This window comes from Xyrauchen texanus, chromosome 47, assembly GCF_025860055.1.
Source record: "Xyrauchen texanus isolate HMW12.3.18 chromosome 47, RBS_HiC_50CHRs, whole genome shotgun sequence".
Lineage (NCBI taxonomy): Eukaryota > Metazoa > Chordata > Actinopteri > Cypriniformes > Catostomidae > Xyrauchen > Xyrauchen texanus.
Window position 1 is genome coordinate 18,379,607 of NC_068322.1, and position 144,179 is coordinate 18,523,785.

Here is a 144,179-nt window from a genome sequence, read left to right on the forward strand (position 1 = left end):
CTCTTGAGCAGATTAAAAAATGTCAGATGGGAGACAGTGAGTCGGCATAATGTGGCCATTCCTAGGGTACTGAATGTCTCGGAAACAACATGCCGAATCTCTGAAGTGAAAACATGCTCTGGATGCTGGGGTGAGAGCGATTGGCTCTCAACAATAAAGGGATTACCATTAGAGTGCTGATGGTTGTTAGTATAATGAAGATGAATTATTATTATTTTTTTTTATTAGCCGCTTCACTCCTTACACAAAACAATGGATTAACGAGAGAGAGAGAGAGGTCGCAGCAAGAGGCTTTTGGTGGCTGTTCATTTTGCGTGTGTGACATAAATTGTTTCTTGTCTTTTCCTAGGACAATCTCTATTCCTTTGGCAGTATCTGTAACTCTGATGTTGTTTGTCTTCCTACTAGCACCTGTTTACATATCTTCCTCTATGTCTCATTCTTTCGCTCTTTTTCTTTGGACTGTGCTAGATTGGTCTTCTTTGGTTCATTCAAGCAGTGGGGTTCTCTGCTTTCCCCCAATTTGGCACTCCCAATTCCCAATGCGCTCTAAGACCTCGTGGTGGTGTAGTGACTCGCCTCAATCCGTTGCCTCCACATCTGAGACAGTCAATCTACACATCTAATCACGTGGCTTGTAGAGCGCGTTACTGCGGAGACGTATCGCGCGTGGAGGCACACGCTATTTTCTACGACATCCATGCACAATTAACCACGTGCCCCACCGAGAGCGAGGACCACATTATAGCGACCACGAGGAGGTTAACCCAACGTGACTCTACCCACCCTAGCAACCGGGCCAATTGATTGCTTAGGAAGCCTGACTGGAGTCACTCAGCACGGCCTGGATTGAAACTTGTGACTTGCGGTGTGGTAGTCCGTGTCTTTACTGCCTGAGCTACCCAGGCCACCGGGTTCCTAATTACGAGTTCAGAAATCTACGAGTTCAGAAATCTGTTAGCATTCCCATTCATCTCAATGGCAGTTGAACTGGCTGCTGCGTAAGGGGCTGTTAAATCAGTGTCAGGAATGAACATTTCTAGGGATGTCACGATTATGAAAATTGACTGACGATTAATTGCCAAACTAATTATTGCAATTATGACGATTAATGGTCTGTTTTAGGGCTTTCACGATTATGATGATTAATTGTCATACAAATTGTCATATTTCTCAAGGAATAAGCATGCTTCTTATACCTAAAAAGTAATTTATTCTTATTCATCTTGGAATAATATAATAACATTTCCTTTAAGGCTTTAAAAACGTAGAAAATATTGCACAGGGGTAGAATGACATGAAAAATACATATGTTTTACATTTCGGTCTATTTTACATATACAGTACAATTATATTATTTATATTATGCAATAGTAAAATATTTCTGTTCTAAATTCTTCACCATCACATGTGTACATGTGGGGCTCACCCATTAAACCCAACATTTCGCAATGAAGAATGACCTTTGAGATTCTGTGTGTATTTGAAAGTGTCTTCATTCTATCAGGAAGACTCGCAGACTTGAGTGAAATTGAAGATGACATTTATTTGATGAATATAAAACAGAAAAGTATTGTTTCTCTTTGGCGTAGGCCCCGCAGACTTGAGTGAGTCTGGCGGTCCGAAGTTGTAGTACTCGGAACCGTCATATCCTGCCGGAGATAGGAGGCAGGGGTGAGGAGCCTACCCCCGTGCAGGTCGGGACTCAACTCGTGGCGGTTGGGTGGTGGAGGTTGCCGCATTAGCACACCGAAACAGCAATGTGATAGATTGTGAGCAGACTTATAAAGCAATGGCTTACATGTGCTAATAGTGCAATGATGTACAGCTGCTAGTCTTCCCGCTAGAACTACGCTGCGCTTACATTTCTGTCTTCACGGAAATAGAGTTTGCGTGCGTCTCCTCCTCTGTGTGACTGCATGTTATTAACACTGTGTTTATGAACCCCCAGTGACCAAGAACATTTGACATTATGCTAACATTAAATTAAAGTAAAACTGAAGCACTTTGCATTGATTGGAGCAAACCTCCGCAGACAGCGTGTGCATCACATCGCAAGCGGTTAATCTTTACACTCTCTTCACAAAAAATGCCATAACACGGGAAAATGAGACACAATTAAACATGCAATTAATGACATTTCTATATTGTTTAAAATTCCCTTATTTAAATAGTAAAATATGATTGGAATTTGAAGTGCACAATAATCACGGTTTTCTCAAATAATCATTATCATTTGACGATTATTTAATAATCACGACAGGCCTAAACTTTAAAAGGCAATATCTGCCCCCTAGATTTGATTTTCAGGGGCATTTTTTTACCTTTACAACAGCATGTGTTTTCTAATATATGTATAAAGTTTATCATCCTTTTATGTCAAATATTTCAATTTAATCAAATTTCAATTGAAATATTAAGGTCCTATGTTTATGCAATAATATGTGTACAGAGAATGATGGTAAATGTAGTTTGGCTTGCAAGCCTGTCACCTCATTAACTAGCTACAGTAAATGAGTAATTTCTTATTTTCTTATTTAAAGCTTTATTGCTATTCTTCATTATTCTATTCTATATTCTATTCTTCATAATTACGATTTCACCATTTTACCTCTTCATATACTGTAGTACTGGAGCATATTTAGGTAGATATGATGAGGTGGAGGGATGCAGGAATAATCATCACTGGTGCGAGGGAAGCAGCCGTTATATACAGTATCTTTGGGATATGACTGGCAGGCCTAGAGACTGGGCAAGCGTCTCCCGAACTTATGCTTGGAGCTTCTTTTTGAGGTGGTGTTCATGTGCCCTCATCTCGTAAACACGATTATTCCTACCTGACTTCAAGGCAGAATCAGACTCTTTCGTCTTGTAACTGAGGAGAACCCCTGGTGACATTACAAACGATTCCTCTTATATAACAGATTGCATCCGCAGTACATTTTCAATGGATCATAACTGGCGCATACAGTTTTCACCTCTCTCAGCATGACATCTTTTAGGATTTGCCATGACTAGGTCCTGTGATACGCATGATAAATTGTTTTCAAGTTGCAATACATCAGGACTTATGGTGGCGCTGGGAACTAATGATCTGAGATCAGAGCTATTGCTTGTCTTGTGGTTTATGTAGTAACAGAGGAGTAATAAAACTCATGAGCCATGAAAAACTGTGGCTAAACTACAGCTATAACATGGGTGCTTGTGTCCCTAGAAGGCAGTCATAGGGATTTAATTTACACTGTGGCTCTGTGGCACTTTCAAAACATTGATCTGCCTCATCTAGCCACATTTTTTAAGCGTTTTTAAACATCTCCCGCATATGCAGCATGTTTTTGTTTTTCTATTTACTTTTAAAAACCTGTCATGAGACAACTGCAGTATATTTTTTTACACAAAAACACATTTGGTCTTAACAGCCACTAAGTTGTGTATGTGTGTACTTGAATAAAAATTTGGGGGCTCGTCCAGGATACCTCTTTCCTCATTGATCTCAACCATCAGACAACCAAAACCATTACAACCAAACAAACTAAACTTATATGATTGTTTCTATTTCAGCTCATTCTGTTTCCCAGCTTTTGCTCTAGAACTGCCATCTCTCATAGTGCTTGAGTGGCACGAGGTGCTCTGATAATTATTAAACCTATATTTATTTTCGCTGAGATATCTCATACAGTCTGCTTGCTCTCTCAGGTACGTGTCTGGTGCTGGGCTGTATGATTTATCCTGATGGATGGGATGCTGATGAGGTGAAGAGAATGTGCGGAGAAGAAACAGATAAATACACCATTGGAGCATGCTCAGTGCGCTGGGCGTACATACTGGCCATTATGGGCATCATGGACGCCCTCATTCTCTCCTTCTTGGCTTTCGTCTTGGGCAACAGGCAGGATGGACTCATGTCTGAGGAGCTGCTGGGAGACAGTAAGATGTCATATTAATATTATTTTCCAGAAGAATAATTATTCCACATCTTTGAAATGTCATGTTTTCTTACCATGGAAGAGATGAGAGGGGTATCTATGTCATCTTAAATTAAAGTCTTCACTTATGCATGTAAATAATTGAAAGACAGTTGGAAAATAAGAAGATGGAAATTCTGATTCAATTAAAATAGTTAAATAGTTGAAAATGGAAAGACTTTTAAATTTAATAGGAATTTGGGGTGGAACATATTGAAGGGCTTGTCCTTTTTTTTTCTAAATAGTCAACAGCTCAAAGGCAGGTGGTATTTATAATAATGGTGAGGGACATTCTTGTTCTTTAGTATTTTAATGAACAAAAATTTGTATTCAATAATTTTGGTGCATTTTCCCCAAAGAGAAAATCTGCTTTAAATGTACTTAAATTAACTTAATCTATACAGCATACAGATTAGCCTCAAAGCCATTAAATGTTTCTCATGAAACCTGTCAAGAAAATGTCCTGGCCCTATTTTACTACAACATTTAAAAGAAACAAAAAGGAAATTATATTTTGCATATAGAAAATAAAGCCTATTTTAGGGATTTTTTAGATTATTACATTATTTTCGTGGCAGTTAAGCACATTTTACCCTCCAAATCTCATGACCGTAATGCAAAAATAAAATAGAATCATTATGATATTCTCATTACTGCAATTTAATAAGAATATCTAAAGACTGGGAATTTAGGGGTAAAATGTAATTAAGTTTCCAGAAAATAATGCCACAATGCAAAAACTCTTAATAGCACTAAATGTAGGCTTCATATTCTTAATGCAATATTATATATATATATATATATATATATATATTGCATATTACACTGTGTGCCCAATTATAAGTCAAGTGAGTATTCTGATCTTATCATTATTTCCATGCACATTTTCCAACTCCAAACCATATGAACTTGAACGCTTATTGGATTCAATAATTTTCAGGTGGTATGCAAATGTGTAATGAGCGAGGGTGTGCGAAAGGTTATATCAAGGTGTGCCAATTATTAGGAAGTTTCATTACCTCAGGTAAAATGGGCCATAAAAGAGATTTAACTAACACTGAAAAGTCAAATATTGTAAAATGCCTTTCAGACGAATGCAACACTCTTGAAATAGCTAAACTATTGAGGCGTGACCACCGAACAATCAAACTTTTTGTTGCGAATAGTGGAGAAGGCACAAATTAACTGCAAAAGACTTGAGAAGAATTAAACATGAAGCTACCAGGAACCCATTATCCTCCAATGCTACCATATTCCAGAACTGCAAACTACCTGGAGTGTCCAGAAGTACAAGGTGTCAAGTGCTCAGAGACATGGCCAAGGTCAAGAAGGCTGAAACACGACCACGACTGCATACATGCACGTTAAAACATCAAGATTGGGCAAAGAAATACCTGAAGACAGATTTTTCAAAGGTTTTATGGACAGATGAAATGAGAGTGACTCTTGATGGACCAGATGGATGGGCCCGTGGCTGGATCAGTAATGGACACAGGGCACCACTTCGAGTCAGGTGCCAACAAGGTGGAGGAGGGGTACTGATGTGGGCTGCTATCATTAAGGATGAGGTAGTTGCACCTTTTTGAGTTGAATATGGACTGTAACTCAACTCCCAAACCTACTGGCAGTATCTGGAAAGTACTTTCTACAAGCAATGATACAGGAAGAATTCCTCAGCATTCAAGAAGGCCATGATCTTTATGAAGGACAATGCTCCATCACATGCATCCAAATACTCCACTGCTTTGCTAGCCAACAAGGGCTTCAAAGATGCCCAAATAATGACTTGGCCCCTTTCCTCACCTGACTTAAATCCTACTGAGAACTTATGGGCCCTTCTCAAATGTGAGATTTACAGTGAGGGAAGACAATACACCTCTTTGAACAGCATTTGGGAGGCTGTGGTTGCTGCGTCAGTGAAAGTTGATCTTGAATAGATCAAGAAACTCTATTGATGGACGGCTCATGGCATGAAAAGAAGGGTGTCTATATTGGTCACTGAATATTTTTGAAAGGCCAAAAATGTCATTTAATTGTCATTTTGTGTTACTTATAAAATTGAGAATAAACAAATATAATAAAAAAATATATTTTTGTTGATTTAGGGATAATCATTACCAGCAACATTTAAGGGAATTGCTTATTAAACATTGTGAATATCGCTAAAGGTTATTTAAGTCAAATTTGAATAACGTTTTGAAATATTACTGTAACAAAGGATAAACGTTGGGAAAGGAGGAGGCGAGAACCGGTTTAACAATATAAATAATATTTAATGATAAACTTAAAAAACACAAACACATACAGGGCAGCTGCCTGTAGTTCTCTCTCTCTCTCTCGAACTGCGGCCTCTGGTCACCTTTATCCGCCCCAGCACCACGGCCCGGCCCCGCCCTCCGCCCTGCCACAATTACACAAAACAACAATACAAAATAAAAATAGAAAGGAATGCTTGAATTAACAGGAAGTGCATGAACTCAAATAGAAATGCTAATATCTGGCTAATTTGTGTGCATTTCACGCATTAAATTATTATACTTAAAATTCAGACACTGTATTATTTACCTAAATGAAAATGAACAATTACAAACTGCATTCTGTATTTATCCCCATAAACATTCCAATGCATCGGTTTTCAATGCACAGCTGTTGTGCCAGTTGGTCCAATTCTTTCATTATAAGACAAAACAAGCCAACCAGAAGTGGCCAGATCAAGTGAGAACAGACCAGCATGAGAAAGATGGAGCGGTGGTCATTAAAGACAGCATCATGTGATAAGACAGAGAAAATGAATGAGATACGAGAGAGAGAGGGAGTATATACTGTGGCTTGGGCCCTTAATTGAAGCCCATGGCTCTGGACTCAGTCATGAATTACTAATAACTGTTTACACAGCTTGCTGTTAGCCTGTCCATATTAATCACAGGCACAACATCAGCTGAAATCCATGCTATGATGAACAGCACATCTGGAATTAAATGCTATTTATGGATATGAACAATAAAGAGCCTTGCATAATGAAATGTAATAAAGGGATGAACTTTGCTTCCAATAAGTCCTGGGAATCCATTCCTTAATTATTTGTTATTTAATGAAAATGTAGGGTCAGTTGTATACAAGTGTTATGGTTTTGTATGAAATGCATTGCAAATGGTGACTAAGAATGTTTGAATAGTGATGAATGAGCAATTCCCTTCTTAATCATTCTGCAGCAGTAGAGAATTTGTTGTGGTGCAGTTTGTGAAGGGCGTTTTTGTGCCATCTAGTGACTGTTATTAGTTATGCATAAAAAATTCATAAATAAAGGGTCTAATTAATGCAGATTAACTGACACTGGAGATTTGGAAATTACTCATGGGATTTAGTGCTTTTTGTTTTTTTTTTTTCTTTATTTTAAAGAACTTTTCTCCTTTTTTCAACAGAGACTGGAAATGCATAGATGGCAAATACACTAGGTGAGTGAGTATGGCCAATGAAGCCCTACATATACAGTGGTCCCAAAAAGTATCTGGTCATATAAGTCACAATTAAAAATATGTTATTGCATTAAGTAACAAAATATCAAACCAAGTGGCATTTGCAAAGAAATAATAGACTATTAAAAGGAATGTTCCGGTTTCAATTAGAAGACTCCCGTTAGTGCATTTTGCTGATGATGATAACTAAGGTGGTGGGAAAGTTTATAAATCAATTTATAGAATGTTAAAAAGTCTACAAGAATCCAAAATGAAGAAAAAAAAAAATCTTAGATTCAGTTTATTGCTCAACCTAAATCGATGAATAACGTGGGATTTTTAACTATAAATAAGACCAAAATACACCGGGGACTCTTATTTTGAAATGATGGAGACTTGGCTCCATTACAGTGCTCTATATTAAAGTATTTACCAATTTTTTTATTATAAATATATAGTACTTTGCAAAAGTTTTAGGCACTTGTGAAAAATGTTGCATAGTGAGGGTGTCTTTAAAATACTTTTCATTTATCAGTTAACATTATACAAAGTCCAGTAAACATAAAAAAAACCTACATCAATATTCGAAGCCTTTAGCCACCTTTGCCTTAAAATAAGCCCCAGTTCTCTTAGGGACACCTGGACACAGTTTTTCGTGGTTGCTGGCAGATAGGATGTTTCAAGCTTCTTGAAGAATTCGCAACAGTTCTTCTATCTATTTAGGCTGACTCAATTGCTTCTGTCTCTTTATGTAATCTCAGACTGATACGATATTCAGTGGGGGCCATGACATCTGTTGCAGGGCTCCCTGTTCTTCTATTCTATTTTATTTACTAAAGTAATGTTTGTGAGTCTAACATTTATATTTCCTATTGACACTCTAAAGCTGAAGATATAAATAACCATCTTAAGACATATGCTTTTGCACAGTACTGTGTATTTCACCAGATGAGGTTTAATGAGCAATAAGGTTTATTATTTTTAACAAGATATGAAGTTGGAGACATGATATATGTGTTGACGAGGGACGTTTCCATATAGACACATTTTTCTTTGCATCCCCTTGTGTACCGATAGCCAGCTGCTAGGTAGCTATGCAGTGTGTAAACCTCACTCCCCTGGACTCAAGAGGCACACCAGCAACTGACGATAGAGGCTGCAGCCTTTAGCCTCCTTGTTAGGTTTGAATCCCACTCGGAGCGGGTCGAGCAGGACCGGTTACACTAGCTTCAATTTAAAGCACTTGATCAGTGCCGTTTTTGGGGCCCTAAGCAAAACCACTCTTTGGGGCCCCTGCCTCCACAACACCATCCACCCCCATCCACCCTCTCTCTCTCTCTCTCTCTCTCTCTCTCTCTCTCTCTTCCAAAAAGCAACTATCAGCACTGATTAATCTGTAAAACTGATATATTGTTCTACCTCTAGTTTCAATACAAGTTAAGCAACTATTGGCACTGATTAATCAGTAAAAATGATATATTTATCTACTTCTATTTTCAATGCAAGTTAAGAAACTATCGGCACTGATTAATTGGTAAACCATTATATTGTTCTACCTCTAGTTTCAATACAAGATAAGTAACTATCGGCACTGATTAATCGGTAAACCAATATATTGTTCTACCTCTAGTTTCAATACAAGTTAAGCAACTATCGGCACTGATTAATCGGTAAACCATTATATTGTTCTACCTCTAGTTTCAATACAAGTTAAGCAACTATCGGCACTGATTAATCGTTAAACCGATATATTGTTCTACCTCTAGTTTCAATACAAGTTAAGCAACTATCGGCACTGATTAATCGCTAAACCGATATATTGTTCTACCTCTAGTTTCAATACAAGTTAAGCAACTATCGGCACTGATTAATCGGTAAACCGATATATTGTTCTACCTCTAGTTTCAATACAAGTTAAGCAACTATCGGCACTGATTAATCGGTAAACCGATATATTGTTCTACCTCTAGTTTCAATACAAGTTAAGCAACTATCGGCACTGATTAATCGGTAAACCGATATATTGTTCTACCTCTAGTTTCAATACGAGTTAAGCAACTATCGGCACTGATTAATCGGTAAACCATTATATTGTTCTACCTCTAGTTTCAATACGAGTTAAGCAACTATCGGCACTGATTAATCGGTAAACCATTATATTGTTCTACCTCTAGTTTCAATACGAGTTAAGCAACTATCGGCACTGATTAATCGGTAAACCGATATATTGTTCTACCTCGAGTTTCAATACAAGTTAAGCAACTATCGGCACTGATTAATCGGTAAACCGATATATTGTTCTACCTCGAGTTTCAATACAAGTTAAGCAACTATCGGCACTGATTAATCGGTAAACCGATATATTGTTCTACCTCTAGTTTCAATACAAGTTAAGCAACTATCGGCACTGATTAATCGGTAAACCGATATATTGTTCTACCTCTAGTTTCAATACAAGTTAAGCAACTATCGGCACTGATTAATCGGTAGACCGATATATTGTTCTACCTCTAGTTTCAATACAAGTTAAGCAACTATCGGCACTGATTAATCGGTAGACCGATATATTGTTCTACCTCTAGTTTCAATACAAGTTAAGCAACTATCGGCACTGATTAATCGGTAGACCGATATATTGTTCTACCTCTAGTTTCAATACAAGTTAAGCAACTATCGGCACTGATTAATCGGTAGGCCGATATATTGTTCTACCTCTAGTTTCAATACAAGTTAAGCAGCTATCGGCACTGATTAATCGGTAGACCGATATATTGTTCTACCTCTAGTTTCAATACAAGTTAAGCAGCTATCGGCACTGATTAATCGGTAGACCGATATATTGTTCTACCTCTAGTTTCAATACAAGTTAAGCAGCTATCGGCACTGATTAATCGGTAGACCGATATATTGTTCTACCTCTAGTTTCAATACAAGTTAAGCAGCTATCGGCACTGATTAATCGGTAGACCGATATATTGTTCTACCTCTAGTTTCAATACAAGTTAAGCAGCTATCGGCACTGATTAATCGGTAGACCGATATATTGTTCTACCTCTAGTTTCAATACAAGTTAAGCAGCTATCGGCACTGATTAATCGGTAGACCGATATATTGTTCTACCTCTAGTTTCAATACAAGTTAAGCAGCTATCGGCACTGATTAATCGGTAGACCGATATATTGTTCTACCTCTAGTTTCAATACAAGTTAAGCAGCTATCGGCACTGATTAATCGGTAGACCAATATATTGTTCTACCTCTAGTTTCAATACAAGTTAAGCAACTATCGGCACTGATTAATCGGTAGACCAATATATTGTTCTACCTCTAGTTTCAATACAAGTTAAGCAACTATCGGCACTGATTAATCGGTAGACCAATATATTGTTCTACCTCTAGTTTCAATACAAGTTAAGCAACTATCGGCACTGATTAATCGGTAAACCATTATATTGTTCTACCTCTAGTTTCAATACAAGTTAAGCAACTATCGGCACTGATTAATCGGTAAACCATTATATTGTTCTACCTCTAGTTTCAATACAAGTTAAGCAACTATCGGCACTGATTAATCGGTAAACCATTATATTGTTCTACCTCTAGTTTCAATACAAGTTAAGCAACTATCGGCACTGATTAATCGGTAAACCAATATATTGTTCTACCTCTAGTTTCAATACAAGTTAAGCAACTATCGGCACTGATTAATCGGTAAACCAATATATTGTTCTACCTCTAGTTTCAATACAAGTTAAGCAACTATCGGCACTGATTAATCGGTAAACCAATATATTGTTCTACCTCTAGTTTCAATACAAGTTAAGCAACTATCGGCACTGATTAATCGGTAAACCAATATATTGTTCTACCTCTAGTTTCAATACAAGTTAAGCAACTATCGGCACTGATTAATCGGTAAACCAATATATTGTTCTACCTCTAGTTTCAATACAAGTTAAGCAACTATCGGCACTGATTAATCGGTAAACCAATATATTGATCTACCTCTAGTTTCAATACAAGTTAAGCAACTATCGGCACTGATTAATCGGTAAACCAATATATTGTTCTACCTCTAGTTTCAATACAAGTTAAGCAACTATCGGCACTGATTAATCGGTAAACCATTATATTGTTCTACCTCTAGTTTCAATACAAGTTAAGCAACTATCGGCACTGATTAATCGGTAAACCATTATATTGTTCTACCTCTAGTTTCAATGCAATTTAAGCTCAATCGAAAGCATTTACGGCATAATGTTGATTAACACAAAACATAATTTAGACTCGCCCCTCGTTTACTAAAAAAAAGCTAAATTGGAAGTGAATGGGGCCTGTCCATAAATGTTAAATAACAGTTTTTAAAGTACAGCCACATTGAACCTGGGACATTCCTTTCAAGCTAGCTCTCATTAGGGCTGAAGGTGATTATATCTTTGATTAATTGATGAATTAAGATTCTGATGTATAAAATCAAATTTATATACCTATACTCTCCAAGATCTTCCTGTGACCTAACATGATGTTACTGTGATACTATACTGTTATAATACTGTGATATTGACAGCCAAAACATCTCCTTTGTCTGTTTCCAGGTGTTTTTGCCTTATTGAAAATAAAATTATTTAAAGTCACAATCCAACTTTATCCATCATTCTGAGCGCAGGAGACCTGATTGCAGTGGTTTGGAAAACGTTAAAGTGAGGGACCAGAATGAATGAATGAAGTCTGTAAAACTGACTGCTTTTCTTTCCATATCCCTTCTTTCACTTTACTTCCCTGGAAATGCTTTTCAGCACATCTCTAGTTTGATTTACCCTGTTATGTGCCACTTACATGATAGGGCAGCTAATGCACCCTTTAGAAAAACCTAAGACTTGGATGTATATATATATATATAAATATATATAAAAAGTGTGATTTCTTCTACATCTTGTCCTCCTCTTCAGACCAGTCTAATAATAATATAAATATTTTGTGAATTACTAAAAAACACGGTTCTAATTTAGTGTAATTTCCAAGTTGAATTATGGGATGTTGACTGACACAGAGCTGCACCACAGTCATTACTGGCCAGTGTTTCACTCTGGACCTGTATTGGCATGATCGAAAACATTTCAGCTAGAAGAACAGACACAATCACAACCACTTCACTGAGAGCTAATTTAATTGCAAGTCATCAATCTATCGGGTTTCAAATGCACAATTATTTCACCACTGCACTCTCCGACATTGTTTTAAAGGGATATGTAAACTGAGGAGGTGAGAATTCACTGTTAATATAATTTAAAAAAAATGAAGTGTCAAAATTAGGGGCCGGAATCTCTGCCATTAGTAATTGTGCACAAGCCAAGTATATACTGAATTAGGAGAGTGTTTTAAAAAGTAATATGCATCAAGTGTACACGTTGAATATCTGTATGTCTCGATTTCGATATTTCCTTCTTTGCAGTGTTGGTGCTGTATAGTTATGTGTGCCATATTTAAGATGTCCTGAGCTGGTACCATTTTGTACTCTTGGTATAGTAATTTCTCCCACCGAGAAGAAAACCCCAACAGCCTAGAATCACCAATCTTAAAGAAAACGTCATGAGAAAACCTGGAGGATGTGGTTTCAAATAGTAAAACCTACAGGAAATGACTTCACTGTGTACCTGTTGCCACTCCCTCAGTCTAGGACTGCTTTTGGGAGATTTTGGACGATACTGGAAGTTCTGAATGTAAAGAAAATTGCAAGAAGAAAAAATTATTTGCTTTATTTATTGGGTGTCTGTCTTGTCAGTTGATGTTGTATGTAGGAAATAATGTAAATACACCATTAAACATGTATTAGTTACAAAGATTCATTTAACACAATTCACCCAGATATAAATGAATAAAGATTTTACCTCTACAAACTAAAATAAAGACAATGTGGTTATTTTACTACTGTGTGTGACCTGAAACTCAATCTTCAGCATGGCAAAGCCTAGTATGACAAAATACATCACTGTGTTGTTTGGAATTGTACAAAACATTAGCAGTAATAGCTAATAGTATTTATTTGGTATTTTTTTTGCTTTCACCGATCTTTGGTTAGCTTAACAGGTGTTGTGCCAAAAATTGGTGACCTATAGAAATTTAAGACTAGAGGTCGCTGTTCATCGAGAACGCGCTCGTGCATGTTATCGTGAGCGCGCCTGGCGAGTTTGTCGACAATGCTGAGGATTGAACGATGCTGTAAAAACTACTTCATTTACTTCAAGAAATATCCGTATTAGACAAGCTGTCCGTGCTATATTCTCATATTTGTATATTTTTCTGTTTGTGTTTTGCCATTGTGGATATTATTTATGCGTCAAATACATTAATAAAAATTAAAAGTGTTAATTGTTCATTTAATTTTGATTGTGTTTCCCGTTGTGATGGTTATTTAAGTGTAAAGTATATTTCTAAAAGCGTAATAATTATTATTATCAGTATTATTGTTACTGTAATTAATAATATGAATACTTTTGTATTATTTTCACAAAATGTATGTCTAAACTCCACTGATTTGTCTCTAAAAGGCATTTTAATATTAAAGCCTTTAATGTTCTTCAAATTAATTGTGGTAATGTATAAACTTGAACTGTTTTGTTCCCTAAAAAGCATTTTGGTCTGATGTAAATATCTACAGATAAAGTAAAGGCGCAATCACGATAACATGCACGTGCGCCAAGCGCGTTCTCGTTGAAAATCGACCTCTAGACTCAAATTTCCACCGATATTTGGCACAACACTAGTGTTCTACTGACTGCCGAGACGTCTCCAAGCAACCAAACTGCAAAGGACTATCGATAATATTCAATGATAGCATATGTATAACAGATTTATTTAACATATTTTACACATTTGTCTCGGAAAACGTTTGCGAAGCAAGTTTTATTATCGTTTATACTACAGGGCTGTTGAATGCTTGATTCTGATTGGTTGAGAACGTTCTAAGGTGTGCAATTATTTTCAGGGAAACGCACGGCTAAAGTAGTTCCAGGCAGGTCTTGACTGCATTACAGTTCCATATCACTTTGCGTTGTCAACTGTAATAACGGAAAATAGCATACAATTCATAACAAGAAGTGACAGCGACAAATCCACTTAAACTTCAAGAGGAAAAAAAATGACAGACTATTTTGATTTTCCGGAAGTAAATTTTAATATTTATGGTGAACATAAACATTTTAACAACTGGGCGACCGCAGTATTGGATAGATGAAAAAACAAATAAACGGATGAGGACATCAAAGGCAGCCGGCAACAACAAAAGACAAAAAACAATCAGCGAAGAACAGCTAGACCGACTCGAGGGCTGAAAAACATGAAGAAAACACCAAAAAAACAACAGCTTGGGCTGTCAATGTGTTTAACGTGCAGTTTAATTTTAATAAATAAATTCGCTCGAATTAACGAATGAATTATAACGTATGAATTAATAAATAAATTAAATAATATGACGCATCATGATTTTCTGTCTCATTATTGCAACCTCTGTCTCTCTAATAACTACACTAATAACTGCATTAGTCTGCTGTCAGTGGCTCAAACCTCCGTTACTAACTCTAAAATTACGCTTTGGAATTAGCAACGGAGGCATGGGATTAGATGCGTAAGAAATTAGTCCTACATACAAGAGCGTTTTAATGACAAAAACTTGACAAACGCCTAGAATCACATCATCTGAACAATGTTTCGAGGTGTGGTAACTGTAGTATAAGCGGAATAATTGACGACGGGCCGTTGAATTATTAGAAAAATAATGCACACCGGGTGGTAATGCGGTCACGACGGGAAGCGGAGTGGCCGTTACACCTCGGGTGTGCATTATTTTTCTAATAATTCAACGGCCCGGAGTCAATTATTCCGCTTATACTACAGTTACCACACCTCGAAACATTGTAACGTAGGAATTTATGAGTCATTGATGCATATTGTTTAGTAAAAGTGATTTTTTATTTTTTATTTTTTTGTAACTATATCGTTCTGACATCTCTGTAAAATAAGTGTTGTAGTATTCCGCAGTTTGTACGTTGGAAGTCCGAATTTAAGTGGCGTTCTGTGGCACTTTTCTGGATTCGAAATTGGAACTCAACTTTGGGACGCAGCACAAATGGAAACGGTCACGTAACATTCTTCTCTTCATACCGACTGGTCACATAATCTCGACCTTGATTCTCATTTGTCATATCAACCTTAGTCTGATTGGTCATGTACCTGTCAGACGTGATTCTCATTGGTCATATCAACCTTTGTCTGATTGGTCATGTACCTGTCAGACTTGAATCTGATTGGACAATAATAAGGCCATAAATAAACTGCGGCTTTTCAGGAATTTGTTTTAACTAATTTCGGAAGAATGGAGACTAATGTATTTGAACATGAAAAACGTTTCAGTAAGGATACTTATTTGTTAATCATCATAGAGCTATTCAGCCACTGACATCAATGTGTAGGCAAACCTGGAAGTTGTGGGTTCCCTCAGGATTTTACTATGGGTTTTTCCTAGAAAAAGGTATTTTGGAATTACAAGTAAATAATGGTGTGTCCATGTCTTGTTGGAATTAATTAACAACAGCTTAATGTACATCACATTAATTCCTGCAAAATGTTTAGGATTGGCGTTGAACTTTTTATTTATTTATTTATTTTTTATTATCAACAAAGTTTGTACAAACACTTGTGTATATATACATCATTGACATACAACATAGATATAACAAAGACTTTCACATTGGGGGCTATTGCTAATTTATATGAAGATATTAAAGCAATTACAATTTTTCAATGTTTTAATTGCTTTTTGCTTCATAGAAAATCGGAGTGAATCAATATAAAGCTCAATTTCTTTCTTGAATGAAGTAAAATAAGGTTTTTTACAGGAGAATTTACATTTATGAACATACAATTTTGCCATTAAAAGAATAAAATTAATTATATAAATCTGACAATGCTTGATTCTACTGTTCTCCCAAATACCAAATAAAATATGTTTCCAAAACAACATAAATTGGTCATCAATGTTTCTTGTGATAAAATCACAGACATTTTGCCAAAATGGTCTTACAACTGGGCAATGCCAAAATAAATGAACCACAGTTTCAGGGCAACTGTCACAAAAGGTACAATTAACATCAATATCACTTTTAAATTTATAAAGTAATGTTTTACAGGGTATATTCTATGTATCAATTTGAATGATACCTCCTTAACTTTGTTTGTAATTAAATATTAATTAGGCATAAGCCAAACCTTTTTCCACACAATATCTTCTGTAAAGCGATTCCAATATGAGTAAATATAAGGCAAAGACACATCATTTCTTTGAAATAACTCTCTTATAGATCTGTTCTTCGCGTTAAGGGAAAAACAGATATTACCTACAGAAGTACTTACTATAGTAGGTGGGAACAATTGTTGAGTATTAATTCTTTTTTGATGTTTGAACAGCATACAGATTTCAGGAGAAATTGCTCCAAAAACTTTTGCATATTCCCCTGGTGTTACAGGAATCTTATAATGCGCCAAAAACTCATTGTAAGTGAAAAGAAAACCCTTTGAATTAAATAACTGATCCACCAATATGATGCCATTATCAAACCAATGTTTCAAAAACAACGATTTGCGCTTATATAATATATCCCTATTGTTCCATATATAATACTTATGTGGTGAAAATTTATGCTTGAAAATCAATGACCATGATAAAAAGGCCTGGCGATGAAATTCCGAAAGTTTCACTGGTACTTTATCAATATTATAATTACAACTAAGAAGAAAATGTATATTACCAAAGTTAGAAAGAATATGGGAGGTTATAAAGTACCAAACTGAGTAAGGATTTCTGACAATCTGACGAAGCCAATTAACTTTAAATGTATTATTTAACATTTCAAAATCCAAAACATTTAGGCCACCATTTTTATATGAATTAGTTATAACTGTTTTCTTTATGTAATGTATTTTGTTTTTCCAGATAAAGTCAAACAGTATTTTATCTATTTCTTTGCATATTTTTTTATTAAGATGCAAAGCCATTGCTGCATAAGTCAGTCTAGAAATTCCCTCTGCCTTTGTAAGTAAAACTCTGCCCCTTAAAGAAAGATCTCTCATAAGCCAGTGATTTAATTTCTTTTTAGTTTTTTCAACAATAGGATTCAAATTTAATAAACACCTTCTGTGCTGATCTTTAGTAATGCTTATTCCCAAATACTGAACCTCAGATTTTAAGGGAATACCATTATAAGATGCTTCAGAACATTCCTTGATGGCCATAAGCTCACATTTAGCCAAATTTAATAAACACCAGATGCCCTTGAAAATTCACAGATTAATTCAGTAGCCACTGAGATCTGGTCTTCGTTTTGAATGAAGAGCGTAGTGTCATCTGCTAATTGGGTTATTTTGATCTCTCTATCAAAGATAGTGATGCCTTTCATTGGACTTGATTTAATATGAGAAGAAAGTTGTTGACTCACTAATAGAAAGAGGTATGGAGAGACAGGGCACCATTGCCTAATTCCTCTAGTAATATCGAATCTAGGGGAAGTACCATTTAATAATTTAATAGAACAGTTGCCTTTTTTATAAAGGGTTTTAATTGCTGAAGAAATAAAAATACCAAAATCAAATTTCTTAAGCGTGTCAAAGATGAACTGATGCTCTACCGAGTCGAATGCTTTATAAAGTCTAAGAATAATATAAACCCATTATCATTAATCAATTCTGAATAGTCCAGGACATCCAACACTAATCTTATATTATTCTATGTCGATTTTTCATGAATCCCGATTGTGATTCATCAATTACGGAATCCAAAACTTTTTTTTAATCTTCTAGCTAAAATTAGGGCCAGCAATTTATAATCATTGTTTAATAAACAGATAGGTCGCCAATTATCAATATATAGCTTGTCTTTTTTTGGTTTAGGGAGCAATGTAATTAAACCTTGTGTTAGAGTTGGTGGAAGATACTGTCTCTCAATGCTTTCAGCAAATACTTCTACAAGAAAAGGAGCCAATTCTTTGGAAAATAATTTATATAATTCAGATGTCAAACCATCAGTACCTGGTGATTTGGAATTTTTCAGATGACTAATGGCTTCCGAAAATTCATATATTGTATTAAGTTTATCACAAGAGTCCTTTTCATGTTTATCAATGGGTTTAATTTGTAACGAATTCAAGAAGGCATCAGCAGTCACCTGAGAGTAACTAGAGGTATACAGGATTGGCGTTGAACTGTTGAGGTTGCTGAAATATTTTTATACGTCACGACTGTCAAGGTGGAGCTTTCATTGAACTTGCTTGTGATTACGAGTCGTGAATGCTTTATACAAGTCGGAATCTCTTAATGGTAAAAAATTACTTAGATAACGTTTTGGTCTTCAATATAAATTAAATAGCATCATACCTAAATCAGGGACAATGAAGCTGTTGTGCCTTTTGAAAGTGCTTGTTGGTAACCGGTTGCTAAATAAGGACTACAACTGTTTTCCATTTCATAACGCACGTTGCCCTCATGCTCATAGTAGTTGTAGTCCTTAATTAGCATTGTGATAGCAATATGCATTTTTAAAAACACAACAGCTCTAAAATAACATTTAAGGTATGACTATTTAATTTATGTTCTAGAACAAAGCTTTCAGTGGAATTATTCTGGGCACAAGCTTCCATTTTAAACTAAAAGATGTAGGTAGGTTTATATAATTAATACCAAAGGTGATGGTCCTTGAAGCCCTAAGAGAGTCTGGGAAAAAGCAGGCTGGTACCTCAAAGCGTGTCATCTTTACCTGAGACATTCATGGTGAAAGAAAACCACATAACACATTACAAAAACACAAACACCCCACTGCCCTTCCCAGTAAAACACAGACACTTTGGTTGGTATAAAACTGTCATTACAGTGATTTATTATAATGAACCATGAAAATAGCCAACCAGTGCTGTGTCTGTGAACCTCTGTTCTTCACACACACATACACACAAAAACAGTAAAAATAAACTAGAGGAAGAAATAAAAATAGTGCTACGATCACAGAAACATTCAGCTTTTAAGCCAAGAGCGCTTATATTTACAACCATATTCCAAAATGGGGATGGGAGCGAATTATACAAGCATAGAAAAGAAAAGAAGCCAATATTTACAACTGTTTCTGGAGAAAGCTGGAGTAACCACCTATACATTAAATTACACTTTCTACAAATAACCATTGATATTCAAAAATAAGCTGCTTAATGCCTACAGGAAGGACCTCGCTCCCTAAAGGTGCCTTAGAGAACAGCACGTAACTGTCTGCACTGTATATACCTTCCGCCTCTTTAGCACATGTCAAATATGCGCATGGACACGGATGGCACTCAAGCATACACGCTCCCTTCCACTTAAAAACAGACACTCAATCATTCACACAAGTGCAGTCTCTCCCAGGGCAGTGAAGTGGCCTACTGGAAAGGTCTCTTCTGAATTTCTGCAGCGGTCCACAGATATTTTTGTTACATGGAGGAATAAAAAAAATAATAATTCTGTATTTTTTTTTTCTCTATACAAAACTTTTTGCTATATAATGAGCCACTAGATAAAACAAATAACTGATGAGAGAAAAAACAGAGAGAACAGGAAAAGTAGGGAAAGTTGTGGATGAACCTGGAATGTCCCATTGCATTGCAAAGGAGACTGGAAAAGGAGATTAAAATGAATAACAACATAAAAAAAAAAAAAAAAAAAAGACATCTGGAAAAGACAGGATGGCAGTACAAGGTTATGGGAAGAAGATGTAGCGGGTTTAGGGCAAGTGGTTCAAGGTTCATTGACCATCATCTTTTACACAGTTTTGTTTTACAGTTTCTCATTTTTCTTTTTTAAAATGTAGCCTTTCCCCCCCCGACGTTTTCCATTAGCCTTATTGAAAAGGTACATAGAAAATATTTACAGTGATGCTGTGTTGCCTATGTTACACGGTGTAGCTCCTCCCCTCTCTTAGAGTGAGTCCGGGGATTTAGATGGGTGTGGTCAGTGCCATCCTGTGCCCATATATCCGGCGTTGTGGTAAGGGGCGGACGAAGGGGCGGGTCCTCTGTTACTGCCGACGATCTGTGAGACATTTGGATTGGGCGGGGTCAGTGTGGGTGGAGTTTGTTGGGGTGGTGGAGGAGGGGGTGGGGGTAATACAGTTTGTTGATAGGTGGAAGGGGTTACTGAGGGATTGGTTGGTGCTGATTGGTGAAGTAGAGTGGTTTGGAAGCCACCCATGCTCTGGAATGGGTGTGGCGCACTACTAGAGGGCGCTGGGGGAGGAGGTGGGTGTGGTCCTGTTTTGATTGACAAAAGCGTGCCACTAGTTGGTGGGGGCTGCTGGGAACTCTGTCCCTGAGGCGGTGGTGGCGGAGGAGGGGGTGGGGCAGAGCTCAGCAGCAGCTGGTGCTGCGCCATTGGAGGAGGTTGTAGATTGACATGCAGCAAAGCGGGGCCAGGTTGCGGGTGTGGCGGAGGAGGGGGTGGTGGTGGCGGGGCAGCACTGCTTTGGTAATGCAAAGCATGATGTGGCTGCAGGAGAGGTTGTGAGCCAGGAGGAAAAGGTGAGGCCACAGCTGGTTTGAATGCAGGAAACGGCGTAGAAGTTGCAGTTGGCTGCGCAGGGAAGTAGGAAGAAGAGGTGGGTGGTGCTGGGGGAGGAGGGGGCGGAGGCGGTGGGGTATTTTGGGGGTTGAACTGAGGGAAAGTAGCCGGGCCTGATGTGGCCTGGGATTGAGGCTGGTTCTGAGGCGGAGCTGTGAGGAAGGCTCGCTGGCCGCGGTAAGGTGAACCTTGGGGCTGCGCTTTGGGAGAGTGCATGAGTGAAGATCCAGCGTAGTGACTCTGGGAACCACTGTGGAGCTTGCTGGGTGTCAGAGCGGCCGGTTTGGAGCTTGGGTTCTTATTGCTGGACTGCTGGATGGACAGTGCTAGGGGTTGAGCAGGACCAGAAGGCTGAGCTTCACTGTCTTCCTCCTTTGATGGGCGAGCAACCGTCTGGGGTGCTGGAGAACAGGGCTGTAAGTGAAGAAATATATGGTGATGAGCAAAAATGTAACACTGATAAGCCAGAAAACTGTGTTTAGAGAAGTGTTTCTTACTGCATGTGCTGAAGGGCTCTTGCAGGTTTTGGGTGAAGGACATTCCTTCATCTGGACGTCCCCACCCTCTGTCTCTCCACTGTCTAAAGTCAAGACAAAATTGACATTTTTAACTCAAAGGAATATTAGAGGATATTACATACTTTCCATAATTTCAACACCTATAACTTTTAATCAACATTCATTGCATGACTTTTGAGAGTTACTCACATTTAATAACAGATTTTAAAAGTGCTGAAATTTGACTATTTATACTTCTCCTGTCAAAATGATTTTCCCCAAAGTCAAAGTGGGAGGTTGAATTGAAAAAACAAACAAAAAAAAAAACAGTCCTCATAGGTTGCATATTCATTGCAATGCACATTAAATCTCTTAAACTCTCATTCTTCACAATATTAATCTGCCAGAAGGCTGTGGCTATCCACTTGCCAACAGCAATCATGAAGCCACATTCATACGATTAGCATCAGGGCGTCAACGCACTCCTCAAACCAAAGCCAAGTGACGCTTTAAAGTTTAAACTCCACATGAAAAGTGCTACAAAGAACGGCCGTTTTCGGAATGGCATACTACCCATACAACTCTTATTACTGCTTCTGTCATATCTGTGTATGACATAAATAGTAAGAGTAGTGTGCCATTCTGTACATGGCCAACGTTTGTCCTTCTTTAAGTGCTGGCACTGCCCACAAAATGATACTTCAGCTGAATTGTCCGTCAACTGGGTCAAAGTTGAAATTGTAAAAATTTTGGATGAGTGTCAAAACTCTGCTGACAACTCCAACAATCTAGCCTGCCACAGAGGTTATTAATAGGGGTAATTAAAATCCGCCTTACAAAATACGCAAAGTACTTGATTTTTGTAATAAGTCCCATCTGTGTTTGTTTTGTAAGAGGTTCTTTCTCCATCACTTGATCACTGACACAGAATCACTGTTGTGTGCGTGTTTGTGTCGTTTACGTCAGTGTAATGTCCCTGGACACATTGCAAAGGTTCTGCTCAATTCCAGCCAGTGTTTAGAAATCACACAAAGCTGAATGTCAAAAGTGGTAAATCATGTAAAATAAATAAAAAAATGTTTAAAAAAAAAAAAAAAAATCACATTAAACATTTTAAATTAATTGCATACATTAACACATTAATTGACAGCTCTACATTTAAGATGTCATTAATTTTCTTGACTTTTTGAAATAGTAATTTCAAAACCTTTATTTCCAGGTTTTTCATGACAGCGAGAAACCTGTATTTTTCTCTTACCTGTATCCTTGCGATGGTCACTCAACAATAAGGCCCTGTGGTAGCTGCGTTCCCTGGCCTGCTCCACTGATGTGGAAGATGTCCTGTAAATACAAAATTATATAAAACTATTGTTATATAGAGTACACCACACTTTCTTCATTATAAGTAATATTTCTAAAACTGCTGATTCTGCTGCTGTGCTCACTTATCACGGATCAATTAGTCTATTAAACCATAAATTTGAGCAAAATTTCCACACAAATATTTTAAGGTGGGCATCTGTGTACCCAAACTACCCAATCCAAACATCCAAAACAAATCTCTAGTGAAATGAAGTGTGCTAAAGAAGGCTGAGAGATACTATAAAGACATACCACTGGCCTTCTCCATCTCTCTCTCCCTGAGGTGGGGTGTCTGGTTCCTCACTAGGCTGAGGGGTCCTCGGGGTCGGTGTTGTGGCAGGAGGTGGTGGCTCAGGGGCAATTTCCACAGCAACAGGAAACACATCCACTGGTGGTGCTGTGGAAACAGGTGAGCTACACTCTCCCTTTGAGCCACTTCGCCGAGCCTCACGCTGACGTTTCCTGTACTCCAGAAGAGAGACCTAACGGCACAAACACAAGAGATGTTTACAGTCAGTTAACAAGTTTTAAGTGGCATCACATGACATTAAGGGTTCACAGGCCTTTTGATCAATGAATTTCCATGACGTTTCTGGTCTTTCGAGATCACATGACAGTAAATTTTATGTAATTTTATTGAGATTGCACTAAAATAATAATAATATATGTATTTGGCTAAGGTGTATGTAAACTTCTGATTCAACTGTGTGTGTGTGTGTGTGTGTGTGTGTGTGTGTGTATATATACACACACACACACACACACAAACAGATCAGCCACAACATTTAAACCACCAGCCTAATATTGTGTAGGTCCCCCTCATGCTGCCAAAACTGTTAGAATGCTAATCTGAGATGCTATTCTTCTCACCACAATTGTACAGAGCGGTTATCGCAGTTACTGTAGATTTTGTCAGTTTGAACCAGGCTGGTCATTCTCTGTTGACCTCTCTCATCAACAAGGTATTACTGTCCACAGAACTGCCACTCACTGGATGTTTTTTGCTTTTGGAACCATTCGGAGTAAATTCTAGAGCAGGGGTCGATACCATTTAGATTTGGAGTGCCATTTTTTATTTTCATGGTCAATGTCTGTGCCAGTTTTCAATCAGGTTCAGGTCTGGAAATTGGGCTTCCCATGACAGGATCTTGATCCGGTGGTCCTCCATCCACACCTGTGTGGCATGGAGCATTGTCCTGCTGGAAAAAACAATCCTCAGAGTTGGGGAACATTGTCAGAGCAGAAGGAAGCAAGTTTTCCTCCAGCATAACCTTGTACGTGGCTTGATTCATGTGTCCTTCACAAAGACGAATCTATCCAATTCCAGCCTTGCTTAAGCACCCACAGATCATCACCGATTCTCCACTTGGTCGTCTAATGGTTAGATGGATACCTAGAGAGGCCTTCAAGCCACAGTGTCTCGCACACACTGTGAAATTTGGTGAAGGATTGTTGATGTTCTGGAGATGCTTCAGCAAGGCTGGAATCGGGCAGATTCAACTTTGTGAAGGACACATGAATCAAGCCACGTACAAGGTTATCCTGGAAGAAAAGTTGCTTCCTTCTTCTCTGATAATGTTCCCCAACTCTGAGGATTGTTTTTTATATCAGGACAATGCTCCATACCACACAGGCAGGTCCAAACAAGGTGTGGATGGAGGACAACCGGATCAAGACCCTGTCATGGCCAGACCTGAAGCCCATTGAAAACCTCTGGAATGTGATCAAGATGGCTCACTGTTGGCGTCACATCACACAAGATGTGAGTTCACTACCTACGTTAGATCTGGGAGACGCCAACAGTGAGCCATCAAAGAAAGCCATCAAACAAAGCAGAGTAGCTTGAATTTTTGCATCAGGAGTGGCATAAAGTCACCCAACAGCAATGTGAAAGACTGGTAGAGAGCATGCCAAGATGCATGAAAGCTGTGATTGAAAATCAGGTTTATTCCATCAAATATTGATTTCTGAACTCTTCCCAAGTTAAAACATTAGTATTGCGTTGTTTACAAATTAATATGAACTTGTTTTCTTTGCATTATTCGAGGTCTGAAAACATTGCATCTTTTTTGTTATTTTGACCAGTTGTAATTTTCTGCAAATAAATGCTCTAAATGACAATATTTTTATTTGGAATATGGGAGAAATGTTGTCAAACACACATCTATAAAAAGTAAATCCAGAGAAACGGATAATTTTGCAGTGTTCTCTTAATTTTTTCCAGAGCAGTGTGTGTGTGCGCGCGCACACACACACACACACACACACACACACACACACACACACACACACACACAATTAGTTAAGAGAAACTTTCCATCACTTTTCAAGTTTGTAATTACTGTATAATTTATTCAAATATATATCTTGGAAATAATTGTAATTTCTGGCCATTAAATATTTTTCAAGCCAAGTGTAACTACAAAATGTAATCCGCTTTTAATTGTTTAAATTATTTGGTTTTTTTAATAATCTTTATGCCTTTTCTATTACTTACTATGAATTGTTTTACATTTCCATTACTTTCTTAAGGCCTGGAAATCAAAAGTTTTAAAGAACACTGAGCCACAATTTCCTGATGTTCCAGCTGTTCTATGACTGTTGGGAGCTTAATATTTACTACAGAAATTTGAATTCAAAGTAAATTCGGCACATTTCACAATTACGAAACAAATCAAACCTTTTTCTTCTGTGGGTTCTTTGCAGCGCCTCCCTCCCCTGTACCATCAGCACTCAGTGAGCGTGTGAAAGTCACGCCACTGCTTTCCTCACTGCAGGAATAGAAGGGCGCTGTCTCACTGAAGGGGCTGGCAGAGGTTGAATCCGGCCTGTATGCCCCCATCTCTAAGGTGTGAGAGGGCGTGAGGTCTCTCAGATTAGAGTTCACAGAGGAAAACGAGAGGCCACCTCGCTCTGGACTCTTCATCCAGGGGGGATAAGAGGATGTTGGTGTCTCAGATGTTGATGCAGCATCTGAAGCAGCACCCTCGACCTCCAAGCCTTCATCTCCTGCTCCATCCTGGGGGTCAGCAAGGGAGGGTGGAGGACTCTGGGACCCTGCAGGTTTTGTAGACTCCTGTGGAGCAGTATCAAGACTTGTGGTCCTCATGCTTGGAGACGCCAACAATGAAGGAGGGTGCTCGTCCTGAAATAAAGAGAATGTTAAATGTTAGATCAGGCAATGTTACATGCAGTAAAAGCCATTGTAGCAGGGATTGGAGATCTAACGTAGGTAGTGAACTCACATCTTGTGTGCTAGGCCTTCGGCAACCATCTGGAGAGCTGTCCATAGATGACTCACTCTGTTTACAGAGAAATTAAAGTCAACACTAAAATAAAACGTTTGCTTTTACCAAAATAATGCATCATAAATTACATTTACATACAGTTTCAGGAATTATTTGTAAGTCAACAACAATGACTATAAAAGTTAACCACTACTCTGTAGGTGCGTGCTTACCTCCGGTGGTAGAGGGTGGGTGGGAATCTGCAAGGGTGTCGAGGGCTCAGTACTGGGTTCCTCTGGGCGTGGTCGAGGAGGCGTGGCTAGCAGCAGGGGCGTGCCTGGTGCATCTGTTGACTCTGTTCGGGTTGGGGTGGCACAGGGAGACCCGTATGGGGACGAACTCTCTGACATACAAGGATCGATCGAACATAAGCGCCGTTTCTTCAATGGTGTAGGCAACTCTGCAAACACATTGTAGAACATTTAATAAAATAGATTTTGGAAGCTTTTGGCAGCCTTAATTAACTTCAAGTTAGACTTAGTCTGCTGGCCTACCTGGTAATGAGCAACTGCCGTTATAAAAGGGTAGAGGGCTACAGGACTCCCCGTTGATAGAAGGGCTGAGAGGGCTCTCACTGGGCATCAGCAGAGCTGGTCGCCCTCCTCCTGGGCTGGTGGAGCCCTCCTCTTCTAAAGCTTGCTTTAGCCAGCGCTGCACAGAAAAAATGGAGTCAGAACAGAAGCCTTGCTTGCCTGAATATGAATACTTAAACTGTGCTCCTATAAAATGGGAGAGGCTCTTGCTAATTTTTTAATTAGGTTTGCCAGTGCAAAACCTGACTTAATTATATATTAAGCATAAGCAGTGTGGGGTGAGTTTGCGTTTGCATAAGTTTAAAACTTAGTGTTAGAGGTTTTTTTCAAATGCTTAAAACTAAATATAAACAATAGTAATAGTCTTGCTGGCCTATGCAAACTGATATAACAACCGTTTTCAATTTTACCTTCTTGCAAGAGCCAGTTGTGGTTGGTGTTTCGGGCAGTTCTCGTGAGCGCCGTCGACCCGTGGGAACTCCAGGTGTGCTAGGGCTGCGGTTGGCTAGAAACGGAGACGAGAAGCGGACGTAGTGTTTGGGCGTGCTGTAGATGTGTGAGCTGCAGGCCATTCCTGGCAGCGAGTTCAACTGCGTGGCCAAGACCTCAGGGTCACTGCTGATCCTCAGCGGTCTCTCTGGAGGAGGCTCCGGTGTCTGTGAAGCTCCCCGCTCCTGTTTGTCACCACCTATCCACTCGCTCACTAAGTGCTGCTGAGAAAGACAATTTGCAGTTGTAAAACTCCCAATAAACTATTGTACAGTCTGTTTAAATAAAATCACTGGTGAAGAATTGTACCTTTTTAGTTTTGGGGTACTTCTGTCCACTGCGGCATGTTGGGGTGGTTGAGCCGCTGTGGGGTGGGCTTGTGTCAGGGACATGTGATGGTGGAACTTCAGTCTCGGAGACGGCTGGCGTCTCTCCTTCATGAGTTTCTACCATTAAAGGCTCCAAAGCATCGCCTGGGGAACTGGGCGGCAAGTCCGAACAGGCACTAACGGTGCGTGATCGTCGCCTCTGCTGTCCAATGTGCGTGCGGTTCCGTGAGAAGCTTTTCCTCTGTTTGTTACGGCACACCTTTGCAGGCTTTAGACATGGCTCCTCCTTTACCACCTCTACCATGGGCTAAAATGTAAAAAAAAACAGGCATGTCAGCCAACGAATTGCAAGTGTGCATTTGCGTTGTACATAAATTACATTTTTGCATTACTTTGTGGGTAAAAAACCTCAGTACTGAAGGGGGCAACAGTGTTTCATTAAAATGTCTGAGCGATCAAATCAGATGTGTTGTTATTTAGAAAAAAGTCATAAAAGATATAACTTGCTCAGCCAGATTCTCGAAGCGTTGCTCTGCTACAGTAGTTGATCTGAAAGAGAAAACTGCCAACAGAAGACTGTAGAAGGCTATTAGGTTTATGCTAATGGCCACTATAGCGCCCCCTTACTTGGAATACAGCACTGCATTCCATCCTGAATTGCGTAACAACACATTCCGGAATGCAACAATGCCTAAAATCGAGCTTGCATAGCTAAACACATTTGCATTCATATACATGTGTATATTTTGAGACCAAGTCATGTTTGCGAATGTGCAGTGTTGAAAGATGTGTACCTGTAACGAAGCAGGAGATTCAGCCTCTGGTGTGGCAGGAAGCTCTTCCTTAATCTCGCTGCGCCCACCAATCTCCCCCTTAGTGCCAATTCTTTCCAACGCCTGCTCTCGCCTTTTCTCTCTCTTCTCCATCCGAGCAAATGCCTGCAGAATTGCCTCCATCTTCCTCTCTTCGCGTGTCTACGTGAGTGAATGATAGACAGAAAGGCAAAAAAGGAAACAGTGAGTCTAGTTTCTAGATGACAGTTGGGAGCCCAGCTAGCAACTTAGTGCAATCAGCAGGCCATAGCCAGCAGCAAAAGGCGGGAAGAGAGAAATGGGACAGTTCGCTTTTGGTCAAGGGGAAAAATAAGACTCCTCCGAAGTGTGAAAGAAAAAAAGCGCATCCATTGGTGGAGTGTACATGTGTGAGAAAAAATTGTGACTGCTTATGTCCTCCCAAAAAAACATCAACAAATCCCACATGTGGGTGTCTTGAGGTAGGCCATGTTGAGTGACTGAGGGCTGCATGCCTGGTCGCCAGCCTCAGTGTGGGATCAGTGCGCACAGGATGGTGGGGTTACAGTGTGGGGCTCTCCTGTACAGTAAAAGGCAGAGGTGGGTGGGGTTGGTGTTGTTTGGGGATATGAGAGAGGGCAGGTTTACCTCCTTTGTCACAGCTACGCAGCAGGAAGCCCCCACACCATGACGATGGGACTCCTCTGCTGGGCCTCCCTGAATGGTGCCGAGAGAGACAGCCATCAGGGTTTAAACAAGCACAGGCCAACAGCTCATTCATACCGCCATGCACACAATCATATGTCTCTATATATATATGTCTCTACTACCCATATATAGTCCTATATGGGTAGTGTTGCAGAGCTTCAGTATGGGGATAATGTGTGATTAATGGGAATACCCAATTTCTACCAGCAGGGTGACAGTGCTAGTGCCAGAAAAACTCCACAACAGCCCCTTAAAGTTGAAGTGTGTCATTTCTGCACCACTAGCGTCACCAGACGTTTTAAAACATACTAGATTTCGGTAAACATTCACCATTTTCTATTGGTTGTACAAACCACTAGATCATGCCAATGTTGATCTTTTCAACCCAATGTTGCTGTGTCTTGCTTGACTGAAATCAAATTAGAAATCTAGCTAGACTGAAATCAAATGATTTTATTTACAAATTTCACGTTAAGCTATGAATTTATTTATTTATGACCATCACATCAATGCCAGGTCGTAATGGCATGAAGATGTCAAATTAAATTACTTGAAATCTTAAGAAATCTTAAAACTAAAAGTCTTTGTTTACAATGACTGTGATGTGCTGTTTTTGTGATGTCAATGTCAATTATGACATTGTTTGGTTCTCATGTGCTAACCTGCGCTGGTTCCGAGCCAGGTTTGTAGATCCTCCGGCCGATCAACAGTACAGTTTCGGTGGAAAAGGGGTAATGGAGATCTAATAAGTTTGAAGGGATATCATAACTGCCTTGCTGGCCAGTTGAATAAAACATTAAATGAGGGGAAATATGGGGACATTCCACAAAATTCCACTCTGATTTTAACTCTCATCATAAACTTTTCCTACTAGCGTGTCGTCGTTGGTTATAGACAAGCTTTTACTCAAAATGTTTATGTAAATAAAGGCATTTTAGGATTGGTTGTGAGTTTATTTTCCCGAGCATTCCAGGGGCAGCTGCCAACTTCTGAATTTGTTTGAGGAAAGTTTGGGGAGTGCATTGGGTTCAGGAGGCACAGCTTTACAAAATATTTCCATCCCCTATTAACCATTTGTGGCAAGCAAAAAAAAAGGTGGCCAAAACATCACACAAAACAGGCAGCACATATTAAGTCATTGTTACTACACATAATCTACAACAAGAGCTATGCATTACGTAACCCATTAGCAAACTCTTGATCTGGAAAAACGAATCATTGAAATCTCGAATATATATATTAAATATATTTTTTGAATGTGAATGTAATCTTGGTTTTCTTTCAGAATTTTTGATGCTAGTTAGGAAGCAGTTTTGAACAGCTGCCTGGTTGGACATGAATGCCAGTAAATGTACTTAATGAGAGGAAGAGTTCAACTGAGCAGACATTCTGGGTGTACTGAGACGTGAAGTGTTGTGAACTCTCATATGCAAATGGATACAATTATTATAATCTTTCATTTTAAAAGGTGCTGTAAGCAATTTTTTTCATGGAAAAATATTCAAAAAATGTTCCAACTCGCTTAAAGATACTAATGAAATATGTACCCTGAGATATCTCACTCTGTGACAGCTGTAGACTTCGTAAACTGCAAACAAAAATGTGTCTGCAAGCCACGGACATTGACGCTTTTCACTTGCCAATCACTTTGCTTGTTCTCATAGTGTTGTATTTGAAGTGGATCACTGAGGCTATGATTCATAATGTTTGTAAGATGAGGGTACTATTGTGCCACTGTTGAATTTGAAAGTCACAGGAACAAACAATGCTGCTCTTTTGCTCTGTTTTGGTCTCAAAATTATATTTGGTTTTAGAGCAGGGGTGTGACTAATTCAACGGCTCAGTCACGTGAAAGCTTCAGAATGCTAAAATCACTTACAACACCTTTAATCAAAGAACGACACAACAGGTTAAAAGTTTATACTGTCAGCCCAATCAATAGGGGAATACAACCAGATTAACAAGTCTCAGTTCTATGCTAATAGACATGTAAATCCAAACAGCATGTTTTTTCTGGAATACAGAGCAACAGATTTTATTACAAAACCTAGTGAGCTGCCTATATAAGCAGCATTTTGAGGCAGAAGCACTCTCCCCACATTAATGCTTATGCTGGACTCTAACATACCTTATTTGCACAAATTCTAAGCCAGCATTATATCTTATATAGATTTTATAGCAATGAGCTTTAGTTAGTTTATAGCAAACTCTATTGAAATCAGTTGAGTCCATTCTCCTGTTTGCTTCGCATAAGTGATATTTGGATAAAGCAGCATTGCTACCTTAATTGAATGTTCCAAATTGGAGGTTTTATTTCAGTTAGGATGCTGCCCAGAAGGCACTACTGCAGGCAGTGGACAGCAAGGCAGCTTACTAGGTTTGGAACAGAGCTACAGTACGTCTACAGGTGTTTCCTGTGCTGCAGTCACAGAATCTTCAGAAGTGCTTTCTTGCATTATTTACTCATTGGTTCGAGGATCTTTCTAACCAAACCAGGATACATCTTTCACTACTAACATAATCCTGACATTTAGTCATGGTGGAGGAAAGAAATTATGAAATAAAATTAAAGGGTTCCAATCTTTAAGCATCCTACAGGAGGACCAGACAGAAAGTATGCAGCAGAAAAAGAAAGCAGGGGGATTTGCCTTGCACTAACCTTGGAGGAGGTTAAACTACATAGCGACAGGAAAAGAAAAGCGGTGGCGGCAGCAGCAGCAGCGACATCGGCGCGAGCTTCAGAGGGGGATGAAGGAGGGGGGAGAGAGCAATGGTGGAGCATTCTGGGAGCTAACCAAATCACCACAGAACGAGGTGGGGAAAAGACAAGGATGGTGGGGTGGGGGCAGTAGCGTTTCCATGGTGACCGTGATTGCCAAAGCAGTCATTTCCCCATGGACACACTTACCATCTTCCTCCTCCTTTCTGCAATTTGCTCCTCTGACTCCATCTCTACTTCATTGCTAATGGAGGTTTTCTCTTCTAGATCCTCTATTAACTCAGGATCCTGCAAGAGGGGGAGAGGGGCCTTTATCATCGCCTGGCAACAGACCAGGAGGAGCATTAGAGAGGAAGAAAGATTGTGGGAGGGTTTGGGGCAATTATCGACTCGGGACATGGTTCGCCGTAGATATTGTGGAAATCTGTGCATTTAATGCATTTGCTGACAAATCAGGAGGGTTAGCCATTTCTTAGTGTCTGCATTGCCACCAACTAGTTACTTTTTCGGGGATGTCCAAAAATATTTTATGCGGCATGACGGCAAGGGTTGATTCGTTCACACTTTCATTAGCATGACAAACAAGGAAGATTTAACATTCTGACATCCACCACCATTGAAATGTAGGAACAAAATATTGAGAAAATTTGTTTTCTGCTTAACGGACACTGTAATCAGAGCCGGGCAGGAGTTGTGGATGATACACAGATGAGTAAATAGATAATTAGAATGACCAAATAAAGTACCAAATAAAGATAGATGCATGCACAGATTAATAAACACAGATAACATTTACATGCAAACACAAAAGTCATAAATGAAGATAGATGTTTGTGGAAGATTGGAGTTTCTCTTGTACTGGGATGAGAATGCAGGTTTTCAAAAGCATTTTTGACCAATGGATTTCTTTTTCCAGGTTGTGAATATTAGATAAGGGCTTTCAGAGATTAGACTCACAAAGAGCAATTTCTAGGCAATTACATATTTTAGAACTGAGCATAACTAGAAACAATTATATACACTATATCTATTTTTGTGACTTTCCCAGGACTGGATATCACAATTGAGAAATTCTCTAATATTGCCATGTTTTTCACGACAATAAGAACCCAGGAATGGTATTTAAGTAGGTACGAGACTGATTTTGTTGTCGATAGTGTGTGTGTGTGTGTGTGTGTGTGTGTGTGTGTATAAAGTTTAAGTTTTTATACCTGATTGTTAGATATTGAGAGGCGTAACGGAGAAAGCTTCCTCTGTTTGCCGTCATGCAGCGATTTCCCATTAGGCCCGTCACAATCCATTGTGAGGTTCTGGTTCTGTCCGCTCTCGTCCTGTGGTGGCTCTTTGTCCTTACGGCAACGCCGTCGTGTGCTGGAGCCCAGATTCTCCGTGGGTTCCAGGTTATGCTTGAGCACAGGGCATTCCTGATTGCCTTTCACACATGCACAGTCCACCTTATATTTACTACAAAAGACAGATATAGAAACAGAAATAAAAATTCTTAAGTACTGGGAAATATATGAGAGGTAAAAGGTCATACATTATGTGTTATGGCAGTGCTGATATAACTAAATTATTTTTATTTTTTATAATATTGCATCAATACTTAAGATAAATCATCTAGTCAGGTCCTCAATGGATTAATGCATTCTCTAAAACCTGCCTTTCTCAGTCTAGTTAATAGTCAATTCAATGCAACAATTGACCAATTAGAATTTAGTATCCCTGTAGTGGTGAAAAAACATGAGGTAGCTGGTGATACTCAGCCCTGGTGTGTGTGTACTCACCAGTCGCCGTAGTCATAATCAAAGCCAATGGTGATCTCGCTACCCTTGGAGATAGACCTCAGAGAGTAAATATATAAATGCAGCATTCCGTCCTCAATGACGTGCCGCACCTCAGCATTGGGGGTGCAAGAACGGCGAAGGAATCGGGCCTCATTTCCAAAGCTCCGTGCGTCCACGCACATCTCCAAACCGTCAAACTTAGAGTAAAACAATACAAAAGGGTATGGCCTGCAAACAAAGAACGTTGTAAACAAAAAACACTGCAGAACTTGAAAACAGCTTATGTTGTTTAAAAGTCACTTAGCAGCCTTCTAATTACCTCTTAAAGAAGTAACCGTTGGCCTCAAACTGTTGTCGTAGCATGACCTTCCCCCGGTATTCGATTATGAGCGAGTCAGCAGCTAAGTCCCGCACAGCCTTCAGAATGCATTTGTTCTTCTGTATGTGACTCTGTGAGAAACATCACAGGAGACAGTTAGTGCGTCATACAAAACTACAAAATCCACACCAAAATAATGACAAATCTTGGGTGGAATTCATGTGAGAGTTTGTCTAATACCTCTACAGGTGGTTTAAAGGCTGCAGTGTGAGTGTTGTATGCCAGCGTCTTGCCATCTCGAGCCTCTTTGACTCGGAGAAGTATCCGCACTTCTTCACTGTACTGGTTACTGCTGGCCTCCTCGTAACGCTCCATCCATGATTTCATCTTATTCTCCCATAGAGAGGGGGGATCCGCCGGCTCACACTCGGGAGCTGAGCCCTGAACGCACACATACATGAGACAGTAAATTCCCACATGGGTACACACATATTTGAATAGTCTTATGGGGTTTGCATCTAGACTAATCTGGAGTTCAGCTTCATGGTACCCACCTTCACTCTAGATGATTTTCTAGAACCTTCACGGAATGACTGAAAGACAAACACAAATTGAAATCAGACTCACACAAGGTGTATTAGTTGTTCATTTAAAGTCAATATAAAAACAACCCATTATTATTCTGTAATGCGACAAATTGAGTAGAAGAGTCATAAAATAATGTAGGTGGGACTTAAAAGTGGGTGTTCTGCATCAAAATGGAGCCATCGTTTTTGCCATGATTGCCATAATCTTTATTACATTAATTTTAACAGGCAGTGTATTACTGTGTTAACTATTAGCAACCATTGGATTCTAGAAAGGCTGCTTCATCTAAAAGTTATCCTAAAGCAATGCCTAAATACTGTAACTATTTGACTATTGGCTAACATTAACCAACATCCTTTTGGACCTAGGTGACATAAGCTGAAAAGTTAATAGTTTCACAAGATCATAAGACATTTTTTTCCTTGTGTACAAAGTGTACTGACATGCACAATAAGACCAGGAACGTGAATTATGGAATTAAACAGTTCACTTGAACACCAAAAGTGGTTCCAGATGTGGCATTAACCAGACCTTCTTGGCCCTGGAAGTCACTGAGGGCTCCTTTTCACCACTCCTCTTGCGTTTCTTATCAGCCGGTTTGTTGCCGAGACGAGCTGTGGTGAGTGTGATGCTGGTTGGGGTGTGCTGAAACGCTGTGTACAGCTCTAACGGAACCTCATCTCCGCTTTCGGTAGCACTGGTGTCCCCATCTGCAAAACACACGCACAGTACATTAGCTTGTATACATTCACCACATCCATTTGATTGAAATCTGTAGTGCAAGATGTGCTATCGGTCTGTTTTACCAAAATAAAAGTTAATTTTGTCACTTTTAGTGGCATTTAAATAGTTTCAAAGCTTATGTACATGGTCTAAATGCCACAGAAATCCCATTTGGATTTCATGGGGTCTTTAACCCTCAACCATATAGTAAATATAATGTGACACCAATGTGGCATCCTTTGAGCACAGTTTGACATTGAATCTACCAACAGTTGTAATGCCCAACCATCTCCAGCAGGTGACAACACAGTGAGAAAGGGTTGTATATTTCAAACTATAAAAAAGCTCCAGTAATTATATACAGCAGGACAGCAGTCCTTCTAATAGAATTCCCCTTACAGACATCAGCATTGTTCAAGTTACAGTTGAAGTCAGATGTTTACATACACTTAGGTTGAAGTCATTAAAACTCATTTTTTAACCTCTCTACAGATTTTATATTAGCAAACTATAGTTTTGACAAGTAGTTTAGGACATCTACTTTGTGCATGACACAAGTAATTTTTCCAACAATTGTTTTCAGACAGATTGTTTCACTTTTAATTGAATATATCACAATTCCAGTGGGTCAGATGTTCATATACACTAAGTTAACTGTGCCTTTAAGCAGCTTGGACAATTCCAGAAAATCATGTCAAGCCTTTAGACAATTAGTGCTGATAGTAGGTGTACTGAATTGGAGGTGCACCTGTAGATGTATTTTAAGGCCTACCTAAAACTCGGTGCCTCTTTGCATGACAACACGAGAAAAAAATAAATCAGCCAAGACCTCAGAAAAACAATTGTGGACCACCACAAGTCTGGTTCATCCTTGGAAGCAATTTCCAAATGCCCGAATGTACCACGTTCATCTGTACCAAATATAGTATGCAAGCATGGGGTATGGGACCACGCAGCCATCATACCAATCAGGAAGGAGACGCATTCCGTCTCCTAGAGATTAACGTAGTTTGGTGTGTAAAGTGCAAATCAATCCCAGAACAACAGCAAAGGACCTTGTGAAGATGCTGGAGGAAACAGGTAGACAAGTATCTATATCCACAGTATTGAGATAACCTGAAATGCTGCTCCGCAAGGAAGAAGCCAATGCTCTAAATCCAACATAAAAAAGCCAGACTACAGTTTGTAAGTGCACATGGGGACAAAGATCTTACTTTTTGGTAACTGTCCACTGGTCTGATGAAATAAAAATGGAACTTTTTGGCCATAATGACCATCATTATGTTTGGAGGAAAAAGGGTGAGGCTTGCAAGCCGAAGATCACCATCCCAACCGTGAAGCATGGGGGAGGCAGCATAACGTTGCGGGGGTGCTTTGCTGTAGGAGGGACTGGTGCACTTCACAAAATAGATGGCATTATGAGGAAGTACAATTATGTGGATATATTAAAGCAAAATCTCAAGACAAAAAAGTCAAGGTATTGGACTGGCCATCACAAAGCCCTGACATCAATCTGACAGAAGATTTGTGGGCAGAACTGAAAAAGCATGTGCAAGCAAGGAGGCCTACAAACCTGACACAGTTACACCAGTTCTGTCTGGAGGAATGGGCCAAAATTCTAGAAACTTATTGTGAAAGCTTGTAGAGGGCTATCCAAAATGCTTGACTCAAGTTAAACAATTTAAAGGCAATGCTACCAAATATTATCAAATTTTATGTTAACTTCTGACCCACTGGGAATGTGATGAAAGAAATAAAAGCTGAAATAAATCATTCTTTCTAATATTATTCTGACATTTCACATTCTTAAAATAAAGTATTGATCCTAAATGACCTTAAAAAAAGGGAATGTTTTCTATGATAAAATGTCAGGAATTGTGAAAAACTGAGTTTTAATATATTTGGCTAATTTGTATGTAAACTTCTGACTTCAACTGTATACAGTACAATAACTAATGTGATCTTGAACAGCATTATACCCCAACCTGTTACCAGACTCTAAACATGCTTTTCTTCAGCTGAATTGTGGGAAACAGCAGTAGTGGCATTGTTTTGGCTCTTGGAGAGGTTTAGTGTGTCTACAGGTGTGCTTGTGTGTCTGTGTGTGCATGCAAAATCTCACCAGACATGTTCTCTCTCTTCCTGGTTTGCAGTAGGATGGCGTGCTCTCGGTCCAGGGTGCGTGGCTGACAGCGCTCGCACAGGTAGGTCTCGGGAATGTGCTGCCGGTCGATCCCCATGCAGTCTATGTGCTGCCACACACTGACACATAAAACCAAAGAGAGTTAAGAGTGAGGAGAAATGGGAAAAACATTAACTTCAGTTGTGTATACTTTTATCATTAGTACGCTTTCATCCACACTACACCTTCTCGGTGCTATTCTTCATACAGCAGTAATCTGATCTTATCCTGGAAAACTTTTACGTCACTCTGTTTAGAGAGTGGAACATTAGAGGGTCCAAAGTTAACACTTGCTAAGTGCTAAAATACAAGTAAACAATGGCTTTGGAGAGTGAATAAAAAAGGTTACTTGCCAGTGGCCGTAACTTCATTCCAAAATGGGACATAATAAAGGGTTTAAGTATGACATTGTGATCCTTGCTGATATAAATGATGCAAGTAATTCAAATCAAAGACTAAAGAAGCATCTGTAGCCAAGCAAATCTTCTAATAACTTCACAATGGGTCAAACAATTTTGACAAGTACTGTTTCACCAAGATTTCACCGAGATTCACTGATGGCAACTGCCTCACAACATGTATGTCATGATGCAGTGGGACAGGTGGAGCCAAGCCAAGTTTCAAGTCTTTGGTCACAAGTCCAAGTCAAGTCTTAGTTTTTTTAATGGCCGATTCCAATATTTAGAGAGCAGGGTGGCTAATAGGCCAATATATCACACAATTTAATATAGTAAATAACAAACATAAAATTGCTAAAACATTTATAAACTCTTATTTACCACTATATTTACTCAATTTCAAACAAAACGTTACCTTTGTAAAAAAAAAAATTATATATATATATATATATATATTGTATTTTAAATGGTAGATAGCAGTTTCTTCTGATTTCTCTTTAGTCATACATTTTTGTAATTTATTTGCACATGAAGAAATTGTTAATATATTAGGAAGGAAATACCAGTACACACAGTAGTCCAGCAACCATGGACATGTCCACATTAGCAATCACATTTTCTAAAAAATATACAGAGAGTGCATAGTGAATAAGACATTTACTCATAGCACACGTGCAACGCTTTTACTTTGAAGTTGCATTCACATGCTCCTGCGGATCCAGTGCAAGCAGAAATCTCCTGACAGTTTAATCAGCCTGGATCGCCTGCTTGGATTATCACTGACTGACCATCATGATTTGTTTATCAGAGGAAGTTTTGATCCAGACACTGAAGTTTTTGATTCTGGCTGAATATGCACTTCAGAGGAATATATTAGATGAGCGCTCGATTGGAAGAAAACGCTGGATTTTCATGAGGTTCATGAATTACATCTTTTTAAACAAGATACCTGCATATTTGCAGACAGTATATATATTATACGTTTTATTGATATTGGCCTTTTATCATTGGAAAAGTTACAGGGAACTGTTGAGGAGAGGCTGATCGAATATGTGCTTTAGAGGCAAATAAATGAGCGCTCTACAGGATGCTGGATCGGCTCAAGTTTTGTGAGGTTTGTTTATTAGAACTGTTTAAACGAGATATGCGCATATTTGCAGACAGAATATGATATTAGTTTTATTGCTATTTGCCTTTCTGTCATTAGACAAGACAGTTGAAAGTTACAGGGAACTGTTGATGAGAGAGAGGAAGAATGAAAGAGGCGAGCACTTTAACATTATGAGTTCAAACATGTCTGCCGCGGCTCTGAAATGCGGACCATTTAAATGATACTGTGTTGCACACCAGTCTATAATGTTAGTAAAATGATGGCACATAACAACAAAATGAACAGTGACTGGTCGTTTACTTGTCTCAGTCCCTTCACATGTAAGCAGGCGATTCTCGGCGCCTACAAGAAACAAATTGGCCCATGCAGATAATTAAAAAATTCAGAATATCGGCTGACCACTAATCTGAGGAAGACTTAACGGTGTTAAATCACTTTCTCTTAATCCCTAAAACGGCATAAGGAAATCAGTGTTCTAGTTTACATGACGTTTAGGAATGCCGCTTTTTGCAAAAACCCTGGAAAAAAACGTTTTCTTAGTGCATGTCAACATGGCCAATTAAATCATTAAAATACAGTTATTTACCACACACAAAAGTGAGAACTGTTGAGTGTCTCAATAGATTGTTTGAAATCGCTGTTACAGTGGCAACATTGTGTGTGGTCCCACCTGCACTTGTCACAGCAAATCATGTAGCCGTCGTCGTGGGTGAAGCCACAGATGCAGCGTGTGATGTCAGCACCGTAGCTGCCGTCTTCCGAGGTGCTGAGCGTGGTGCCACGGGACGCCTCGTCCTGCCCGCCCGGCACAAACAAGCCCTCGCCTGCCCGACCCCCAGACACAAACAGACCCTCGCCAGGCCGGATCAGCATAGAGGGAGGTGGGGATGCTGGCGGGGTGGGTGGGGGTCGCGCCCCATAGTTATGGTCCTGTGGAATAATTCACAGGAAGTTGTAAAGGATTGATCAGATAACATAGGAAGTAGATATGCAGGTCAATACTGAAAGGGTGTGTGAGTGCAGAGGGTGTATTTGTGGCATGGTCACGGCATAGAACAGGTTGTGTTTGCCAGAGGGCGATACTCACGGCGTAAGGCAGACCGATGTAGCCGTGGGAGTGGTGGGAGCTGCTGTTGTAAATCTGGTGAGGGTAGCTGGACTTCTCCACTACCACAGAGCTCGCCTCCACAGATTCTGGTCTGCTCCATACACACACACACACAGAGAGAAAAGAAGGGGGCAGGAATGAGGAACAAGTCCAACAAGGCTCATGTTTTTCTAGTAGGCAAAAAAAGAAAAAGAAAACAGGTTTGACAGAAACAGAACAAAAGGGAAAGGAAGAGAGAGGATTAATGAAGCCTGCTGGGTGGTGAAGAAAATGTCAGTCAGTAACGAATTAATACTTCGCTGCACTTTTGTTTGAAGCAGTCAACACACATTTACATGACACAGAACAGGCCAAATATTTACATAACCTCTGTGGTGACCTGAAATCTGTGTGCACGTGTGTATGCGAGTATGTGTGTACTGTTATGCCCTCAGCTGACGGGACGTAGCCGACAGAAAGTGAATTAACAGGATCACACCTCTCTGTAGTCTCAAACCATGTTAGTTATAAACCTAACGCCCAATATGTAGTACACAAACACACACCAAACCAAAACAGCCCTCATTTCCACACATTATTTAAAATGAATTCATGTTTTAAATTAAAAAGGGAAAAGACAAGTGTTCGAGGGTGTTAAACACCATGTTTTATTAGGCAAAAGAGATTCAGACATGTACAGAAATAAGGACCCTGTAATCACGTATGGATGTAAAGCTGAATTTCTCATCTGCCACAATCTTGTCAAAGTTATGTAGCCGTTATAGAAATAGATTACACACATAATTTGACACCAACACACACACTCAAATAAATAACAGTTTGGATGGAGCCATTTGAATAAAATACACTTCTGCATATGAAGCAAGCACGTGTCATTTTATATATATATATATATATATATATATACATATATATATATATATATATATATATATATATATATATACACACATACACACACAATATTATTTATATTATTATAAAAAATATATATATTATTGTATTTTATTTAATATTGTAGCTATATTTTATAGCTACAAATATATATATGTATATATATATATATATAATATATATATATAATACAATATATTATATAGAAATGTCCATATCTTTCCCGGGCTTGGATTTTTTTTTATTCACTGAAATGTCTAGGTTTTCCATGACTGTTGCTAAAGATAAGTGTGAGAAAATGCAGCACAGATGCAAACTTACTTTGGAAGAAACTGTAGTCCTTAAAAGACAGAAAGACTTCCCAAAACACTTTCAAAACTTAACAAGTAACCTTAGTAAACTTACCAAGAATCAAGATATCCAGTGCACCACTGGCACCAAACAGGACAGCAAGCAAGATATGAGCGCAGAAATCAGCCTGGTTTCCTGTCTTTTTCCTGTTATTCTTTCCCTCAATCATGTCTCACTCCAAGCTCATAGCAACTGTACCTGCTGGCCTCCTCTCCACCATGTGCTGTCTATCCTTACCTCTCATTCCCTCTCTACACTTCCTGATTCAGTTGGCGCTTTGTAGCCCAACTGTCAAAGTGAAAGTGTGCAAACTGTTGAGGGGTTAGGACACACACACACACACACACACACACACAAGCGCTCCTACGAAGAAAGCAGCCTTTCCAAGCAGGCAATAAATGATTAGCAGGTTTTATTGAAGCTTTTACGTTACGATGTGGTTTGCAGCGATAAGATTATCGACGCGGGACAGGTGACAGGCCGGGGGATTTCCTGCGCATCTGTGACAATAAACTCTCCAGTCTCTTTTAGTACAAGACAGCTGCCTCTCTAAGACGGGAGGTTGGAAGGAGGACTTATTACAGTCGACATGTCAAAAGAAGACAGAGAAAAGGTGCTTGAGAAGTTTTGGAAGAGAGAGAGAGACAGAGACAGAAAAAGAGAGAGAGACAGAAAGAGAGAGAGAGAGAGAGACCGTGTTGCTTAACAGTCTAATACAATATATAATTATATACAGTTGAAGTCAGAAATTTACATACACTTAGGTTGAAGTCATTAAAACTCATTTTTTAACCACTCCACAGATTTAATATTAGAAAACTATAGTTTTGGCAAGTAGTTTAGGACATCTACTTTGTGCATGACACAAGTAATTTTCCAACAATTGTTTTCATACAGATTGTTTCACATTTACTTGACTATATCACAATTCCAGTGGGTCTGAGGTTTACATACACCAAGTTAACTGTGCCTTTAAGCAGCTTGGAAAATTCCAGAAAATGATCCACCAGCTCCGTGATGTCGTCATGAAGGAGTGGAAGAGGACTCCAGTGGCAACCTGTGAAGCTCTGGTGAACTCCATGCCCAAGAGGGTTAAAGCAGTGCTGGAAAATAATGGTGGCCACACAAAATATTGACACTTTGGGCCCAATTTGGACATTTTCACTTAGGGGTGTACTCACTTTTGTTGCCAGCGGTTTAGACATGAATGGCTGTGTGTTGAGTTATTTTGAGGGAACAGCAAATTTACACTGTTATACAAGCTGTACACTCACTACTTTACATTGTAGCAAAGTGTAATTTCTTCAGTGTTGTCACATGAAAAGTGGATAACAAATATTTACAAAAATGTGAGGGGTGTACTCACTTTTGTGAGATACTGTGTACATATATATATATATATATATATATATATATATACTATATATATATATATATACTAAACAAAATGAAGTTTATTTAGCTATTTATTTGTATTTATTCTTTATTTTAATGGTCAGCATTTGACTGATACTGAACATTCAGTACTGATGTTTATTTAGCTATTTTATTTTTATTTATTCTTTATTTAAATGGTCAGTATTTTCTTAGTGTTCATTTCTAGAATTCATGATAATAATAATGTCAAGCATTCTTTGATAAAAATATTTAAGAAACCAGCCTTTTGAGTACCTTTTTATATATATATTTTGACAAAAAGGTCCTTTAAATAGTCAATATTTTCGTATTTCGTTATTTTCATTAATTTTAGTCACTTTAACAAAACATGAATTATATCAGCAACCATATCGATAATCTGTGAATTTCCCCCCTCTAAAATCAGTATCGGTCAGGCTCTAATTTAAATCAAGCTTTCATTTTAGTGTTTCTGTGTGTTTTTGGCTGTAGTTTCTCAACTCCAGACAAGCAGTTTTCTACATGGCCCAGTGTGATTAACCCCAAAAAGCTGTGATTGCATTCAAATAAATATATAGTCTGTATGCGCTGCATGCTTCAGAGTGCTCTGCTCACTGTCATCTACTAGACACATACACAGAGTGGGTGATGATCATGATGTGATTCACATTTCCCGTTTTAGCTTCTTCTTTATTTAAAAATTCTGATTATTGTCAACAAGGCACTATCTGGTCTAATGCCCCAATATATCAGTGACCTTCTACACCCTTACTCCCCAACCAGAGAGCTCAGATCTTCTGATCAACTTCTATTGAGGGTTCCTTGTTGCTGATATAGATCAAAGGGTGATCATTTGTATTTGTATTTTGAGCTGTTGGATTTGGTGTGAAATCGGTGGCTTGTGTCGATCTTCTTTGCGTCATGACGTCATGTCCTTAAACACAGGAAAGAAGTGCCAGTTGTCACATGTTCCGGCTGAGGACTCTGTTCAGTTCAGTCAGTCACAATCACACAGGTTTGGATGGCATCGCTGCAGTCTGGATAGAAGTTTATCTGTTATGCATTTGGCCTACTATAATGCTTGGAATTGGTTACTATATGTTGTCTGGTAGGGGTATTGCTTTTATGAATCGCACATTACCCGTTTGTTTACTGATCGCTATCCATTGTCAGGGGAAGTCACTGTGCATGTTTACTAATATGTTTTTTCACGTATTTTCACATTTTAAAAAAGTATATTTTATTCCCATTGTTGCTGGTTTTATGTTTTTAGTTTACAGTTTTATTAAGCCTACAGTTTCACTTGCTTTATCAACTGGCGTGCTCATTTTTTTGACAAACTTTTGACAAAAAGGTCCTTTAAATAGTCAATATTTTCGTATTTCGTTATTTTCATTCATTTTAGTCACTTTAACAAAAATTACATACAATTTTATTCAACGAAAATAATGTCTTTTATTGATGACATGCAAAATAGACAAAAAAAGTGTCAAACTGTAGCAGACCAAACTTTAATCAAATATTGAAATATTTAGAAAACAATTTATAAACATTTTCTAATGTAAACACGTGTCAAACACACAGTATAAATGAATGTGTATATGTACAATGGCCTACTGTCCTTGTTGTGAAAAACCTAAGCTCCTGAAATAATAATGAATAGGCTGAAGTATTAGCTACTTTTTAGATGTTAGCCTACTGTACTCTGAATTCTTCATGCTATAGAGACTTTTCCGTGAAAGTATATTACATTGCGTGTAGTGCGTTTCTTATGGAAACAGTGTATTCACAATGCAAGTTACGCAACACAAATTACGCATATTCTGACTAGAGCATCATTTAGTTCAAGTTCACATTCATTCGTTTTCGTTGTGCAGATGGAAGTTGTTCCACAAATGTTGTGGATATATTGATGAATCTCATGTATAAATAGGATGTGTTTGAATGAGGAATTTACCACATTTTAAGGTGTTAAATTTTGCCGTTGTAAGCAAGTTAAACTCATGCAGCTCAAGCGGAGAAATGCCCAATAATTGATAATGGGATTGAATGAATCCATATCTAATATCTTCTTCTATTTAAAGATTATCAAGATGTTTATTCTTCTGTTTATATTTTGCACAAATATCTTGCAGTATAATTATTATCATCATATATTTGTCAACATTATGCTTTAATTAAATAATTAAATAACCTTCATGATGTGCCTTTTTAGTCTCATCTTTGTTATTGTTGACGAAATCAAAAAGTATTTAGTCAACAAACATTTTCTTCATTGATTTCGTTGACAAGATTAGGGCTGTGAGATACATTGAATACCCATGATATAATTGCGAAGATTTTGATGGTGATATAAAATTGGAACTATATCGTGAATATTTTAATGAGCCTTTTATTTGGCCCATTAAGTTTCTAAGAGTGCATCAGTAAACTAATTTCCCGATCCTTCAGGGCTGTATAATTAATCAAAATAACATCCAAATGGAGATATGATCATATTTGATTATTTAGCTGCCAAAGGCTGATAAACATGATCTGTGTGTGCTTCAGAATGAACCGGTGACACGCTGATCTGTGTACACACAGGCCTGTTCACCAGCATTGTGAAGTACTGAAGGTTCAAGCATTCACGCAATTCCAAACATTAGTAACCGCTATAAATGTAGTATACAAATCTACACATGTGGAACAGAAAAGGAGAGTTTGACAGCAGTTCACAAGATGTGAAACTCATAACTGTCAAATAGGGATGCACCGATACCACTTTTTTGGAAAACAAGTACGAGTACTTGCATTTCAGTACTCGCCGATACAGAGTACTTAATAAAAAAAACATGATTTAAATTTACAGGTAACAGCTTTAGTCATATAATTTAATCATGTTTTTGGCATTGTCACGAAGCACAACATGTACTGATGTTTTAGGTATACCCCATGTCTGGAGCATTTCCTCAAACACATGCGCTATAGCCTGGCCGGTGTGCGAGCCGTGGAATTGTTTCGCATGTAATATGGCTCGTTGCGGCGTGAAACTCTCGTCTATCCACTGGCAGGTTAGGCTAATTAGCGACACGGGGCTAACACTGCTTGTCCAAATATCCGTGGTGAAACTAAACGCAGAGGAGGCTTGCAGTAGGCTGTGGATATGTTTTTGCACGGAGTCGTGTAGTTTAGGCAGCTCCATGTCAGTCATGTAGCGGCGGCTTGGGACATCATATCTGGGCTCCAGAACATGGAGGAGATGCAGGAATCCCACATTTTCTACCTCCGAGAGTGGCTGGTCACTCAATGCAATGTACTGACATTTCACATTCAGCTCACAATCAGATTGAGGTCAGGGCTTTGTGATTGCTACTCCACATACCTTGACTTTGTTGTCCTTAAGCCATTTTGCCACAACTTTGGAGGTATGCTTGTGGTCATGGTTTATTTGGAAGACGCATTTGCGATGAGCTTTAACTTCCTGTCTGATGTCTTGAGATGTTGCTTCAATATATTCACAAAATGTTTCCTTCCTCCTTACGACATCCATTTTGTAAGTGCACCTGTCCTTCCTTCAGCAAAGCCCCACCACATCATGATGCTGCAACCCCTATGCTTCACGGTTGGGATGGTGTTCTTCAGCTTGCAAGCCTCACCCTTTTTCCTCAAACATAATGATGGTCATTATGGCCAAACAGTTAAATTTGTGTTTCATCAGACCAGAGGACATTTCTCCAAAAAGTAAGATCTTTGTCCCCATGTACACTTGCAAACTGTAGTCTGGCTTTTTTTTAATGGTGGTTTTGGAGCAGTGGCTTCTTCCTTGCTGAGCAGCCTTTCAGGCTATGTCAATATAGGACTCGTTTTACTGTGGATATAGATACTTGTCTACCCGTTTCCTCCAGCCTCTTTACATTGTCCTTTGATGTTGTTCTGGGATTGATTCGCACTTTTCACACCAAACTACGTTCCTCTCTAAGAGACAGAATGGATCTCCTTCCTGAGAGGTATAATGGCTGCATGGTCCCGTGGGGGTTAAACTTGCATACTATTGTTTGTGCAGATGAACGTGGTAAATTCAGGCATTTGAAAATTGCTCCCAAGTATGAACCAGACTTGTGGAGGTCCGCAATATTTTTTTTCTGAGGTTTTGGCTGATTATGTTTTATTTTCCCATGATGTCAACAAAGAGGCACTGAATTTTAAGGTAGGCCTTAAAATACATCCACAGGTACACCTCTAATTCAGTACACCTCCTATCCTATCAGAAGCTAATTGGCTAATTGCCTAAATGCTTGACATCATTGTCTGGAATTTTCAAAGCTGCTTAAAGGCACAGTTAACTTAAACTTAATGTCAAACTTCTGACCCACTGGAACTGTGATATAGTCAATTAAAAGTGAAACAATCTGTCTGTAAACAATTTTTGGAAAAATGACTCATGTTTGGCACAAAGTAGACACCCTAAACGACTTGCCAAAACTATAGTTTGCTAATATGAAATCTGTGGAGCAGTTAAAAAATGTGTTTAATGACTTAAAACTGTAGTGCATGTAAACTTCTGACTTCAAATGTAGTTTTGCACATCCCTACATAGTACCAACCTGCTATTTCTCATTGCTAACCATAATCCAAAAGCCCAACAATATTTTAACCCGGTCACAATAATGTAACATTTATATTCATAAAATTTAAAAAGATGACGTTACTGAGTAAATGTTTTGTACGATGTTGATTCAACCCAGTTACATTAAAAATGTTCTGGGGTGGAATGTTATGAGGTTGAAGGTCTGTGCAAAAATGGCTATTAATGGCCTTAAATATCAAATATCACAACAACAGACCACATTACATAGATAACTTTTTTACAGCGGGTCAAGGAAAAAAAAAAACCCCAAAAAAAAGTGATCAGAGGGAAAGATTGTTAATAATAGTATTATTATTAACAATATAATAGTGAGGACTTCAGAGAATGAAAATCAGGCAAGAGGAAAAATAAAAGCAGCAGGCTGCAGGGCACCGAACATGGAGAGATGAAATGAAGAGAAGGAAAGGACAGTGCTACAGTAATTGAAGCTCCAATTAGATGTAACTGGTATGTATGCACTAATCATAGCCCACAGGTCCAGAGACAGCTTAATTTGTAATAGATACAATCCACACACACTCACACACCTGTTGAAATCCAGATCACTTTCAAAGGCTCACATTTGCCATTTATTATATACATATACAATCACACACACATTACATGAGTCTAATGTTAATGCAAGTCACCTTAAACGTGCCAAAATAGCCCTATGTTGGGATAAACAAGGTTTAGGGGGATTACAGCAGCCATTTCAGGTCCAATGGCATTTTAACAGACTCTCTGTTGACATCAAGGTGATGCACAATGCCTGGTAACCATGGTAACCTCTGCCACAGGCCCAGGGTGGGCTGACCCTGACTGAGGAGTAATGTCAGGAACAAGAGCCACGGAGGAGATGCGGTAGGATAAGATCTGTTTGGAATACCACCATGTGACACCAATAAATGATATATCAACTTATTTTCTTTACATTATGTGGTGTTTTTCTTATGTTTTTGTTAAAAGGGATAGAAGGAGATCTTTCCTAAAGCTTGTTAGATTCCGCTTGTTAGAGAAAATTATGCACATGCAGGCAGGTGTATGGACGCCACAAAGACTCTGAAACCCAGACTGGATGTAAATCTACATGGCAGTAAGGCCTCTTAAGCAAGCCAAAGCTCCAGGGTCCAGCTGTCTTTCAGCCGGTCGCCAAGACAACAGGCCCTGCACAGTGCAGGCGAGAGCACCATGGCAACACAGTGATGAGGCAATGGCGACGAGGGCACAGAGACGGGGCTACGACTTTCATTCAAGCGCATGCTGCAGAGGGGAGGGGTCTGCCGTTTGGATCAACTAACAGTGTACAGTGTAAAATCCATTAGGCATTTAACAGCAGAGTGTCTGTGTGGTGAAAAAAACAGTATGTGGGAGAAATCTTCTGAATGCTCAAGACTTCCATAGTCCCCATTTACACCTAACATTAACCTGCATTTTCATTGATCGGATCGCTATCAATTGGATCTTGACCACATCAAATAACAGGTGTAAATGCACCCAAGACACATTGTGATAGGATCAATGAAACCACATTCAGACTATTGGAGGTGGTCAGGAACAGATTTTGACCACATTCAAAGGTGTAAATGCAAAAGCTTTTTCATTATCTGGAAAATAATGGAATATAACGACACAAGTGATCAACTATGTGATGAGTTTATGGTAAAGTCATCCGTTGTTAAAGTGCTGTATTGTGTGTTCTTGCCCTTTTCTGCTTATTCTGCCATCGCAATGTGAACACAACAGACACTGCCGTCTTGTAATCTTGTCAAAGAACATTATCACATTAATTATCTCATTGGAATACACTTTGAATATCTCGTTTCTCTTAAATCCCACTCGATCACATCTCTCTCCAATATGTGGCCCGCACAACATTCACGTGAAACCAGGCTTCACTCGCGCATTTCAGATGAGAAGCATATTTAGCAATAACGAAGTGCAGAACGTGAGATGAAAATCATAAAATTTGCTTCAGTGACCTGAAATTTTGCTTTGGCAGCCAGCAAAATATGTTCAATGATGGAAATGATGGAGTTATTTATGTTTTTAAACTTTCCTAAAAGATAGCCTGTAATATGTAATTTGTGTGTTCCATTTTGCATCTGATCACAGTGGATATGTAGGTGTAGCTGCAATCCAGCCAAAGAATATCCATATACTCTCCGGACATGAAAGGCATGTTAATACATGGTGTAAAAGGGGCCCTACTGATTCAACAAATTAAAATACCAAACTGCAGATTAAAAGTCAATTTCCATGATACATTTTGTAATATTCATGGAATAAAAAGGAACATTCTGTCATCATCTACCCACGCTTTTACCCATTCAAACATGTTTTTTCATCTTGTGGAATATAAGGAGAGTTAATTAGTAAAATGCCCAAGCTGCTCCTTTCATACAATGCAAGTGAATAGTTACTTGAGCTATTAAAATAGAAAGTTTTAAAAAAACATGTTTTAGTGTTTTATACCCCTTTAAATTTCAATCTGTTCTTCAGACTAAACTATCATATGGCTGTAGAAAACATGAAATGTAACATACAAGTCACATAGGCTACATTTATGCTGCTTTCTTTTTCTTTATGGAGATTTACAGCCCCAGTCCCCACTGACCTTTTATATTAGCTTGGAAATTCTGCTGAACAACTGTTGTGTTCAACTGGAAGACAAAAAGCATACAGTTTTTGAATTATATGAAGGTAATTAGAGTTAATGATGGCAGAACTTTCATTTTTAAGCAAACTTTTCCTTTAAAGACAACAGAATGTTACTATGTGGATGCAATACAACGTGCTTTCTGATAAGAAAGAAAATTGTTTGTGATTTAGTGACACACCAGCTTCATTGTCTATTGCCATGGCGAAAATCAGGTTAAAATGTAATAAAAGGCATTAGAAACCTATTATGAGGCGTTTAAAGTCTTTTTTGGATAAAGACTTTGAAACTAAATCTGGTTTGATTTAGTTAAAAAAAAATCTCAAAAGTGACAGATGAATAAAATAATGTCCACAAGGAATTAAAACCACCACGATCCAATAAAATTTGCTTCAGACACAGTGGACTCTGGCATGAGGCACATAATGGGGGACTTTCACTTGATCGTAAAAACGTTTGGAAGCCTGAAGTGGTCTATTCGGCATCCGGTGTACACAATCTAGTTCCAGCAATTATTGAATTTCATGAAAAGGTTTTGAATTTGCATGAAAGGGAGTACATGATGGCAGAACTATCCCTTCAAGGAGAACCAAATGTATCTATATGGATGCAATACTACATGCTTTCTGGTAAGAAGGAAGCAGAGAGATGAAGTCAAAGAGAATGGACGTTTTTGAGATGACAGGTGGCGGACAGGAAAAATTTCAAATCTACATATATCTTCGCTTCGCTGTTGCAACCAGAAAAAATAACAAAATGAAACAAAGGGTAGCGCTGAGTAAATGTGAAAGGACAGCCAGTGGAGAGAGAGAGAGAGAGAGAGAGAGAGAGAGAGAGAGAGAGAGAGAGAGAGACTCACTCTGAGCCTGCAGCCATATCCAGGTAAGAGGTGTTGGCCGTGTCCACCCCAACTGGGATGGCTATGCTCATGACGTTCTGTGCTGGGAGTCTCTTGTCCTACTGAGTCCAGAGCACAGCAATCCAAAACACTGAGACATGTCAGCCACAGCACTCATTGCACACATCTAAGTGCATCCACAATGCCTGCGAGGAAACAGAGAGAAAAACAGTGTTAGTTTATCTTTCCACTAGACCCAAGGTATGATAGTACACAAATAGGGCAATGTAACCTCACGGTCACTACAAAGAGGGAGAGAGTACATTTTCAGTTACTGTGAAACTCGGGTGATTAAAGCTAGAATTGTAAACAGGAAATTACTCTTTTTCAAAGGAGCAGCCATGATTCATGGCATAAAACTGAGACATTACAACCCCCGAGGCATAAAATCCTATTTGCGGACATCAAGGGCTCTGGTTAACAGGAACAGCATATGAAATTAGTTTGTTTCTTTCATTTCTAAGGGATAAACATTAAAACACTAGGATTTGTGTTTTCAGATGTTTCGTTTTTAGTGTTGTGGTCTATGGCAAGTATTTTTTTTCTTAGAACTTTCAATTATTTCAATTGCATCCTGCAGTTTAAAACTTACTAGTAAGTTTTAAGAAATAAATGTTAAAACGGGTTCCGATACACAGTTTTTGAATGATTAAATATGTAGCAACTTTATAAGACAGAGAGGTAAATAGTGAAGACTGTATGTCAGAAATGTGTCCAATAGCAAAGCTTGACCCTCACAGAAACAACGCAACAGGCCGCAGTGACTTTGCTTGACCACAAGGGCGAGCAGTTGTATCCTCAGTCAAAGCCACCATGACTGTGGAGGAAGGGAGAGAGAGAGAGAGAGAGAGAGAGAAAATACAACATGGAGGCAGCCTTTTATATTTTCTGCTCTCAACCATTGGGAACACACCCAGAGCGTGAACAAATACATGCACGCTCACAAACGCGCTGTGCAAGGAGAGAGAATTTAATGTGTGCAATGGTGGAGAGAAAAAGCTGAGAGATTAATGATTAAGCGTTGGATGTTTCGAGGAGAGAGAATACAAAAAGGAGCTCTGTGGATTTGACATTGACGGACAGCTAAAGATAGCCCAAACAGCCAATCAGTTGCTGCGCTTTCAAGTAATATTTTAATCTTGGTCAGAGGGGCTAAATAGGTCACACTGACACACTTCCCCTGGACCAACAAACAGATTGGCGACAAAAGAAATTAAAGCATGTGTGTGTTTTGGTAATAAATGGGATTAGAGGGGCCAGATGATGGAACAAACAGAATACATATGAAACATGGATTTTGGCAAGACTGTTCGGATACAATGAGCAAAAATGGATGAAGAAAGCAACAGCGTTCCACACTTTTTGACCAATGAATTTCCATTACTTTTCCATGACATTTCTAGTTATTTGTGATTACTAGATAAGATATTTTTAAATCATTCAAATTAAGACTTGCTAATGAATCTCCTAAATACATTTGTGAACTGGTTTGATTCATTGAAAAGAACCAACTCAAAAGAATGATTTGCTCAAATCGATCACTATGGCTCGTTAGAGGGTTTTACTCAACATAGGAACAAGAGCCTGTGAAAAAGCACAAGTAGAAAAAATATATTTACATCAGAACTTTCCTTGACCAAAGGCTAGGGTATACTTAGTGTATTTTCCACGTGCCTGTATGTCTTGCGCAAAGTCATGTCCCCTAGCTTTTCAAAGTGTACTCTTTTTAACCGCGAGCCCCATGAATGCTTTGTAACACTCTTTAGTAAAGTCAACCTGAGGAGCATTCAGTGATGAAGCACACAGACACAGATTGTCCATGTGTTAAGAAAAAGAGGCTGCATGCCCCTGAAAAACAGACAGTCCCACATTAGAAAATTTGAGTCAGCACGAGAAAAAGCGGTAAGTAGAAGAATTAACTATACTTTGTTCTAAGATTTTATTTGTTTCCAAATGTTTATTTCCTTGATATATTGAAGTTTTCCATGTCTGTAAAAACCCTGGTGAGAGAGTAAATAAGTATCGTACAAATCTATCAAGGTTGTAATTCAGATCTCCACCTGAAACATGAATTTACATGCCTGCACACAACACACCTTGTCCAGCTTTTGACCAGCCTTAACATGCCCCCTTTAGACACACAAACATGCCTGGAGAAGGTGGCATATCACCATTGTGCTATTTGGTAATTTACTGCATTAAAATTAGATGATCTGTGTGGGCCAAATAGTGCTGCAATAACTGATGAAATCGATATTAAAAATTATCAATATATGTAATTATCAATTAGTTGGGTGTGTGTGAAGTGCATGGATAAGCTCCATCAGTCAAGTCACATTACGGTAGTGAAAAATGTGTTTGTATAACTTGGCTGGAGACAAGTTAAAGCGGAAAAAACATGACCCAAGTTTCCCAGTGCATGGGAGAGCTTTATAAACACTTAGAAACAAAGACGGTCATAAGGATACAGTTTAATGTGGACCAGTCACTGCATCCTGTGTTGACAGTGACAGTTATTTCTCTTAGAGGTCAAAGTCTGGAGGTTTAAAGTGTTTTAGATGGTTTCCCCACATCATGGGGAATTCATGTTATCAGCACAAAAGGACCAATACCCGCGTTGAAAGTACGGGAGTGACTCTTTACTGCGTGGGAGAAAATTCAAGTTTACAGAATATTGTACTAAATTAAGATACTGCATAGCTACATCTCATAGTATTTTTTTTTAGCAGAGCAGAATTATTAATATTTCTATTCTGACAGTAATTTTTGTTAAGTTTTACAAGTAAAGCAAAGGAACTGTTTTGCATGTATTAAAAGTAATTTAAAAACAAACATTCAAACATAATACAAAGCCTGAATCAAGAAAAGTTAAGTAATGTGAGTATCAAATTGTGAATACAGTATCGTAAATCAACTCAAATCGTGAGATGAGTGAATCATTATTCTCTTAATCATTTATGTTTGTTAAATCCATTTTAATAAATTACAGGAAATAAGATTGTTTATCCAATTAATCGAAGGAATATTTAAAGATTAATCTATAACAAAAAAGTATTGTTAGCTGCAGCCAAAGCTGGCTCGAATGGCTAATAAAGCAGGTCAGAGCCTTGCCGAGATGACAGCTGCCAGCTTCGAGGCTAATTAATAGGAATTCAACGACATACGTATGTGTTAGCCTGTGATTTGCTCTGTCGTCAGTGCAATTCTACCCTTTTAGGCCATGTCAGGTCTCTTTTGTCAGAGGAATGGATTTGAATTTTTTTTAGGCTGTTGCTGTGTACAATGAATGGATTTTCACAGCTATTGAAAAAGCACAGGAAATAATAGCTCTTCCAGAACCTAGTGAGCTGACTTGCTCTCTTGGACCTTCATGGGAAGCTGCACAGTACACACATACATATATACATATATATATATATATACATATACATATATACATATACATATATATGGTAATATAGTCCATTTCTAATTAGATTGAAGTTGGTATTGAATGCTAGATTATTTTCATTATTATCTTTCCTGTGAAGAAAACATGTAAGCTTATGCTGCCTTCCTTTTGAACCAGGCTTCGCTTCAGGAGCAAACCCTTTACACCTTAAAATGCTGCCAAGTTATGAAGCTCACTAAGTTTTGCAACAGGGCTTAAATTGCCATACCATCTTTACAATTGTGTAACATACACAGGAAGATGGAAAAAAAGAGAGACAACATTGTCTTGTGTAATAAAACTATTTCCCTCCAAAAGCATACTGTCGTCTGTTACGAGCCTTTCTCACAGAGTCTGTTCTTCTTGGCCACAGAAGGGCAATCCTACCGTCACTGTTCAGGAATGCACTCATGTGCACTGGTTTCTGTACACACAGATAACCACCCTTCCCCTAGCATATGTCCTCTGAATGGCCAGACACACACTCGTTCTTTCCTCCAAAACACACATTAAGCAGACCCCCCTAAAAAGAAATGTAGAGAGGAGGTGTGGAAAAATGCAGTACAGTAGAGCATTCCTGGCTAAATCCGAGCGTTCAGACTACTGCCTCCGACATGCCCATGGGGTTGGGGGGGGTTCTTTTCCCTCCCCTCTGCACTTCCTGAATAAACCTTTTACAATCAGAGGGGTGGAGGAGAGAAAAGTGGGAAACGGAGGGGGGAGGCTGCGGAATATGAGCCCAATTAAATGCCCATGAGGAGAGAGAGCATTAAAAAACCAATGAAAAAACAACAAGCTTTCAAAACCTTTTAAAATGTAAGAAAAAAAAAAAGAAAAATAGAAGCACTAAAAGAGTGAATCTCAATCTGAAATGTCCAGGGCATATTTCACCACAAAATCAAAAGGAAAAATATGAATTTTCATAAAGAAAACTCTGCTAATTTTAGGATTACACATTTTTCTTCTCATTGTGACATTATTTTAATATTGCCACAATAATTAGGCTATTTTATTGACAATTAAGAACCCCCTCCCCCATGTGATATGATGTAATTCTCTTTACATGATGAAAAGTTTCATTTTCATTGCTAAAATTCAACAATGAAAATCATCCAGTCTGAAAAAAAAAAACATTCAACAAATTAAAACAGTAGAACAAATACTACCATGATGTATACCAACAACTGCCCTTGACATTTGAAATAAAATAATAACAAATAATAATTATTATAAAATTATATAGTCTATACTGTATTATAAATAATTCAGGGCTTGACATTACCGCTTATCCGGGACAAATGGATCTTTGAAGGAGCAAGTGAAAGACAATTTTACTTGCCCGACTGGACAAGCAGACTGATTAAAACATCAATAATGAAAAAATAACCAAATTTATTTGTGATAGCCTGGGCCTGTATAACTTAATAGAAAATGTATATTCTTTTTCTGCTGTTGAAAATAATCCAGAGCACATAATTTTATAATTCGCTAGCAATCTAGTAACAACTGCGCACTGTTTGATTGACAGGCGGTGTATGTGTGTGTGCTGAACATACGCATATTCAGAAAATGTTTGTGCTAATGCGCACCTGAACGGTCAAATACATTTCAAAATTCCACCAAATACCTCTTGGTGAGGTATTCATGTAAACACAGAGAGTGATGCCTAAAGTGAACGTAAACAGCAGAGAAAAATGCAGATTTGTATTAAAATGTCGGACTTGTAAGTATAAATGTAAGCTAATAGACCTGCTACCATCTAGTGTGTCATTATAAAAATCAAACAACAAGAAAATGAAAAAACACTCACTGCTCTTGACTGAATAACTTTAGTAGCTTTAAAAAAGTATGAATGTATTATAATCATACAGTGAAGACCAGTAGTAGTTTTATGTTGCATTTCATTCTGAATGTTCACTTGAATAATTGAAACTGCTGTTAAAAACTTAAAAAAAGAAGTGCTGAACTTTCTTTGCATTTTATGTTCTATTATTTTAATCTAGTTCTATTCATTGCTGTTTTTTATTGTTATTTTATTAGTGACTGTTTACTAGCCTTGAATAATTACTTAAGAACATGAAACCATAATAAATAGAAACTGAACTGCATTAGTTTGGGCCCAGTTAATTAAAAAAAATAATATTTTCATCCAGTACATTACCAAGACAGAAGGTTCCCTGTAGAATTAACAGCATTACCTAAGAGACCAAATCGTAGCAGAATTCAATCGAATTGAGAGCTTGTGAATTCTAATGGAACCAGGAAATCAGTATCAATATAACAAGCTCTAATAAAAAATATATTATAATTACATTAACAATGACATAGGGGGATAAAAAAAATGACACAATGCAACAATTTGGGGGTAAAATATATTCCTGATGTTTCTTCATGCTTTTATGAGATTCACCCATTATGGGTAAAAGTACAAAGCAAAGCATCAAATATCCCCCTTTTCTCTCTACATGGTTCCTTCTAACGTCCTGTCCTTATGATTTCCACCGCCTGCAGACTGTCTCCCAAATTATCCATCTATTTCTCTAAGGAATGGAGGTGAGGGATACATTGGCACAGAAACAGCCACCAGAATCCAACTCCCCCCCTTGTTTCTCCTCCTCTCTTTGAACAAACTCGATGCTATATGAGAAGCTCCTCCTTCCGGCTGCTCTCTACAGCAGGCCGGGAAACCCACAGACACATGTAGGAGTGTCAACACATGTTTTTTTTCTTTCTCTCCATCTCTCTCTCTCTGCCAGTTGCTTTTCTCGCTCGCTCCCACAGGCGTTTTCCAGGCTTGCTGTCTAATTTTCAGTGGGGAGAGATGAAAATAGAGCAGGATTCCAAATGAAAGCTCTGTACTTCAGGTCCCGGCAATGTGACTTCACACCATTCTTGCTGGCCGAGTCATCGCAGCCTATGCTTTACACAACCACGTGCCTCAAAATGCACGAACGCACGCCGAGAGCTTTTCCTGACTGTCATTGATAAAGATGCATGAGGGACAAGTTTGTATCACCTTGTCGGTGTCTCATCCTGTGTGAAATACTAAGATCAGAGGACAAAAGCCACCAGCTAGCGCAATCTGTTGAAAAGAGTATGTTACTGAAGTATACTTGAATAAAGAATTTGTGTTGCTAGCGGTGCTAGCATAGGCAAGGTTCACTATTACTTTTGCTCATGATTGTGGTTTGGGATTTGGTGTAACTTCATTCACACTGTTTGTGCTACAAACATGAATGATATCTCAAATTGTGCAGTTTACTGAGGAGAAGTGTGTTTGTACTTCCCTAATAGATCAGACTCTGTATTTGTGTGTGATGGAAACGAAAAGATAATACACGTTTTAGTTTTATTGAAGGAGGGACCTAAGTCCAGAATATCATAGGGGTGGGCATTTTTGACTTGGGCAAGTAAGAAACCAGCTAGCAACGGCCCAGGACACAATAGCAACCACATAGAAAACACACTTAAAGCCATTTAGAACACCTTAGTAACAGCCTAGCAACCACCTAGAGCACCATGACATCATAGCTGCGAGTTTTGCAAAGGCAAGTGCCATTCATTTAAATAAAGACTTTATGACTGAAATATATCCAAATTAATTGGTAACAAAATCAAATCTAAATCAGAATCTAATCAAGAGTATGTGAATCGCAATTTAATCAAATTGGGAATTCTGTATCGATACCTAGCCCCAAAAAGGCAGGGGATAGCCTGAAGACATTACAGAAGCATCATTACTGAATAATACACAAAGGATTCAATGAAAGGAACATGTCTGAGGCCTGTTATTTTATGTTGGTCTCTCTAACAAACGTTATTGAAGTTAATAGCTCCTGCGCAACAGAGTCTGCCAAGTGGTCAGAGTGCACCTTATAAAAAATTATAATAAAATCAAACTAACAAGCATATAAAGTCTGCCAAACCCTAACCCTTTCTTTCACCTTATTAATCAGTTTTTATAGTGTCTTTCCCCATTTAACAGTATGTTCACATGGACTTTTATAATCGAGCTACAGTGGGTTTTTAAGTTGAGCTACAGTCTTCATCTGTCTATACAAGTACACATGACAAAGCGTAATCAAATATTTGAAGGAAGGACAACAAATACAGCAGGTTTAGCATACAATGGGGCTAAAGGCACTACTTGAGGAATCATTATTGAATATTGATGGAGCAAAATCATTTGTGTGAAAAGAAATAATAACGGAAGGTTGTTTAGATTAAAATTCAGTAAAAAAATAACAAAAAAGTGGTGAGGGAGCCTTTTGCCCTACATCTGGGCATTTTTGTATGTATACACGGAGACCATAATGGAGTTTTCAAAAGTTTACGTTTTCAGGCCCCAAAACGCCACTGTCGTGTAAACGAACAGCAAAAATGCATAAAAGGTTTTCCATTTTTAGTTGAAAACGTTGTCGTGTTAACAGCCCCTAAGATAATACTTACTCAAAATAACTACTTCAGAAAAAGTCAACAATTTCCTGTTAATTTTAAACACATTTGACATTTTATCATCTGAAGTATTCTATAAACAAACGAATCTCTATTATTATTGGATCAGTCAATGTGAGCGCACTTTAAACATTTTTCATAACAAAATCTATTCGCCCCACTTGTGTTAACAGTTGCCTTTAACCACTACAGGGGGGCTTTTTAACCCAAAACTATCCTTTGTTATTGGACAGTTACTGAACATTTTTTGATTTAATGACATTAAACAAAAGTGAAAATGATTAGTATTAGTATTGTGTCTCAAATTATAATTTCAGGTATTTTCATTAGCCACATAAATTTGCATTATTTAAAAATAAATAAATAACATTTCGATCAAATTGCCACAAAATCAACCTTTCGATCTCATAGATCAGGAATATTTTGTAGTGTGTAGTGACAAAAAGGTGTTAAGGAAAGTCCTGTGGTTGTTTTTGTTGCCATTTAGTGTTTTGGTAGAAAATAAAATCAATTTACCCCACAGAGCCTTTAGCCCGTTGTACATGTAGCATGGCTAGCTTTTATAATTTGATACCTGATTAGGACACAGTTAGAGTATGTATATCTGGGGTTGTGTGCATCAGTCTGTCACAATCTGCCAAATTAACAGTCCGGGCTACTCAGACTTCATCATGGCAAAGCTATGTGATCGATTTCATGCCTGTGAAACATTTTATCACAAACACAAAAACACTAATGCCTACAGATAAGTAGGATACGCTGCTACACTTTGCCCGTCTCTTCTATGGCACACCTGTTGTGTAAGTAGGGCTCGTTGAGAGAGCTCAGTTACATCCAGCAGAACAAAAACAGGTTACTTGAGCCACCTCCCTGCACATCCCTCATGTGCCGTTACGGCATTAACAGACCTCCCGGTGGATATACTTTAGCACTGAAAACTAACAATATACTCAAAGGGATAGTTCACCTAAAAATTTTAATTCTGTAATTTTCGGTTTTTGAAATGCTATGAAAGTGAAAGATGATCGTAGCAAACATTGTGCCTGACATCCCTGGAGCTGTGCTAAACAATCAGAATATTTTATTGATACATAACTAATGCTTGGAATGGAGCATGTTTGTCTATTATTTTGGCACGTATGTATCCCTCAGTGTGTGCGCAATGCGATCGTAAATGCGTCACCTGAGACTACAATTCTGTGTCACCTGCCTCTCTCTCTCTTTCTAAACTCTGTCTCTCTTGATGAGAATACTGCACTTCTCCATCCCTCTGTCAACACACATAGCAAACAGACACTGCCCATGGCTTCACATATAAACAGCTACTAGTCACCCACACGCAGTGAGGCGCGCACACGCACACACACACACACACACACACACACACACACACACACACACCATTGACTAGGATATGAGTGTGACCTGACCGAGAATGAGACAGGATGAAGAATACTATGGCTGCCAAACTGTTTATGCATGTCTGACATGGAGTGAAATATGTTTAATTCGCATATGTCAAAATTTTAGTATGAGAAGGCAAATGAAAGTAATAGAGAAAGGGTATGTATATTAAAGGCTAATTATAATATCATAGTGTAAATTTAGGTCTTTCTTTTTTTCATTCAGATTTAATGTAACATGATTTTAGTGTGATAATATCAGGGATTTACCAGCATTCAGCTTTCACCAGATTACAGGGTTATCAGTGTTATGTTGTCATGACAAAAACATTGTTATATTGTAAATATAAATTCACGCAAATAGGATTAGTAAGCAATTTTTTTTCCCCAAAATCATGTTAACATGTACAGCCTTGGCCTAAAGTTTTGGCAGTGGCAAATGGCAACATTTGGCAAATGTTGTGTTTTGCAAAGTTTGCTGCTTCAATATTTGTAGATTATTTTTTAAAATGTATCTATGGTATACTGGAAAACAATGTTAAGTATTTCACGAGTTTTAAAGGCTTTTATTGGCAAAAACATTCAATATATGCAAAGAGTCAATATTTACAGTATTGACCCTAGTTCTTCATAACCTCTGCAATTCACTCTGGCATGATAGATATCAGCTTCTGGGACAAATCCTGACTGATGGCGATCCATTCTTGACTTATTAGTGCTCGGATTTTATCACAATTTGTGGGCTTTTGTTTGTCCACTCGCCTTTTGAGGATTGACCACAGGTTCTCTATGGGATTAAGATCTGGGGAGTTGCATGGCCATGAATTCAAAATTTAAATATAATGATCTCCGAGTCACTTCATTATCACTCTTGCCTAGTGACATGATGCTCCATCATGCTCGAAAATGCACGGATCATCACTAAATTTCTCCTGGATCGTTGGGAGAAGTTGCTCTTGCAGAACGTTTTGATACCATTCTTTATTCATGGCCGTACTTTTGGGCAGAAATGTGAGAGAGCCCACTCCCTTGGATGAAAAGCAACCCCACACATGGATTGTCTCAGGATGCTTCACTGTTGGTACGACACAGGACTCATGGTAATGTTCACCTTTTCTTTTCCGGACTACCGATTTTCCAGATGTCCCAAACAGTCGGAAGGGGGCTTCATCAGAGAAAATATCTTTACACCAGTCTCCTGCTGTCCAATCCTTGTACTTCCTGCAGAATTTCAGTCTGTCCTTGATGTTTTTCTAGGAGAGAAGTGGCTTCTTTGCTGTCCTTCTTGACACCAGGCCATTGTCCAAAAGTCTTCGCCTCACTGTGCATGCAGATGCACTCACACCAACCTGCTGCCAATATTGAGCAAGCTCTGCACTGGTGGTGACACGATTCCATAGGAGATGGTCCTGGCGTTAGCTGGACCCTCTGGGGCGCCCTGAAGCCTTCTTCACTGCAGTTGAACCTCTCTCCTTGATGTTCTTGATGATCCGGTAAATGGTTCTTTCAGGTGCAATATTCTTTGCAGCAATTTCCTTGCATGCAAGGCCATATTGATGCATAGCGATGATGGCTGCACATCTTTCTTTGGAGGTAAACCTGGCTAACAAGAACAAAATTATTGGAAGCACATCTTCCCTCTATAAGAGCAAACAGTCTGCTCTTATAATCCAATCAGAATGATTGAGTGATTTCACCTGACTAGTACTCATCCACACTTTCCCAGGTGCTGCTGATATGATTAGTGAAATGATGTTGGCTGGTCATTTTGTGTCAGGACCAAAAAACAGTGAAATTTGGGTTTTTGTGATAAAGTCATTTTTTTTGGCCAATTAAGCTTTTTGCAATTATTTAAAATGCATCTGATCACTCTGCACAATAATCTAGAAACATCTGAAGCAGAACATTTATGTCACTGCCAATACTTTTGGCCATGGCTTTATATTATTTATGTAGTGTGGCTATAATATAAACATTTTGTATTTGTGTTTTTGGACTGGCCACATTCATTTCTACTGTAAATGCCTTACTGTAGCAGTGATTTTTGCTTCTTCATAATTAAATAAAACAGGGATGAATGAGCCTACCTAGTACTGAATCTGGAACATTCCTTCAACACGCTTAAAACCTGTTTTTTACAACAGAGCAGCGATCCACAATATTTTGCCACATTCATGCTCACTTCTACGCATGGATCTTTACTCTCTAGAGTTGCAGTTGGAGGTGTACACCGTGTATTGATGAGCGTAGGCTGATGTTCCATCCTCTTCATACAGCTGTACTGCTTCATAGTGATGTCACAACACTACATGCCAAGCGACTGGACCTCTACCTACAGGAAACAGCTTGCAATTTACATTATCTCATTATCTGCAAGCAAGCTTAGTCACAAACTGTTACAATGAGAGAAAGATTTTTCTCCACACATAGAAGTTGCAATACAAACTTAAAATTATTTGTTAAGCAATCAGTGATGACAATAATCTGTCTTTATGTTGCCATCTTGAGGCTTAGGCGAACTGTCAGGTTCCACAGCAACATGGTGCCATTAGGGAAAAGGGGGACGAAGCATGAGGTTGGCAAATGTCTAAGACCATAATTTCAGCTGTGGCTGCCAAAGTTTGCACCACAGACAGCCTGCCCTACAATTCAAGACGGCAATAATGCACAGCCAAGAAAAAGAAAAAAACACCACTAACACACCAACACGAAGAACAATGGCAAAGGAGATTACATGAAATGCGAAAGCATTTTTATGACCAAAATCTGATAAAGTAAAACCTTTATGGTGTTTTTACATGACTTTATACACTAATCAGCCACAACATTAAAACCACCAAATATTGTGAAGGTCCCCTTCGTGCTGCCAAAACAGCGCCAACACGCATCTCAGAATAGCATTTTAAGATTCCCGGTGGGCCGAAGCACTTTTGGGCCGATCAGGGGTGGAATGTCCATCGGGAGAACAGAGCGGGCCGGTGGTTCGGCCGCGAAACGTGACAAATGGGCTGCGATAAGCAACAATGAGCCACCACGTTATGCAGAACGGACCACAAAACGGCACCACGATATGCATAAAAGGACAGTGAGGCTATACTTTTGAAACAGTGTAGGCTATATTTTAACTAGGGTTGTCAATCGATTAAAATTGTTTAATCAAATTAATTACATGATGTGCTGATTAATTAATCAAGTTAATAACAATTGCAAATATCATTATTTACTGAGAAAAGTCCCTAAAAAAAAGATAATTTAGTATATAATTAAAATAACTATAAATTATAATAAATATTATAATTCTTGCTCATTGGTTTGAAGAGACATGTTGCCTGTACAGCTGGAGTTGTGTTGATTGCCCCCTACTGCCACAAAATCGCAAAAATGTGTGGTACATTAGCTTGAATTGCTACGATGGTTGGAACATTAGGCTGGCCACGTTCACTTTCATTGTACAGAATTTCTGTAACCGCAATTGTCCTCAACTTGTGCTAAACCCAGAACCATTCCTTTCTACCTCTTAATTTAAAAGCCAGACACATAAGTAATGATAAAATGTGTATAAATAAGCACTGCAACGCAGCATGATGGCTTGACCCATGACTGATCTGCAGTGAATAACCAAAGCCCCTGATGATGTGCTATCGGTTCATGCAAGAGCAGTCACCTGCTTGCTTCCCATCCAAGATCAAGATTACATTTTTGCAGCAGCATCGTCTTTTCATTATGCATAAGGCCCCATGTTTACCCCATCATACTGCTCTGATGAATAACCACATTCTTCTGGACCTGTAAACTCCCTGCTGACCAGAGGGAGGGAGCGGTAATCATGAGAGAAATATGACACAGCCATGTGGGTTGTGCGTCATACAATACTGCAGTAAACCCAATGGCATTTTCAAATAAAGTCAGGGTCTTAGAGCGGTTGTTAAACCAAAGCGGTTTCTGTCAAGTAGTTTTCAAATGAAACCATCAGAAACTAATAGGGAGTTGTGTGCAAGTTAGAGAAACATCTCATTTCCTGTTATATTCTTTAGGTGAGGCACACAAGTGTTTGTCTCTATACAAACTGATCAGGAAAAACTGCATTGACTTTGTTTAAAGGAATAGTTCACCTAGAAATGGTCATTCTCTCTTAATTTGCTCACCCTTATGTCATCTCAAACTCATGACTTTCTTCCATGAAACACAAAAGATAATTTATTGGAGATATGAAGTCTGTTTGTCCATACTAAGTATGGTGAACTTTTTGATGAGCTCCAAAAAGAACATAATGGCAGCATAAAGGTAATCCATAAGACTTGTGTTTTAATCCAAGTATTCTTAAGGGATCCAATCAGTTTTGGGTGAGAACAGACCAAACTGCAACTCCTCTTCCACTCTAAATCTCCTTGGTGATCATGATTTCAAACTTGATTACACTTCCTAGCACCATCTAGTGCTCTGCTCATGTGTCAAGCACCAAGCTTGAAACAATGATTGAGCCTAGGGAATGCAATCTCACATTTTTACAGTGAAATTTGTTTTGGTCTGTTCTCACCCAAAACCGAGTGGATCGCAAGTCTTACGGATTACCTTTATGCTGACATAATGTTTTTTTGGAACTGACCATTTAGTTTGGACAGACTTCATATCTCCATTAAATTATCTTTGTGTTCCACAGAAGAAAGTCATACAAGTTTGAGACAACAGAAGTGAGTAAATGTTGAGAATTACCATTTCTGGGTGAACTATTCCTTTAATCGTCCAGGGGATGAAGTTGTAAACCTAGAGAGAAACAAGATTAGTTATTTGTGGCGATTGGGTTTGTGTTACTATCAAACACAAAGATGATTGTGGGGTGGTAATAAATCTCCCATTGTTCTTTTCAAAGTGCTGCGTGTTTATTATTTTATGCAACTTCAATATGTCATCTTGCCAAAACCAGTCTCCTGTTTAGTGCACTAAAAGCGCTTTTGTTCCAATGACACCCATTCTCTTTTCAACTCCTTTGAAACCACTCATCTGAGAGGGGAAACCTTTTGTGGCATACCAAAGGAGCATGTTTGTCATTAATAAATACCTATAATTAAAATTTGCTTCATGAATGAGCTGCACAATGATTTGTGTTGTTTATTCTGTGTTTAGAAACACATATGTAGCACTTTTGTATTTGAAAGCGTTCAAGGAACTAGAATAATGTTGTAATTAATGCACTATAGTGTGTGTTGTTGTACACTTGCCTGTGGGTGAGTGTGTTGGCGCTGCAGTGTGTGAGAGTTGAACTAGGGGTGTGGAGGCTTTCATTACCACAACATCAACTCATCCGCCATTTTCACAATGCACCTGAGAGGACATACAGCGCTCGAAGACTCGCTGAAATTTGATGGGGAACGGCCGAGATAACAAGAAACCGACTTTCCCCGCATACTTAAGTATTCACTTGTCAAATGCGATGTTTTTATCATGAGGGAGAGCGCTTTTGTCGTTTCTGCGCAGCAAGCAATTCCGACTGACGACGACGAGCCAAACATCGCGGTACCTCAAAATAAACAAGGTTATCTGAGAGGAACATGTGCACTTGAACGGCTTTATTTCGCCCTTGATCAACTGAATAACTCACTGGCGAGGCCCTAAAGTCGAAATAATCGTGTCGGCTCGAGCTAATCAACAGCATCATGCCGATCAGATAGTCGTCGAAGCTAACTGCTTAGCCTGCTATGCTAATGCGCAACTCAAGCGTTTAAATTCCCCTCAAATTAACTTGGACGTTATATTTACCGCGATACATATAAACCACGAGCATCTCTACGCCTAATAACGCGTCGAGTGAGGGTTTATTCTCGGTAAATAACGGAACTGCGCAGCTCGCTCGTGAAGCAGCTCGGTTCTGGTCCAGATTAAGGAGCAGCTCTGACTACAGCATGAACCGAGCCCGCACCCTTCCCCCACACCTGCAACACTCATGATCAACACACAACCACACAAAACACGCTTTAGTGATCAGCCGGACACTAAATAAGCGCTTTAACGTAATGGATGCTACATCAACATATTAGTATGCCTAGCAGCCCTTCCAAACACACACCGTGCGAAAACAGTAGATTCAAATAACTTAACATATTGTAGTGGGTTACTGAAACGGTTTTGGCCAATCAAGAAGCTTTAAAGTTTATATTTGTAGGCTAGATTTGGGATAAGAGTGGACGTGGATAGCTAGAGTTGAGGTGTGTAAACAAAAGCCCTGTTGTTAGTGTTGGTCAGACGCTCTGTCAGGGCACAACAGGTCATTTTAAACATTAAACACATCTCTTTTCTTAACATGCACATCGAAGACACGTGTAAATAGTTGTAACGATGCTTGTATTTTCCCTTAACACTAGATAAAAAGCTGGGAGTCAATATGTCGTGGGATGTGACCACCACTTCCCCCCAAAATAAAGCATTACAAGCCCTGCAGGATTTGTTGAACACTCATTCAGCCACATTCCCAGACTGTAAAGAGATTGTTCAAGTCTTGATCTGTTTCTTTCTTAGTTGGCTAACTTGCTAGCATTTGCTCTTGGAGCTAGCAGCTTTACAACGCCAGAGAAACGACAACGAGTTTCCGTTAGCCCCAACATTGTGCTGTTTTTCTGATTGTTAGCATGGTAAAACGGGTCTACAACTTCAGATCAGTGCTTTTGTTTAGTATTAAATGGTGGGTGTGAGCCAGTTAGCCACTTTAGCTGCTAAATTAAGTCATAACATACACACAGCTCGGATTTCCTCTCTTTGCTAACAGCTAGATTGGCTTTATACTGCAAAAGGTGGACTGACAGATGCAGTAACAACATTGTAATTACATCTGATTTTCAAATGAACTAACATCAGCCCATAAGAGTCACAGTTTGAGCATCCACATAAGGATGGGACCAGCAAGTCGGTTAGCCAACCACATGAACAACTGGCATTAAACAAGCCCGTGTGATCAACAAACGGATAGCTGTCGGATTTTAGCAGGTACTTACCGTTGCTGTCCACTGTTATAACTGTGAATGAAGACACAGGGAACTCGGCTGAGACCCCGCTGCCTGATCTACTACACAACCAAAACAATACTCCGCTCTCCACTGCGGATGTGTAGCAACGCTTTTCAAATCGCGGCACAGTTTTGCACTTGAATTGCTCCTCGCGTGCCCCGTGCTCCTCTAATTCAAACGCATGATTTTAGTTTGTTAAGACCCGATAACTTTGTCCCTGTCTGTACCGACAGTTAGAAACTAGATCCCTTCACTCCTGTCTCTTTTCCCTGTGAAAAAATGGCGGCCTTGGCAGAAGTGCCGTGACTCCGCCTCCCCCCAATCACCCCCGCCCGAGTCTCTGTCACTGCGCGCTCCGCCTCTTCATTCCGCGGGGTTTCCCGGAGCAAAACCTCAGGGGCGAGCGGGAAGGAGAGAGAGTTCATCCATGGCGATCGGGAGTGTGCATTTGCGTTCTTCACGTCAGTGTATGAGAAACTCAAGACTGAAAGGGCATAACAAAGTGCGCTTGTTATTACATTGTACGAAGATCATGGTGATATGTTTGCCTGTGTAAAACGTATCGCCATGATGCTAGAGTGGCTGCTAGGTGTTAATTTACAGGCTCAAGTCAAACCCCCAAATTCTATGATATTCTGGTGTCTTGAAATGTATAACTCTCCTCAATAAGCTACACAATTTGATGCAGGACAAACTACATGGTGACGTTTCACAGTTGGGCTATTTCATTATAATATAATTAAATTCATTCATATATATAATCAACTTAAAAAAAATAGCTATAGTTAAAGTTCTGCTTTTTTTTTAATTTATTTTTTACAATGCTGGCACCACTAATCATATACATCACCATGAAAGTTTAGTGGGGTTAGGAGTCGATTCCAATAAAAGAATTGTTTCTTCTATTCAGAGGCGTTGGGATTCCGCATTCATCAGAGATTATTTAGCCCAAGATGGAGCACTTGAATTAAAATGAATAGGAGTAATTAGAACACTCAATCCACCTTAATTTTCAGCAAAACTAGGGCGTTGCCATTATCAACCTTGAATGTGTACTACTTTTAGCTATTTTAGCTATACAAAAATACTACATAATGCTGCTTTATATTACAGGCTGGCAATAAATGTCTTCATATTATCATTAATTACATAACATTTTCATAAACTCATTGGTTTTGAGCACATATAGTTTTACCATTTATCGAATTTTGCCATCGTTTAATCACACACTGTTGCACAGGCAGAATGAATGAGAGATCTGGCGCTGACAGGACAGTCCTCCGCGCCGTCTTGACATGCCTCCATAAACTTTGCACAACCAGCAGATGCTCCTTCAACTTTCTTTGTACCAAAACTGCATCTTGTTACATCTTGGCTAAATAATAAATGCATTTTACTCTCCGTTCTTGTCAGAGAGCATTCTCTCTTTCTTAGAGGTGTATAGCAAACAGACACACAGTTCTCCTATTCAGCATGGCTTATGAAACATCGCCTTTGGAAATAAATAAATAAAGGTATCATGTAAGGTAATGTAGGTACATATGAATGGAAGTTTACATGGAGACAAGAAAGACTGCATTATCATAATCTCAGTAAAGAAAATATTTTTTACTGTCTCTCAATACAACACACAGCAACAAGTGAATGATTTACTCACTCTTTTACAACAAATGCTGACTTAAAAAAATTATCTGATATTGGCACTTAATTCTGCTTCACATCCTATGGTTGTGTGATAGTTTGTAAGCCCAGATTACTAATTCTGGTATTATAACCTTCTAGTTAATTACGCTGCGGTCAATGCCAGCGGAACTTTCTCACATTCACTGAAAATGCAGCCGCTGCTTACTTATGCATTGCAAAATAAGGTGGATATGGCAGATATATAAAAAAGATATATAAAAGTCCTGCCTAAAGCTCAAAGTATACTTCAGTCATTTGCGAACACGTGCTGTTTGTGTACTAGATGCGTGATGCAAATTTCTTCATCAGCAAAGTGCTTGGGCACTGAAGGCGTGCGGGACAATTTTTTTTAAAACCGTGTGTACTCTGAACGTGCAGCATGCGTATGAGCCTGGAATCATTTGCACTAATTAGTGGGTCCACATGGTAGGAGAGTGAAGTTTACACACTGCACAGCTATGTACCAGCTGGCTACCGTTACATATACGCTAAGCATTTGCATCAAAACTTGAAGTATACTTTGGGCTTTTCAGATAAAATATCTTTTAGATACAGACAATGCCTAGCAGTTTACTAGAGAGTGTGCATGCACACTAACTGGACTGGCCTGAAAAATAGCTTTTTTTATTTTTTTTGAGCTAAAGAAGCATAATTTATAATACTGTTGTCAGATTTTACAGCTGATTTGAAAAGTTTTCTTGATCATAATCTTGAACAACCATTTTTAAGATTTCAGTCTTTCCCACATTCAAGTAGACAGGAGCTGTAACTTTATGCCACTTATAGACCATTGCTGCCCAGGAGCATCCCCAAGATGGCAGCCAAGTAGACTGACTTGTCTTGAAAGGGACTTTGGTGCCATGTTCGGACTGTGTTTATTTTTCTCAATCACCAAACTACTACATATTCTAGATAAGCTTTATGAGTTTTTCTATGCAATTACACAGTGTATGCAGAATTGAAATATTTTACGGTAGTTCTTCACAGTAAACGCACATCTGCTCAACCAACCATATTCGTACAATGAGATTGAAGCATCGTGCATTGGTATGTGCATACAGATCCACATTTATTATAATAAACCTATATTATTAATATTAAAACTCTTTGTCTTTCATACAAGCAATCACAAATAGTGCAAGGTATGCTTTATATTGCCCTGTTTATTGTAAGATTTCACACTGCCTTTCTTTTTTTTAAGAATCAGGAAAATTAGCCCAGAAACTGATTCTTGGAATCAATTTCATTTATTCTGAATACCTGGAATCGGAATCAATTCCACAATTTCTGCCCTAGAAAAAAGGTTTTGTGGTTTATAACTGTGCCAAAACTTGTTTTTGCATAGAAATTCTTGAAGCTTAGAAATATCGGATTTATAAAAATTGTATCTCTTTTTAAACCACACACTTTACATAAACAGATTAAACAATATAATGTTGTATCTGAATATGCATACTGCCCTAAAGTATAGTACGCCAAACAGTATGCCAATAGAATAGTACTATGTCAGAATCCTCAGTATTCATAAAACTATTTCTGACGAGATTCTGAAGTGCAGATCAACTGGACATTTATCGATCCCATAATCCCTCAGGAGCTGAGGTTACTCTGCATAAACGTAAAATGCTGGATTTAAAAGAACGGTGGAGAACCGTGAGTTGGACAGCTCTTTTCAACTATAAGTGCCAAACCAAGAAAGTTGTTTGTCATGCTAAAATGGTACTTGTTTGACAAAACCAGAGTAAATGTTGTGGTTGTTGTTATTACATCATATATCCATGTCACGGGACAATGCCCATGTTTCTGGATGAAAGATGTCCAGAATCTATTAATACTACTCGCATGCATACCTAAAGAATGTACTGTTTATCGACTGAGAAGTGAGTCCTTCATCAAATATACAGTGACAGTATGCAATTTCAAACGCAGGGTATGTCTGTGTAGGTGGTAAAGTCGTGTGTTCTCCTTAAAGGTTGCTGAAATGGAAGTTGTCCCTACATGTTTCCTTTTTTATGCAACCCTTTCACCATTGTAGGTAACAAAATGTCAAACACATTTATTAGATAATAAAAAGAGCAGCGAAGAAGGGAGAAAACAAAGCAGGAGGCAGCCTACAAGAGTCATTGCCTAGTATGGTAGAATATGAACACCTACTTGTAAGGCCCCCCAACAGTAAGCTGCAAAATCTGTTATGTAACCCTTTAAACAAATGCAGTATTTTCTATTAATGGTAAATGGGAAAGATGACCTTAGGTGTAAACACAAACACCTGGAAAGAGTAACAAAAAAGTAATTTGTCCAATGGCTGCAGACAATCCCATTTTTTGTGTGATTTGTGCACACTTCTCTTCACCTATCCATTGTCGTTGTCATTATTCAGTCTCATGTTGAGACAAAATGAATATATTTATACGTATAAACTGTTAAGAATTGATTGCGGCTCTGTAATATACGTAGTAAACTAGTACCATGTTGGTGTTCGACCGACGGCTTCATTCAAGTGCCTCCCCCATCCTGAACTGCAGCTACACGGCATCCTCCTGCGCATGCGCTGTATGTATTGTATAACTAACGACTAGCAGTTGAAGGAGACCGTTGCTAACAACACAGATTGGAGAAACACGGCAATACCAAGATTTAACGCGCCGATGACTGTATTTGCGCGGTTTTAGTTGAGGTTGATAACGAAGCTCGAATTATCTAGTAGTTAAATCGAGCTGATTTAAAGCACAGGATCACCTTCGCCAGGTCAAATCATCTTCGGGTTTAAACTTTCGGGACGTTGAGGTTGTATATGGATATAAAGACGAGTGACATCCGACCAGTTCCGGGGCTAGGGTATTATTTTCAAAGTCAAAATCGTGCCGTCTTGCTGTCGACCGTTTAAAATGGCGATTTTTCTCTGCTCTTGCCCATCCCTGGCCTTTCTGAGAAGAATGAATTGCCCTTGACCAATAATAAGCTCATTGTCCTAACATCTCGGCGTTGATTGGCTGTCGATTACATCATATGAATTCCATATATGGGCGGGCGCTGAGCTGCTGGGGGAGAGCGGCGCACCCGGAGATCCGACAACAGGGCGCCATTAACTCGAAATCTTCTTAACCATTTGCGATGCTTAAAATCTCAATGCATGGATCTTGGAAACGTTGCGTTTTAGAGGAGTATACACATTTTCCCCAGTCCATTTGTACCGCGTAAAGCGCAAAAAGACGGCGTCGATGCTCCTGGCGCACTGCACAAAGCTCGCACTGGGCGGGGTCAAGTTCATGTCAGAACATATCATTGACTAAAAACTGGATGGAGACTCTGAGCTCTTTGAAAAGTACGTCATCAGCCGTGGGTTTTAAAATGCGTACTTGCTAACGATTGATGAACCTTAGTGGCCTTTGTCTCCTCAAACGCCGGTATATTAGAATGAATCTTACGATGATTGTGCGATTTGTCTTCTTTATTAATTATTAAACACGATCTTGAACATCTACACTTGTTCTCCTGGGTCTGTTTGCGCGATATCAGATTTCACTCGTGCACCTGCTGTCATAATAGTGACGCGCACATTCTCTGAAGCAAGGACATAACGTCACAATAGCAGACGCATGTATATATTTGGGTTGCAACAAAATAATTCGACTGAGGGAGGGCATTTCCTGTTTTGGTGCTACTCAGGAAACGTCCCGCCTGAGGTTTAACATCTGCGTTGTGCGAAGTCATATCCGCAAGCATATGACTTATGTAAGTCATGTATATTCATGGTATTTATATTCTCGCGGTCGTTTTGTATGCAAGGCTGTATTGGGCACGAAACACTGCTCGACTTCCTCATTGATTGTGTTTCCATAGCCGCCATGTTGTCGATCCCACTTCTATTCTATTCTAGGGATGATGATGATTCGTAAATGGCGTATTGGATCTTTTTCTACTTCGCTGCCTCAATAAATTGTGCAAAACTAAACACAAGTCACATTACTTTTAAACCATTGCATCATAACATTGTCTGTCATTTAAGCGATACCGAGCGTCCTCATGGCACATGTGTGTGTTTTCATTTCCAGCACAATACGCTGTAAGCCATTGTAAGTGTCAAACTGAGGTGCGGCAAGCACACGGACCCATTCATGACAACTGCATGCACGAGCAACATCTCAAAACACTGATTGCTCTGTATGTTAAAATTGTAATGGATTGAAATACCAGATATGTATAAAGATCTTGTGTGAAGTCTGAAAATATGATCCTGTTTTAGTGTGTCCAATAAAGTGCTTAAAAAGTTTGGCTTGCCTTGGGTGTCCTATATACACATGCACTGACAACTGTTTAAATAATTTCCATAAACATTTATAGATTTAAAGGAATATTCTGGGTCAATTACAAATTAAGCCCAATCCACATCATTTGTGTCCAGGGCCATAGATAATGGGGTTAAAGGTGGTAAAGACTCTAGGGACCCATAATTAATTTTAAACTGTATTTTTTTTTGTGTGAAAGGGGCCCAGAATTACTTTGTTACTGCCGTGTTTGTTGCATAACGTTGAATACCACACACACACACAAAAAAACATTTATTTGTCCCTCTTTTCTTTAAAAAATGCAAAAATCTTTGTTACAATAAGGCACTTACAATGGAAGTGGATGGGGCCAATTTTTGGAGGGTTTAAAGACAGAATTTTAAAGCTTATAATTAAATTAAAGCACTTACATTTATTATTCTGTTAAGACTTGTCTATTATTTGAGCTGTTGTTTAAATCGTAGATTTACTATGTTATGATGTCTTTGCAACAAAGTTGGGTATATTGGATGTGACTTTACACAGTCTTTGCAACAAAGTTGGGTATATTGGATGTGACTTTACACAGTCTTTGCAACAAAGTTGGGTATATTGGATGTGACTTTACACAGAAAAGGTTAGTAAGTGATTTTATCACAATAAAACCATGTTAACACTCAGATTGTGTACATATTGTGGCTGTACTTTTTAAACAGGGAGTATTGTAATGTTTACGGATTGGCCCCATTCACTTCCATTGTAAAGTGTCTCACTGTAACTCCAAGTCTAAGTTGAAAGTTAATTTTCGTGATTCTCAACATAATTCCACAAAATACTTTAAAAACGTTATTGATCTTAACTTGCATTGAACCCGGAATATACCGATTTATTTGTTTATCGGTTGCCATTCAATTTAGCGCGAATTATGCTTATTTGGCGCCCTCTAGCGAATAGACACCGAGTAAGATTTCAGTTTCTTTTTTTTTTTAACTAACCAATCACAGCGCTCGTTATTGGCACGTTAGAGAAACAGCCGCCGCTGCAAAGGTGACATTTGGCTTACTGCTCACCGCAGTTTAAATAAAAAAGTCAGAAAGCCCCAAATAGTGGTGCAACAAATATCAGCATGTCTTCTCTCAGGAGGACGGCGGGTGTCCTCCGCACCGGCCTGCAGATCTTCAGGCGTGGACCTCAGCAGATGACCGTCAGAAAGTGAGTGTTTGTTTTCAGGAGGCTTGCAGGATAAACATGCTGCTTTAAACCAGTAGAGTACTGCAGGAGTTGCATTTAACTGAGTTTGTGAGATATATGGTACTGAATGATTCACATATATCCACAAGATATATGTGTGCGTATACACACACACACACACACGGTTGGGGAGTAACGAAATACATGTAACGGGATTACATATTTTAAATACAAAACATAAGTAACTATTCCACTACAGTTACAATTTAAATCAATGGTATTTAGAATAGTTACTTTCAAAAAGTATTTTGATTACTGAAGAGATTACTTTGCATTTTATTGTCATTTGTTTCATTTATACATATAAATGATGTGATCTAAAGTGCATTTTAACAGCGGTGAAACACTTTCTTATGATGTGTTACATTCATACGAGCAGACAGAGAAGTACGTTTGAAGTAAGTTTGGAGCAGAATAAATAGAAATAAACCTTGTGTAAATTGTTAGCTTTATGCTAAGCTAAAATGCTATTTCTAGCCATTTTACATGCACATGTGACCAGACACGATCATATTTTGTATCAAGAAAATTCACAGTGGATCATAACTTCTTTTTTATTAATAAGACCTTTGATATTAGGGCAAAAATCATATTCTTGATGATACATTTTGTTGTTTTCCTGTAAAAATATCTTGTTTTAGAAACAGCACTGCATAAGATATTTAAGTTTTTCAGAGGATGTATTTTTAATGAGTATTTTGTCTGTACAGAGTTTTTATAGTCAAAACAGGTGAAAAAAATCTACCAGTGCTAAAGAAGTAATCCAAAGTATTTAGAATACGTTACTGACCTTGAGTAATCTAACGGAATATGTTACAAATAACATTTTACAGCATATAATCTGTAGTGGAATACATTTCAAAAGTATTCCTCCCAACCCTGCACACACATCAGCTACAACATTAAAACCGCCTGCCTAATATTGTGTAGGTCCCCCTCGTGCCACCAAAACCACTCTGACCCATCGAGACATGGACTCCACAAGCCTTCTGAAGGTGTCCTGTGGTATCTGGCACCAAGACGTTAGCAGCAGATCCTTTAAAGCTGCGTTCACACTGCCAGCTACTTTGTCGCTGCATGTCGCCAGTGGCTGGTGGTTAGGTTGCTAGTCGTGTGTATGGAGAGTCTAAACAGCACTGTGTCTTTACAATTAATATTATTATTAAAATATTAGGATCATGTGAGCATCTTCTCTCGTATTGGCTATCGCTCCCGAATGTCGCTTTTCATTTGCATAAAGTTAAACATTTCTCAACTTTGTCACGTCGCTGGACACACTCACATCTGGTTGCTAACGGTCGCTGTCCCTCGTGTTGCTGGAAGTCACCAGCTCTCATTGAAAATGAGGTTGTTTTTTCGCTGCGTGTCGCTGGCAGTGTGAACGCAGCTTAAGTCCTGTAAGTTGCAAGGTGGGGCCTCATGTATCGGACTTGTTGGTCCAGCACATCCCATAGATGCTCAATTGGATTGACATCTGGGGGATTTGGACACGAATCAACACCTTGAACTTTTTGTCATGTGCCTCAAACCATTTCTGAACAATTCTTGCAGTGTGGTAGGGTGCATTATCCTGCTGAAAGAGGCCACTGCCATCAGGGAATACCATTGCCATAAAGGGGTGTTTGTGGTCTGCAACAATCTTTAGGTAGGTGGTACATGATGCCAGGACTCTGGGCGGGGCATTGCGCTTAATTGCATAATTTTTTTTAACGCATTATTTTTTAATTTAATCACACTGAATAACGCATTAAATCGACAGCCCTAATATATATATATATATATATAAACAAACATGTTAGTACCATGATAACTTAACTGCATCTTCCGAGTGGATTATTGGTTCTTCCCTTCCCACACTCCAAGAACTGTACACTTCCAGTGTGAGGAAAAGGGCTGAAAAACAAAATCACACTGGACCCCATTCACCCAGCTAACTGCCTTTTTGAACTGTTGCCTTCTGGCCAGCGCTAAAGAGCTCTGAGCACCAGAACTGTCAGGCACGGGGAAATTTTTTCTCTCCGGCTATCCATCTCATTAATAGTTAAAACTGCCCCATTGAGCAATAACTGTGCAATAACAAACAGTCAAGTATATTTATTTAACATATCCTACCTCTTCTGCCATTACATTCTCTTGCACTATATATATAGATAGATATATATATATATATAACATATTGTAGTCTTATTGTGTATTTTTATATAAACTTTATATTCTATTAACGTTTTTATAAAAATTATTATCTCTGTCTTGTTGTATTGTTTGTGCACTGGAAGCTTCTGTCACTAAGTCAAATTCCTTGTATGTGCAAGTTCATTCTGATTAACTGTCTAATGATCAAGCTAATTATGAAATGCACAGCATCTTATATAATGTCCTAATATATTATAAAAAGCCTGTTTCTATCATAGTATTCTTTGTTAGCATAAATGTAGGCTGCATCCAAAACCAGGAAAATGCTGCCTTCAGAGGCTGTATATGGAGGCTAGATGAAAGTAAGGTGCTTTTCAAACTGTTCAGAGTCCAGTTTCCTAAAGTTACATAAATTTAAAACAGCTGTCAGTTAATCCATTAACTGATTCTGCAGCAAGTCCGCTGCCTGCGTTTTTGAATGCTGCCGTAGTTAAAGTGACAGTTCACCCCAAAATTAACATTCTCTCATTATTAGACAATAACCATATAAAAAAAATTGAGATAACTAGATAAAGGAGTCTTAAAGCAAAGGGATTGTGTGGGTTTTTTTACTTTTACATTTTTTGAAAATTGGAGTTTGAAATAACGAGCATTCCGCAGGCCCGTTTGAACATTGTCAATGTAAATTTATGGGATTTTCTTGATTTTTGATCATCTGTTGTGCAAAAACTATGTCTGATTAGACATAAAAGAGAGGGCACACTATTCCAGAACAGTCTGAAAGTCTGTGCAAAGTTTGGTGGTTGTAGCTTAAAAGCTCTTGGAGTTAGTGAGTGCGTTTTCATGCACACCAATACACTGATTACTCCCCAAAATCAGCTTGTTTAAAAAAAAAAAAAAAAAATCAAAGCAATTACATATTTGAAATAATCCTGTTCTCTGCGTTTGACGTCAAACTGTTTAGAGGCATTCACACAACACTGGCGCACATTGGATAAGCCAGTAAGAATGGCAGTTAAGATGTTTACATGCAACAAAAACAATTGGTGTAATGGGAAAAAAACGACCTTAGAAAGCATCACTAGCCAATATTAGCGTTCTATATTGACTGGTATTGAGCCGGTCTGTTATGTTTCAGGGCTGGGGGAGGTCCACACATTGAGCCTCAGTACAGACAGCCACCTCAGACCACCAAGAGCCAGAAGTTTCAATCTGAGCTGCTCAGTGGTGCCATGTGGTTCTGGATCCTCTGGCACACCTGGCATGACCCGGATGCCATACTGGTGAGTTAAAAGTACTGACTCAGGATTAATCTCAAGGAGACTAAATGCTTCTGTTTTTGCTACTTTTTCTGTAATCATTTAGTAATTACTGAACATTGAGTTGAAGTTAAAGTATTCAAATGGCCGAATGAAATACTAGAGTACACTTCAGGATACACTGTATTCTGTGCATTTTACAAATATTGCATTAGTAGTATGCTGTTCCGAACATACCCAAGATCTATAGTATGTGTATTTTAATTATATAATATTTTTTAAACTATACGTCACTTTCAGGGTCATTTCCCATGGCCAGACACCTCTGCGTGGACAGATGAGGAGTTGGGAATCCCACCTGATGATGAAGAGTAGACACCCACAACACACCAATGTACATATAAATTTAATCACATGTATTTTTCTTTAGTGCGACCTTAACCTAGCATGTTGCTAAAGCGTGCATGCAATGATGGACATTTCTTTTACTTTGCAGATGTGCACCAGATATGTGATCACAAACCCACACACACTTTCTGTATGAGAAATTGGATGTATATGGACTTATTATCAAGTCTAATTGTAAGCATCTGCATTATATAATAAAAATATTCAACCTTGTAATTAAAGAAATGAACATGTCAATGACTCTTGGACTTTTGTCAATAGAACATTGTTTTTGTTTGTAACTTAACATCTGTTAAAGGAGAGTGGGAAACATGTGATCTATAAAACATTTCCCTTTTATATTTACATTGCATTGGAGAAAACTAGTAACATCCAGAACTTTCAAAGAGAACTCTGGGAAATGTTGACAAGGAAAAGAACACAGCATTTAAAAATACAGTGACATCAAGCTTATACCACAGGTAAAAATGGAAAATAATTGGAGCATAATAAATACTGTACAATTAATGCATCAAAAGCAAAGGAAACCTGTTTGAAGACCAGCTCCTTCAGTCAAATTTGATTAAGATGAGCTTTTTGCTTTCAGAAATACAGAGCTGAAATAGTATAGGTGTCATTCACGTTAATGAGTAGGACTAAACAAAGGAACATTCTGCCAGACACCTCAAACACATGCATATGACAAACTCAAACTGTATCAAAGCCTGAGATTCAGTAGTTATCAAACTCAAGTCCTGCAGATCCAAAATAGTGCAATTCCTTTTTCATCTAACACACCTCTTACAACACAGTCCTTAATAGCTGATTGAAATCTGTTGGTTCTATTCTATTCACAAAGTCTCACATTTGTATTCAATATACTGTAGGAACCCAAATTTGTAGTAGTTTGGGATTTAGACCAATTAGACAAAAATAAGTGGGAGTGTATCAAAATCGTATATGCACGATTGGCATGTTTATGGAAATAAACACACATCATTGAGGGATTGTATGACATTGCTGGTGATGGATTCAAAGATGTCACTTATCAGATGTTCCCTGAGAAAGAGAATCGCAGCCTCTCCGCATTTCCCACAAAAGCACCACTAAATGTTTTTCCCACAGAAACACTTTTCTTCCTCTGTCAAAAAACCTCACACATAATAAAGGAACACGTTCAAAATGAAAGGAATTTTCCACTAACATTTCAAAAGGTAAATTTGACAGGAAATCAAATTAAAACAAATCTAATTATGTTATTAAAGTAGCATTAATTGTGTTATTAAAAAAAAATATATGTAAAGCCGAACCCAAACAAAACCCAATTCCTCAAATTGATAACATTCAAAATTATACTCGTATTTACAGAAATAAATCAATGCAAAGAAAAACAGGAACCTCAGAATGCGCTATAACTCCTTATTCATATCTTTGAGATTAATAAGTTATCCAGTCAACAAAAATATGACATTAGCAACAAACTAAACAGAACAACATAAATTATGCAGGCTGAGCACATGACAGCATATTCAGTCAAGCAAACGACATCACACACAGTATTTCACAGGTAATACTTCAGGATGCAATACCTCTCTACGGCCACCAGGTGTCGACAACAGGCAAGTTAAATAGTCACTATATTTGAAACGAATATAAGTTTCAAACATGGTGACTATTTAACTTGCTTGTTGTCGACACCTGAAGGCCATATATATATATATATATATATATACCCCCTCTTAAAGGAATGGTCTAATGACAGCATCTTTGGCATGCTGTAGATTACCACAGAAATGAATTGCGATTGGTACCACATTTGAAGAAAACAAACTCACTACCAGAAACGCACTTCCAACGGCAGTCCGTGTCCGAATTTATGATTTCCCCTAGATTCCATTATGCATTAATTTCTGTCAACATGTTTAGTTGTTTTTGTTTAGTTCTTACAAAGTTAAGAGCCATTCAAAATTATTTTCAGATGCTGTCTATTGACCTTATAGTGGCGCCATCTTTAGTTTCTGACGGGAATAAAAACAAAGCTGTTAGGGATATACTAGCAGTCTTTTCACTGGGTTGTATTGTTGTTTAAAGTGTTTTGGATCATTCCGGAAATTTAACATTATGCACTCCTTTCCAAAAACAATTCAGAATACAAAGCAAGTTGAGTTGTGGAAAATCAAATGTGATCTAGTAGGTTTATACAGTGTATGGCAAGTCTATCCCTCGCTAGCCTCATTAATTCCTACCAAAAATAGTCTAAATGAAGCTTCATTTGAATTGAACCCAGTATATTCCTTTAACTAGTCTATTTAAGTCCACTAAGGAATAAAGAAAAATTCTGTCAAATCAAGGGAAAACGATATAGCTATAAAGAATGTACACCCTTTTATATTTAATGGCTGGCTGGTTGTGGCCATGCTTTCAATACACACAAAGAGAGGATTTTGCATCCTAAAAGTGCAGCCCAGTAAATCATCAAATCATCATCACTCAAGCAGTACAATTATTGCTTAAAGAGGCAGAGAGGGTTAGTGAAGTATATACAAATGTTCAGCACCATTTAAACGCCCTCCCCCGCCTGAGACAATCAAAGGGGAAGGAAACAGGTGAATATGATAATGCCTTAATGGATAGTTCACACAAAAATGGATTTGCCATCATTTATTCACCCTCATGTCATTCCAAACCCGTATTACTTTCTTTTGAGGACACAAAAGGGGAGTTCAACAATTTGGAACTACAAAAGGGTGATCAAATTACAAAAATCTTTATTGAATAAACTATCCCTTTAAGGGCAATCACGAATCCAACGATCTATGCAACAGTTCCATTGTCAGGATGTAGAGGAATAGGAAGACACCCTTAGCCTTCACACTCATGCTACAGATGTGTTTGGAGGTAGGGTAGAAAAAGGCCTCCTCCTGTGATACTCGCTTGTAGATCAATTTCCTGGCAGTGGAAACGAAAAAAAAAAAACTTCGGCAAGCATCTCTTACCGTGGCTAAATTCAACGTACAAGATTTCCTGTGCTTCCTTTTCAAATTTTGGCAGTTCATGTTTTGTTTTGCAAAGAATACTCAGTCTCCCTGCACTGATGGACAAAATGTGTATTTCATGTGATTGGTGGAAAAAGTGAGTTAGAGCCATTAAACACCCTGTCACCTAAACATGCAGAGCGAGTAAGATAATGTGTGTGTGTGTGTGAGACATTAATCCCAGCCTATAAAGAAAAGCAGCAGTGTTTGATTTATTACACATGGCGTCATTCTTTCCTCCGTCATGCTACAGGAAAAGGCCTTTATGGCAACTCATTTTCAGCATCTTCCCAAGCCTCTGCTTAGCCGTCGCCTGTCCTTTCTTAGGACGTTTTCCTGTAAACGTGACAAAACACTGCGTAAACGAAGGCTTTCGTATCAATACAAGGATTCATGCATGATCTTCAGAAGTCTAACTATCACAAACATTGTTGCTTATAAATGTAAATTCTTGGAATTAATTTGTGAATTCCCAAATGTGCTATTTATGTTCTTTTTTACGTGCATAAACGTCAGGTAATGATGTAAACAAACCGAGGGACGAATCAAAATGACATCAAAACAATAACATGACAGTTGCCGCCCATAGAGCTCAACTTGTTTTGAGCCTGGAATAATCATCTAATTGCAGACATTTAATGACCCAATTTCCTTTCCATAAACATGATCAATTTTTTACGACTGGACTCACCTTTAGTGGCCTGGTTGCTGATGGGCGTGGTGTTGGGTTCCTGTCTTTTCGAGGGGTGTAGGGGAGGAGACAGTGAGCTCTCCCTGTACGAGTATTCCTCTCCAAGACTCCCATCCTCTCCCTGTGGGCTGTTGGATGCTGAGCAGGGCTCGCTGATGTCCCAGGTATCACTGCTGCTGTTGCGGTTACCCTGACTGGACCACCAAGGCTGCTGTAGAACAGCGCTGCCTACTGACGCCTGCTGATACAGTAGCCCCGCCATTGACAACATGCCCTGAATGGCGTCATTGGTGCTTGGCGAGATAGGACGTTCTCTGTGGACAAAGGATTGATGAACCAAAATAAACACGTAAAATTACACAACACCAGTAAAAACTTTGGACAAACCTACCCATTTTAAAATAATGTGAAAATCTTTAAAACTATGAAATAATTAAAATAGAATTATGGGAATGATGATGTGACCAAACATTTTCAATAAATCAAAACTATGTTATATTTTGTATTAGAGGTAGACCGACATATTGATTTTTCCGATTAATCTGTGCCAATAGTTGCTTTTTGAAACTATCGGTTTTTGGCAAAATCTTTGCCGATAGTTGTCGTTTCATATATATATATATTTTTTTTAGGCCTATATATAAAATTCTACAATTTGAAGCAATCATCATTAATCTGGTAAATGTATACATGACTATTCATCTGGTGAATATATAGCCTATAAAAGCTTAATTTGGTAATATTTAAAAACAGAGCATTTAAACAGGGCCAAGTCGCTGTCATTTCAAAATAAGAGTCTCTGGTGTATTTTGGGCCTGTTTATAGTTAAGTCCCACTTTATGCACCAAATCTTATTTTTTTCTTGTAATAATTGGGATTTTGGTTGCACAATAAACTGCTTTTTTATTTTGGACCACTGTAGCCTCAATGTCTTTGCCCGTCATAGAAAGGAAAGGCTAAGAATGAAAAACTTAAAATGAAAATACATGAAGAACTATCTGACAATTTATCGGTTATTGACCTTTTGCACCTACTTAGTCAACCTCTATTTTGTAAATTTTGTTATCTTATATTATAGCTAACCTTTGTCTAGATTCTAGATTCAGCTCTGCACAATTCAGGCATTCTTTTAACCTTTTTTTAAACCGTACTGAAGGAGGATTGTGTATGCTGGACAATTTAGGGCCTTTCCCACTGGTGGTACAAAAGCCCATTTTAGGTACTTTTTGTCACTTTAGCACCTAAGAAACCATAGTTCCCCGAAGCCATTTTAGGTGAAATTTTTAGCTCCTACTCCAGGGTAGACACTTTTGGGGCGTATAGGGACTGTGGAATGTGCTACAGCCTGTGATGGGACAAAAACCTGCATTTAGAATGGAGAGGAGCTCCACAGCCACCATTAGCAAACAACTAGCTGCTAGTCTGCTACTGAGAGTGTTAATTTTACAATTCCCATAACAAAAATAACATATAGCAAAGTATCCAAAGAGAAACACCCATTTCACATGTTTGTCGACTTCATGGGGAGACAATATTTGAGTTTATCGCATCTGTAACGTGAGACTATAAAGCAAATAAAGTGTTGCTATTGAAATTCGTGTGCAAATAACATCAGAAAAATGGTCTATACTAGATGTGAATGCAATAGGGGAAAAGTCTCCTCGGGTGTCCCGTTCCTCATAAGAGTTCTCATCTTGAAAGTTACAAAGGGAAAGTACCAGGACTGTAGGTAAAGGGCCTTTTTTGGCTGCTTTTCCTTCACTATTCAGTCCAACTCATGCATTTACAAAAATAAAAATGTAAACGTTTCGATTTGTAAAGAAATACAAGTAGGAACAATGTGTATTTTCTAGACTACAAAACTAATGTCAATAATTTAAGCCTTTAAGCCTTCATATTAAAAGATATTAAGATCATGAGAAACAAATTCAAGCAAGTTTTTACAAACTTTTGTCTGGTAGTGTACATGTTTAATTACACTGTGGGTCAAAATTTCAAATGTAATGCTTTAAAATTGTGCAAGTTTCACAAGTATGTGAAATGCAGGGAATACCGTTTTAGTGGTTGCTTATGGTGGCCATGGTCGCTCAAATGCTCCTCAAAACTCCCTGAGACTCTCTGGTTTCCTCCATCCTCTTCCTCTGAACTCTCTGACTCTGAGGAGCGCTTCTGTTGAGAGAAAAGGGTAAAGAATGAAAATGGAAGCTTGTCAGCTATTTAACCAAGAGACAAATCTCTTTAGGTTTATGGAGAGCGTAGATGTTAAAGCCCGTTTGTCTTCATCAGTACCTCAGCAGAACCCTCTGCCTCCGATTCAGAGTCAGTGTCTAAAGACGCTGCATGTCGTGATGATTCCGTCCGGAGTTCTGTCTCCACAGTTACACCTAAAAAAACGAGATCATTTAAAAAATATATGTTTTCATTAACAACACAATAATCATTAATCAAAGTTAACTAAATGAATGGTGTTGTTATACAGACTGCATTTACTTACACCTACAGAAGTCCTACAGTTACAAGTGACTCACCATAATTGATTGGTTTCATGATAGTGCAGTGTACTCCAAACTCCTCCTCAGTCTTTTCTTTCTTCACTTCTTGTTGTGGGCATATGGACAATCTTTCCAACTCCAACTCATCTTGATGGCATTGGGAAATTTCCACTCTGTTAAGTTGAACTGCTCCATTAGTTAGCCTCTCTCTGTGGAGGAAACACTTCAGTTGGTCAGAATATATACAAATTGTCATATATTATATCATATGGATAAAACTACTCATTCTTTATTATACCACTTATTTTCCCCAACTCTTTTACTATAAATTTACTATACCACTAATTTTGACACATTAATGAAAAGGTTCTCATGTGATGTGGATAGGTGGGATTCACTACATTTGTCTATGGCTGGAAATATCTTTCGATTAAATTGCCTAGAGAAGTAAAAATCCATCCCATTATTTCACACTTGCATTTGGGATTTCTAGGTCTACATTTTTCAGGTATTTACAGTTGCACCATTTACTTTGTACTATATTTGGTGGTAGTACACAGCACCCTCACAGTCTTTAGACAGGATCATGAAGTGTCAGTGTATTATTCCTCGTTAATTCAGAGTCTTGGTGAAGGGGCCTTAATAGCTCTTAAGAGGTTATAAAGATATTTGAACTTGGTATTGGAGGATGGGAAGTGGGAAAGAAATAAAAAAAATTAAACTACATCAAGTCAAATGGTGCTCCCTCATTTCAAGAATGGTTCACCGAATTGGGCAGGGTGGTGGTATTTGAAATGGTATCATAAAAACAGCTTGGCAGACTAGATGCATGGGACAAATACATGACCTTTCTGGAAGGCTCTCAATGAAGACCACATGGAGAGAAACCTTTATTTATATATGTATATACTCAGGCTTGAACCACGGGAGTGTTTGTTGGGGTTGGGGATTGGGAATTAATTGGGGTTAAGGGGGATAATGGTTAACTCCAATAAAAATGTTAATCTGGGAATTTTTTTTATAAATAAATACACAAACAACAGCATATTCATATTTGGTGAGAAAGACCAGGGCTAAGACATTTCAAACTTCTGACGGGTAGTGTACATGGTTTTGTTGTTATTATTATTATAATACCAAACCAGATAATATCGATGGACAATATAAAGATTTAAATGATGTGTGAAGTTAACAGAACCCTCACCGCATGATTATGCCATTACACATTACCAGGCGCAGGGCGTTGTCATTACTAGCCTCAGCACCTATTTCACACGCTGAAGAAACTTTCTTGAATTTCCCATTCACTTTGGAGCTGAAGGCTGGATCCTGTTTCAAGAAATAAGGACATTCTTACTGGAAATGAAGAATGAAAATTGCATGCCGCTAAATCAGTGAATAGATCAAATATTAAAGGTGAACTCAGGACTCAGAACAGTGCATGATATTACAGTCATTTGGTGAGAATAGATCAAGGTAAGCATGTCACTGAAGATAATTATAAGACATTGGAGTTCAATTCTGCAGTGTACTTATGGAAAAACAGCTCTCACCTCCTCCAGTGGCCCAACCTCGAGTCTCTTCAGCACCTCCAGCGTGTGCAACTCCAGAATGTCCAGATTAGAGGGCAGTTTACGGCTGCTATAGTTATGATGATGGTGGTGGTGGTGGTGTTGGCGTTGATGTTCTCGCAATCGCCGCCGTGCCTGAAATCCCTTCTCCAGTGAGGTGCTTGGTAAAGTGCACTCAGCACTTCCCTGAGATTTTACACATTTATTTGGATCCTCCTGTTTAAGAAATCAATGCAGTGAATCGGTCACATGTATTACACAGATGCTTAGGCATTGGAAACTGTTTGAAAATGTAAACATTGGAAAAATCAAGAAACTTGGCTGGAAAATTAAAAGCACAATTCAAAAACACAATACAAAAAAACAACAAAAAACAAAGCAAACCAATAAAAACAAACCCCCCCAACCCCAACCCCAACCAAATGAAAAACTAACCAACAAACCAAAAATAATAATACAATAAATAAAATTAAAAAAAATGAAACCATATAAACTTAGATGACAGCATTTCTGACAATTTCTTTTGTCAGACAAGTAGCCTGGTGGGTATTGAAAGAGCTTCGATAGTGTGGTGATGCTTCTTTATGGGTGACCAGAGTCAGGTTTGATTCATTCTCCTGTCCCACATCTGTTTCCTAATGCCTCACTTTTCTATCCGATTAAAAGCAAAAAGCTCAAAATAAAGTTATTTTTTTATTTGACACTTTATTTCACTGTAAATATGGTTTGGGATATACATTTTTGGTTTGCATGAGGAAAAAAAAAGCACCAACTATATCTTTATCAATCTCTCTAATCATCAATTCACAGCCATTGTACTTCCTCAGGCTTGTCTTACCTCTAGGTGGCGGATCTCCTTGGTCAGAGCTTTAATGAGATGGGTTGGCCTAATATTATCTGGAACCTCACTGTTAGGTTGAGTCAACTGTATAGGGAATGAACATGAACACACACACACACACACAGAGAGAGAGAGAGACAACATTAATTCAAGAAGAATCACAATACGTTTTCGTTACAAAACAAATGACACATTGACAAATGGACCTTCTCTCCTGAGTGTAATGATGCCTAATGTAATGTAGGCATCTCTGTTAAACCATTCCAGAGGTTTCTTACTACCCCAGAGTCAGTCACTCAAAACACCACCAGCCATCGTCCAATACACTGTGTTCTAATTAACTGTCCATTACAATCTTCTGTGTTGTGTTTCTGAGATTAATCTCTAACCTCTCTCCTCAGCCATGTCCTTAGTGATGAGATTAAAGCTTTCACCCCCTCCACCAGAAAACCCTGAGGTTGGCATTCATCATCCCGCAGCTCTGAAAACAGACACACCTTTAACTCAAAGACTTCACCTGAGAACGTTCCGTTATTGTTTCCGCCAGGTTAAAACGCTACACATTGTGAATGAGCATCTCTCAAGAACGTGCAATGGAGAGCCATGGAGGAAGTCAAGATTTTCACTGCGAGATAACTTACATTTCAGGTTGTCTCACACTAAATCGTATGCCTTTGGAAGACTTGAAATATGACACATTATTCACATGGAGTCAGCATCAACTGCCGTTTTATTGAAATTGAACGAAACAACCTTCAAAATTCCTTCATTTGTGTCCAGCATTAATAAAAATGCATTTTGTGAGTAAACTTGCATTTTTGGGTGAATTATTCCTTTATTTGAACTATTTGAGCATGCCGCTACTGTACATTAGGACAGATTTATAGAGATCCAAGTAGGTGTCTAGGTGAGATAATGTGGGATTGATCTAAAGCACTCACCTTTAAGGGTCTCCAGAAGGTTTTTGCCCACATACCAGCAAATGGCCTCAAAATACGGGAACTTAAAGAGATCTGGAGTTTTTAGTCTGCGTTCCATCTCATAACACCTGAAATGAGCATGAAGGCTTATTTTCATTAGGAATGGTAACACTTAGAATATTTACCTTGATATTGCATACATCATTGACAGTAATATTCCTTTACTTCCTTTTAAATAATTACCCCTGAAAAAAAATAAAGAGTTGTTAGGAGCATTACCTCAGCTGCATTCCTATGTTTAAATTATGCAAAAAGTTCCCCCCAAATGCCATGGAGTCCTGAGAGGTGAGCACTGCATGGATCCAACCTGTAGAGAGAGACAGAGCGCTACATTCACAAACGGCTGCAACTACAGTTTATACATATACAAAATCCACATAGGAAACCTGTGTACATTCACACACCTACAAATACATATGAGAAACAACTAAATGTAGTGTAAAGTCACACATATAATCACAATCAGCAACTTCTATAGACTCGTCAGTTTATTTCTGCGCCTGGTTACATGTATTGGCCACTGAATGCAGGATTTCCGCTTTTTCACATTTGAAGCCACATCCACACTTGACAAAGAATGTTAAGATCACTTTAAATGGGTGGCAAGTTAACAAAAACTTCTGCAAGGCGATTAAAAAAAAAAAAACTGTAGAAATGCTTTTCATTCCAGATTCTTTCCACTCAGTCAGATGCACGTGAATTGCATCAGAGCTTTTCAGAGTGTTTTCACTCTGTTTACCATGTTGCTCAGCTAAGAATATTTCCCAACACTCCCAAATGTATCAAGGGTCATCTGCGTTGAACGCTGATCTACAATTTTCCTGGCAGGATCCTGGTAGGACATTATTCTTGAATTGTTGTACCATGTGCATGATTTAATACGAAAGCACCCATCCTAATTTGTGCCCTGCGGTCAATCAAGGGTTCAAAATGTATGAAATGGTCCACCCCTCCGAGGGAATGATTACTCAATACTAACATCTAATTATACCTCATATTTGATTACAACAAACTATTCTGTTGTATCATCAACAGAAACTGCAGAGGCAACTGAAATATCCATTTATAAATGGCTGGTGTATTTGGCCCCCAAAATGGTGGGTGAGGCCATCAAATGTAGGTATGGTCATGCAGTGGAGACTAAAAATGAAATACAAGTTTAGGGGTCCCAAATTCTCACCAGTGGGGAGGAGGATGGTAGACCCTTGCTTCACCAAGCATTTGTAACACTTGTCGACTTTATCTCCAAAGAATACTTCGCTTTGATTGGGCGATGAGCTCCATGATTCATATAGTGCAAGGTTAGCCTTCGTCGGCTTAATCAAGTAAAAAATCTTCTCACCCTGCAAAACAAAGTGATTTTCTACTTTTTAGACGATAACTTGGATACAGTTCACCCAAAAATGAATATTCTCTCACCATTTACTCACTCTCATGCGATCCCAGATGTTGTATGACTTTCTTCTTCAGCAGAACACATGAAGGTTTTTAGAAGAACATTTCAGCTCTGCAAGTTCATTCAATGCAAGTGAATGGGGACCAGAATTTAAAGCTTGTACAGGCAGCATAAAGAGTAATGCATAAGATGGCATGGTTTAATCCATGTCTTCTGAAACTATAGGATAAGTGTGTGTGCGAAACAGAACAATATTTATACCAATTTTTACCATAAATCTCAACTTTCACATTCTTCTTTTTTCTGCAATTCACATTTTTTGTGCATATTACCACCCACTTTTTGGGGCTAGCCAAAGGTGAAGATTCATAGTAAAAAAAGGACTTGATATTAAACCGTTTCTCACATACACCCATCATATCACTTCTGAAGATATGGATTAAACCACTGGAGTCATATGGATTTATTTTATGCTGACTTTGTTCCTTTTGGAGCTTCAAATATCTAGCCACCACTGACTTGCATTGTATGAACCTACGGAGCTGAAATATTCTTCTAAATATCTTCAATTTTTGTTCTGCAGAAGAAATGGTCACACACATCCAGGATGGCATGAGGCAAGAATGAGAGAATTTCCATTTTTGGGTGAACTACCATATTAAGAGGATACATGATTAAGTTGCTGCAAAAATCAGTGTTGTTTGCTATAAATATTTAATAATAATGGATTTAACAGTAGAGCATTTGTTTTAAATAACCCATATAACAGATCATACTCATTTACAACAAATTTACCAGCCTTTCATTTTGAACTGCTTCTCTTCACTTATATAACTAAGATTATTTGCTATATTACACTTCACTAAGCAGATTCAGATCAGACTAATGGCCTCGGTTCTTACCCAGAGAACATGGTACCACACTGAGGTTCCTCCAAAGTCGATGTGGAAATCTGTATAACTGTTTTTCATCCCCATGAGACAGTACTTCTGCACAAACGGTTTGGGGAAGAACGAGTCATCTGGCCAGTAATTTTCCACCCAAGACATCTTCTGCGCTATCTCAGGAACCACAACCAAATCAGACATCCTGAAAGAGACCAGAAAATAAAAAAATCCTGCAATGCTTCTACATGCAAGAAATTTGTTGGGTTCAGTTAGAATCAAATACAGTAAAATATCTGTTAATTATATAGTAGTATACCACAGCCACAAAATAATTTATAGAATACTATGACATACATTAACTGCGGCTTAATATCTAAATACTTTTTGGCACCACTGTATGTTATTTTTCCTTGTAACTTTGTTTACAGTGTGTATATGAAAGCTAAAACTAACACATTGCCACCAATTTAAGTTAAGTTGTGTTGTAATATTACAAGCAGAACTGGTGGTTCCTCAAACAGACATACTTTGTATCTGAAAACTCCAGGCTGATAACATTCAACACTTTGGGCCGTCTGGGTAGATAGTAATATTTCACAAACTCTCCCAGCTTCAGCTTGCTGTCTGCTTGTCTTGCGACATCGATTACATCGATAACTTTATCTGAACCTGAAAAGAGAGTGAGAAATGTTCAAATTGTGCACATCAGACAACTGACTGGCCAAGGGAAAGGAATAGAAGTGAACACAAACATATATAAAAGTTTACAGGGCATAGTTTCGGTTCAGAAATACTATTTTTTAATTTTCTCTGTGGGTTTCACAAACAGTCTGTAATCAGGTTTTGAGAGACACAGCTGCAGGTCTGCAAATCATAAGTGACAACTGAGGACCGGAAACAGGGCTGGGCAGCTGGAGGTGGAGTCTCAGACACTCAGACACACACACACACACACACGGCCAGTATCTGATGAACAGCTGGTGGAAAAACAGTTCCACAAACACATATTTGAGAAATGTTTCTCAAGCCCAGAATATCCATATTTGGTAACTGGGGTTGTGCATTAATATGGATATGAAAGATGGTACCTAAAACTCCCTGCTAACAGTTTTAAAGACATACCCAACATATAAGGGTATAGTTCAGCAAAAACGAAAATTCTGTCATCATTTATTCAGCCTCATGTCGTTCCAAATTAGTGAGACATTCTTCATATTATTTTTTAATGCATGGAACACAAGAGAAGATGTTCAGCAGAATGTCCAAACCGCTCTTTACCATACAATAAAAAAAAAAAGATTAGGGACAGAATTTGTCAATCTCCAAAAATGACAGAAAAGCACTGTAAAATCTCCAACGTAGTCCATATGACTCATTTACTATATGCCAAGTCTAATGAAGACATACGATAGCTTTGTGTGAGGAACAGATCACAAGTCATTATTCACTTATTAGCACTTTAATTCAAAATATTAAAACGTAACACAAATAACATAAAATTTTATCATTTCTCACACACACACATATCAAATGGCTCCAGAAGACTTGGAATATTGCGCACGAGTCATATGAACTACTTAAAGGAACTCAAATATGCATCTTTTATACAAGTTATTAACAGTAATTAAAATATTCACAAACTCATAATTTGCGCTATCGCTTCTGAAAATATGAATTTAGCCACCGAGTCGTATGGATTACTTCTGGTTCCTTTGTCATTTTTGGATTTGAAAGATCTGATCACCACAGACTTGCATTGTTTTGATCTACAGAACTGAAATATTCTTCCAAATTTCTTCATTTGTGTTCTGCTGAAGAAAGATAGTCATACACATCTGGGATGGCATGAGGGTGAGTAAATGAGAGAAGTTTCATTTTTGGGTGAACAATTCCTTTTATTGTGCTTTTTTGTCACCATTCACTTTCATTGTATGGAAATAAGCAGCATGAACATCTTAAAACACCTGTGTTCAATGAAAGAAAGGAAGTCATGTTGTTTTGAAACAACATGACTGAGAAAATGCTGACAATTTTATAAAATCAGCAAAAAAAAGAAAATGTCCCTTTTTCAGGACGCTGCATTTTAAAGATCATTTTGTAAAAATCCAAATAACTTCAGATATTTACTGTAAAGGTTTTAAACAATGTTTTCCATGCTTGTTCAATGAACCATAATCAATTAATTATTTTTAAGACACAAACAGCTTACAGATGGTAGGCAATTCAGGTCCCAGTTATAAAAACATAGGACACTAAAGAGACCTTTCCACTGACTCAGAAACACACACAAACAAAGATACCCAGGGTCCCTGCTCATCTGTGTGAATGTGCATTAGGCATGCTGCATGGAGGCATGAGTACTGCAGATGTGGCCAGGGGAATAAATTGCAATGTCCATACTGTGAGACACCCAAGACAGTGCTACAGGGAGACAGGAAGGACAGCTGATCGTCCTCACAGTGGCAGACCACGTGTAACAACACCTGCACAGGATCGGTAGATCTGAATATCACACCTGCGGGACAGGTACAGGATTGCAACAACAACTGCTAAAGTTAGACCAGGAATGCACAATCCCTCCATCAGGGCTCAGACTGTCAATGGGCTGAGAGAGGCTGGACTGAGGGCTTGCAGGCCTGTTGTAAGGCAGGTCCTTACCAGACATCTCCGGCAACAACGTCACCTATGGGCACAAACCCACCTTCGCTGGACAAGACAGGACTGGCAAAAAGTGCTCTTCACTGACTAGTCGTGATTTTGTCTCACAAGGGGTGATGGTTGGACTCGCGTTTATCGATGAAATGAATGAGTGTTACACCGAGAGCTGTACTCTGGAGCGGAATCGATTTGTGGGTGGAGGGTCTGTCATGGTCTGGGGCGGTGTGTCACAGTATCATCAGACTGAGCTTGTTGTCATTGCAGGCAATGTCAACACAGTGCATTACAGGGAAGACATCCTCCTCCCTCATGCGGTACCCTTCCTGCAGGCTCATCCTGACATAACCCTCCAGCATGACAGTGCCACCAGCCATACTGCTCGTTCTGTGTGTGTGATTTCCTGCAAGACAGGAATGTCAGTGTTCTGCCATGTCCAGCAAAGGGCTCGGAACTCAATCCCATTGAGCACGTCTGGGACCTGTTGGATCAGAGGGTGTGGGCTAGGGCCATTCCCCCCCAGAAATGTCTGGGAACTTGCAAGTGCTTTGGTGGAAGAGTGGGGTAACATCTCACAACAAGAACTGGCAAATCTGGTGCAGTCCAAGAGGAGGAGATGCAGTTGGGGGCCACACCAGATACTGACTGTTACACATTATTCCATAGCAAGGAAGGATGTTTCTTATAGGTGTGTGTATGTTTTCTAAGAAAAAAAAAAAAAAGGAGGGGGAGAGGGAATAAACAAAAGACAGAGAATGCTTGTGGCCTTTTGTCTGTGCCCAACTGACTGGGAACATGATCTGTTGAGTGGCCCACTCTCCCCCTTGCACACACCTCTCCCCCTCGACAACTGTTACTATTAAAATACCTTAAAGATCAGCGGTGTGCGAAAGAGGGAGACGTGTAACACAAGAGTTCAGATAAAACAGACCTATTAAGAAACCTGAGCCCAGACTGGCTGTTCTGTACAACAGCTTTGTAACTAAAGATAAAATGTTCTGGGTCTAATGTAGGGGAAAATAAGCCAAAACCTCCACAGCTGTAGAGGAGCCCTGTCCAAACCCATTCACTACTGGCATGGATGGATAACCACACTCAAAAAAGGCACAGGGTAACCTAAAGCTTTCCAGTCCAATAAGTGTTTAAAGTTGTTTCTCATGTAATACATAAGGTTATCAATGAGATTAAAAAGGCTGCATATACAACCTTTGTAACTCAAAGAAGAAAAATGTCCAGCATAGTTTCTGTTTAGGGAGTCGGTCCACATGAAAACTATAACTGTGATTTTATGTTGGTCTGGTTGTGAGTGTAAATGTGTTATCGATCCAAATGTGTCTCTCTTGCTCCAGTGCCCCATTCGCCAAAAACTCTCCCGGGGCTGTTACGTGACGGACGGTAAAAGCAGTACGAACACACAATGAGCTCTTACCCACGTGGTGTTCCACATCTCTGACTGAGAAAGAAGAGGGAGGGAGTTTGAGCCCCAGTCCATCTAGTTCAGGCACCAATATGGGGTAATGGAAGCCTTCACTCTCCAGGTAATGCTGGGTCACCTGACTGCCCTGCATCCTCACCAGAACCTCATCGCCACTTTGAAACAGGAAATATAACAAATTCAGTCACCAATCTTAGTGGAGGAGCGCAATTTACAATAGGTGTAAATCATCTTTTAATGACTATGTCCGAAAAACAAGAAATGGATGATCGGTTTTTACAGTTTTTTTTGTTGTTTTGTTTTCCGACATTTCACACTTTTCTACTTAATAGACTTTTAAATGTAACAGCTATCTATGCTTCTGTCAAGAAATGCTTGACAAGTAGCATTTAAAGCTAAATTATTAAAATCATTATGAAAATATTCATAATACAAATGTTTGTATTGTTTTTAGTTATGCAAATTGTAGCAGAAATAAACTATTAAAAACATGTTCTGCAATTATTTATTTTGTACATATTATATCTTACATTTATTTGTTATTCTTACACATCAAAATGCAAAACTTGAAAGTAAAATAATCTGTAATGTATCATTTGGTAAAAAAAAAAAAGTCAATAGACTCTTAAAACATATCAGAAGTCAAAAGGAGGCATGCTTATACCTGGCGAAGCTCTTGGCCTGGATTTCCTGTACAAACACAGCAGTACCCGCTTGCACCGGGCGCGTGCCATCATCTGGCTCTGTGTAGTCATGCCTGTGCCAGTTATTACGCTTTTTCACTGAGAATGAGAAAAAAAAACAAAAAACAGATTCACAATACTGATCCAGGAACAGAACAGCAATTGGGAAATTAACGTGTAGATGGACACACTTACTCAGGGAGGGTCCATGGATGGGTTCACAGTTGGGACAGTGATAAACATCGATATCAGCAGCATAGTGCTCCAATATCTGAACACAACTAAAACAGAGAGATAAGCAGGATGAGTCACTATCCATAACTATCCCACAACCAAATCTTAAACCTTATTGACTGTATAAATGCTTATATTTAGACTACATTTGGAAGTAGCAACCTATAATACAAAAGTGTCCAAATCTTGGAGAAATGTGTAATTTCTGTGCATCTACCTCCACCAATCGGAATTGCAAAAATAATGATTTCAAAGCAGGTTGCCCTAAACTGCATGTTAGATGCAACTCAATATCAAAAGGCTAGCACTGCATGGCATGTTAGGATAATGATCAGTTTTTTTTTTTAGAAAACATGACAGCAAATTTTTGCATAGCATGCCACTGATTCTGTCAATCTTTGTGGCAGTGAGGCAGTGAAACACTCAAAGCACTGCTTTCCTCCACAGTCCATGTCACTCAAACTGTAGGCCAAGCCAGCTCTCCTAACTGCCAAACCGCAACCACAACCATAACACTTACCCACCCACACAAATACACATTCCAGAGGTTAATTTCAGAGCTGTGATACCAATCATGTGACATCAGTTAGCAGAGTTCTGACAGTCCGATGTTAAGAGATTTACTGATGCCGAGACTTAGTCAAACAAATGGGCCCACACAAGAGAACACAGAAAAGTGCTAACACTCACACAGCAGTGTTTACTAATGCATTGCCTGATCTTTGCTATGGTTAATGACACCAAGGGTTTGAGATTTCCGAACACCTGCACATCCAGTGATTTAGAGATATCAGACCGGGTATTGAGTCATCTTTCCTACTTAATTGCTTAATTGAAAAATGTTTAACGCTTGCATTAATTTCTTCAAAGTATAACTCATTAAAAACATTGTATATATCACTTTTCAAGCAGAAAAAGTTGTGGGAAGATGCAGTTTGTTTGATTTTCTCCAAAACATGAATGCCCTCTAACAGGACTGGTTGGACAATTTCTTCATTTGACATGAGCTCTTTAATTTAGGTATAGGAATCGATAAATAGTGTTCTGTTGATAACATATGATCAATACTAATGCTGTTAAACCCTTAAATAAACATTGAGGGCAGGGGCATCCAACGACAAAAAAAACTAAATAGAAAAAGCATGCACACGGTCATAGTTTACAAATTTTATCCGTTTACAGCATTTCGCTATGATTGCTAAATCATAATAATATTATGGTGTGAATGCACATAAAATGTTCATAAAAATTACTGTTTCACATAGATGTTAAAAGCTTTTACTAGCGAGTCTGGAGCCTTCCTTACATGACGTTTTCATGGGTGTGGATTATGATGATTGTGAATGAACATGCACGTGCACTCTATTTACGAATGTTTGGAATTCACAGTTGAAGTCAGAAGTTACATTCACCTTAGCTAAATACATTTAAACTCAGTTTTTCACAATTCCTGACATTGATCATAGAAAACATTCCCTGTCTTAGGTCAGTTAGGATCAATACTTTACTATTATTCTGACATTTGACATTCTTACAATAGAGAGAATGATTTATTTCAGCTTTTCTTTATTTCATCACATTCCCAGTGGGTAAGAAGTTTACATACACTTTAGTATTTGGTAGCATTGCCTTTAAATTGTTTAACTTGGGTCAAATGTTTTGGGTACCCTTCCATAAATTTCTCACAATAATTTAAAGAATTTTGGCCCATTCCTCCAGACAAAATTGGTGTAACTGAGTCAGGTTTGTAGGCCTCCTTGCTTGCACATGCTTTTTCAGTTCTGCCAACAAATTTTCTATCAGACTGAGGTCAAGGTTTTGTGATGGCCACTCCAATACCTTGACTTTGTTGTCTTTGAGCCATTTTGCCTCAACTTGATATGCTTTGGGTCATTGTCCATTTGGAATACCCATATGCGACAGAGCTTTAACTTCCTGGCTGATGTCTTGAGATGTGTATATATTGAAACAACATCATTTCCCTTCCTCTTGATGCCATTTATTTGTGAAGTGCACCAATCCCTCATGCAGCAAAGCACACCCACAACATGATGCTGCAACCCCCATGCTTCACGGTTGGGATGGTGTTCTTCGGCTTGCAAGCCTCACCCTTTTTCCTCAAACATAACGATGGTCATTATGGACAAATAGTTACATTTTTGTTTCATCACACCAGAGAGCATTTCTCCAAAATGTAATATCTTTGACTTTCTATTGCAATTTTGGAGCATTGGCTTCTTCCTTGCTGAGCAGCCTTTCAGGTTATGTAGATCTAGGACTCGTTTTGCTGTGGATATAGATACTTGTCTACCCGTTTTTTCCAGCATCTTTTCAGTTTTTGCTGCCCATAATGTTTGGCCTCTCTTTTCTTCTGAATAGACGGGTAACATCAAGAGTGGATTCTGTGATTTGGGGCTGTTAAAGTCAGCTGGGGACTTCAGCAGAAAGGTGATTCTCCTAAAAAGGGAGGACAGCCTTTGAACACAGGCAGAGGATTCAGAGAGCTGCTGTCTTAGCTTTGATCTCCTCATTATTGCAGGAAATGGCAAGAAAGACAAAGCAGAATCAGGAAGCAGATAGCTCATGTTGCCCCAGAAGAGCTGGTGCAATTTCGGTTAAAAATGCAGACACTTAACTGCTCCATAGATGAATATCCTTTAAAACAGGGCAATGCAGGCAACACCAGGCAGGTCCTGGTGGCAAGAACATCTACAGCTCCCTAAGCATGTGATTTAGTGATATTTTTATGTCTGTGTGAAGTGGTATCAGTGCCAATATCACCAATCATTTCGGACATTTTCTTCTGATTATTTTAATGGCCTCCATAGATGTGGTCTCATTAGAAAATGAACAATCTGAGTTGAACAAAATGAGACAAACTGACAAAAGACAACAGTTGCAGAGGTAGGATTGGTCAGTTTGAGACAGAAAATAGCTGGGTGTCGATATAATTTTCCTGGGTATCATGGATCTCTATTGGCTGATATTGCTTTTTTCCCTCTCAAGTTTGCTTTAGCACAAATAAGTCACAATTGGAAGCGATTGCATATAAAGTGGGGATTTCGCAATAATTTTCAATAATTTTGGCATTTGCATCAGAGCTGTAGCAAAGTAGGCTGTGCACATGCACTTTTGGCTCACAGGGACTAGAGGGCGATCGATAGTTGATTTTGACAATACTGATAACTAAAGTGGTGGGAAAGGCCTTTAACCGATTAATCTGCAGATAGATAAAAAAAAAAAAATATATATATATATACTGTGTGTATGTATATGTATGTGTGTGTATATATATATATATATATATATATACACACACACACACACACATACATACACACACACACATACCTAAAGGATTATTAGGAGCACCTGTTCAATTTATCATTAATGCAATTATCTAATCAACCAATCACATGGCAGTTGCTTCAATGCATTTAGGGGTGTGGTCCTGGTCAAGACAATCTCCTGAACTCCAAACTGAATGTCAGAATGGGAAAGAAAGGTGATTTAAGCAATTTTGAGCGTGGCATGGTTGTTGGTGCCAGACGGGCCGTTCTGAGTATTTCACAATCTGCTCAGTTACTGGGATTTTCACGCACAACCATTTCTAGGGTTTACAAAGAATGGTGTGAAAAGGGAAAAACATCCAGTATGCGGCAGTCCTGTGGGCTGAAAATGTCTTGTTGATGCTAGAGGTCAGAGGAGAATGGGCCGAATGATTCAAGCTGATAGAAGAGCAACTTTGCCTGAAATAACCACTCGTTACAACCGAGGTATGCAGCAAAGCATTTGTGAAGCCACAACACGCACAACCTTGAGGCGGATGGGCTACAACAGCAGAAGACCCCACTGGGTACCACTCATCTCCACTACAAATAGGAAAAAGAGGCTACAATTTGCAAGAGCTCACCAAAATTGGACAGTTGAAGACTGGAAAAATGTTGCCTGGTCTGATGAGTCTCGATTTCTGTTGAGACATTCAGATGGTAGAGTCAGAATTTGGCGTAAACAGAATGAGAACATGGATCCATCATGCCTTGTTACCACTGTGCAGGCTGGTGGTGGTGGTGTAATGGTGTGGGGGGTGTTTTCTTGGCACACTTTAGGCCCCTTAGTGCCAATTGGGCATCGTTTAAATGCCACGGCCTACCTGAGCATTGTTTCTGACCATGTCCTCTGATGGCTACTTCCAGCAGGATAATGCACCATGTCACAAAGCTCGAATAATTTCAAATTGGTTTCTTGAACATGACAATGAGTTCACTGTACTAAAATGGCCCCCACAGTCACCAGATCTCAACCCAATAGAGCATCTTTGGGATGTGGTGGAACGGGAGCTTCGTGCCCTGGATGTGCATCCCACAAATCTCCATCAACTGCAAGATGTTATCCTATCAATATAGGCCAACATTTCTAAAGAATGCTTTCAGCACCTTGTTGAATCAATGCCACGTAGAATTAAGGCAGTTCTGAAGGTGAAAGGGGGTCAAACACAGTATTAGAATGGTGTTCCTAATAATCCTTTAGGTGAGTGTATATATCTCCTCACTATGATGGGAACAGGCTTTCGGGAGTCTGCATAGATTTTTCTGATAGTTCCAAAAGGCAACTATCGCCACGATTAATTGTAAAACCGATATATCTGTCTACCTCTAATAGGGACCAAGGTTTGAGTCTGACCCGGGACATGTACTGATCCCATTCCTCCTCTCTCTCTCTCCCCTACATTTCACTTTCCTCCAAATAAAAAGGCAAAATTTTAATTAAAAACATTTATTACTCCTGCAAAATCCTGCTGTGTAAACTCATGTGGGCAGAAAACATCATATTGACTATTCTTACATCAAGCACCCTTTCTCAGATGCTTGTCATTTATTCCTGTGAATTGCTTGGAATAAAATGCCTGTTCCAAAGGGGCTGGCTTGTATGGTGCCGTGACTCCAACTAAGCCAACTGGGTATCAAAGCCAGACATGTGATGACATGGAGCAGTTGGTGGAGGAGCGTTTAAGGATGAATGACTCTACACCCACACTACTCCTACGCTTCCCTCCTCCGTGCATGAGACAATGAAGGGAAGACAGCTCAAATCACACCCCTACATTAGAGTATGCAGTAAGTTCCCAGCAGTTTGCCACAGCTCTAACTCAATAAATAGGCCTAGATAAATACAAATCTCTAGGCCAAAAAGCACTGCAACATTAATTCAAATTACTATTGGGAATGCACATCATAATCGTGACTTCTGAACTCTTAAGTAAAAACTTCTCAGTACTAAAACACAATCAAATGAATCGATCTTATCTACTAACCCTGTTTTGTTCAACTTAAGCAAGCTCCATTTGCTTTCTTAAGACTGAATAAGATTTATCATAATAGGCTATACATTTTTATCCATCTATGTCTTCCTTTCTGAATTGGTTCCATGATCATCATCTTTCTGTCTGTTTCACAACACAATGTGATCCAGGTCAGTGTGCCACACACCTGGAGTTGAATCAGACATTCTGTCACCTGAGTAACTGATTAACTATCCACTAGAGAATGACTGTGCAGAGAGACAAGAGAATAAGAATTAAACCTCTGAAGACATCTGCAGGGAACACCGCATAGAAGTGTCCTATTTACTGTAATCCACTCTATATATTAACAAAACGTTACTTACAATCCTTTATGCATTATTAAGTAATGCTGTACAAGTTCATGCTACAATGAGAATATTGTCATGGCTCAGGGGTGTCACAGCAGAGTGCCTGAAACCCCTTCAGCCATGCCATTCACATTATAGCCTGGCATCGAGTGCCTTCATTTTACATTTAAAATGTAATTTTAGCAAGGAAAATTAATTCAGTGCCATCCTTCTGCTACAAGATATCGCAAAGTCACATTCTTTCGAACTAGTAACAGGCAGCTTGGGCAGTTACTTAGCAAGATAGATATTTTGGAGGTGTAAGGAAGTACATTGGAAATTATCCCATAATTTACTCGCCATCAAGCCATCCTTGGTGTATATGACTTTCAGCCAAACACAATCAGAGTTATATTAAAATAATGATTGGTACCATAGATTTTGAAGCCCAAAAAAGTGCATCCATACCTCAATAAAGTAATCCATATGGCTCCAGTGGGTTAATAAAGACCTTAAGTGAAGCAATGCATTTTTGTAAGAAAAATATCCATATTTATAACTTTATAAACTATAATCACTGGCTTCCGGTAACGGCCGTCCGCACGTTCACAAGAGAGTCGAGTTCCGGTGTACGACGTAGGCATAGCGTAAGCTCTGGTGATAAGTGACGAACGCGGAAGCACGTGTTGTTTTTCAGCAAAGGAAAACGGCAAAAATGAGGAAGTTGTTTTAGCTGTACTGTAGATTATATTAGTCTTAAAATGGTGCGTTCATGCGCCTATCCAGTCATTCCAATCGTGTATTCAAGGCGGCAAACTCTCTCAGCCTCTGTTGGCATTACCTCGCATTTCCTGCATGAGCACCACCATGTCTCCTGCACTCTCGGTCTACCAGATTCTTTTGTTTGTGCTGCTGTTGCAGTCTCCTCCATCTCCAGAGTTCCTGGTTGTGTACTCCGGTTCAAACAAATAGGGCAGGGCAAGAAACGCAATCTCCTCTTATATCGAAATCCTCAGACATTTTTCTTTAAAAATCCTCATTGTTGTCTTCTAATTCTTGACTGCCATTTGTCACTTCTCACTAGAGCTTACGTTATGCCCATGCCGGAACTCGACTCTCTTGTGAACGTGCGGACGGCCGTAACTGTAAGTCAGTGATTATAGTTTATAAAGTTACAAATATGGATATTTTTCTTACAAAAAAAATAAATACAATTCATCGCTTCACTTCAGAAGGCCTTTATTAACCCCCTGGAGCCGTATGGATTACTTTTTGATGGATGGATGTGCTTTTTTGGGCTTCAAAATATAAGGTACTGAAGGTAATTCATTCAGATTATAAAGCTTGGAAGAGCCAGGATTTTTTTTATACAACTCAGATTGTGTTTGGCTGAAAGAAGAAAGTCATATACACCTAGGATGGCTTGAGGGGGGAGTAGATTATGGGCTAATTTTCATTTTTGGGTGAACTAACACTTTAAGGCTAGGATATACTAAATTTTTCCGTGTTACGTCTTGCAAACGGTCAAGCGAATCAAAGTATGCGCTGCCCAAAAGGACATGTAGGTTCTACAACTGCTTTGGAATACTCTTTAGTAGTCAATTAGGGATGCAACAGGGCGCAGGTTTTTGATGGTTAGCTTAACACTTGAAAATATTGGCGGTTAACCATTTTATGATTATTTGCTAATTTTCTTATTATGGAACATCCCTACACATCAAACAAATAGAAGGAACTGTAAATAAGAGACACTCAAACATAAGGCACAACACCACTTATGTGCATAGAATAATGTGCTTCAATGTAACCAGAGTGCTTGGAGTCACTTCAAAAGTGCATAACTAAGATTTTTGTGTGTGTGTGTGCAACATGTAGTCTACGGCATCAGACAGTTTTTTTTTTTTTTTCCGGCAACAGTTTATTACAGCAATCCGTTGTCTGACAGACACCCACCATAAAGAGTCAGCAACAGACTCCATAAAAATACAGACCTTTAATCTGCTCACAACACCACGCGAACACTGTCCGTAACCATAGCAACAGCTTCACTAACCACTGAGTTTTCATATTTAGGCTTACGCTGAAAAACTCATATTGTAGCCTATATTTACAGTATTTTATATACAGAACATAATTTTTCAAAAAGATAAATTGGAGAGAGCTCCTTGGAGCATTTCTTTTGAACAAACTTTAAATATATAGAAATAATGAACTAAACAGCTCATAACACAATGTTATGTATTAATGTGATAACAGATGAGAATCAACTTTATTGAAGTTGACACTCTTCATATAGTTTGCTGGCAAGCCCGTTTAGTCAAGTGCAAAAAGGGCAACAGGATTTTATTCACAATGGAGGTGAAAGTTGTGTTTCTAAACCTCCTAACATTGATAGTGGTAGCTAAGCTGTAATGCCATCGTAGTAAGCTTTATCTCACTTGGGGTACTCTTGTTCAATCCGTGTATCTGCGTCTATTGATTCGTATTTCTGGTACCGATCGCACTTCTGAGACTCATTGTACCCCTTTTTTCACATTGTTTGTCTAAGATGTATTGAAGTTTTGAGCTCAAATACCTTGGTCGTTGATACCATATTTAGAAGAATACCATTTTGGTGGAATAAGCTGTTTTTGTCCTTCAAATAAATTTTCAACCGGGTTTAACGATGGATAGACCACATGGCCTTCCCGCCGCCATTTAGTGTCCATCGTGACGAACAGTGGTCTATTGACAATGACTGAGCCTCGAATGAGTGAAGCATAGCCAGTAGGGTCGCGTTGTTGCAGAGGTGGCAGAATGCCAAAAGTAGTAATGGTAAACATATCATCATTTTCGAATCATTTTTTCCTCTAGTCCTTTTACCATCTTCTCAGTTGGTCAGGGGTCCATTCTTCCAGTCGTTTCTAATTTTCTTTTGACTAGTACCTTTCTTAAATAAATATGTAGGTTGGATCATATTGAAATTCTAAAAAAAACATTTCGAAGTATCTAATTGTACAGTATAACAATAAATAAACTGGTTCATTATTTAGTGTTGATTAAGCATCATTTATTTTATATTTCGATTTGGTTCTATTTGATTTGGTCCTTCATGCCACTGGACTAACCTTCAAGAGAGTGCTGGTATCAAGATCCTTGAATTTTAGGGTACATAATCAGAGGGCAAAAATATGATCCGTTCAGTGAGAAAAAAGCCATGAATCATAGACTGACTAATGAGCATTATGTTTTTGAGATGACCATATGTAGCTTGACTCCGAACCGTTATATTCTTTCCCCTTCTGATTGGACCAAACTTCAAAAGTACAAGCAAACAGGGTCTGTCTTCAAACCAGGCTAATGACGAATATGTCTTCGACATCTCAAATTCCTTCAAGCACATTTGAGCTCAAGCTTCAGGACTGTGGACTGTATTGAGCGATATAACCATGTTTGCTCTCACTGTAAAATACATATGGATTTAGCATGTCTTAGGTTAAATCCCCCCATTTCCTGCCTCTTGGTTTGTTAAAAGTGACTTTCATTCGATTAGTCGAATCCATTCCATTGATGCTGAACACGGTAGCGACGAACGATTGGACTAAATCGTTTGGTATTATTCAATACAAAGTGTATGGACTCCGACTTGGATAATGATGATCAAGGTCGAATTGTGGAGGATTTGATTGATTCATTCGTACATCATTCGACTAGAATTCCTCATGATTCCATTCGAATCGATTAAAACCATACATAAAATCATCATTTGGTTATATAATTTACTAGAAGACCGTATCGCTAATAGACTTCGAGAATGCATTAAAGTATCATTGACAATACTAGTCTAATAACATCATTTAGATATAAGTTCGTCCGTTAACCATCGAGTCTATTTACTTCAATCATATCTTCTTGAAACCTATCGATAGCATCCGTTTCGTAATTTTCATTCTAATGGATGACTGGTCGATCATTCTTGCATTCAAAAGCGTACATCAAGCCGTTTAGCAAGTGCGGTCTCGTTTAGATCGATGACGACTCAAATCTAGAATTTTGAATAAACTTAAACAATGAAACGAATTCCAAATCTATTCGTTGCCAAAAGAAATGGTAGTTTAAAAGTATTTGGGTGAGCAGCCTACGTTGGTGGTCTTTTGGTCTGATATTTCTCAATTAACTTGGTTTTAATTAACATCAGGAAGATCGTTAACATAGAAAACCCAAAATGGTCATAGGCAGAATAATAGTTCGAGCATGTTGTAACTTCCTGTTCTGGTTCTTTGACTTAATTGATTGAGAATCCCTCCTCGTAGGCTGTGAGCCTGTATCCTGTTCTGAAACCGTACAGTTGAACCATTATTATCCATGGAATTCTTTCATATCCCTATGACACATATGACAGTGATCGAACTTTCGGAGACCATATTTGGTCGGTATCTGCTCCAGTGAACTTGGACTTTAGGTTACCAGAGGAAGGTGGATATTCCCTGAAATATATGGCTACCCTTTTAATCACCCCAATCTCAGTAGTTGAGACAGATCTCTGTGATATCATGCAGTTTACTTAATGTCCTAAGGAGATGTGTACACTCACAAGTGGTCTCCTTGTTGTGATCATTCATACTGGACATAAACACAACTCCATTGTCACAAATTAGTGGAATGACAGTTTACACTTGTTCATTTAACTAAGAGCTAGGGAGCCAGCCAACCTAGCTCTAGGCAGTTGTTATACCACCTTTCTTACTTTTGTCGGTACAAGTTGAAGGCATTCATACTTGACCCTTCCCACCTGTGCTACCAGGCATCATTGATCCACACCATTGCACGTAGAGATAAAGGAACCGTCAGTTTTCGGCGGAATCGGTGGTAGAGGGTTATGGTAGGTGCGCATGCACCAGCAGTTACCAGCGCGTACCATGGCATAAGGACAACTGAAGTTGCACATGCCGGGACCACGGGGTAAACGGTTTATACCGACAAAATCAATCCTTTTGAGCGGCACCGTGCGGGGTTTATACGGTCTGAACTGGATTGGACGCAGGTAACGAACAAAACCATATGAAGTTACCGAGTCGCCTCGTGGAGTCAAGGCGGATACGAGGGTTTGTTGGCTGGGAGGTAGTAAACCATGCCCTGGTTTACCATCGGTGGCTGACACGGTCTGGTGATGCGTCCTGTTATGGCGGACCTCGGTTATGATGACGGCCGTTCGGTGGTTCGAGATAGCATGCCGGCTCAGGTTTAGGGCACCGTTGATACGCTGCGTAGATCAGGGCGAGACGGATCAAGAAGGCAGGACTTTGGTAGTTCATCGCGGTGGTGATCAAAAGCAATATCGGTGTTGTACAGATTTGGAATCATGAAGGTATGCATCTTCGAATCTATCGATACGGTAATTAGTGGTGAGCGCGTGCGACCAGATCGGTTTTGTGGTATTTATTGCGTGGCGTTTTGTGATGATGGACTAGTCGATTAAAGGCCGTTTGCTTTAACACTAAAGTTGTATATTTCATTCATAACACTGGTGATCTTTGGTGAAACCGCAGAAAGACGAAAGCTAACGACGAGGTCGTCGTTACCGTTGGGTTAAACCATGGTGGTCAGTTTTTATTTCCTGAGAAGCCCGTAAAACATGCCGTCGTATAGCGGGTTAAAATCACAATTTGACGCCGCTGTTATAAGTACGTCTCACCAATGCCAAGTGTTTAAACCATTTATTACCGAACAGTTCGTAGTCATTGCTGATCTGGGCCTGACGATATACCTTACAGTATACGCGTATAGTGCATGGTTGTCTTTTGAAATGGACGGTTCAAATCCGGATAAATGCTCTGATGAATTAAAGCTTCATAGTGGATGGATCGTTATAATTATACGGTCATGTAAATAGCGAGTGTATCTAGTCGCTCCATTTTACAGTTTAGCGTCGTGGAAAGGAGGCGAGGGCGAAGCCGTGGTATAAGTAATGGTTTGTCGGTAAACTAAAAACAACATAAACGCACGGACCGTATCGTAAGCGATCTACCGCACGTCGCGGTATTACATACATGGAACCGGTAGCTTATCTGGACCGGGTCATGTAGGATCTGACCAGCCCTGCCACACATAATGAAAATTGTGCGCATACTATGAGTGTGATGACATTTTCGCCAGGTATATACCATAGAATGTCACTATATTTATATATTAAATTTTATTTTGCTTCAATATCCACAGGACATTTAATAAATGTCCATGAACTGTGACACGGTCAGCAACACAGAACTGGAAAGTTAATCAAGAGTCTAGTTCAAAGCCAAGTGGCGTCATGAAATTTAAAAATCATTATAGTGTTCCGTAGAATGAACCACCAGCTCCCACAAACAAAGTGTGTATGACCAAGTTTCATTGTTTCATTCCTAAATGTGTACTCTATATATTTGTAAGTCTACTACTAATCTTCTATTTTATATGGTAGGATCTTCTTGTTCAGTGAAAGAAATGGTATGATAACTGTACATTTTCAGTTTATTCAGTTTGGTTGACTGGTTTGGTACAATTTAATTAAACTTCAAACCAGATTCAGGAAATACAAGCAGTTCCATGGGTGGCTGAACATGAGCACTCAGGAGTAATCAGATATTCCATACTTTCAAGAATAAAGGCTGAAGGTTTATATTTATGGTGCAGGTTTTGTTTATTTTCCTTTGCCCGACAAATAGCTTTCAAGCTTTTAACAATCCATTCAGAAATGATGCAGATCTTTCAGCACCTGATTAGATTAGTATTTTTAAAGGAAAACAGATTAATTTTACATAATATCTGATAAAAGACAGCATTGACTATGATAAAAATTAACTTAATGCTATTACATACAATACACAATGATAGCAGATGGGTTCCACCAAAAAATGTATTATTTGATATTTTAACTTTATAGCGTGTTCGTATGCCGTGGTAACACCTATTTCGATATACCATAATCATTTGAAATATTGAAGGAATGATAGTACCATTCAAATGGACCACATTCGTACGAATTCGATTGCCAATTTGAAATCATCGAGTAATACGTCATCATCATCATTCATATTCTGATTCTGGGTTTGCCGGATTTGCGTGTTGTCATCGCCATGGTTGCCATAGTGACGTAGCCGTCATCCAAGCTAAAGGTCTGATTAAAACCGATTTCGGTTCAAAAGAAACGCATGCATATATATACATGGTACGTACGTGCGATGATGATGCATTGCGTGATGATGATGTATTATCGTATAGTAAATGGTATGATGGAACGAATCCATTCAATCAAATCATCGGTTTCATAGCATATTTAGAATTGATATAATGGCGCTCAAATACCAAATAAAGGATTTGGAATTCGGGAAGGATCGAAGGTTCCTCGGTATCATCTTTCTTGAGGAATATGACCGATGGTCGTACGCGGATGGCGTGCACTTTCGTCATATTTAAATACACTCAGCGCGCGTCACCCGCACTTTCACATGATACCCTACATTTACACTACAAATAGCGACATGGCAAGGCAGCCTATACATACAAAACGTCATACATCTGTTAAGAAGACCGTAATATCCATACCTGCCGTGGAACCAGTCCTTACAAATGTCGCATTCGATCATAAACAGGCTAAAATCGTAGGGCTGCCGGCAGACACAGTAAAGCTGGGCAGCCGCCATCTTCCTAATGTCCCCAAACAACGCTTAGCACGGTATGTGCGGGGTTAATGTAGGCGGAAACTACCGAAAAGGAAAATATGGGCGGGGTTATCGTCAGCGGAAACTACCGAAAAGGAAAACAGGTTCATGTTGGCGGAAACTAAGGGAAAATGTGGGCGGGGTTAACGTCAGCGGAAAGGGTCGAAGGAAAATCATACAAGCAAAAAACACCAACACGTGGAACGTTTCGAGGAATTTAAATAGACTGCAAGCTTACAACGTCTCATTAAGTTCAATTATACACAGTATTACTGTTAAAGCTTAAAATATAATTTTAGGGTCTTGAATTTCACTTCTGGGATGGAATCACCACAATGACAGTGACAGGTCATTGACCTACTAACATAATGTAGAATTACACACGAGACTGCCTGAGGCTTTACATTAAAAGCAAGGAAAGTGTAAATCAGGTTTAAAACAACAATCACTACTTTTAGCATTTGACATAAAAAATAATAGTTCTAACTGATATTATAATTAATTATGTTAAACTGTCAAAATACAGAAATAAGTAATATTAAAATTAATTTGAACATCCGAACAAAAGATACAAAATCTGATTAAAAAAAGCGTGCGGCACGTGCCTTACGTGATCAGCTGCGCGCTTTCTGACATGCGCAGACGGTCGCTAAGTGGAGGGAGGCAGACAAGCTGCATACGTCATACACTAGACTAGTCATTTTTTAACGATTCCAGTGCTTCCATTTCAGAGTGCTTTATTTTATGTTTGTTTGTTTTACATACAGAATTAACAAAGTATTGATACAGATTTCAACGACATTAAATAAAATTACTGGTATAAAAATTAAAGGCAAGAGATTTTCAAGAACGTAAATAGACCAACTCTTCATGGAGTGCTTTCTGTTATTGCGTTTTGTAGTTGTATTTATTTATTAATTTGTTTATTTATTCTTTCACTTGTTTATTTATTTAATTGAACTTCACAACTGAAATGTTATGTAAAATCTTTGTCCATGCAAAACATTTACTGTACTTGTGCGACATCTAGCGTTGAATTAGGTCATAGACGTTCAATTAATGGTTTAATACAAGTTTAATTACCAGAATTTGTTGCATATTGTTGATTACAAACAATATACACTGCCGACCAAAAGTTTGGAATAATGTACAGATTTAGATTTTCTGAAGGAAATTGGTACTTTAATTCACCAAAGTGGCATTCAAATGATCACAAAGTATAGTCAGGACATTCCTGATGTAAAAAAACAGCACCATCACTATTTGAAAAAAGTCATTTTTTATCATGCTAAATTGATCATTTGATACTAGAAAATCACTTGCCATAATATCAAACACAACTGAAAGCTATTTGGTTTGTTAAATGAAGCTTAACATTGTCTTAATGTTTGTTTTTGAGTTGCCACAGTATGCAATAGACTTATCCAATGGAATGGCATGAGAAGTCTTTGAAGTGGTTAAAGAAGTTCTGAAAATGTTTTTTCAAATTGTAATAGTAATTTTTCATGTTAATAATGTCCTGACTATACATTGTGATCAGTTAAATGCACCTTTGGTGAATAAAAGTACCAATTTCTTTACATAAGAGCAAAATCTGAACATTATTCCAAACTTCTGGCCACCAATATATATATATATATGTATGTAACCTTGACATTATATATATGTATATATATATATATATATATATATATATATATATATATATATATATATATATATGTATATACACATATATATAATGTCGAGGTTACATTAAGGCACTTACAATGGAAGTGAATGGGGCCAATTTTTAAAAAGGAGGGACAAGCTGAAATTCATTTTGAATATAGAAATTCATTGAGAAATAGACGCCTCGCATGTCCTCAGCTGACAGCTTCATTGAATTCCACCAATTTCTTTTCAAGAGCAAAATTTGAACATTATTCCAAACTTCTGGCATATATATATATATATATATATATATATATATATATATATATATATATATATATATATATATATATATATATATATATATATATATATATATATATATATATATATATATATATAATGTAACCTTGACATTATATATATGTATATATATATATATATATATATACATATATTTAATGTCGAGGTTACATTAAGGCACTTATGTAGGTCTATAGCTACACAATTATATGGGGTCTTCGTTGTCGTGTGGGGTGCTTCATAATGTATCACACATTCTCAATTGGAGACAGGTCAGGACTTCAGGCAGGCCAGTTTAGTACCCACAGTCTCTGCTAACATTGTCATGAACTTGAAATCCTGCATGTGGTTTGAAGTTGTCTTGCTAGAAAATACAGGGATGTCCCTGGAAAAGACGTTCTGGATGGCAGTATATGTTGCTCCAACATTTTTACATATCTGTCTGCATTCATGGTGTTCTCACAGATGTGCAAGTTAGCCATTACATGGGCACTGACACACCCCTGACCCATACAGACACTGGCTTTTAGACCTGACTCAGTGATAACAGCTTTGATTGCCCTTATCCTATTTGGCCCTGATAACACGACAGCTTTGTTTTTCAAAATCTATTTGAAATGTGGACTAAAAAACACAGTTCCACTGTTCTACTTTCCATCTAAGATGAGACCGAGCCCAGAGAAGTCGGCAGCTTCTGGACAGTGTTGATGTATGGCTTCTGCTTTACACAGTAAAGTCTTCACGTGCATCGGTGGATGCAGCGGTGAGTGGTGTTGACTAACAAAGGTTTACTAAAGTAATCTCAAGCCCATGTTCATGATATCAATTACAGATGAATGATATTTTTTAAGTCAGTGATGTCTGAGGGATCAGAGATCACACACATTCAGGAATGGTTTTTATTTTGCCCGTTTCACACTGAGATTTGACCAGATTCCTTGAATCTTTTAACTATATTGTGCTCTGTAGAGGGTGAAATGCCCAAAATCCTTCAAATTTGTCTTTGGGACAAGTGCTGGATTATTTGCTGAAGCATCTGTTTGTAAATTGACAACTCTTGAATGATCCTTGTTCTTGAAGGACTAGGCTGTTTTTAGAGGCTCCTCATATACTATGACCCGACTGACTCCTTTTTAACATAGATCTACGGTTTCACATCACCTTGTTATTTTAACTTCGTCAAATTGTTATTACTCTTAAATGGCCCATCTCAACTTTTTTGGAGCGCATTGCAATCATCTGATTTGAAATTACTGTACATTTAAAAAAATTAAATAAATTCAAATGGTAAAAAATCATATAATGTGTAGTTGTAGTGCTTTCAATATAGCAAATTGAATGGAAGTGAAAGGGGCCAATTTTTGGAGGGTTTAAAGGCAAAAATATGAAGCTAATAATTTTATAAAAGCACTTACATTAATTCTTCTGTTAAAACTCATGTATTATTTGAGCTGTAATGTTGTTTAAATTGTAATTCTTACAGTCATTTTAGGGTTTGTAAAATTGGAAATAACTTTACACAGAAAAGGTTAGTAAGCGATATTAGCACACTAAAATCATGTTTACATGTATATTGTTTATGTCTTGTGACTATACAAGTCAAAATGTATTTTTGTGGTAATCAGTAGTGTGTCACAAATGTTTTCGATTTAGTATTTAACTTTTATTGAACCTGGAATATTCTCTTTAGTTTTTGTTTTGAACAGTATATATACAACCTAAAGAAAACTTGTTTTTGTGAAACATTTTGGTTGAAAAGTGTGCTTGTGCTATCTTTCTTTAAAATGCCAATTGGTTTTTATATTTTGCTATATCATGCAATGACATCCATTCTATTTGAAATGTGGCATAAGTGTCCAAAATACTTTTAGGGCCATTGTAAATTTTCACTCCAAAATAAATTGGACTAATATTTCATAATGTGATAGTGGCAAATTAGGCATGACAATTCAAGGAATGTGCATATGTTGTGTGCAAACTGTCCAAATATGTGTGGAGAATGAGCGATGGAGAGAAAAAAGAGAGATGACAAATCTTGAGTTAAACAAAATCTCCTAAAAACATGTTTTCGCAACAAGATATTATGAAGCAAAGTCTTACTAGCAAGTCAGTTCACTGTCGGACATCTTTGGAATGCTCTCGGGAGGCTATTTCCAGTCATGCCAGGAAGCTCCTTTCTACTTGAATGGAGAAAGAACAAAATCATAAAAACTGTTGTTCAAGAAAATGTTTCAAATTAACAATAAAATTTGACAATCCTGGAATCAGAAATTGTGATTCTTTACTTCGTTTTATGCTAAAAACACAATTGTCTTGGCTTGAAAGCTAACGCACATGCACATTCTCGAGTTGATTGACAGAGCTGTCTGTATCTAAAAGGTGATTGGCACTTTTAACTGTAAGGTGGGACTTCTTTTCTTCATCCATTGACCGTTGGCACTTAGAGCTCCTTGGTTGGGAGTTCCACTTTCTCCCATTCATCTTAATAGAAGTGGCCCATCTCTGCAATGTAGTCTCTGTTATAAAGGGTTTTCTACACAATTTGATTTTGAACTTTTTTTTGTAGAGACTAGATTTTTACATTTTCTGGAGTAAAATGTGAGTGGTGCTTGCCTATAGAAAAAAGGAATTGCCATGATGCAAGTGTGTTGTGGTTGTGGCCAGGGTGTTGCTATGCCATTGCTAGGTTGTTATGGGTGGTTCCTAGGGCATTGCTAGTTTGTTATGGGTGGTTCCTAGGGCATTGCTAGTTTGTTGCTTAATGGCCCAAGTCTCTATGATACTCTGGGCCCTTCAATATAAGTTTATGGAATATTTTTTTCACCTCTCCCAAACAAGCTGCATTATTCATGTCAGCATAAACAGTGAAATACAAGTTAAGTGGTAAAGTTTAATTTGTAGGGTTTGCCCAGATTCCTAACCCTAGGAATGATAGTGATGCTTGCCTTAACATGCACCACTATTAAAAAAAGAAATAATTACACATTGTGAATTAAAGTAAAACAAGTAACACATATGACCTATAATGTTACATACTGTACAGACACTTTGAAACTTTGAAACACACTCTCTATTACCTCACAGGAATATTCTATCTATAGATGTGCTGACAGGCCATATCCAATGACTCCATCTTGAAGTGGTTTTGTTGACCAGATAGACTCCTTAATATGCAATAAGTCTGCAGGACAGTCATTCCTTTCCTTTAATCAGTACAATTTCTTTATATGCATGGTCATTTGGCATGTGATTGCATTCATTTCTCTTCTCAGTTTTGTAACATTTTATCACTTGATACAGTGTATTAGATCTAAATTCCTATATTGACTTATCCAAGTGGATGACAGAGCTAAGCGATGCTAGCTACATATAACCCCAGATAAGTGACGTTTAACTGACATTACTTGTAGATTGTGTGTATTTTCCCCTTCCCATGGCTCTATATCTGTGTTATGGGTCTCTGTGGACCAGAGACAGCCCAAATTGCTCAGGCTTTAGCTGGATCTTGTTCAAGCTAATCTCATAAAAAGTGTTTGGTGCCTTCCTGTGAGAGCTAACTGTCCTAAATTTGTAGTATACTGTATATACAGTATATTAAGTTTTTTGTGTTGATTACTTTAAGGCTTGATGTTTTTTCATATAACACTTTTTAATCATGTGATACTACCAACAGACTGCGATGACAGAAGGGTGAAAATTCTTCAGCTGAGATCAGAAGGTGCTTACCGAAATTCTAACCACTGCCCCCAGTGGACGATGAAGGAAGTATTTTTGAGGTGAAATGTCCAAAGATTGGCCCCAAAAGCAAGTTATATTTTAGTTGTACATGATGTAATAGAGTGAACAGGAATGCCTATTTTATGAACTCTACCCCTAACCCAAACCTCAACCCTAAACCTAACCATCTCTGGTGTAAAAATTGTAATTTTAGAGTGTAAATGCAACCTCTGAACTGCACTCAAAATTGTTTATGTGAACATGATTACTTCCTGGTTTCAGTGGGACCAGAACCTGTTCATCTGTATCAGCAGTGCTCAAAGGAAATGTGAACACATTTGAATTGTTGCAAAAAAATTTTTTTTTAATTCGGCAGAATGGGGTTGATTTTACGGTACATGTACATTAGGAAGCAGCATGTCAATGCATCTATGCAAGTGAATGGTGGCTGGAACTTTGAAGGTCCAAAAAGCACAAAGGCAGCATAAAAGTTATTCATACAACTTCTGTGTTAAATCCATGTCTTTAGACGCGAAATTATAGGTGTGGGTGAGAAACGTCTCGGTTACTGACGTAACCTCCGTTCCCTGATGGAGTGTCGATATGTTGACACTAGATATTGCTCCTGCGGAGCCCAGACATCTCTGATCTTGAGAAAAGGCCAATGGAAATTGTCGTGTGGAATTTGCATGCCACTCCCCCGGACATACAGGTATAAAAGGCGTGACGCTGCAAACACACATCAGGTGTGCACACAAATCGCTTCAGAAGACATGGATTAAACCACTGGAGTCATATGGATTACTTTTATGCTGACTTCAAAAGATTCAAAGTTCTGGTCACCATTCACTTTCATTGTATGGACCTGCAGAGCTGAGATATTCTTTTAAAATCTTCATTTGAGTTCAGCAGAAGAAAGAAAACCATATACATCTGGGATGGCATGAGGGTGGGTAAATGATAAGAGAATTTTGGGTGAACTTCCCCTTTAAGAGACTGGAGTCACAATGCAGTTTTATTATATGGCAAATAAACTAGACTTTTTTTTTTTAAATGATCATTTGTGTTCCACAGAAGAAAGTAATTCATGCAGGAGCGACATTAGTGCGAGTAAATAATGACAACATTTTATTTTTGCATGCATTATTCCCTTATTTTCAACTGGTTAATGGTTTACAAACTAGATCACTCAAATATCTAACACATAGGGGGAGATGTTTGCCTTTGGCAAAGGTTCAAACCTGCAGCCTACCACTCTCTGTTATAATTCCACTGCTGACACTATTGTTATCTCTGCTAATTTGCGGTACAGATGTTTGGCTTTTTCCATCTTGAGCTCATTGCATGGTGTATCACTTATACAATGACAACAGGAGCGTGGGGCCAGTGAGCGCAAGAAAAAATATGTATGAATGAAGTAATAGCAATGCGTTCCAGATGAGTCTGACTGCTTAGCGGCAGGTGTGTTCAGAGAGTGTGCTGTGCCTGGGGGCTTTAAAGTGAGGTCTTGGTTGACTCAGTGAAATGGTTGTTGTTGTAAACCCTTGGCCTGCTGATTGAATGAGTAAAGTTGCAGACAAAAAGATCTTCAGTCCTGCAATCACTAAGGTCCAGGGTTGAATTGGCATCACAACCAATCACTAGTGTGGCACAGATGACCACTGTCCCCGCCCCTTTGCTTGAAACACATTGGCAAATATGTTGCTTTGCTGTGTTTTTTAATAAACTGAATATTGTAGATGACAGAATTGACATTTTTGGGTAAACTGTTCCTTCAAGGCGGTTTTCAGTGTTTACGTATATGTAGAGAGGAAAATCTACTTTGTGAATCCATATTGGCAATGAACTTACAGTGCAAGTTTGTTGTTATATCTGATCTTTCCATGAATAAGTGAGCAATGCTCAGGACACATTAGGGTTTGGAGTCTACACTGTGGGCTAGTCATCAGTGATTCATGCACAGAGGGTGGCCCGTGGCCACTGAGTTGTGAATGAATGCCCTCTGTATTGAAGGGTTGGCTGATGTCCATTACGTTCTTGGCTTTGTTTACATTACAATTAATCATTAAATTACGCACTAGCCAGTGGTCAATGGGTCTTGTTTGCATGGCCACTATGGCTCAAATTATTTATTCATTGTGTGCCCATATTAACACACAGCGGAAAAATAGAACAATTGGAGAAATCTCAGGTGATGGTATTTGTGAAAAGAGATTGCATTGAGCAAAATTGTTAGATTTATTGTCCAGGAGAGTGTGTAGGTTATATGTGTGTGTAGAGAAAGAGAAAATGAATAAGATAGAGGTAGAATGATATGTTGGTTTTAACAATTAATTGGTGCTGATAGTTGCTTTTTGTTAGCTTTATGATCCTTTCAGCCCAAAGTATACTTAGATTTTGACGCAAATGTTTAGCGTCTGCGTTCAGTCGCACGCAATACTGTAAAAGTATACTCCATTTGATGGAGTATACTGGATGGAGTAGCATTAACGCATTACTAAGCTATAACACAATACGTTTAAAAAAAACACAGAACACAAATATTGGTTTAAATAGTCTGTTTTTAATTTCACAGAAACATTTTATAAATTATTTGATGATACTTTTCAGAATTTATTGAAATATATATATTTGTATAATGTAACAGCATTTCCCCTTCTGTCGCTCTCTCCACGTTGTGTCGGAGAAGCGACACTAGGGGTCTCTCTTGAGCGCCGATTTCCACCTCTGATCTATGAAAAAAGGCCAATGAGAGTTGGCAGCCAGTATTTGCATGTCCCGCCCCCGGACATACGGGTATTTAAGCGGCGCAAATACGGGAGTTCATTCAGAAAATTTCTTTGGAGCCGATGGTCTGTCTGCAGTTTGCTGCGAGTTTACACACCACTACGTTCCTGTTTCCTCTGACGATCTGCATGCTGTTGGATTTGTGGCGCACAACAGCGGCTTTCTCCTACTTTGCACAGCGTGCATTGTTGCCCCTGAGCGCCGACAGCGCAGACACACACACATACTGTGTATTAAAGAGTTATTTCCCTTAAAGAGTGAATTTCTCTAAAGAGCAAAACACAGCGGCGTTGAGCGTCCTTTTCAGGGCGGCGTCTTTTCAAGATGCCCTTCCGCCCCTGTGTTGTTCCTGGATCGCGGTAGAAGTCTCTCTGCTTCAGGCGGCCACAGAGCTGTCTCGTGTGTTTGGGCGCGATCACACGAGGCAGCGTTTGTGGATGGTTCATGTTCTCACTGCGAGAACATGACCATGACTCACGTGGCGCTTTCAACGAAGCAAGCCACCAGCTCACCCGCGTGCTCCTTCTTCCCGGATTGAGGCGATCGGTTGGCGCTAAGGCAGCGGTGCAGTTTGCGGGTAGCCCCGCGAACCTCCGTTCCCGACGCTCGCTGGTCCCGTCCGCTGGCGATAGCGGCTCGCCTCACGGCCTGGCTGTCTATCCTCCGAGCCCGAAGCAGATGAGCTCGCCGCTGCATCGGAGAGTGTGATGTCTGATGCCGAGGACTCCCCTGGACTGCCGCCCGGGCCAGCAGGCCCAGGCTGAGGCCGGCAGCTCAGATGTCTGACATGCTTTCCGGGCGCCGTGGCGTGGGGTTGGATTGGAACCCTCCATCCTCCCCACAGCCTTCCGCGGTTGGATGACTGGTTCCTGGGGGCAGCGCGCCGTTCGCGACCACGCATCCCCGGTCCGTTTTTCCGGAGGTGCATGGCGAGCTGGCGTCTACGTGGAGAGCCCGGCTCTCCGCTCGTCTAGAGTGCCACCGCTCCACTCTCACCACCCTCGGCGGCGAGGCGCCGCGGATCTGAGGCGATTCCCCAGGTCGATAGGGCAGTTGCGTACCATCTATGCCCGGTAGCCCTACCTCCTGGCGTGGCGCCCGTACTCCCATCAAGCCCTGTAGGACAACATCCTCGCTCAGCGAAGGCCTACAGTCGCGGCTGGACGCGCTGCCTCCGCCCTGCATGCGATGGCCCTCCTGCAAGTCCACCAGGCCAAAGCACTCCAGAAGCATGCGCGGGGTGGACCTGATCCTGATGTGCTGCAGGAACTGCGCTCAGCGACCGACCTCGCCCTGAGGCGGCGAAGGCCACAGCGCAGGCACTTTCGGACAGGCGATGGCCACCCTAGTGGTCCAGGAACGCCATCTCTGGCTCAATCTGGTCGAGATGCGTGAGGCTGACAAGAACCGCTTCCTGGGCGCACCTGTCTCCCAGATTGGCCTTTTCGGCGACACCGTCGAGGACTTAGCCCAACAGTTCTCCGCGGTGAAGAAGCAGGCGGAGGCCATCTCTCACATCATGCCCGCCGCACACCTGCCGCTCACGGGCCCTGCCCGTCTGCTCGCCGAGGCGTCCCCTGTGGCGAAGAAACCAGCTCCTGCTCCGCCCCAACCCGGGCCCAGCTCTCAGCCCCAGCGTCGAGCACCCGCGAGGCGGCGTCGCCCCTGTCTCCACGAACCCCTCTAGGACCGGAAGGCTCCCAAGCGTTCCTGAGACAGCCGACCCAGAGCCGAAGGCGTTAGCTCCGAGGTGGTAAGACCGCTCCGTCCCCGGTGGAGGGCGGGTGGAGAATCCTTTGTTTTTCATTTGCCACACCCCTGGCCGGGGCTGTGGTACCCACATTCTCAATAAAGAGCTATTTCCTTTGCCTCTGGGTCACCTGGCCGCAAATGCCGTTCTCGCGGCAATCTGCTTTCAGATTACGACAGTCCGGTACACGGACGCGGCGATCCGCCTTCCGCCTGCCCACGACTGTCCCCGGCCGGCCGGTTCAGGCGAGTCCAGAGGGCGCCAGCATCGGACCTCCTCCTCAGTCACGAACCCGCCCCTGCGGTGCGCGGAGCAAGGTAAGTGCTTTGAGTCTATTCTCAGCACCTCAGCCTCAGGCCGCAACGAAGCCGCCCGGCGCTGCATTACCTGTTCTGCCCGCTCGCGAGGCCCGCCCGGTACGTCCAAAATACTCGTCCCTTTGGTGCCCCTAAGCGCAGAGCTGGGAAGCGTGGCTTTCGCTTCCCAATGCATCACGCTGGCTGCACGGACCATTCGACTTCGATTCACGCAATTCAGTTTGCCCGGCTCCGCCCCCTTCAGAGGCGTCCGCTTTCCGCAGTACACGGCGAGCATGCCAGTTCCCTGCGCCGCGAAATCGCGACCCTCTTAGCCAAGAGCGCGGTAGAGCCCGTCCCTCCAACCGAAATGAGGAAGGGTTTCTACAGCCCTTACTTCATTGTACCCAAGAAAGGCGGCGACTACGACCAATCCTGGACCTGCAAGTTTTCAATCGGGCCTTGTTAAAACTCCCGTTCAAAATGCTCACGCAGAGAAATATTCTGGCTGGCGTTCAGCATCTAGATTGGTTCGCAGCGGTAGACCTGAGGGCGCGTACTTCCACGTCTCAATTCTGCCACGACACCGACCCGTCTTACGGTTCGCGTTCGACGACCAGGCGTTTCAGTACAAAGTCCTCCCCTCGGCCTGTCTCTGTCCCTCGCGTCTTCCACGAAGGTCGCAGAGGCGGCCCTTGCCCCGCTACGAGTAGCCGGCATCCGCATTCTCAACTACCTCGACGACTGGCTCATCCTAGCACACTCTCGAGAGTTACTATGCACACACAGAGACCAGGACTCAAGTCGCTGCGTGCCACTCACATCCCCGGCAAGCTCAACGTCGTAGCGGACGTGCTATCATGACAATGCCTGCCTGGCGGGGAGTGGAGGCTTCACCCCCAGTCGGTCCAGCTGATTTGGGAACGGTTTGGCAAGGCCCAGGTAGACCTGTTCGCCTCCCAGGCGACACTTGCCTGGAGTTCGGTCCGGCAGATACGTCTGTGATCCTAAGACCGCGACCGGGCTATGTGCCCAAGGTTCCTACCACACCCTTCCGAGATCAGGTAGTGAACCTGCAAGCGCTGCCCCGGGAGGAGGCAGACCCAGCCCTTTCGTTGCTGTGTCCAGTGCGCGCCCTGCGCATTTACCTGGACCGCACACAGAGCACCAGGCGCTCTGAGCAGCTCTTTGTCTGCTTTGGGGGATGGCAGAAAGGGAATGCCGTCTCCAAACAGAGGCTCGCCCACTGGGTTGTCGATGCCATCACACTGGCTTATCACACCCAGGCTGTGCCCCTACACTTGCGGGTCCGAGCTCACTCAACAAGGGGTGTTGCGTCCTCGTGGGCACTGGCCAAGGGCACCTCCCTAGCAGACATCCGCGGGTTGGGCAACACCCAACACCTTCACGAGGTTTTACATCCTCCGCGTTGAGTCGGTTAGCGTCTCGTGTTTTCTCAGGTCCGAGCCCATAGAACTTCGGTAACACGTGAGACCGACCGGCCGGGTGGATCGCTTAGCCCAGCGCCCTTTCCTGATGTCAAGGTAAAGTAGTGCGCCTTCTTCCCAGAGCCCCACTCCGAGTTGGGACCCTGGTCGATTCCTCCCCAGCCCTCCAGGTCCGTGGTTCAGCGGAGGAACTTCGCCGACCCAAGCCACTGTGGGTACCCTGATGGCCACCCCATACTGGTATAGGGGCTCCACAGGTAAAATAAGAAGGCCTCTGGTTCGGACTCCCCTGTGTGTAATTCCACGGTTCTGTCCCTTACTGGCGGACCCCGTGTCTCCCTTAGGCAGTTACAGCTGCCCCGGTCGCCGTGCTGTAGCAACTCCCCCTTTCGAGGCTGGATCTACCACCGCACCATACTTTCCACACGAGCCCTAAGGCGGCCGTGTGGCGTGTCTACCACTTTTCCTCCCCAAGAAAAAGGGCAGGTGTGGTCTCCGCAGGGTCTGGGTAAGACCCCTTCCCTATATGCGTGTAAGGGCCCGGCCGTGATTGCTCTATCGCGAGAAACATAGAGTGAAAAGAGGCCCAGCCAGGCTGGCCCGTTCCCATGTTGGCAAACATCGCCTTGTTCCCCTCCCAGGGTAACTAGAAGGATCCCGATGTTCTTATGGGGCATTGGGGAAGAGTACGTGCAGCCAGGTACAGGCGATGCGCGGCACTGGATGAAATCCCTGCCCGCCTCTGTATCGGCGGTTCCACGTACACGGTTCAGCGCATGGCAAGATTGGAATGGGTCCCCTAGTGTACGCTTCTCCGACACAGCGTGGAGAGGCGACAGAAGAGGAACGTTTGGTTACGTATGTAACCTCCGTTCCCCGAGGGAGGAACGACACGTTGTGTCTTTCCTCCGCCATGTCGCTGAACCGAGCCACTGTTGTGGCCGGACCATTTCCGGCTCCTCAGAAAAATCCTGAATGAACTCCCGTATTTGCGCCGCTTAAATACCCGTATGTCCGGGGGCGGGACATGCAAATACTGGCTGCCAACTCTCATTGGCCTTTTTTCATAGATCAGAGGTGGATATCGGCGCTCAAGAGAGACCCCTAGTGTCGCTTCTCCGACACAACGTGTCGTTCCCTCCCTCGGGGAACGGAGGTTACATACGTAACCAAACGATATTTATTTCGACTTATCTGCCATCTTGGATGATTTTATTTCCCCAGAGCTTGTAGCATGCATTCTGGGATTGTTTTGTCCAAAATAAAAAAATGGATCTTAAAGGGCAGCATACTGTTGCTGCCTAACTTCTGGAATTGCTTTCATATCAGTGCTGAAACTAAACAAAACTATTTAAACCCTCATAATGGTTTTAATGGTTATAATGGGAATTGTAATGGTTTTAATGTCAACTATAATGGTGGTCCCTGTGGGTTTCTACTGATAATGTGTTGGCTACTACTTGTGGCATGTTTTCTGAATACCAATAGTGATCTATATGTATCTCTAATGGAAACCAATACAAACCTATAAATCTTTATGTAATAAACTCAGCAAAAAAAGATACATCCTCTCACTTTCAAATGCTTTTATTTTCAGCAAACATAACATGTGTAAATATTTGTATGAACATAAAAATATTTAACAACTAAGACATAAACTGTTCAAGTTTTACAGACATGTGACCAACAGAAATGGAATAATGTGTCCTTGAAAAAAGGGGTCAGTATCTGGTGTGGCCACCAGCTGCATCAAGTACTGCAGTGCATCTCCTCCTCATGGACTGCACCAGATTTGCCAGTTCTTGCTGTGAGATGTTACCCCACTCTTCCACCAAAGCACTTGCAAGTTCCCGAACATTTCTGGTGGGAAATCAGCCCTCACCCTCCGATCCAACAGGTCCCAGACGTGCCACCTCCAAATCGATCCCGCTCCAGAGTACAGGCCTCGGTGTAACGCTCATTCCTTCGATGATAAACGCAAGTCCGACCATCACAGCTGGTGAGACAAAACCACGACTCATCAGTGAAGATCACTTTTTGCCAGTTTTGTCTGGTCCACCGAAGGTGGGTTTGTGCCCATAGGTGACGTTGTTGCTGGTGATGTCTGGTAAGGACCAGCCTTACAACAGGCCTGCAAGCCCTCAGTCCAGCCTCTCTCAGCCCATTGCGGACAGTCTGAGCACTGATGGAGGGATTGTGCATTCCTGATGTATCTCGGGCAGTTGTTGCCATCCTGTACCTGTCCCGCAGGTGTGATATTCGGATGTATAAATCCTGTGCAGGTGTTGTTACACGTGGTCTGCCACTGCGAGGACGATCAGCTGTCCTTCCTGTCTCCCTGTAGCACTGTCTTGGGTGTCTCACAGTATGGACATTGCAATTTATTGCCCTGGCCACATCTGCAGTACTCATGCCTCCATGCAGCATGCCTAATGCACATTCACACAGATGAGCAGGGACCCTGGGCATCTTTGTTTTGTTTTTTCTCTTTAGTGTCATATGTTTTTATAACTGTGACTTTAATTGCCTACCATCTGTAAGCTGTTAGTGTCTTAACATTCATTAATTGTTTATGGTTCATAGAACAAGCATGGAAAACATTGTTTAAACCCTTTACAATAAAGATATGTAAAGTTATTTGGATTTTTACAAAATTATCTTTAAAATACAGTGTCCAGAAAAAGGGACATTTCTTTTTTTGATGATTTTTATTACCCAAAACATACTACACTTTTAATTTTCAGCAAGGAAGTGTGCATATGATGGCTTCAAATACTGTCTATGTAGGCTTCTCAGTAGGATTTAGAGCTTACGTTAATGTTTTTAGTTTCTATGCACATACATCTAGGGTGGTAGGTCACCACAGGCTGTGTCATTATATATATAGTGCTAAACAGGCTGTCAAAGTTTGGATGGTACCCCAGGGTACTCTACCGGCACTATCTGCTACATTGCTAGACTGTGTTTACCCATTATACCACTTAATAACCACATTACAATATGATCAATGTGGATATGGATACAGTGATCTCATCTGTAATCTTCTTTCTGTCTCACTTCCTCTTCTCATTCTTATCAAGAATCTAAAGGGCTTTTCACAATACACTTAATCTTGGGATAACACTAGTTTATAACCCAAAGTTAAGGCCACTTTTAATCCTGTGCTAACATTCAGAAGTCTTAAGGTTTCAAAAGACAACAAGAGCTGATTTGCATGGTGACATTCTGGGGCAGTTCTTGGATCAGTGGCCATTCAGGATGTAGTCCAGACCTCTGTGAGATATCTTTTATATAGTAAATCTTGAAATATTTCTGAAACTAAAACATCCCATTAACTTTTGTCTCAGCTTCAGATATGCTCAAAATTCAGAAATTGCGTGCTTTTAACACCATGTATAAAAAAACACACTATATTATCCCTTTGGCTTTCCATAGTTCAATGTGCATTGTGTACAATTGACAGTTTTATATCATTGATTTTTCAGGTGCTGTAAGGTAGTTTAGAATATACAGTCAGGTCCATAAATATTGGGACATTGACACAATTCTAATCTTTTTGGCTCTATACACCACCACAATGGATTTGAAATGAAACGAACAAGATGTGCTTTAACTGCAGACTTTCAGCTTTAATTTGAGGGTATTTACATCCAAATCAGGTGAACGGTGTAGGAATTACAATAGTTTGTATATGTGCCTCCCACTTTTTAAGGGACCAAAAGTAATGGGACAGATTAACAATCATAAATCAATCTTTCACTTTTTAATACTTGGTTGCAAATCCTTTGCAGTCAATTACAGCCTGAAGTCTGGAACGCATAGACATCACCAGACGCTGGGTTTCATCCCTGGTGATGCTCTGCCAGGCCTCTACTGCAACTGTCTTCAGTTCCTGCTTGTTCTTGGGGCATTTTCCCTTCAGTTTTGTCTTCAGCAAGTGAAATGCAGGGTCAATTGGATTCAGGTCAGGTGATTGACTTGGCCATTGCATAACATTCCACTTCTTTCCCTTAAAAAACTCTTTGGTTGCTTTCGCAGTATGCTTCGGGTCATTGTCCATCTGTACTGTGAAGCGCCGTCCCATTGAGTTCTGAAGCATTTGGCTGAATGTGAGCAGATAATATTGCCCGAAACACTTCAGAATTCATCCTGCTGCTTTTTTCAGCAGTCACATCATCAATAAATACAAGAGAACCAGTTCCATTGGCAGCCATACATGCCCACGCCATGACACTACCACCACCATGCTTCACTGATGAGGTGGTATGCTTTGGATCATGAGCAGTTCCTTTCCTTCTCCATACTCTTCTCTTCCCATCACTCTGGTACAAGTTGATCTTTGTCTCATCTGTCCATAGGATGTTGTTCCAGAACTGTGAAGGCTTTTTTAGATGTTGTTTGGCAAACTCTAATCTGGCCTTCCTGTTTTTGAGGCTCACCAATGGTTTACATCTTGTGGTGAACCCTCTGTATTCACTCTGGTGAAGTCTTCTCTAGATTGTTGACTTTGACACACATACACCTACCTCCTGGAGAGTGTTCTTAACTGTTGTGAAGGATGTTTTCTTCACCAGGGAAAGAATTCTTCGGTCATCCACCACAGTTGTTTTCCGTGGTCTTTCGGGTCTTTTGGTGTTGCTGAGCTCACCGGTGCGTTCTTTCTTTTTAAGAATGTTCCAAACAGTTGATTTGGCCACACCTAATGTTTTTGCTATCTCTCTGATGGGTTTGTTTTGATTTTTCAGCCTAATGATGGCTTGCTTCACTGATAGTGACAGCTCTTTGGATCTCATATTGAGAGTTGACAGCAACAGATTCCAAATGCAAATAGCACACTTGAAATGAACTCTGGACCTTTTATCTGCTCCTTGTAAATGGGATAATGAGGGAATAACAGACACCTGGCCATGGAAAAACTGAGCAGCCAATTGTCCCATTACTTTTGGTCCCTTAAAAAGTGGGAGGCACATATATACAATCTGTTGTAATTCCTACACCGTTCACCTGATTTGGATGTAAATACCCTCAAATTAAAGCTGAAAGTCTGCAGTTAAAGCACATCTTGTTCATTTCATTTCAAATCCATTGTGGTGGTGTATAGAGCCAAAAAGATTAGAATTGTGTCGATGTCCCAATATTTATGGACCTGACTGTAGCTGGCAGTAAATGGGCTAAAATAGGTAGTTATGAGGAAAAACAGTTGCAAAATTTACAAAAGTTTGCAAAATGTACTGAATCTTCTCTTAAAATAGTTTTACAAAAAAACACTGCCCTGGCTTGTGACTTAATTTGCAAATTCCTGGAGCACATCTGTATATATTACTCTTTGTATACAGAGATATATATATAAATATTTGGTACTTTCTGAATCTGGATGGACCCACAGAAAACACAGTTTTTAATACCTCACCAATACAGGAATGTTGACCAGACACAAAAAAGCAATCATGTGTCACAAGCACTCTTCTTGCATGCATGCTGTCAACAAGACAGTACAGACAGTATACACTGTACATAGTAAACACAGAACATTGTGATATATACTGTATGAGACATACTAGAAACAGGTAGAGCAATATGGACAAGTCTGCATTTAGTATTATCTATACTGTAGAAATACAGGTATCATTAATTCATATATTATTTAATATTAAGGTATATTGTTGAAATATTACAATATAATATAACATTTGTGGCTTAAGCCCAGGTAGCCCATCCTAGCGCTACCCATGGTGACATTTACATAGATGGACAAGAAATTATTGAAAATTGCTTAACATATACTGTAGTAGTCCAATTAATGTTATTAATCTCATAAATATGTAAATAAGAACCTAATTAACTTTATTAATGTTTACACAAAACCGACTCTCCGTTAACGTGTGCAAAGCCGAAGTAAGGTAGGCCTTATTTAACAAGGCCGAAGTCATCCTACAAGGCTTCGAAGGAATTCCACTTGTCAAGCCAAGGATTGGCAAGCCTTGCAGAAAATGGTTGATCCCAGGACCTCAAAATCTACCTATGAATGTCCAGAAAACAAGGAAGCGGCCTAAGAGACATTGTCCCATTTTGGCCCACAAGAAAACAGACATCCAGGATTAACTTTTGTACTACTAACTGAGTCTCATCTGATCAATCCAGGTAGAGTTTATCATTTGCATGTGCGACAACTTCAAGTAACTCCTTGTAAATCACTGAGAGCCTGGTGTGTGTCACTTAAGTGCCATCAGCCAATATATTTTGTGATTGTATAAAGGCTTCAGAGCACATGACCACTTGCGTGTCCCCATGCATCAGCTCTGACGCAGTGTCGAAGGGAACTACGAAAGGGAACTGATTGAAAACCAAGGATTATGTTAACCCAGGGTTAAAACGAAAAGCCTGATAGGCCCAAGAATATGTAGCAAAAGAAAAAGAGAAATACAAGAGATAAACTTTTCCAAATGATGTTCCCTAGCTGCTAAAATAGCCCTAATGTACAATTTCTCTCATGTGTGGACTACTATCCAACAGAATTACATGCAAGTAAACATTTTTCTATATGAAGTCATTAAACACTGACAGGTAAATCAAATCAGAGTGCATTTGGAGACGCAATATTCACTAACATGCTGCCATTTACATTATGGGTCGTAAGTCACCCACTGCAGCAAAATGCTGAGGTCATGGAAGACTAATCATATGATCTGCATGCATGTGTTGACAGGTCAATCTGCCTTCGCATTACACAAACTGTTGTGCTTTTGTATGAGTTACAGTATGTTTACTGAAAGTGTGTTTTTGTTTGTATATTGATGACAGCAATTTGCAGCCTTAATAAATACAGAGAGCAATTCTAGACAACTGCTAATAAATACGCCAAACACTAAAGTGTCATTATGTTAACATGGTCTATCAGTTAATAAGCCACTGTGTAGCTTCAATTTGGTGAAAGGTGCCATAGGACACATGGGATGCTTTCTATTGCATGCACATGATCTTGTTCACAGACTCTAACTGCATACTACTCTTTCTATTTCTGCAGTAAAGTATGTACAATGTGTACATAGTCATGCATATTTTCTGCATGGAATACCTGGATGGACCAACTGCATTTGCCAAAATCTGCGGTATAATGCAGATTGTAATACAATCTGCTAAAATTGACCATGCATTTACTGTGTGAACCACAACTAACATCATACACAATACTCAGATTTCTTTTCTTGACACTTTATTGAACGCAAAGATATTTGTACACAAAATTGGATTAAACATATTTATATTATGTGACAACAATGTATTCTTCTGTTTGAAATGCTTATTGTTTTATATTGATACTGTTTCACACATTTTTTAAATAGCAGGCAGTGCATACTACACAGAATGCAGTATGCAGTATGCTAGTACTACATTCACAAAATTGCTAACTTTTTAAAAACACATTTATTAAACTATTTATTAAGAAAGAATACAATTGGTATGATTTCAGTTGAAAGAAAACAGCATAAAATGTAGATCTGAATTGAAATAGGCCTTTAGGCAATCAGGATAAATAGGGGAAATATATTAAAAAAAACCTACATTATGGACAATTATACAGTATAAGGATAATAAGGCTGTAACAAGACATACATTTATGGGGGTTCCAATATAATTTAATAAAAAAAAAATATTGTTAATCAATTTGAAAAGACTCTTTTAGGAGATAATATTTTTTTATTTTTATTTTTCTCCCAATTTGGAATGCCCAATTCCCACTAGGTCCTCATGGTGGCGCGGTTACTCACCTCAATTCATGTGGTGGAAGACAAGTCTCAGTTGCCTCCGCTTCTGAGACAGTCAATCTATGCATCTTATCACATGGCTCATTGTGCATGACACCGTGGAGACTTACAGCACGTGGAGGCTCATACTACTCTCTGTGATCCATGCACAACATACCTCGATCCCCATTGAGAGCGAGAACCACTAAATGCAACCACGAGGAGGTTACCCCATGTGACTCTACCCTCCCTAGCAACCGGGTTCATTTGGTTGCTTAGGAGACCTGGCTGGAGTCACTCAGCATGCTCTGGATTCAAACTCGCGACTCCAGGGGTGGTAGTCAGCGTCAATACTTGCTGAGTTTCCCAGGCTCCCTCCCTAGGAGACCCATTTCTGATAGCCAAGGCTTTCCTCACTGTTAACTCGATGACTGATGTAATTTCCTCTACACTTGAGCAGCTCAATAATGGAGGTTACTCTAGTGACAGTTATATAGATCAGAACCTCTTAAGTAATTAAAACAGGAAAATGTATAGGGGACATATTTAATGTGCCTTTAGCAAATTAGCCTGAAATTATTTTGTAGACAGAATACATTTAAAAAGTTGCGAACAATTAAGAATAGGAGCTGCATCACTCTGGTTATGAGGTTGGTTAGTCTACAACTTTTCTTTGTATTTAGAAAAGAATATTAAAGATGCAGGGTATAATTTCTTTTCTATTTGAAATGGAAGTCTAAGGAAAAGGAAAAAGTGCAAAAAATGCTGATTGTTTCCCAAACAGGTTCAGAATCAGCCTTCAAATCACTTAACTAATAATTGAGTATGTTTCATCTTTATATTAAGATCAGTGGCTACACTGAAAATAACTTGTATTTAAAAATATGGAAATAACATGAATAAAGACAAGCAGAGAGGGTGTCTTTAGTCCATGTCCATAGTCTGTGACAACAGCACTCTTTCAGCTTGAGTTTGTATCGGTCACATACTGTATGTTTCTAATCATATGTGGTTATTTGGCCAGCCTGTTTTGCCATATTGAACTCATTTCCCAGGATTCTCATAGAGGCCTTGAACAATGCCTGAATCTTTCATCTGCAAATGAGGTAATAGCAAAATTAGGTTTTCCAGTAAAGTACCAAAGTCTCATGTAAATGGATGCATGATCCAGTCCATCTGTTGGCCACAGTCTTATCTTTACCAGATCTATTTGTGGAACCATAGACCACCAAGTCCAATGTTCCTTCACTGTAATCTATAGAATGTTTTTGCTCTTTTATTGTCTGCCATGCCAAAAAACATCAAATTGCTTTCAAAAGTGTTAGCATGCCTCTAATTAACGTCCATAGCACAAATGGTGTGAGACGAGTTACACGGCAAAATTGTTTAAATCCCTAATGCGCAATAGCCATTGTGATGCTTGCTTCAGCAAACTCATAGTGCGTTCTAAAACTGGCTGTACATATTAAATCAGGAAATTTGATGAAATTTGTATTGAATGATAGAAAAGAAAAAAATTACACTGGTGTGGAATGTCATACAAATGTACATTTAAATGCATTATTTAGCTTTTTTCTTTTCTCTTTTTTTTACTGGAATGTGTGTGAACCCCATCCATTAAAAATGCCATCCATCAATAGAAGTCTGCATGCATTCCACAAATCCTCATAGTAAATTTAAGGTAATTGAATTGAACTATGTGGATGACAGGCCACGCTCAGATCCAGATTTACATGATGATTGGTCATGCCTTGTCTGCAATGACCTCTGGCCCCAGGAAGCATATAAAACAGCAGGATGTTTGGACAGGGCAGATTCATAACAGCTTTCTGAATGTTTTGTCAATACTCTCTCAAGCTGCAAACCAGACAAATAACTTAAGGGATATGTGGCTTTGTCCCACTTTATCACTTCAGTAAGTATACTGGAGAATAATGCATGCCGCCCTATTCTTACTTACGAAAACAATGTATCAAGTGAGTGCATTGTCATTGATTACACAATCTTCATAAAAATGATCTTTTTCTAAGAGGAACCAAATTTATTGTTATAATAAAATTATATTAGCTCAGCTCAGGCCCAGCACCCATCCTGTTATTGGTTAAATGCTAGAGCACTTTTCATCTTGACTCCTGAAGGGCTGACTTCCTTTAAGTTTTGCTGTGGAAGTTTTTATTGAATAATAATAATAATACAGAAAACGGAAGCAAAATGATTCTTTTAACCTGAAAGTGGAAAAGGGGAGTTTTTTGATTTGAGAATGGATGAGCTATGTGCTCCCTAAATCATTAGCTCTCTTCCACAACCTAGGGAGCTTTTTCACTCATCATATTTCCATAAAAGTTTATTTGTGCACAAAATAGAAATGAAAATTAAAGCCACTGTGGCTTTTTTATTTATTTTTTATTAATAAAATGTAATAAATTACTTGATGGTTAGAATGCATTAAAATGCTGTCTAGGTTGGCAACTCACTTGGTTTTGGAACAAAGAAAATGAGTCACTTTGAGAAAGAAGCTCTATTGCTTTGCATTGTGGCTAAATATGAATGGATATCTAAACAGGACTAAATGTCTGTTCATGTGTGTAATTAATTCACAGCTTGCCTGGGTGAACTGCAGGCCACTGTAAAATGCTACCTTGACCTGGTTCTCCCTGAGGAGAACCAGAAGCAGCAGACTTCCTGCATCAGGTTCTCAGCCACAGGTGAGTGAGCTTGGTAGGTGTCAAGAGGACATTGGGACAGGTTTTAGTAGCTATCCAGGGGATAGTTTGGGTGTAGAAGGTTTCATTAAGGTCAAAAAGTGGCTGTATGAATACAGAATGTGGGTTCTGAGGTATATCAGTTATTCCGCAAGGGAAAGTTCTCGCTCCCTGAGAGCCACACAAGGTCCCTCAGATTGAATAATAGCACATCATGCATCTGTATTCAATGGCTGGAGCGGTAACTGATATGCTTTGTCCTTTGACCTGCACAGAAAGGCCAACATTCGTCACGCAGGACTGAGCTTCTGGAACATCTGTCATTAGGCAGGTAGTCACCAGTTCAGGACTGGGTCGACGCTCCCGCCCATGATGAATGGATGCTAATGGAAACTGACTCTACTGCTATGCGAGGGCTTGACCTTCAGTCAGTCTGCATATCTGAATTTACCATGATTTTCAAGGAGTCTTTCATCTGTAGTGCATTCTGGGTAAAATAGAAGCTTGTAAGGGTATGTGAACAGAGACAATATTTTGGCGTTTAGTTAGTTTTGGTTACCCTTCAAAGCTTATCCTCAATAAAGCACTGTAGAGGTTAAATTATAGGGTAATACAAAGCCAAGGCTGCTGATTTAACACAGTAAATGTTAGATTTAGTAAAGAAAACATTATGTGTTAAAAAATTAACATAATAATTCATACCCCACAATTAGTCAGTAGGGGGCAGTTAGCTCAACACCCTATTTCGGCACAAATTTATATTGGAATAATATATAATTTGATTAATAAATCGGCATATGATTAATTGAAATAGTAATTCATTTGAATACAAATTTAAATCAACTGAAACCCCTCATTTTAATATATACCATGTAGTGAATGATAATCACATCCATGCTCTACACAATGGTATTTACATGGTACTCAAAGGAACTTCAAGGAATATCATGGTATTACCATGACACCACATACAAAACATATTTTGTGTTAGTGTTCAAAACATTTAAACAACAAAATGAGGTTCTGAAATTGATGTCTTACCCAAGTTATCCAAAGAGACTTTATGAAAGTCTTTAATTACATGAGTTTGAAGAAATGTTATAAAGAACTTCAAAGAATACCATGGTATTACTGTGGTACATGTCTGAAAATCCATAGTCTTACAATGGTACAGGATATGTCCAAAAAAACAACGTAACAATAGCCTACCATGAAACTTTTGTAAGTGTATTTAGGCTTCTTTCACAATGAAATGATTTGTAAAGTCTTAATTTGAAATTTGGAAAATGCCACAGTTTCACTTAAATAACATTCTTCCAGTATCTGTTACTGACACAGGCAATTGCAATCTATTTTTACTCTGAACAATAGTGCTGAGTCGCACCATATGATTATCTTTCATTACCTTATTTCCCCTGAGGCTGAGAAGGTTACGCTTGAGACTGCCTCTCCAATTGTGATGGACAGCTGACCTGTGACCTTTCTGATGGCTCAATAAGAGAAACATGACCATTCATAGGAGCTAACGCTGTTGTGATTTCTTAAGAGAGAATGACCACAGGACAAGGTGTATTGACACCAGCTGTCCAGACATTGAATTGAATATCGAGCGATTCAAGAATGAGGTCACAAGTGCAGTCAATAAGATGTTGTCCATTAGCAATAAGGAATACAAATTCCTCTGGTGTCTTACTTTGTATGATGAACAAACCGTAACTATATGCGGAGTCACATTTACCTTCAAACGGCAATATTCTACCGCCGAAATACATGAATCTCAATGGCAATCTGCGTGATCGTGACTTTTATGCGATGACATTCTGGTGGCTCAGAATTTCCCCCCAAGGACTTCACCTGGAGTTCAAGTATGGTGAACTTTGACAGGCGAATTTGCTGCGTTGACCAATAGGAAGTCGCTTGATTTGGGAGTGACCTCTGTGTAGATGGTGCTTTGTACACAGCTACACTGAATATTCACAATGGGCAAGGATATCATTTTAGTGGGTGGTTTTCCTTTAACATCTCTCTCACAAAGTATAAAGTGCAGCATTAAAAAGAGGCTGGTTGACAATATTTTTTTTTTGCTGGTTTCACATGCGCTTAACATCCGCCCATGCCCCCTTCACCAGCAGAATTTCGCTGTGCAAAGGTAAACGTAACCATTGTTAACAGAGCACAAATCTAATATGGCGATACATGAATTAAACCTTATCGGTTCGTGTAACAACCCTCACGGGAAGGATGACAGGAAACGAGGCTCCAACTAAAAGGTAAGGCTTTAATTGCCGTCTTTCTCCCAATTCTTTACAACGATACAATACAATACAACACAATACAATGCAACACAAGCACACTGGGTTGGCTTGTCGGGTTCTCCCGACTGGAGGCTCTGTGTCTGCTTTTATGCCGCTCTCCTCGTGCTCACTGGAATTAGAGACAGGTGTAAGCGCCCTTACCGCTTTCCTCTCCCGGACGGGCGCTTGACCACGCCCCCGCTGCCACAGTTCGTTTGGACACAAGATGCACAAGAACCAATCAGATTTACTATTACTGACATGTCCCCAAACCCCAACCGTAATCATAACCTACTTTTAAAATCAGAGGGAAATTATAGGTAATAGGAATGAAGTTTTAGAATGTAGCCCCAATCTTTACCTTAAAGACCAAAGTAAACCTTTATTACACTGAACGCTAGGCATGTGCGTACATGATGTGTGACGCAGATTTTGTTATCAGCAGATTGCTCGATTTTTCAACAACTGTGATGTGCATGTCAAGAACACACGTGTCTGGCAGTAAGGAGATAATTACATTGGTCTAAGTTGAGTCTGAAGGAATATAGATAAACCGTTATGGGTCTAATCCCCTGAAGAGAAATAGTCCAGTATCTCATAGCAGTCGTAGCAAATATGCGGAAACTGCCTATGCACCCTCAGTCAATTGAAGCATACTTTGAAAGACTGAGCGTTCAACCACTTTGGGCTTACAGATAATGCTAAATTCAGAATTAGCTGAAAGAAATGTTGTTCCAGAACCAACAAGGGTGTTGATCCATGTACATGTCCTACTTAAACAGTCAACTGACTGGAATAAGAGGAGTAATTTAGATTTATGGATCCGTCAATGGAATGTTGAACCTCAGTATTCCATGTTCTTAACAAGTCTAATTTGGTACGCTTGTTTCAGTGTTATCCACCTTGAGGGAGGTCTGTAACAGTCATCAGAGCGTATAGAAGCTATGCCGTGACCCCTTCATGGAAGGTCAAGCAGGTTGTTGAGGGTAAGCCTCAACAGCTCTCGTTTTCTTTTCATTGTCTAAAAATTTTCAGTTTCTCACTATTGCCGCAATGTGATGTGACCAGATACCGTAGGTAGAACAAATATTCCTTCTAAGGCAAGGGATGATCGATTGGTATGTTCATCTGTTTCCACTTGCCGAGGGTTCCACCTGTCTTTCAGCCAATCAGACAATAGTGTTTAATGTCAGTGGACCGTCCTCTCATTTTTCTGTCCTGTCTGATTTCCTTTCAGGAGAGGCTGTTGTTTGTGGCTCAGCTGAGATTTAGAGAGCAGACAGACCATGAAGATGGTGATTGTTTACAGGCGTTCTGGACAGACCAGGGCAGAGAGAATGTTCTGTGGTATATCACATTGATTAGTACATGGGGCTGTGGTATGTGAAGTAACACATAATCATCCATATGCTCAAATGTCTGTTCAGCCACAGACAGTGAGTTGAAATTAGAGGTGATTTCGACAAATTGGCAGGGGCTTTAAAGGTCCAAAAGTAAAAAAAGCACCTAAAAGTACCATTAAAGTAGTTCAGCAGTTTGTAATGACATGAATTTGAGTAAATGATGACTGAACTTTCATTTACGGAATTTTTACATTTATGAATCTGTTCACATGAGAAATATCTCTTTTTATATGAGATGTGTAATGATGCATGTCAGTATGAAATGAAAATATTGATCTTGATCATTTGTTGAAGAGACAGTCTCTTGTCCATCACTCACTTCAATGGCTCTCCATGTTCCCAATTTGCATAACTCTTTTAGGAGATAATTAGATCTATTTAGTAATGTCCTGCAGATGTGTGTCTGCTGTGAATGGAGCTTCTTGAGTACTAGAGAGAGAGGAAGAGGGAAAGTGGCAAAAACATTTACAAAATGAAGGGAGACTATTGTTCTCTAGATGCCAACGTGTTGTCAAGGAAGTTGTGTAGTGTTATGAAGGTCTTCAGCATCTGTCTCATTCTTGTCCCTCTTGATAAGTGGCACAGAGCAGTTCTAGAATGGGTTCTTCAAAATGCAGGAAATGTAATCTGACCAGGGGATCTTTCCATGATAAATAGCTGAAATGCAAAGGATATTAGCTTTAATGCGAGCCTTAATTGATTCCAAGTCCAGCCATTATTTAATTATTCGAGCAATTCTTTAGCTGTCAGATTTTTTAAATATATCAGTATCTAAATATGTTGTGGGGCCAAAACAAAATTTTTCATATTTGCTGTCACTAAGCACCAAGAAGTTTCTGAAATCATATGTAATTGTTCCAGTACATAAATAGTATTATGGATATGGATGGGATTTGTCCTTTATGTCTCAATCTTTGGCAAAAAGATGCAAGGAGACTTTACAGCATTTCACAGTCATAATAATAACTCCAGTGACTCAACACAGCATGACTGGAGTCCAGAGATAAATTTAACAACACTGAATCGGCTGCATGCAAAACTATATTCAACAGGTTAGCCAATTTACAGATTTGACAGATTTATTTAATTTTCAATATGCTCTGCTATGGAAACCTCACATTAAGCTGTCTGAGGACACAACAGAGATTTTGGTAAAAGCTAAGACATTTTAGTACATTAGAGAATGTGCTTTTTAAAAATCTTTTAGAAGGCTATAGGCCTATTTCAGCTGTGCTAATATTCTCATTTAATGTGTAATTTTTAATTTCAAGGAGAAATTGCCACATTTTTTGTTGTTTTTCATTTGTAAATAAAAAACTATTTAAAATATGAAATATCTTATTTTATATTTTGATTGTAAATATTTTATTTATTTATTAATATATACATTTTTGGGTTTCAAACCAATGTTGAAGGAACGCCACTAAATATGACATTAATTTGTTTAATCTGAATTGTGTTCAGAGATTTCTCATAATGCGGGATTACATTCCGAGTCAAAGGCTGGAGCAGACTGTTCTTCCAGTGAGAGATGTGCTGGAGTGGGCGGTCAGAAAATAGACTGAAAAATCAGATGTGGATATATTTTTTTATGTTATTAATTTTTAAATGGAAAAAACAATTATTCTTATTTTATTTTACAACTAATTTATTTTTGATAACAATAAACAGAAAATACGACATAAAAATGTTCACATAACACGTGCATCAAATTATTCAATATTTAAAGCAGGCTATCCAGGTAGTCAACGGGCTTTTGGAACAATGGCAGACCAAAGTGTGGACACACTGTGACATCAAAGGATGTGATACTCTGACTGGAATATGGTCAATTTAGTGTTAAGAAATCAACCTCATGCAAGTCAGATGGGCATCATGTCACACGTCATCTGATAATAGCGATAAAAATGTGTGTATACTTATTGTCTATTTGTAGAGCTTTTGCCCTATGTAGAAAAAAAATGCGGGGTTGCGTGAACAGGAGTGGTTTGAAAGAAAATCACTGTGGGCAGAGAGCGGGTGAATATGGAGTAAAATTCAGCGTGAGTGTTCAGATAGAAACTTGTGGGAGCGGGCTGGAAAAAAACGTCCTGTACAGACCTCTTACACGAAGAACAATTCTATGTCATACTTTTCTGAGTACATCTCCTCATTATTAATGAGGGGGTATGGCTTAAAATGGTTCACACAGCGAATAATAACTTGAGATGGTCGCTGTGCTATTAGTTGCTAGTAGGCGGTCCTATTTGACTGCTGTATCCAAAAGTATGATGAGGAAGATAAGATCTGCTCTCTATTGGTAGTCAACACATGTCACTGTGCATTTGGATAAAGTTGACCTCTGCTTACCTTTGTTGCATCGGCAATGGTTGCTGTCAGTCATGTCTAAAAACCACTTATTTTATTGAAAATGAAAGACAGCAGGGCGCTTAATCACTATACATTTCTGTCAGTGTAAACGCTCCTTTAGTAGACACTCCTTTAGACATTCCAGCATAGAATTCGGACTGTCTGTTTTTCTAACTCTACTTCGTTGTAGTGCTATTAATTGGTTGATCTGTAAAGTGAAAAAGCTACTTTATATAGATCTGTAGTGTCCAGGAAATGAGAGAGTGGTCTATTTTTAGGTATTTTGACACAAAGACAGGCACTCAGGGAGAAACAGCTACTGAGTGAGTCAGGATGGCCTAATTGTGTTAGAGCAAATTCAGGCAGCTCTGCTATAAAGCTGACTTTGTCTGATTCACTTTTTCATATCTCATAAACACACTTTCTCATCCTCACCCTGAAGATCATGTGCAGTAGATACATTTACATTTATGCATTTGGCAAACGCTTTTATCCAAAGCAACTTACAGAGCCCTTATTACAGGGACAATCCCAGAGCAACCTGGAGTTAAGTGCCTTGCTCATGGACACAATGGTGGTGGCTGTGGGGATCGAACCGACAACCTTCTGCTTAACAGTTTAGTGCTTTAGCCCACTACGCCACCACCACTCTCTTAGGTCAAGATTTTTACTCCAACATGATCACACAGGAAATTGCGAATTTTTTTCATCTAACGACAATTCTGGACAAGCGGTGGATGAATGTTTATGCCCTGAAAAATCACCCGCACTGCGCCTTTGGCTTCACATACCTATTGATCTCTGGCTAGCAAGATACTACATTTGCAAAGAAATAACTGAAATAATGCTATTTTATTCTCTGTAAAGTTATGGTTAGGTTTAGGGTTTGGATTATAGTATATTAATGTAACTAGAAAGGTGAATTCTGTCAAGACAAATGTTAATGTTGGCATGACAAAACCTTGTCTTAAAGTTAAAACTACAGTTTTAAAAAGTTTTAAAAGAATAAACAAGCATTATGTTGGCCCATTTGAACATTCTGTCAGTGTAAGTGTATGGGATTTTTCTGATATTTGATTGTCAGCTATGCAAAAACCATAAGTCTGATCAGTTAGAAAAGACATAGCACACTAAGTCAGAACCTCCTGAAGGTCTGTGCCAAGTTAAGTGAATGTAGCTTATAAGCTCATCAAGAGTTAAAGGATTTTTTAAAACCTTAAACCAAGTTTGTAGAATAACAGTCAAGCCAACATAATTACTACTGTTCTGTTTTCGATAACATGATGCACTGTGCCTATCATGTCTCATCCATTCAAATATTAAATTTGTATAATGTTCATCACTTAACTCAAGCGAATATGCACACATGCACGACTGTAGTTCTTGCCTAGACCACTGGGGGGCCGTTTGAAAATTCAGAAAGCATAGACCGATTTTAGCAGACATAAAACTCAACCATCTGTCGCCAATTTTCACTTGAGATGAGACTGTTCACTCTCACTTGGTTATCATGGTATGATTCATCTCTTAGCCCCGGCAAGTCTCTTGTCACATTGCATTATGTGTATTTCCATTCAGAAATGATAGCAGTTAGATTTTATACTAATTGGTAATTGTACTGCCGTTCAAATGTACCACATCCCAGACCATCTTGTTAAGTGGAACCACACCAACCACACCAAAAGAACACTGACATCAAACAGAATTGGGCATGCACCAAAACCTCTAGTGTGAAAGCTCCCTTGAAGAACACACAAGAGTGTTTTAATATTTGAAATCAATAAATGAGTCTAAATGTCTAATTTTATTATTCTCAATGTGAAATTTCCCTCAATCACTTTTAACACCAGTTAAGACCATGCCTGACTTCTACAGGCTTGCATGTTTTCTGTTCTAGTTTAAGCAGCTACTTGATTTAGCTTGACTTTCAGAAAACAGGGGCTCTTAGTGCTTAAAAGCATGAGTCTGCCATCTCTCTGGAGCCCATCCGTGAATACCACTGTTGTCTTGGTAGTCGACCAAAACCCAGTGTTGTTATTTCTTTGACAACGATTCAGATTTGAAGCCCTTCAGGCTTAGCACATTATACTGTCTGCTGCTGCTGCTGCTTATTAGCGTTCTCATTTTTCACCTTTCCTCCATTATTTATCCAGCCTTTCCTTCCCAAGTTCCAGACCCGGCTGCAGCTATGCTAGCAGATGGTGAAGATATGCTAAAGCTTCATCCCCAACCCTTTTAGGGAAAAATTTGTTTCTATTCAGAGTCACCGGCTATCAATCAGTGGATCAGACGCTTAGAAGTCGCTTGGCCATCAAAGAACCTCATTAGAAGTGAAAAACTTGTACTGAGATGAGCTACAAAGGGGCATGCTGGGTGAATGGAGGTGGAGCCGGTGAATAAAGAGCAGTCTGGGTGAAGAAAGGCAGGGATATTTGATTTGTTTCCAACAAAACATTCACCAAAAAGAGGGGTGAAATAGATTAGATTAAGCCAGACAGAGTGATATTTCATGGGATATTCCTTGCTGTATAGGATTAAAAGGAAAGTTCTAGGTTCAAGAAAGTTACGCTCTATGGTCAGCACCTGTGACATGCTGTCAATTTCATGGATAATCATTTTTACAAACTCTTTCTCTACTTACAATGATTGAAACATTAAAATCCCATAATTAAAATAAATAAAGTACTTAGTGTAAAGTCACTAGATGTGCAGATGCTTTGTTACATTGATAGAGGGGGGTGGTTGATGCAGCATGTGAGTCTGTGCATAGGTATTTGTGTGTGCTTGTATTTCTGTTAGTGATGCCCATTATTGATGCAGAGTTTAAGCCATGTCTGACCCCAGATTATGTATGAGTCACTTATCGGCAGTGTGACGAATACTAAACATCTGTAAGGGCACGCATACATGCATTTGTACAAATGGAATCATACAGACACACATCTTAAAGTTTTGGCAAATGCATTACTGCTGTGTTGTGACATATTTTTAGCACCATATAATTTTTATCTCTTTAAAATAATAAATGTAATATTCCAGAAACATTGCAGTCATTCCTCTGTCAGCCAAAATGGTGTTTTGGTGGCCAAGTTCACACTCCTTTTAAGCAAAATTATAGTTTTCCATCATCACAGATATCTGTGAGTAATGCTTCCCAAAGCAGAATGAGTTATCACACCGACCGGAGGATTATTTTGCCTCTCCTCCAGATCACAAGTCTTTATTATGAAGCATTTCAGCAAATCACGTGTGTTTCTAGATTTAAGACTGGAATGGTACTTTTCATGAAAATATTTTTTTCTGTTTTTAATGAAGTGGCTAGTTTGGGACCAAATGTTTGGGTTAGTCTCAGATAAATTTGTATTTGCATAAATGAAAGAGAAAATATTTGGTAAATTTTTTTAATGTCTTAGAAGATAACTGTCAGTTGACTGTTGAATTGTTAAGCATGACGAATGCAGTCAACACTACAAATTGTGTAAAAACTGAGAAAATGCAATAAGAATATTGATTTGTCATCCTACCATGATGCTGAACTTTTAGATATTTTTAAAGATCTTTTAAAAATTTTAGATATTTTGTTATGGGAAAATGCAGAACGCTGAGAAATGAAAAATTAGAATGCTAATATGCAGCAGCAAACAGTATAAGTGTTCCATGAATATAGTTGTTGGATTGAGAAGGTCAAGACTTCTGAGATGGGACAGGCCAAAATCACAATTCTAAGGGGGGAATTCAGACATTTGATGCATTTAAAACTAGATACTATAGTAGTTTATTTAACCAACCTTGTCTCATAGAATGAACGTAACTATAACTACATTTTTGCACACTGAATATTACATGCCGAATTCTACGTTTCACTGCAGTTTCCAGGTAAAATGAACACTAGAGGCATAAAAAAAATGTGTTTTATTTACTCTCACACAAATCACAACTACAACGGCTGTTATAAACACTGTTTTGCACTATTACGCACACACTGATATGTTATCGATACATTTTTACTATAACGCATAATTTGAAAAATGTTACATTACGTTTTACTCATTAAAACCTCCATCTTATAATCACCTTAAAAATCTTGCCTGATTATGACATCATATCACTCGCCTTTGGCGTCCCCTGCTGGACATTTCACCGGGAAACTGCAGCGAAACGTAAAACGCATGTAATTTCGTTTTGCAAAAATTATGCCATGGTCAAGTTATGTTCATGAGATCAGGCTGTATTTAACTAATATTTTTCACAACATAAAATGGGATTTGTGAACACAGATTTGTACCCTGTTCATGGAAATGGCCAAACACTGGCTAAGACACGTTGGGCATTAGTGTAATTTATCATTTCTTACTTAGGCAGAGACTTCTGTCCTTTTTTTCAATGAGGTACTGTACTTTAGTAATAATGTGGCATGTGTGTGTGGTTTTACAGCCAGTGAATGACCCAACACTACCGTTCTGAACATTTTACAGAAAAGCTGTAAATCAATAAAAGTGTCAGGGAGGAGCTAATTATTTTCTGCAGTCCCTACAAGCACACACAAACAAACAAACAAACAAACACAAATACACACCCATAAACTTGCACACTCAATTGGTTTCAGCGAGTCTAATTGTCGAAGCACTGCAAGTCATGTAGAGTTCTTATTTAAGCTTGAGCTATAAAGTGCCAGCAACCCAAGAGGTTTTGAGAGTGTATAACTTGAGACTGTAGTTACAACACAGGAATATAGTAACAATAATTACAACTCTGAACTACAGGAAACCCCTTTACACATGATTGATCTCAATATACAATGCATTTATTCACAATAGATGTTTGCTGTGACTGGTGATTTTTACTAACTACTTTACATGGGATTCAGAACCGAACGAGTAGTATAATTAATTAAAATTATGCATTAATTTCAATGAAAGAGAAATTGTGGAAAAAAGGGAGCTTTGAATTTAGGATTGATCTAAAGATGTAGCTTATGGTTCCCAAAGGGGAAATTCAAGATTTTTATGGTTAAAGGATTACAAGATCTGAGCCCATTCTAGAAGACCTTTTAGGTTGTCACATCATCTGTGACCTCTAAAAAAGTCTAATCTAAGAGGTAAAAATTTTCTGAGCTGCAACTTAGTGTTCTCCTGTGCAATCACATTCTAAAGCCTAATTTATACAATAGAAGCCGAAACGTTTTTGCTCTGAATGAGCCAAATCACCCTAGGCAAATGAAGCCTAGTTTAAACTATGCACAGTGTCGCTTTAAAAAATGTTGTTGAGAGAACAAAATAAATAAATAACATAACGTCCAAAGAACACCTGCAATATGCTTGACCTAATTATCAACTCATTTGGACAAGCCAAGATCTCCTAAGTCAAGAATTTCAGGGATATGTTAGAAGAAATATCACCAAACGATCCAGACTGATCTTACAATGAAATTGGAAAGAGTAGGCTGACTTTTCTTGAAATTGGTCTGTGCTTACCGAAATGAAACACACTGCCCCCAGTGGCCAAAAAAGTATGGTGTAATGTCCATGGAGGGGTGCCAAAAGCGAGTTGAGAAGCAAGTTAAGAAGGGAGTTGTTTTCTTTACCCCCACACAAACCCCAAACCCAAATATCAGTGGAGTAAAAATGTAACGTTAAATGGGAAAGTGCAATTTCCAAATTGCGCTTGTCGCTGATTATTCAAACGTGTTTACTTCCTGGTTTCACCGTGGGATACAAACCCGGATCTCCCATGCTGCCAATGTGGCCACAGGGGAAGGTTAACACACTGGAGCTGATGCACATTGTCAGAAAGACATGGCACATGTTAGTGAGTCGGCATAATGTGGCTGATCCTAGAGTACCAGAACTACAAAACAACATGCCATCTTCCTGTGTGATCATGTTTAACGAACATCTTTGCAGAACAAAAAGTCAGTGCAATGCTTCATAACATTTAGGTGAACTAAAATAAACTTATTTGCCCAGTAAGTATGAATTAGCCTATAGACAACAAGGCTATTACCTACCACAACGCTGTGCATAGATGGAGTCCTGATCTTGTGGTCTTTGTCTCGAGAAATGTGGCTTTGGTCTTGGTCTCATTACTCAGTGTCTTGGTTTAGGTCTCTTGGCCTTAGTCTAGATCTGGGTCTTGGCTCACAGTCTCAGACAAGATCTCAGTCTATTTCAATCATGTAAAGATGATAATTACCTCAACCAGAAAATGGTAGGGCATCTTTGCAAGAATTTTATGGCTTTGAATGGCTACATTACGACTCCACGAAGAGGTCAGTGTCTAAATGCTGTAATAAATTCAGAAATTTCCCTATTTAGTTTATTAAAATGAACAGCATGGTTTTTGGTATTCTTGGTTTGGATCTGTTCCTTGAGGGGTCTAGTCTTGGTCTGGGCCATAAGATGTCTGGTATTGATTTGGACCTGAGTATTATGGGGTCAGTCTAGTAATGGTCTTGGTTTGGGGCTTGGAGGGTAGGGTCTTGACTTCAACTCTGTAGAGTCAAGACACTTGGTTTCAAAACTACATGTAGTTTTCACCTTACGACTTCTCAGTTTTCACCTTACTAATTCTCTTAGCCACTCTCAGTTGGGTACAACCAATAATTTTTTTGCACTGGTCATGTTTGCTTTATATTTTAAGACATGTAGCATCCCCTTGCCTGGCACATGCTCCATATCTGTTAAATAATTTATTAGAGAATATTTTGCATATTTGATTCAGTTATCAGGGCTACAGTAAAGAACATGTACAGTTCATTGTCACACATTCTATTCAATTCCTAATTCTTTTACATTGTTTTACATAATTGTGAACCTTTGGCTATCATTCACATGTCAACAGAAGCAGATCCAGATTTCACCATCTGCAATTAATATCTCGGCAGGGGAACTGCAGTGGTGAGGGCTATTCTGACTTTCTATGCTGAAGTCTGCACAATGTGGTTTGGAAATTGGCTCCAGAGCTTCCAGCACTCCCTCATCAACTGGAATCTTAGTGCATGAATTTTACTTCATCTCTGCTGTGGACGTGTGTATGGAGACATTTCTGTCCTGATTTCTGCTGACTTTTGCTAAGGGCAGGATGATAGTTTAATCCTGTGGTTCTGAACTTATCCAAAAAAAGGGTCACAGGTCTGTTCTGATGGGGTCATGGACAGCAGGATAAAAAAGTTCAATGCAAATAACAAAATGGAACTAACTGCATAACCATGTATAGTAAGGATTGCAAAATAAGTAGATTTATCAACTTGTAAAAGGGAGGTAAAACACATCCCATATCTTTTGTTGCTGACGTCAAAGGCAATGCCTGCCCAATCAAATGGTACAATATATTGGCACACACACTTACAATAAAATTCAATTTGTTAACATTTGTTAACTACATTACTTAACATGAACTAACAATGTACAAAAATGTAAAGCATTTATTAATCTTGGTTAATGTTAATTTCAACATAAACTAATACATTTA

At 39.1% G+C, this 144,179-nt stretch overlaps 4 protein-coding genes across 9 annotated transcripts in view; 2 read left to right on the top strand and 2 right to left on the bottom strand.

Annotated features, from left to right (window-relative positions):
- The window catches only part of lhfpl3 (LHFPL tetraspan subfamily member 3), a 47,484-nt gene extending 34,171 nt beyond the window's left edge, over nt 1–13,313 (top strand). The window contains exons 3-5 of the mRNA XM_052120524.1: nt 3,697–3,927; nt 7,388–7,420; nt 12,015–13,313. Of these exons, the coding sequence (XP_051976484.1) occupies nt 3,697–3,927; nt 7,388–7,404 (248 nt within the window). The 3' untranslated portion in view covers nt 7,405–7,420; nt 12,015–13,313. The remainder of the gene's footprint in view (nt 1–3,696; nt 3,928–7,387; nt 7,421–12,014) is intronic.
- A 5,995-nt stretch (nt 13,314–19,308) lies between these two features.
- kmt2e (lysine (K)-specific methyltransferase 2E) lies at nt 19,309–67,402 on the bottom strand. Of its 6 annotated transcripts, none has more exons than XM_052120519.1 (23): nt 67,060–67,402; nt 50,747–50,931; nt 39,959–40,070; nt 39,542–39,801; nt 37,303–37,442; nt 34,989–35,167; nt 34,424–34,462; nt 34,110–34,310; nt 33,870–34,000; nt 33,551–33,778; nt 32,975–33,227; nt 31,953–32,051; nt 28,340–28,519; nt 27,526–27,852; nt 27,138–27,437; nt 26,689–26,845; nt 26,368–26,594; nt 26,153–26,209; nt 25,588–26,052; nt 23,160–23,389; nt 22,804–22,886; nt 21,546–21,628; nt 19,309–21,462 (listed from the first exon to the last, which is right to left on the bottom strand). In XM_052120519.1, exons 2-23 carry the CDS (start codon nt 50,815–50,817, stop codon nt 20,443–20,445), a joined length of 4,842 nt encoding a protein of 1,613 aa, XP_051976479.1. In that variant the 5' UTR covers nt 50,818–50,931; nt 67,060–67,402; the 3' UTR covers nt 19,309–20,442. The 6 variants fall into 6 exon arrangements, with proteins under 6 accessions (XP_051976479.1, XP_051976477.1, XP_051976481.1 ...); XM_052120517.1 differs by having other exon boundaries at nt 27,138–27,440; XM_052120521.1 differs by lacking the exon at nt 31,953–32,051 and adding an exon at nt 28,985–29,053 and having other exon boundaries at nt 67,060–67,401.
- A 6,632-nt stretch (nt 67,403–74,034) lies between these two features.
- Nucleotides 74,035–78,309, top strand: ndufb2 (NADH:ubiquinone oxidoreductase subunit B2). Its single transcript, XM_052120966.1, has 4 exons — nt 74,035–74,234; nt 77,545–77,689; nt 77,966–78,059; nt 78,162–78,309. Exons 1-3 carry the CDS (start codon nt 74,149–74,151, stop codon nt 78,038–78,040), a joined length of 306 nt encoding a protein of 101 aa, XP_051976926.1. The 5' UTR covers nt 74,035–74,148; the 3' UTR covers nt 78,041–78,059; nt 78,162–78,309.
- A 182-nt stretch (nt 78,310–78,491) lies between these two features.
- LOC127639111 (lysine-specific demethylase 7A-like) lies at nt 78,492–108,257 on the bottom strand. Its single transcript, XM_052120965.1, has 18 exons — nt 108,147–108,257; nt 94,914–94,999; nt 94,700–94,817; nt 94,030–94,190; nt 90,473–90,614; nt 89,961–90,147; nt 88,843–89,005; nt 87,882–87,969; nt 87,624–87,730; nt 87,072–87,163; nt 86,680–86,766; nt 85,824–86,057; nt 85,475–85,599; nt 84,307–84,479; nt 84,068–84,162; nt 83,832–83,947; nt 81,779–82,092; nt 78,492–81,423 (listed from the first exon to the last, which is right to left on the bottom strand). Exons 1-18 carry the CDS (start codon nt 108,242–108,244, stop codon nt 81,335–81,337), a joined length of 2,475 nt encoding a protein of 824 aa, XP_051976925.1. The 5' UTR covers nt 108,245–108,257; the 3' UTR covers nt 78,492–81,334.
- Nucleotides 108,258–144,179: the final 35,922 nt, after the last annotated feature.

Coding starts and splice junctions, on each gene's coding strand:
- ndufb2 (XM_052120966.1), top strand. CDS start 74,149: ATGTCTTCTCTCAGGAGGACGGCGGGTGTCCTCCGCACCGGCCTGCAG. Junction 74,235..77,544: donor CAGCAGATGACCGTCAGAAA/GTGAGTGTTTGT, acceptor GTTATGTTTCAG/GGCTGGGGGAGGTCCACACA. Junction 77,690..77,965: donor ATGACCCGGATGCCATACTG/GTGAGTTAAAAG, acceptor CGTCACTTTCAG/GGTCATTTCCCATGGCCAGA.
- LOC127639111 (XM_052120965.1), bottom strand. CDS start 108,244: ATGGCGGCTGCCCAGCTTTACTGTGTCTGCCGGCAGCCCTACGATTTT. Junction 95,000..108,146: donor AAGGACTGGTTCCACGGCAG/GTATGGATATTA, acceptor TCTCTGTTTTAG/TTGTGTTCAGATATTGGAGC. Junction 94,818..94,913: donor CATCCATGGACCCTCCCTGA/GTAAGTGTGTCC, acceptor TCTCATTCTCAG/TGAAAAAGCGTAATAACTGG.
- kmt2e (XM_052120517.1), bottom strand. CDS start 50,817: ATGAGCATAGCCATCCCAGTTGGGGTGGACACGGCCAACACCTCTTAC. Junction 27,853..28,339: donor AATCTCCTGCTTCGTTACAG/GTACACATCTTT, acceptor TTTACATTTTAG/CCCATGGTAGAGGTGGTAAA. Junction 21,463..21,545: donor AGAGCCCTTCAGCACATGCA/GTAAGAAACACT, acceptor CTTCACTTACAG/CCCTGTTCTCCAGCACCCCA.